The 144,179-nt window shown below is 40.2% G+C and overlaps 1 protein-coding gene across 1 annotated transcript; it reads left to right on the plus strand.

Annotated features, from left to right (window-relative positions):
* The first annotated feature begins 12,166 nt into the window (after positions 1–12,166).
* LOC148026625 (uncharacterized) lies at positions 12,167–14,888 on the plus strand. Its single transcript, XM_087690491.1, has 2 exons — positions 12,167–13,078; positions 13,238–14,888. The coding sequence occupies exons 1-2, from the start codon at positions 12,283–12,285 to the stop codon at positions 14,365–14,367; spliced, it is 1,926 nt and encodes a 641-aa protein (XP_087546617.1). The 5' UTR covers positions 12,167–12,282; the 3' UTR covers positions 14,368–14,888.
* Positions 14,889–144,179: the final 129,291 nt, after the last annotated feature.

Here is a 144,179-nt window from a genome sequence, read left to right on the forward strand (position 1 = left end):
AATCAGTTAGCGGGATGAGCGTAGCTCAAATTTGGGGTTACAAGGCTATGTATTTTTGGGTATTTTCTTCTTTAATTTTCAGAAATTCTGCAATATTTCTGTCTCCGTTTGCTGAAAGTACTTCAACGAACTTGTAGATAGGTAGAACAGCTTGCTGCGAACAACTTTTCAGTTCAGAGTTTTTGCATATGAACAAGTCTTCTATGAGTTTTAAGCGTTAGTCAGTTCTGATTTAGTCTGACTTGCAGAGTTGCAGACTTAGCAGACTTGCAGAGTTGTTGACTTGCTGGACTTAGCCGACTTGCAGAACTTGCAGGACTTGATTCCAAGTGACTTACTGAACTTGACTTCTGGAGTGCGAGACCCGGAGTTTGCAGACTTGTTTGCCTTCACTGACTTGCAGAGCTTGAAGTGTCTTAAGCTTAATGAGTTAAGCTTAAGCTTAATAAGCTTAAGAAGGAGAAAACAGGCCGCCGTTTTTTTCGTGAAGGGGGGGGGGCCGTTTTTTTTTCTTCACGCGAAAATTTCGGGCTGATCTTCTTACACCTCGAGACGATTTTGAGAAGCTTAGGCTTCTCTTAAGCTCTTAAAGCTTTGTAATTAAGCTTTTAATGAAGAAGATTAAGAGGTTTCTCACTGTTTTTTTTTCAACGACTTGATGAAGAGAATTGATGAGTGGTCCTCCGCCGACAGAGATTGGTCCTTCGCGATCTGACAGTGGAAATAGGGGTTCTTGATCGCCAGAAGTGTGCCTGTATCGACGGTTCACGACGAGATTGACTGTAGAGGCCGTTTGTTCCTGGAGCTCCGCCTTTGCCCGAGATTGGTAGCGATTGGAAGCTCTTGATCTCTGCTCCGCTCTGATACCACTGGTGCGCAGATCGGTCGCAGATAGCTCACGTGGTGAATCCTGGAAGGTCCCCAAGAACAAAGTACTCTACTTTTTAGCACAAAAACCCATGTAAAAGCAAGCACGACATGAGACAAGAGACAAATTGGGTTCAATCTCCCCCACGCCTTGTGTGTGCGCTTCACAAAGCATGTATTTAATGTATATTTCCAATCTTCATGCTCAAAAATAGCCCAATTACAAAAATATAACAAGCTTTTAGCTTTTGAGTTTGCTTTCTACCAAAAATAAGAAAATAAAGCTAATGGACGGTGCCCATAGAGTTTGGCACGCCCAATCTCAATGTCCAAATAGAAATAACATATCCAGGTGCATAAGCGCATACAAAATAATAATAAATAATCGATGTCTCTATAGACATAACAAAATATAGGCGTGGCGCCTATCAAAATCTAATCCAAAGGTCGAAAATCCGCTAGACTCCAATGCTTTCCTCCGCCACTGCCGCTATCTCTACACATCAACTGAAGCATTCACAATTGTTAGTAAAATAACACAATTAAACCGACAAAAGTGAATACCTAGCAGTCTTCAGCTACATAAATAAATCAACTGGTTAGAAATAAATCCTAACCTTAATTTATTACGAGTGCGCACTCTAAACTCATAAACGTTTATTAATTTAATATGCATTTTGCGGAATCACCCGCTATGGAATCACCCATGTACACACTAAATTAATGAAACGCCCGAAAAGGACAAGCGTCCCCATCAACTTCTCGCACAAAGAATCCTCTTTGCGTATGAGCCCCGGTCATCTAAGTTTACGGAATCCACCGTAAAACCTCACGGAATCCACCGTGGAATATGCCTCCTGGCATCAAAAATGGAGATGTAGAAAGAAAAAATAAACATATTGTAGAAGTTGTCTAAGGATATTCATATTATTGTCTACATTATGAATAGGGATTCCATATCTGCAGCTCACGGAATGACTCGTGAATAATGTTTTACAAGCAAGAAACTTGATGTATCAAACTTGAAAGTGTTTGGATACATTGCACATATTCACATGCCCAAGGAGTTAAGAAATTGAACCCCAATATTGAAAAATGTATTTTCATTGGATACTCTACTAAGCAAAAAAGGGTATCATTGTTATAACCCTATTAATAGTGATTTTCAAGTAAAAGGGGATGTTATTTTTTATAAGATGAGAGGTTGGAATGCTTTTAGTGGAGATGCATTAGATGATGTTGATGAGCATGATAGTCATGTGTAGACAAAAAAGAGAGAATACTAGATTCTTAGGGGACCAAAAACATCATCTGGTACTAGATCTATAGTCAGTCCTTGCTTTTGGAGACTAATACATAGTCCCACATCTTCAAGTACATCTATAAGTGTTGCATGTAATGAAAAAGGGAATAAGAAAGTAGCAGATGATAATAATGCATCTATTAGTCATGTAGTTTTTAATGGAGACTCTAATGGATCAAAGAGCTTGGATGATGAGCTAGGTATTCCTTTAGTTAGGACACTAGATGTATAGAGAAACATGGTAATGTAAAGGCTCCATTGCGTGATCCAGTGGTATGAAAATCTAGCAAGATGAGATACCTTGCTAGAAGATTTAGTTTTGAGGATTATTGAGCTCACCATTATGCTGATGTGGTAAAGGTAGTTGAGGATGTTGAGCCCACTTCTTTTGAGAAGACTAATACCCAATTCTTTTGAGAAGGCTATTAGTAATGCTCATTGGAATGCAGCAATGGATGAAGAGATGGATGAATTAGATGCCAACAAGACTTGGGATCTAGTAGGATTGCATAAAGATAAGAACATTATTGGTTATAAGTGGTTCTATAAAATATTAAAGCATAATGCAGATGGTTCTATTAGTAGATATAAGGCCAAGTTAAAGGTTTGATAAATTGGGGGTTTCCTTGATGTTTCTATCATAGGTTAAAAAGATGATTACGTAACTTACAAAGTAAATTGGAAGATGCCTCTTGCTTCCAAACATGGAAGCATATGCTTATATGATAAACCCAAAAGTTGTAAACTTATTCAAGCATTCAAGATTGCAAGCTTATGAAGACATTATTTCATGAGGAAGATTTTTGTATATATATTTCCATTTGGTCTAGAAGAAATCCCCATTTTTTGAGATTTACATGAATATGCTATAAAGCATGAGAATACATTTCAATTCATTTCAAGGCAAAGAATTTGGAAAATATTCATAAAACAGCCCATAAGTGTTGAGGCCCTTATAGAAATAATGCCTAAGGTGAATGTGAAAAGAGAATACTAATAATTAATAAACTCTTGCAAAAAGGGGTGCATGTGGGGGATATATTGATTAGGGTGTGCTTGACATTCAATACACCTCCCTCTCCCTCTCCCTCTCCCTCTCCCTCTCCCTCTCCCTCTCCCTCTCCCTCTCCCTCTCCCTCTCCCTCTCTCTCTCTCTCTCTCTCTCTCTCTCTCTCTCTCTCTCTCTCTCTCTCTCTCTCTCTCTCTCTCTCTCTCTCTCTCTCTCTCTCTCTCTCTCGTGTGTTTTTCTTAATTGAATATGGAGAGTGTTGAAGAAGGAGAAGACCATGATTTCAATTTAGATCTATGTATCTTTTCTGTTGTGTTCTTTGAGCAAGAGATGAAATCTTAACATAGATTTTGCTCTAGTTCTAATCTTAGGAGAGTTATTCCTTCATGGTTTATTTATCGTGCATTGGCTAGAAAATCAGCCGCTCATGGAGATGTTATGATGCTATTCATCAAATCTTTGGCAGGGTACTACTAGATTATTCAAAATGAGGAGACAAGGTGATCTAATATGGCCTTTAATCTATATTGTCAAAAGCCAAATATGTCATGCAAAGGTAACTTGTTTCATTTTCTTCACACTTGTAGCATGGTGTGTTGACGTTGATGATTATCATTGGACTAGTATTTGTCATGCAATCCCCCAATGAATATCAATTTGCTCTCTTGAATCATGGATGCTTCACCAACAAGCACTATAAGCTATCAATCACCACATCAAAATATTTGCTTTGGCATCTCTAATCATTGATGTATTGCTGTTAGCTGCAACAAAGGGACCATCAAGATCTATGATAAAGGGGTACTTAGAAAATTTGTCATGGATTCAAGAAGACAAATGGAGGATGAAGATTAAGGTGAGGAAGAAGAGGATGAGTTAGGTAGTTTAGATGAGGAGAGTGATGAGGATGAGAATTTTGTAATCAACTTCAATACTAAGGTATATTTTATCTTTATTGAGGGATTGAAAGAAGTGTTGAGATTCAGCAATCACACTCACTAAACAGTGTCTTTGTATGGAGCTTCAGGGCTAAGGACATGCAGGCTAACCTATCCCATATGCACAGTGGTGCCTACTGCAGTTTCCTACTTTCCTATAAAGCATTGTACTTGCTTCCTTTTCTTAATGCAATGATAGTACTCTTTTCTTTTCAGTGAAGTGTCAATGTCATTGTCCACATACACAAGATTTTTTTTATGAGTCCAAGTCTCAATCTTGGAACCTAATTCACTTGTGTAACAAACAGTGTCTTTGTCTTCTCCATCATGAGTCCACACTTCTCCTTCCATCCACCATAACTCAATGCCATGCTCTAGATCCCGCATGTTTCTCAACATGGTATCAGAGCCCAGTTGGGCATGGCTCAGCTCGGCTTAGCTCTCTTATACTCTCTCTCAGCTCATGTTAATCTCTGGTCAGCTTAGTTCCATCCCATGACTTCATCTCCCAACTCTACCCTCACTAAAGCTTCCATGGCAACCATAGCCAGCAGCACCCTGTCAGATTGAGCTGCTTATATCTCACTCCACAAGTCAAATCTCTTGGAGCTTCCTTCTAGAAAAGTATTCCCCAACTCACAAAGCTTCCCTGTATCACATCAATCCATGACATTTTGCTATCTGAAGCTCGGCATTGTGAAAATTCCCAGTCACTGCCATAGTCTTCAACTATGACCTGCAGGACATACCCTCCATGGAGCCTTCATATCTCTCTCTGTAGAGCATATCTTCATGAACTTTCTTCTAGATATATCTTCTTCTACTTAGGGCACTCCCTCCTGGCACAACAATTGACCACATTGGTGATCTACAGCCCTAGCATTGCAGACATTCGACATCGCTGCCCAAAACTGCACCGTGCCTGTTCGTCCACTCTGCGCACGCCATACAGGCCACGATCTTGACGAGGAGGATAGGGCTTTTGAAGAGCTTGAAGTAAGATTCATTTCCATAAAAAAAGTTTTGGAAATGATCAACCATAGCTCCTGCAATCTGCAAAAAACGAGGCCCCTATCTGAAACCCTAAACTGTCAGGCATAGCCAAAATCTCTCAAGCTCTTTTTTCCTCATTTTTTCTCACTCCTGACACTAAACTAAGCTAAAGCCCACTAATCCATTGACCTAGTATCAAATCAAGGAGGGGAAGGACATGAGAAGATTGAAGAATGACCGAACGATCCCGAACAAGAAAAATCAAGCTCAACATCAACACTGACATAGTGTATTTTCACACTGTCATTAACTGTGTCTCTTGACACATTGCAATCTTCTCTTCTACCGATAAAATCTCAGAATTCTAATGTTGATTTGCTGCTGATCTTGTAACCTCAACATGGGAAAAGACTCTCCAAATGCTCGATTCAAAGGAGTCGGGTTCCACACTTGGCAAACCCACATCAAGCTCATCCTGATGAAGAAGGGTCTTTGGGCCATCACAAATGGTAAAGAGAAGAAACCCCGAGATGCGGACCTTGTAGTTACTTGGCAGACGAATGATGACAAGGCACAAGCCATCATCAAACTGGAATTGGACGACAGCTACATCCATCATGTGGATGCCTGTGACACGTCCCATGACACTTGGGATAAATTGGATACCCTATTTGGTGCACAGTCAAAGTCATCTAAGTATGGTCTATTAATTGAATTTTTCTGACTTGATATGAAGCCTCATATATCCTTGGCATCCCATCTGAACTACATGGAAAGCCTTCTTACTCAACTTGCAGGAATAAAGCTAAAAATGGATGAAGATGTCTGTATTGGTGTCTTGTTAAAAAGTTTGCCTCCTGCCTATGATAATGTATCAACCACTCTAACCAATATGACTGATCCTCAACTTGTTGATATTAAAGCCTCTCTGTTAGAAGAAGAAAAGAAACTTAAAAGCAAAGAAGAGCCCAGCACTTCAAAGGATGAACAAATGTTATATGTAAACAACAGATACAAAGGTAAAAAGGAACCGCTCTTCTGTGACTTCTACAAAAGGACCGGACATACTAAGAAGTTCTGTCATGCTAGGAAGAGGTCCCAAAAGGCCTATCTTGCAGTTGTGAAAGAAGAAGAAGACCATGGACCAAAAGATGAAGAAGAAGATGAAGATGAAGACCACCAGGATCGGAAGGACAAGACTCATCAGTTCTTCTACTCTCATTACTCTGATAGACTATTTTAAAATCCTTGTACTTCCTTGCCCTAATGCTTCCTGCCATAAGCTTTGTAAACTCCTCATGTAACTTGGCATTATAGTCCCTGTAACAAACAGTGTCTTTGTCTTCTCCATCATGAATCCACACTTCTCCTTCCATCCACCATAACTCACTGCCATGCTCTAGATCCTGCATGTTTCTCAACAAGAAGGAGAGAAAAAAGTGAAAGGGAACCATGACCTAGAAAATAGGGAAGGAAAAGAGGAACCAATTAAAGGGACAAAACCATAAACAAATGAAACAAATTGGATAAAGAGTATGTCAAGAGAAATAAAGTTGTGTAGCAAGTTACCCTCAAACAAAGACAAGGGGTTATTATTTCTACTTAAAGATTATGGAACATCTAAAGAGGAAGGACCAATGGGGAAACATGGGAGTGAGAGTATTGAAGGTTGGAGAGGATGAGGATGGAAAGCTAGAAGAACTCGAAGAGATTATTAGATGGGTATCAATGTTGACATACAAAAAGAATGGCTAGAAACTATTGCATAACCTAAAGTGAAATCATTTGGACGTTGTTTCCCAAAATGGAATTGAGACTGATCTTGATAAGGTAAAGGCTTTAATTACATCAGCATTACTCAAAAATACCAAGGTCCTTGTGACATTCAACATAAGATATGTTTATCACTTTATTTCTTTGGCTTCTCAATTACTTTATGCATTACAAAAGTAAAACATGATCCCCTAACTTGGTCTTTGAAAGTTGAAGGAGTGTTCCGATAGGTGAAGGAAAGAGTGGGATATACATCAATTGTACGAGCACCTAGCCAGGAGAAAGAATAGTTGAGAAATAGAAAAATGATGTATTCTCCAAGAAGAGATGTCTTGAATCCCATATGCACAGTGAGGAGAGAGGAACAACCCAACTACTATAAAGCATTGTACTTGCAAAATGAGTAATGCAATATGATGGTACTTTTGTCCTTTCAGTTGAGATTCTGAGCCATTGTCCAACCGCACAAGATTGTGTTTATGAGTCCAAGTCTCAATCTTGGAACCTAATTCACTTGTGTGCCATTCTATCTTCAACTCTATATTGTCTTCATGAGTTCACTCTATCTCTTCAAGCCACCATAGCCATGCTCTAGATCCGTTATTTTGACATGGTATCAAAGCTCAAGTGAGCATGGCCTAGCTCAATCTTGCTTTCCTCTCTGCTCTCTTAAGCTATCTTGACTTCAATCCAGCTCAATGCTAGCTTATGACCTCATTTTCACCTCTACCTTAATCCTAGCTTTCATGGCTGCCATAGCCAAAAACTACACCTGCCCTACTTTGAGCTCTTAGATCTCTTCAACCACACAAAATCTTGACAAGATTCCTTCAAGAGACTTCTCTTCTGCTCTTGGATCTCCTGTCTATCACCTCAAAGCTTGACATTGCTTACCACATAGCCCAACATTACTCAAATTCAAATTCATTGTCCAAACTGCATTGAATTTTGTTTGTACTGTCGATTCTTAGTCCGCGCAGCACGATTTTGTCCACGACCATAGGGCATTGGAAGCTACATACCTAAGCTATCTCCCACTAAAATGGTTTCTCAAATGATCCATTGTACAAGCAGCCCCAACCAAAAAATCAGACCCCTATTCTGAAACCCTAATCTGCCATAGCCAAGTAACACCATACTGGGGAATATGGGAATTTCCCATAAGTTTGGGACATGTGGTCAAATCTTTGGATTTGTCGTAACTTGAACATTATAACTCCAAATTGAGCACTCTATAGCTCAATAGATTTCATTTTTCAAGCTCTTTCCAATGATAGGTCACATCATATGGTTTTGAGAAACTTATGGGCATGTTATCCACGTGCCACCTTTTTAGTATTCAAAAAATGGGAATTGGGAGATTCCCAAACTCACTAATATTGTGTTAAGTACTCTTCAAGTCCGTTTCCACTTCATTTTTCCTACTCTCTTAGTCAATTGAAGCCTCCTTCTCTCATATCTAAATTCTCTAGCAAGTATAAACCTTCAAGAAGAAGATCTGGAGAAACCCACATGAATTCAAGAAGACCACGTGAAACCAGGCAGCATCAAGGCTGAAATCAAGCTAGTGTCTCTTGATACTAACCTAGTGTTTCTTGGCACCTGTGTTTCTTGATACAACCAAGAAAATTTAATTTTCTAGCTTTGCTTAAATTCTTGCAATGACAAACATGAAGATTTTTAATGTAGAATGCCCAACTGATTAAATCTCTTGTAAGCTTCAATCTCATTGTAAAAGGATAGACACTGCCTGAGTACACTCATGGTAAGACCTCCTTCAAAATGTTTGAACTTGAGAAAATAGCCAAGTTCAATGGAGAAGGCTTTCATGCCTGGAAGGAGAAGACCATGTACTACCTTATGCGAAAGGACTTGCGAGACTTGTTTGAGGATGATGCAGATAGTAAGAAGGAAGATGATGAAGACGGGTTCATTGAAGAAGACCATCTCAAGACAAAGGAGTGGAAAATGATAAACAACAAGGCTCTAGGAATCATTTCTTGGGAACTAAGTGGTGATTTGTTTCATCATATCTCTAGCATTAGAGATGCTAGAGTTGCTTGGGAGGAACTTGGCAGGATGTTTGGCACCCAAGCAAAGAATTTAGAGGTAAAATTACTCATGCAGTTTTATTAATTGGATATAAAAGACAGTGCTTTCATGACCATACACATTAACAAGTTCAAGAGCTTGAAAACTTAGCTTGCAACTTTTAATAAGAATATTGATGAAGATGAAACAATAGCCGTACTACTTGCAAGTGTAAATAAGGATCCATATGTGAATCTTGTGTCCACCCTAAGTAATGTTCCAAATCTCTCACTTAAAGATATTGATCACTTTCTTCTTGATGAAGAGAATAAACAGAAGAACAAGAATGCAAAAGAGGGTGGGCCCATCATCTAGGGAAAATCTCTTATACACCAAAGGAGCTGTTGGACCCAAGGGCAGAGGTCAAGGATTCAACACTAACAACAAAGATCGGATGACATGTCATTATTTGGTAAGATTGGCTATATAGCTAGTGAATGTTTCCACCATAAAAGAGCACAACTTATGAATAATGGTAACCACCAAAATCTGTTCATGAATGAAAGAGAAGAAGATGATGATGATGATTTCTCCATCAATAACAACTCTAATAGATTGTTTCGAAGAAATCATATTTCCCATAGTTGATCTTATGTTTTTCCATATATAGTAGATTTTGTTTCCGTTAATGGATTTTCTTTGTAAAACAAAACCCTTACCAAAGATGTAAAGTTTCAAGCTTTAACTTGACTAGCCTACCTATGAGCTAGGCTCCTCGGCCATGTCACCAAGTAAGGAGGGCAAAAGCCAGCAAGTGTAGGAACTCATCATTTGAGGGGGGGTGTTGAGAAATAGACAAATGATGTATGCTCCAGGAAGAGATGTCTTGAATCCCATATGCACAGTGAGGAGAGTGGAACAACCCAACTACTATAAAGCATTGTACTTGCAAGATGAGTAATGCAATATCATGGTACTTTTGTTCTTTCAGTTGAGAGTTTGAGTCATTTTCCAACCACATAAGACTGTGTTTATGAGTCCAAGTCTCAATCTTGGAACTAATTCACTTGTGTGGCATTCTATCTTCAACTCTATGTCTTCATGAGTTCACTCTATCTCTTCAAGCCACCATAGCCATGGTCTAGATCCATTCTTTTAACAAGAATTCTACGTGAATCATTTGGTAGGAGAAGTTGCTATTGTAGTGATCCTCATGCAACAAGGAACACATTCAAGATATATGAGACCAACTAATTTTGCTAATCAAGTAAAATTACATGTGGAATATACTAATTCTGAAATTGAATTTATCATGGTTAGTGTGATCCTTTCTTATAGAAAATGTAGAAGATGCTTGTTGCCTATACCTTGTTGTCCAAACTTGTGAATTATATAAATATTTCAAAAAAAGTAATAAAGTAGACTTGAAGAGCTTCAATTTAAGTTTCAAGTTGACAAATCAGCACGTGCAACTATAACTAATCTTTTGACTTATAGGAGGAGTTCTTTTCTTTTGAAATGTAAGTTTGGGGATAAAGCAGAAGCTAAACCTAAAATGGAGAATGCATTTTTAATGTATTTTGATGGATCTTACTAGAAAGCACATCAAGCATCATTAAAGGGGATTGTAATTTATGATTCACAAGTAACTATTATTAGGAAGGAAACAATTGAGCTTGAGGTGAGTAACAACAATGAAGTAGAGTATGTAATCTTGCAAGTGAGGATTTCAATGGCTTTAAAAACGGGAATTCATTGATTTATAATGAATGAAGATTTATAAAATTAAGAATTCACAACTGGCTATATTTTTTACATATAGAAAGGTGTAATATAAAGGGGTTATTTACATTTTGAATAAAAAAGGGTTGTGTTTTATTCAAGGAAAACTCACATATAAGGATTATAAGTAGGCATTGAACGCACATAATATAGAGGATATACATATACAGAACCCCTCAAGAGGTCGAATGATAATCTGGCGCCTCTTGTCATGATCTAGAAGAATTACTTTGTCTCATTAGAGCATTTAGAGTCATATCTCATCCAAAAGCTTGACACAAGGAAACTGCAAAAGAAAGAAGCTAATATGCTATCGCACGAAGCTTGCTGGCATAAGTAGGGATGTGAGAGAGATCGAGGAAAGAAAAGAGAGTGTTGTCTACATAAATTTGTTTGTGGGTAAGATTATAAATAAAGAACAAGCCCCATATATTAGAGAAGTAGTATCACAGTTCATACACATTCTTAGCATGATTTTTGAAGCATCCAACAACATTTGTACAAGAAAGTAGGACCAAAAAGTCCAATGTAGTGAGTTGTCTTGTCTCTCCCTTCCTCGTTCTCTTCTTTCTTCTTACTTTGATAATCATAATCTTTGAAAAGGTTATGCTTAATGCAAGTTTGAGATCTCTCTTTCCTAAGGTTTTTAAGGCATTTCATATCTCTTGTCTATTAAACAAACAAAATATGGACACACCTCCACATATGAAATTCAAGAGATTCCTCTCTTCTAAGTTGTTGAAGTAGCAATTTGACAAGAAAAATAAGAAACATTTCCTTTGAGAAGTTCTCATGTTTAAATGCTCTCAATTGTTGGCCAATCTTAAGGGGTTCACTTTTGTGAATTTAAGTGATACTTTTGTATTGATGGTTGAAAAGGAAATAGGGGAGGACCATATGTAGCTTCTGCTTGATAAGCTCTAGATTGTGAAGAAAGTTCTTCTTGAGTTTTGTTAACAAGTTCTATTTTGAAATTTATGTCTCTTTGTTAACATCTCTCTCTTTCTTAGTGTGACATCCTTCAAACTCCCGATTATAGTCTACTCCATTTTCAAGCATTTCTATGAGAAAGAAAGATTACGGACCTTTTTTTCCTTTTGTTTTTAGTTTGTTAAAAACTTAAAAAGCAGGTGAGGTACCTAGTCTGTGACGCAGGGGGTGGGAACATTCACGAGATGCCGCGCTTTGCAGGAGACCACGCGGCTTGATACGACTTGTCTTATTGCATAGTAGAAGCTATTGAATAGTAGAAGCAATACCATACCATAAAAATAGACGAGAGTGAGAATGCGTGGGACAAGTGCAATGGGGGGCCGGCAGTCGACGACAAGGGCGATCGTTAAGGGGAGGATCCTACGGCGCATGGGAGGCGATGGAGGTCACGATCGAGAGAAGGATATAGTCACAGACAGAGAGAGAGAGGGGGGGGGGGGGGGGGGGGGGGGGGCGGAGACCCACGATCAGCTCATCCGCATGCTTGCCTCAGCAACCCTAATTCTGCATTAAAACCCCCCCTCCTCGTCTCCATTCACCCTCTCCTCCTCCTCCTCCGCTTCTTCGTAATCTTAATCTACATTGAATTTCAAATGGTGCTTACGGGGATCCAACCATCCCCTCTAGCTGCTGGTGCTGCCACATCCATGGCTGCCAGCGGTGGCTACCAGCCAATCATGGCTATGTCTAATCCGGCTAATCCCCTCGTCCCCGCACAGCCTTTCCCGGCTTCTCATAACTTGCCTCACTCTTCTCAATACCAGACCATGGAGTCCTTCTCGAATTGCCTGTTTGAGAAGAACGACAGCCAACAAAGATCTGCTGGCAGCTTCATTAACACCATCAGTAACTTCACCATACCGGGTCTCCCGAGCCTCGACAACCACATTCACTTTGAGGCAGCTTGTGATGACGAGCCTGAGGGTGTCTCGGCTGAGCGGCAACTAGCAGCTAATCATGTGATACTGATGTCTAACTTGAGCACACAGTTATCCGATCTGACAGATTCAACAGGTAGCAAACTTCAAGGGGCGACTGAGAAAATGATTCTGCAAGCAAACCGGATGCATATTATAGTTTCAAGCCAGGCAGAAGAATGCAAGGAGATCAATAGTGTTGCCCCTACGAACGGTAGGCACATGCAAGAGGAGGATGAGAGCCTGACCTACTGTCTGCAACAAGGCTTCTGGGCTAGCCATGATGAATCCCAGAGCAACTATCATGCCATTGTAGGAGGCAACTCCGACCTACTGCTGTCAACGAAACCGAGTATTATCTCAGATCACCCAGCCACCATCAACTGCAGAGAGCACTTACCTGAGGATACAATGGGAAATTTTGGCTGTATAATGATGCCAGCAGCTGCAAGCGTATGCTATGGCCACAGCGGTACTATTAGCACCTCTCCTGCATATAATGGTTTTCTTGAATTCAACTCAAAGGATGAGACTGACAATGTGTATGAAGTCTACCTCTTAGATAGTGATGATAGTATGAAGATTAATGAGCTGCCAAAATACAATACAAGTGAAGGCATTGTTATTGCAGATAAACAGGAGGGAGCGATCTCCAAGGTTAGCCAAGAATGGGGAGTTGAGGATCCATGGATAAATGTAAGTGGTGATGTTAATGAGAACGGAGAATCAGGGTATTGCATCTATGGAATTAATGCCAATAGCGGGGAGGCTACTAATAGTCACCCGCAAGCTGGCAGCTCCCTTCTCCGGAGCCACAGTCTGGTGACTATGCCATCCCAGCCCATGCTTTCTGAGGAGGAGCTTTTGCAAGCACCCCTGATGAGAAGCTCAAGCCTCAGCGATGTGCAAGTGGGAGGGCACGCTAACGGTATTGATACGATAGCTGCAGCTGGCCGCGGGAAGAGACGCAGCTGCTTCTTTGAATTTTCACTCGCAGATGCAGCAGAGGAAGAAGATGATAACTACATGCAGGCACTGAACAGGGCGAGCATTGCGCCATCTCTTCGTCGTCCGAAGCCACTAACGGCTGAGAAAATGAATCTCACCAGCATTAATGCGCATGATTTGGTTATGCAACCGGGCTTAACTAGCCAATCAGCATCGAGCACGACAGCAAATGTCCGCTACACCTCAGCTGCGATGATGAGCATGTCGTCGCAGCCGCCGTCCATGCACGGGCGCAATTGCACTGGTGGCAACATTAACATAAGCATGGGCATCATCAATATTGCCAGCCAGGCATATAAGCAATTAGCAGTCAATAACTGCACGATGATCAATAAACTGCAGGCTTCTTCTTCTTCATCCGCTTCGTCAGCCGCAGCTGCGGCTGCTAATTCTTCTTGCAGTGGCACTGTGTACAGTAAAGGCCGGCGCCGCCATGGGACGGCAACGGACCCGCAGAGCATAGCGGCCCGGACGCGGCGAGAGAAGTTCAGTGACCGCATTCGTATGCTGCAGAGCCTCGTCCCCAATGGCGAACGCCTGGACACCGTGTCCATGCTCGGCCAAACCCTCGAGTACATCCGGTTCCTTCAGCACCAAGTCTGGGAGCTCTACCATGGTCCCAGCTCGACCTCCGGCTCGTCCCCCCGTCCTTCATCAAACCATCATTCCTCCTCCATCAACTGCGACAAGTGGAAGGACTTCATCCAAGCCCATAACACTGCCTCCTCTACCACGAGCGCCATTACCAACTAGTTATGATAAGAGCTTCACTTATCTGCACCACTACCAACTAGTTATGATAAAAACTTCACTTATCTGCACCACTACCAACTAGCTTTAATAAGCACTTGCCTTACGTCCTCATATAGATACTTCCAATCACCATAACCTAGCTATTATTGTCACGTGCCTCATCCACCACCCCTTGCAGTAACAATAAGTCAAACATCCTTTTCCTTTTATCTTCTTCAAGGCACATCACAAAAACCTTCTATCCCCGCTCAATGTGCGAGCGGATAGTGGGGGTGTCACCTTCGGTGAAGACTAACTTCCTTGCCTAGTTCTAAGTGTTTGCCTCAAAGTCTCTTTGCATCTAAGACTACCCTACGCCATATTGTCCATCTTCATTTCTCTTCCTTGGTAGAAGAACCTTGCGCACAAATATTATAGGTGATCAATGTAACAGTTGCATTTGCATCAAGTAGGTGCTTCATGGTGAATTTTGAGTGTTGAACTTGTCAAACATTTCCTACAAATAGTAACGGTTACCTTTCTGGTGTAATACATAGAGTATATTAAAATGAGTACTTGCATCACCTAGAAATGCTTGCAAAAGATATAGTTGTTCTTTTTACGAAGGATAATATTATCTTTATTTTTGCTTTTTCCTTGTTAGCCCATAACTTACAATAAGCTTCAATATCCATGGCTTGACATGATTTTTTGGCCTATTAATAATGCTTTGGGGTTAATGCTTTTAATGCCACATGTACCCACTTGGATTTACAAGGAACCAAATTATTGAACATAGTTTAAGAAAGTTTACTAGAGTGGCTATTGGATTATAGATGCCCAATTTGGCATGTTCTATGGTACGAAACTTTGGGAATCATGGTCTTTTTCCTTTCTATGTTTATGTGTTTGTGTTTTGGAGGGCGGGTGGAGGGACGGTGTGGGGGTGAGGTTTTTCACTCACAAAATTGTAACTAGATAGTAGAGTTTAACAAATGAATTATTATCAACCCCTTACACAATGTTTTGCATATAGAAGGGTATCATATGAAGGGGATTTTCATAGATTAAATAGGAAAAGATTGCAATTTATTGATGATGAATTTACTCATGAGGGGTTTCAAAAACAAGTCTTGAGGGCAAGTAATGTATGGGCTCTATATATGATAGCCCATTGAGGGGATCATCTTCTTGCATTTCCTAGATATGAAGACGTAACTTGGATTAGTGAATTATTAGTCAAAGAATCAACAACCCTTTGAAGCACTACTACATATTGCCCCGCATATTGCATGGCACAATAGCAATATCATTTTACTAATTAAAAAGGGGAAAATCCCAAAATTTTACATGTCCCTTTTGCATACTACCTAAGTTTAAGAGATACCTTAACAATCATGCTTTCTCATTTCTCAAATTTTAGATGTTACTATAATGATTATATTTTCACCTTATATCTTAAGCCAATAAAAACTTTAAAATTTTTGCTTCGTAAATGATGATGGGCATTACAAATGTGACCCTACAACATTTTCCTTTTCCATATCCAACTACTACACTTGCTAGTTCTAGGCTTCTCTCTAGCTATGTGATCTCTCAATTTCCATTGTCTCTCTTATTATCCACATCTATTTACCCCCCCCCCCCCCCCCCCCTCTCTTTCTCATTCCTTGAATGATAGGGATGTCAAATTGCACAATAATTATATAAAATTAAAAAAGATTTTTTTTGGAGCTACATTCTATCACATCATAAGGGATGTAAGATGCTGCACTTTAAGGATTTCAATCAAAGGAAGTGGAATATCAAAACTATAACAATTATGAGATTATTTCTAATTTTAAAAATGTGCACATCTAGGCCTACAAAGTCTATTTTCCAAACCAACAACCACGGCCTCTAAGAGAGAGGTGATCCATACCATTATAGGTAAATGGGAGAGAGTATAGTGTGACTAGGGATACAACATGACATTCTCTCCAATTGGGCCTATGTAGGATGTCATGCCCTAGCAATGATACATGTGATCTCCAAAACCTATTGCCATGGACATGACATTGCTACCTTGGTAGGCTCTTTGGTATGGTGCACATCGGTACAATGTATGAGACAAAGAACTTTAACAAAAAAACTAGTAAGTTACTAAGAGACATATATATATATTATTTCAAGGTTTCCTTATACAAGGCACCTTGCAAGTATCAAACAAACCCTTGTTGTTACCATAGAATGTAGCTAAAGTGATAAGAAATCAATGACACTTGATCCAAAAATAGAAAACAATAATTCATTATGCACGTTATAAAAGAGATATGCATTACATCAAAATTAGCTTTAAGAATAGGAATGGAGTACACAAGCCAACAAATGGTCTAAATTAAGAAAGAAGAATATAATATGCATCTAAAGACAGATGAGAGACAAATACATGATCAATGAAGGTTAAGCTTGCCAAATAAAGGCTATTAATACAAATAATGAAGGAGGCCATCAAGCCTTCCACACTGAATCATGATGAATTCCAAGCCTGCCAATCACAAGGATCAAATCTCCTTGACATGAGTGCTAAAGATATGAGCACCAAAATCTCCTAGTCATAACCACTAAACTTCACTGGGACGATAACATGTATAGGCTAGTTTGATGCATCACCATAAAGTGGGGTGCTAGCTAGATTTACAAATTAAATAGGCATACATAGAAAGAAAATATTTAAACATTATGAAAAGCATAACATATTGGTACACTAAAAGCCCATAGATATTTTATTAGTTTCAACAAGCCATGTCTCAATAGGTGTAACATTTCTCCATCTATTAATGGCTAGATACCATAATCCTTACCTTTTGAAAGAAAAGGAGAAGGATGAAAGCATGTATAGGTGGGTTGCTTTTGGAGCTAAAAAGTAGATAGTTTTTTGAATTTTAAATGTAGGTATTTTAGTGCTTTGACATATTATAAATAGTGGTCTCTCATAATATAAGTTTATTTTCAAACATGTGTGAAAAGAAAAGGTAATAGATTTAATAACTACTTCAAATACGAGCACCATAATAAGTGCAAATATTCTCCAAGAGCTCTCTCTTTATCTTTATTCTTAAGCTCATTCTCCCTCTCTCTCTCTCCTCTCCTTGATCTCTAGTGTATGTACTTTACTATAAATATGGATCATGGGAGGAGGTGTCATCATCATCTCCCCTTTGCTCATCACCCTTTGTATCCTCCTTGTCGTGCTTTGCAATGCTGCTGCCAACTTGGCTTTCTCTTTTTGCTTCATTGTGTACAGTCCCTATAGATGTCAAACATATAAACTTAGAAATGAATAAAATGTTCCATTATGAATGTTAAAAAGAAACAACTTGACACATTCTATTAACCCTAATTTATTGCCACAGTTTCTTCATGATGATGCCCTCCTCCCTGTACAATTAGTGTGTTCATGTGTCAATCCTATTATGATTGCACTTATAAGTTGTCTCATGGCAAGTGGGGTTTTGATCCATAATGGTAAACACCTATTGATCCAAACTTTGATTATCCAAATCCGTCCATTTGGATTCATTGTGCCTCCCTCTATTGTAGGCTAAAGGTCCCATACTCCATCGTGCTTTGTTCTTCAACCCATGCTCAACCATATGCCAAAATCAACATAATACAATACTCAAACCTCCTTCTATCCTCCTCTTTTTTTGCATTGCTCTAGCTTTAACTATGGATATATTGTTAGCAATGATTTTCTAAATCCTTTCTCTCATGCCCAGTGGTTTGGAAACCTCAAATGCATGGGATTAGGAAACTTCTCATACAAAAATCACAACATGGAGCTTAGTTGGCTCTTGTTTGGAGAAGTGTCTAAATCAATGTCTATATAGTTAGTATATAATATGCTTCACATGAAGCATACAAGTTCATTTTCCCTATGGTCTTGATCCCACCCTTGCTAGCTATTCATATCACATGCATGGTTGGCATTCTTCTTACTAGGCTTCAACTAGCCATTGTTCATGCACTTAGACTTGCAATGGAGAAGGGCTATGACCACTAGTGCCAAAAAGATTGCTAAACATTTTCTACCACAACCTCTCCTTGGACTTGCATCCATGGAAACTACTACTCTCTTGGACTACTCACATGATTGAGATGTTGTCATGCCACTACGCGGACACGGTGTGAAAAACTCTAGAGTGCATCATCATCTGACTTTCTTATTGATGTAGAGAGTCAATGTGATCTGAGTCATTAGTGCTAGTGTCTGTGACATGGATGGTCCAAAAATACTATATTTTTGGACAATTTTAGCCCACTTTTTATATTATTTATTGTAAAAATCTTAAAAAGCTAGCAAAGCTTCTAGATTAGGATGGAATGTAAAAAGCAAGTTTCTTTTTCAGTCAATTTTGGATTTTGCATAAAAAGAAAAGATGGGTGAAATCGGGCGAGTTGAGATTGCAGTTAACAGGTAGAAAACAACACTTGAATTGGAAGAAGAAGGAGAGAACTGATAGATTCTGGACCAGGTGTCATGAGGTTTTACCCCCCCTTTTGAAGTGAACGAAGCCATTAGATTTTGGTTCCATGCAGCAAAGAGGAATTTGTCGTTTTGATACACATTTTTGGTCTATGAGGGAGCTCCAAGAGATCTAATGCTTGGAGATTGCTTCCGAGTAGTTCCAAACAAGGGATTTCCGGTTCTGTCAATACATATTGATTCAATTCACTGTGCTTGGTCATTGTCGTGTTTACCTCTTGTCTATTCTTTTTCTTATCTTCTATCTCCTATCTTTACTTCCTTCTATCTCTGATCCTCGATGGATAAGACCTTTTGACAAGAACCCCTCTGACATTGGTGAACTCGAGGTGAAAGGTCATCAGAATGAAAGACAAGATGGGGGAACCTTCGAACACAATTTCCACTAATGTTTTGCAACAACTAGTGTCAAATATGAACGTGCTTATGTAGGTACAACAACAACAATGGGTGATGCAAGTTTCTACTATTAAAAAAACTGTTGTGATGAATACTTTGCAAGAAGTTGAGAGTGATATGAAGTTGTTCAATGGAAAAAATGTATCTGCATATGTACATACCTATGCTCAAAAGATGGAATTCTTTGGAGTGGCTCAACTTACATGGAGCCGGTATTTTGTTTGGATCATTGTACATGAACTGAAAGCATGAATTACTCAAATATGCATGCAAGATGTTGAGTAAGTATCTTTCAAGAAGACACTCATGGAAGAATTTTACATTGAAGATACCAGTTTGATTATGCGCAAGACTTTTAGGAGTGGGTCTTACAACCCAATAAGAGTCTTGTGTATATAGAATTGTTAAGAGAATTTGAAAGCCAATTTGAGTAGTTAGATCTTGCAGAACAGCAAGTTCTTGCAAGTCAGAAAATTGAATTGTTTGTACAAGTAGTAGATCTTGAGCTTCAAGAGAAGCTTGATGATTTGTTGGAGGATCAGACTATAGAGACAGGTCTTAAAACAAAGTGAAGACATGTCAAGGAAGTTATTCCTGCACTTGTAAAAAAGCATAGAAGAAGAGAAATATTACATGTCTCTAGCTTTCCCACTATTACGGGCAAACAGTTGATGTATCTAGTAAGCCACACTTCTGTGGCCAACCCTATGGTTGTACATGTTATTTTTCCCACTGTTAGGGAAGATGTATTAGATGAATTGGTCAAAGGCATGAGGGATCTTCAATTGAAGGTCTCAAAATTTGATGAAAAAGGATAAGAGGAAAGGGGACAGGTAGCAGCCCCTAAGCCAAGAAAAAGATGTATGTAGTGTGATAGTTTGCAGCATCAAAGAAAGGATTGTGCTACATATCAAGAGGCCTTGGCATGACAACTCATCTTTTGGAAAGATGGCAAGATCCATGCATAAGAAACGGGGTTGCCTCTTGCTTTGAATTTTGAAAAGGGAGGTATGTAGAAGTTGTTGGAAGACTTGGCTATCCGAAATGCTTATGGGAATGTACATGCTTCTACTTTTGGTCTAGAGTTGGATAGAATGCATGGCCAAGTAATGGTTGGTCCAAAGGCTGAAATATGGACACATGCAGTTGAAAAGAGAAAAGTTACTAATAGTAAAATGTCTCATGCAGGGAAAGACATTCATGACATAACTGGTTGGGAATCACTTGTAGATGCATATTCAGTATATGCATAGTTAGCAAAGGTGCAAAACACATACGTACTTGTGGAAGAGAAACGAAAGAGAGAAGAAGATAACGTAGGGACATCTAAAAGAGTGATAAGAAGAAGTGTGGATCAGCTTAAAGCTACAAATCAACCACCTCCCGAGCATGTTATGGAATAGGTCAGTCAACAAGAGCAAAAATAGGATAGCAAACAAGAGGGCAAAAAGAAGGGCAAGCAGCCAGGATATAAGTTGCCATCTGACATTGAGACAACCATAGATCTTAAGAATGTTCTTGAAGAATGGATCTTAAACAGTCAGGTGGAATTCACCTTGGGAGAGGTGCTTGGAATCGCCAAACAGGAATTTCATGATGAGATCATTGACATAATTAAGAGGAAGTGTCAGTTTCTTGGTGATACCATTAGTGCATTGCTGCAATTTGAAGAGGAAACTGGTTTGTTGGGTATTTGAGCTTAATATAAGCATGAAGTAAGTACCAGATTATCTATGCAGGATGCTATTAATCAGTGGACATCATGTGGAAAAGAGAAGAAAGTGGCTGAAAATGCATTGTCTTGTGGCAATATGCATGGTGGAGTAAGGCAAATGCAACAATATGGGGAAGAGACTCTAGGATTTAATCCTCAAAGTCATTACACAAGAAATCACTGGGCCAGGGCTACCACTAAAATGGTAGTGAAAATAGGGGAATGTGAAACTCCTTGTGTTGCTTTGCTTGACCATGGGTCTGAGATTAATATCATTGAGCATGGATTGGATGAGAATGGTGCATGGCCTGTGGATAGTGATCATGGTTGGCATATGAGGATTGCAAATAATTCTTTGCGATATCTTTATGAAGCATGTCCTTATGTAAAAGTGACGATTGGTGATGTACAATAAGAGCAATACTTCTTTGTGCAAGATAATTCCTCATATGCGGTGGTTGTGGGACAGCCCTATATTATAGGAGTGCGTATGGAAACAAAGGTTCTTGATGATGGTTTTGCTTATGCAAGAGTCAGAAGCAAGGATGGGAGAAAAGCCGTCCATTTTCTTGCTATTTTTATTAATCATCCTAGAAATCGGGATACACTTCGAGAGTCTTCTTTGCCTCCAAATGCAAGGGAATTCAAAGACCTGGATTTTCATCAACTAATGCTATAATGCGGGGCTACAATAGTGCTATTCAGAGGATGTACTCACCTCTTGATGGAATAAAGCATGTATTTACTATTGGTTATTCTCAATTTACAACAAACAATTCATGTTGGTTTAAGCCTATGGAAGCTATGTGCAGAAAATGAGGCTGAAAACAGAGTATTATCAATATGTTCTTTGGACATGTATGATGTTATACCATTGTTTGCTCAGCAGGAAGGATTACAATGGGCTAAAGCACTTGTGGAGACAAAGTATAAGACAATTGACAAAAAGGTTAAACCAATTTCTTTGCTACTTCCACCAAAAAGTGAGGGTTTGTATAAAAAAGTGTCAAGGCAATCAAGCTTACAGGATCCTAAAGATATAGGTCATCAGTTTACATCTAAAACATTACAAGAATTGAAAGTTGGTGCAGAAGGGTTTCTTTTTCTTGTTGAAAGAGACTGTTTTATATAGATGTTGGCTAGGCATGGAAAGGCATTTGCATTTCAGCCAACTGAAATAGGCTGTGTGGATCCAAATGTTGTCTCTCCTATGGTGATATTTACTATGCCACATGTACCATGGAACTTGAGACCTATTCCAATGCCTAAAGCTTACTTGCCAAAGCTAATGGATTTGCTAAAAGATTTGCATGAAGATATTGGAGCCCTCTTCAGCCCCATATTCAAATCCTTGGTTTATTGTACCCAAAAAGAATGGGGCTTTGAGATTTATTTAAGACATGCAACTAGTCAATAAAGTGACCATAAGAAATGTGGGTGCAAGTCCTATGGTTGATGAATTTGTAGAGGCTTTTGTAAGCAAAGTGATCTATTCTTTGGGTGATCTTTACTTGGGGTATGATCAGTTTTAGCTTGCAATTAAGAACATGGATATCACAACCATAAAGACTCCTTTGGGGTTAGTACAAGTGTGTACTCTCCCGCAGGAGGGTGCAAAAAACTTAGTGGCACACATGAAAAATGCTATGAATAGAGTACTCATGGATTTGATACCACAATTGACAATGCCCTTCTTGGATGACGTTCCAATCAAAGGGTGTGCAATGGATGAAAAGAATGAACAGATGGATGCTCATGGGTGCACACAGTTTGTTGCATACCATATTTTGGATTGTGAGAGGATTTGACGCATCTAGAAGAGGTGTATTTAACTCTTTGTGGACAAAATTCTATCTTTGGAGTTAAAGAGGTTTTGATTGTTGGGCATATAAGTGGACCATATGGGCAAAGACCATTACCAGCAAAAATAGATGGGATTGATAGAATGCAAGATGTATGCACGAATATATGAGAGGTGCATAGATTCTTGGGTGCATATGTATTCTATTCGATTTGGATTCCTCACTTTACACATGTAGTTGATGCTCTGTATCGGCTTGTAAGGAAAGGTCAGAGATTTCATTGGAAAGAAAGGAAGCATAAAAAAGCAATGAAGCAATTGAAGCAACTCTTAAAATCTGCTCCTACATTGAGAAAGACTAATTATTCACATGGAAAGCCTATCATTATTACTATTGATACAAGCCCAATCGGGATTAGTTGGGAAATTGAGCAAGATGATGAGGAAGGGCAAAGATATGCAATTCCCTTTGGTGCTAAAGTATTGAATGAACGACAGAGAAGATATCCACAAGTAAAAAGAGAATTATGGGGAATTGTGACAGCCCTTAAATGTGATAAGGGGTATTTTATGGGTGCTCATGTAGTCATTGAGACTGATTGTTTGCTGGTATTAGGTATGATTACTAGTTGTGCTACCTCGGACATTGCTATGCTCTAGTGAATTGCATACATCAAATCTTTGAACCCTGAATTTCAGCATATTGTATGACAAGATAACCCAATGGCACACATGTTATCTCGGGCGGCATGCTATGAGAATGAAGATGGGATGATGGATGAGGATGAAGAAGATGACTTTCTTGCAGCTACAAATAATGTTGCAAGAGTGAATTTAGCTATGCAAGGAGTTGTTAGAGCATTTAAGATAAGCTTGGACAATAAAGAGAAGACACGTTAGATGTTTGTTTCTTATGTAGAAGTGTTTCTAGAAGACAAATGTGTAGGAGAGTGGCTAAGAATTGGTCAATATCTCAGTACATTAACAAAGAGAGATGAATGGTCAGATGAGGAGTTTAAGAAGATCAAGAGAAAATTATATGGGTTCTTCTTAAAATATGGATACTTATCGAAACATGCTAAAAAGAAACAGGGTATGCCATTGTGAGTTTTGGGTGACAGAGCTTCACAAGTAAATGTTATATAAGAATTTCATGAAAGCTTATGGGCTGACCATAGAGGTGTTTGCGGTACTTTTGCAAAGATCAAAGAAAGATATTGGTGGCAGGGTATGTATTAGGATGTTCCTCACTTTGTGGAAACATGTACAACATGTCAAATGCATTCGTCTATGAGCATCAGGATGGATTGCCGCCCACATATCCATTGTCTCTTTATTTTGAGTGGTTGGTGGATTTAGTCATGATACCTACAGGTCTTTGGCAAATGAGATATCTTGTACTTGCCCGTGAAGACTTGACTAATCAAGTGGAAGGGAGAGCTCTACATACTGAGACAACAAATGCCATGTGTATTTTTCTCTTAGAAGAGATCTTTTGTCGGTATGGCTGTGTGGGAAAAATTACAACAGATAGGGGTGAGCTAGAGCTATAGATGAAGCTCATGATTTCTTTGCATGGTTGGGGATAAAGCGTGCTTTAATTTTAGCTTATAACCTTGAAGGAAATGGAAAAAGTGAAAGAGCTCATCCACCTATTGTGAAGGCATTGGCAAAAGCATGTGGAGAGAAAGTAAAAGAGTGGCCACGATTGCTCCCTTATGCTTTGTGGCTGACAGAACAACACATAGTGCCGTTACAGGAGATATGCCTATTGAATTGATGTATGATCAAAAACCTATCATGCCGATAGAAGAGATGACACTCACATGGAGTGTGCTACCTTGGGAAGAGGAGTTGAATCGAGAGGAGTTGTTGGCCTTGCACATTAGATAGTTGGAAAGAAAGTCAAAAGACATAGAGGTAGCAATTGCAAAATTAAGGGCAGGAAGGATAGTACAAAACAAGAGACGGTTTGACAAAAGACATAGATTGAGGACAAGAACCATACAAGATGGGGATTGGGCATTGGTTTATGATAGCAATCTAGACAATCAGCGTAAAGTTTTCAAAAGATGGTTTGGACTCTATGTAGTAAGACAGGTGTTTGATAATGCTACTTATGCATTAAATGAGCTAGATGGGACAACCATAAGACTTTCGATAGTAGGGAAAAGAATGAAACTATTCAAGAGGCGGAAATCTACTGCCTATGAGTTACCAAAATTGGAAGAAAATAGTGGCCATGATATGGGGGCTAGCTAGGAAGATATGGAAGATAAAGAAGCAAAGGATATGGTTGTAGAGGATGAGGAGGACTCAAAATCTGGTGACAACTAGGATTTTGGCACATACTGGAGGATGTGCAAGTTGAGAGGGGATGGATGTCGTGCCACTATGCAGATCGTTTTTTTTTTTTGGGGGGGTGGGGGGGGGGGGGGGGGGGGCATTGGTCCCAAAATCTCCATCCTATCCCAATATTATGATTTTCTACTTTCTTGCACAGTGTGAAAAACTCTAGAGTGCATCATCATCCAACTTTCTTATTGATGTCGAGAGTCAATGTGATCTGAGTCATTAGTGCTAGTGTCTATGAAATGGATGGTCCAAAAATACTAGATTTTTGGAAAAATTTAGCCTATTTTTATATTATTTATTGTAAAAATTCTAAAAAGTTAGGAAAGTTTTTAGATTAGGATGGCATGCAAAAAGCAAGTTGCTTTTTCAGCTAGTTTTGGATTTTTCATAAAAAGAAAAGATGGCCAAAATCGGACAGCGGGTCGCGATCGCAATTGATAGGCAAAAAACATCACTTTGAACTGGAAGAAGAAGAAGAAGGAGAAAATCAAAAGATTCTGGACCACGTGTCCTGGGGTTTCATCCCCCCTTTCAAAGCAAACGGAGCCATCAGATTTGGGTTCCAAGCAGTAGAGAGAAAGCTCTTGTTTTAATGCACATTTTTGGTCTACAAGAGAGCTCTAGGAGATCTAATGCGTAGAGATTGCTTCTGAGTAGTGCCAGACAAGGGATTTCAGGTTCTGTCAATACATATTGATTCGATTCATTGTTCTTTGGATTTATCGTGTTTACCTCTTGTCTATTCTTTTTCTTCTCTTCCATCTCCTATCTCTACTTCCTTCCATCTCTGATCCCTGGTGGATAAGACATTTCAACAAAAACCCCTCCGACAACGTGTGTTAATATCTCTAGGAAAGCAAGGAGGAGATGCCCGAGGAGGTCAAACATAAATATATGTATGTATCATGTGGGTTCAACATACGAGATTTTTAAAATCTCATTTTTATATATTTTTTATAAATAGAAGGGTCCCATATAAAGGGGTTACACTAGGATTGAGAATCTTAAGTGTGAAATGAACCATAAAGATGTATACCAAAAGAATCATTATTGCATGCAATCTCAAGGAAGTTACTATATGTATATCCTCTACATCACCTGTGTTCAAGGCCTATTTATAAATATCCTTATCTATGATTTTTTCTTGAATAAAACATAACCCTTTTCTATTCAATCAGTAAATAATCCCTTTATATTACATCCTTTTGTATGTTAAAAATGTATAAAAATGGTATTTTAAAAATACATTAATTTGAACCCACGTGATGCAGACATATATTCATGAGTAATTTACCAAAGCATGCAAATGAGCTCGATGACTTTGAATCATTGAGTAAAATACCTAAAGTGTTTTGTTTTTCCTCTGAGTTGGCATCCTACAAGCAAAACTGGTGTTAGATCCATTGAGACACTACATCAATACTTTCTTTAGGCCATCAAGATACTCCATCACTCACTATCTCAATCCAAATAACTACCACTTGAATCCACACACATTCAAATTAAGAGGACATTGCCATATGTGCAAAGGAAATACCCTCGAGATAGTGTCCTCAAGACATTTGAGAAAGTCTCAAGTGCTAAAGACCTTGATCCTTGATTAAGATAATCAAAGATTGACAAGAAATTTCTAAGAATCCCCTTGAAAAATCATGAGGCTAGACCCACCAAATTGTTGATGCATGCCCTCATGGATCTTTCATACAAAGGCCCAAGGGGTGCACCTTATAGGACATGTTATAAGACACCATGTGACTTTAAAAGAAAGGGTGTTTTATTTAGTAAAATTTACAGGATTATATTTACAAAAATAGTTTCTAATTCAAATTTGAAAAAGATATGTAAATTTAGTAAAGGAAATGGGGTCATTTATAGCCTTATAACATGTAAATAAAGAGCATTGCTTAATACCATTTGAACGCATGTTATATAGATGATTTCTTGTAGGTGCACCCCTCAAGTATGTAGGTATTAGACATCTTGAGGGCATTGGAAAAGAAAATATCTTGATGAGTCTAATTTTCCCACTAAATACCTTTTAGAGCCCAATCAACTACACTAAACCCTTCTTGTGAATCGGTATTAACTTGTTACAAGTGGCAAAGAAAAGAAAAACAAGGTGAAGTGGAAAAAGAACGAATGAAGTAGAGCAAGCGACAAATGGCCAAGAAGAAAGAAAAAAATAGAGAAAAGAGAAAAGCATTTCAAAATCAAGAAAATTTTTAAGAAAGTGTAGGTGATAGAAAAAAGAAGACAAGGATCATGTGGTGCAAGATATGCTAATATTAAAAATCATGCTTCCTGAGGGTAGAAAATATATAAATCAATTTCTTTAAGCACTGGGCTCACTCTTATGCAGATTGTAAAATCTAGATGAAATTAATAGTAAACAAGTTTGTGAGTCATTTTCTTTTTGCCAATAGAGGGAAAACCCTTAAGACAGGTTCTAGAGAAACAAATGGTGGGCATTGATGAGCACTTAGGCCTTGCCCAAGGCCCAAAAAGTTAAATCACATATATAAGGTTCAAAAACATTATTGTAAAGCATTTCAGGACTAATGCAACAAAAGCTTATATGCTTCTCCACCACTACTCTATTTCTTCTTCTCTGAGGAATCTATGTATGCAAGCTCTCTGTGAAGTAGGGAGAGAGAAGTATTGTGCGGGCTTGTGTGTTGGTTCTTTTCTTTGTTGTCTACTCCCCATCCTTTCTCCTCACCTTCTTGGGATTCTTTCTAGATTAAGAGGTAGAGAGATTGAGTTGTTGCTTCAAGAGAAAATATCTTAAGGGGGTGAGAGAGAGAGAGAGAGATCTCGGGTAAGTTAGTATATGTATATCCTCTACATCACATGCGTTCAAGGTCTATTTATAAATATCCTTATCTGTGATTTTTTTTAAATAAAACAAACCCTTTTCTATTCAATTTGTAAAAACAAACCCTTTTCTATTTAAATAAAAAAAACCTTTTTCTATTCAATTTGTATCAAATCCATTTATATTACACCCTTGTGTATGTAAAAAAATGAAATAAAATTGTATTTTAAAAATACCTTATTTTGAACCCACATGATGCACACATATATTCATGAGTAACTTACCCAAGAGAGAGATCATGGCACACACAAAGAGAGAGAGAGAGAGAGAGGGAGAGATCAAAGGAAGATTCATCTCGACTTGAACGAACAAGTGAGGGGGATTGTCTACTCGTACATGAGGGACAATGGATCGAGAATTGTAAAGCTCTATTGTTGATATCAGTAGGGTTGTCTGAGCTTCAGAGCTCATAACAATCATCTAGACAACAACATGGTGAGTTCCTTGATTCAACTTCTCTCTTTTGTTATCTATAACTAGTTGAGTAAGTGAGATTTCATGGGAGAAGAACTCACAAAGTGAGAGACTATGAGTAAACTTGGTCTGAGAGGGCACATGATCAATACGTGTTTCCTATCTAGGTCCGATATGTAGGGACTTGAACCTACATTTTTCATTGTTGGGACATGATAAAATCTCTCTTGACAAGTCTCTAACCATAAACGGTGAGTGGAATATGCTGAGTCTGAGCAAGATGGATTATCTTGCTACCTATTGTTAGAAAACAGAGTTGCAGCATTGGAATGTGTGCATAAGAGGGAGAAAGAGGCTCAAAGTACAAGAAAAAATTCTTGTTTAATAAGTTGCTCAAGGTACAACTTGGAAACACTATCTCACACTTGATAGTGACCCATAGGCTGTTTACATAGCCTCTGCCAAGCTAGGGTTAGGGTTTCCCTTGCCCCTAGGGCTATTTACACCCATCTGCCCTCATACTCCCTTGCTTATAGTGGGTTCCTATGCCTGTCTTCTAACACCCCCCCCCTCAATGCCAGGGTGGCATTGGATTACAAGGCATGTAAGATGTCCCCCCCCCCTTCTTGGGATGCCTTTATAAATCAAGCTTACAAGAGTGTTTTAGGTAGATGATTTAAAGAGTCAAAACAATCGATCTTTAGATGGATTGGAGGCATAGTTGGCCACCAATTCTTTGGGTACATCAAGAGTGTTGGGGCATTTACTAGTGATGTGCCCTGTCTTCTTGCATTTGTTACATTTCATTTTCTCGGGATACTTCTTCCAACAGTTGTTTACAAGATCTCCTTTTTTCTTACAGAAAGAACATCTAGTGAGAGCTGTATGTACCAATACTTGATCATGGGAAGTTGAAGATGCTTGCCTGTTGCTACTTTCTTTGTGGTTCCTCTTTTCTTCATCCAAACAAGATTGAATGGTACTTGCCAATGTAGGATCTAGAATGTTGGTGAGAGTGGTTCCAAGAGTAGGAAACACATGTTTTATAGCTTTTAGGAGAATAGCAATAGCATCTTCTTCATGTATTGGAGCTTGTATAGAGGCAAGCTATGCCATAAGTCCCTTCATGTGAGAGATGAAGTTTTCCAAATCTTCTCTGATTTATATTCCAAGCTAAAGAATTCAATTTTAAGGAAGATTTTAGTATTTTTACCAGTGGCTCCATAGAGCTTTTCAAGCTCATCCCATTTTTCTTTAGCATTGTTTAGTTGATCAACATGATGAATCAGGGACTCATCTAAGTGTAGCATTATGATTGCTTGGGCACGTTGTTCATCCTCTATATCAATCAGATTTGCAGAGTTTACAACTCTAGTGCCTTGAATGAGAGGCCAATACCCTCTCTCCATCATTTTGTACTTTATAAGTACTTGCCATGGGTGGAAATCTTTGCCATCAAACTTTCGAATTTAAGGACGGACATCAGCATATGTTGTGGCCATTGGGAAGGTCTTACCACTTAATAGGACAAGGGCAGTGTCTAGTCCCTTACAAATTTTCCACTGAATGCGAAAGCAAATCAAACAATTGAAATCAAAGTTGCAATGAGGAGAAAGGCTGAAAATCATACAGATGTAATATTTCAAGGTATGACTGTGGTGTCCTTTCTTATGCGCAATCTTCTTCCGAGGTTTAATAGTCTTTTTAGGTTTAATGAAGTAAACCTAGACTGGACTTCGGGCTCCTCCTTGTGGTATGGCTTAGTGGATGAAGCTTGTGTTGGACAAGGTTGGTCTATGATCTCAATGCTTGTTGCTGATGATTCCGAGGAGAGTACAATGACACTCATCCTTTTGATTTCATTGACTAGTGTACTTGAAACAAAGTCACTCAAGATATGCAATACACTTCTAGTGTATGATGGCCTATGTGTTTATAATTGTACACATAGCCTTACAATTTTAAGCAGAGCACTTAGTTGTTTTCATTTCCTGATAAAAGCATTCAGATTGTGTAGGTATTAGCAGCAATGATGATTTAAACAAAGTGCCTTAGTGCATACAAGCACTCATCTGTAGCTCATGTTGCTAGAGATGGTAAATGTCGATCTTAATGAGCTTGATGTTAACTCTTCGAGTAGAGGAACTTCTGAAATGAGATTCCCAAATTAATAACACACTCTGTAAGAGTTGACTCAGTGATTAAAATCATTGTTGATGACCAAACATTGAAAAAATTTTGAAAATGGATGAAGCTTGAAGCTCCTGGCTATGGCTACCAGACCCACAGTTAGGGTTTTGATCATTGCAGGCTGTAGGAGATGAATCAGTACAAACCCTCTTAGGTGAGTATAGTCCTCTATAGGGGCTACAATATCCCTAAGGTAGCCGACATTATTGCACCCTGTACCAGACGAACTTCAGCTCGAATCAGGTCGCTGCAAAAACTGCACCAGATCTGTGATTTCTACAATGACATCCACCATGTCGACTAATGTCAACCTTTATTGTGCCAAGCTGAGTCACCTGAGTTACTGAAGAGTTCCTCAGAAGGAACCATGAGTTGAAACCTCTTCCTTCATTCTCCATGAGTCCTCCATCTAAGGTGGGTCTGGTTTGGCTATGGAGGCAAGAGGTAAAAGATGAAGATGATGGACAATCTTATGCACTTAGTGAGGCTGAGGGTATAGGAAGCTGAGGGGATCAGAGGAGGCTCTGATACCATGTTAGAAAATAGAGTTGCAGCATTGGAATGTGTGCACAAGAGGGAGAAATAGGCTCAAAGTACAAGAACAAATTCTTGTTTAATAAGTTGCTCAAGGTACAACTTGGGTACACTCTATCTCACACTTGATAGTGACCCATATGCTATTTATATAGCCTCTGCCAAGCTAGGGTTAGGGTTTCCCCTGCCCCTAAGGCTATTCACACCCATCTGCCCTCATACTCCCTTGCTTATAGTGGGTTCCTATGCCTAGCTTCTAACACCTATGACAAACTTGATGTGGAAACCTTGCATGTCCTAGTTAGGGCAGATGGATCGGGAGGGTACTGATCTGTGAAATTCATGTGTCTTTTGCTTTTCATAGGACATCTTTGAACTTTTAAAAAAACGGTTAGATTAGAAATTTTCATTTTTTGATTCATAAATTTTTTTGGAAAAAAACAAAAACATAAAACAAAGCATCATCACTTTCCGGTGACTATCATATCTTGCATTAGAGGCAAAGGCATATGTATTATCACTTTGATGAGTGTCATGGGATGAAAATCCATGTAAATATAAGGTTTCAAATTTTATTTTATTTTTTGATATTTATCAATTTACATCATGGGATGCATGAGCATATTTTAGGTAAGGAGTGGAAGATGTTGTAAACAAGTAAGCATTTTCATTCTCTTTAAGGAAATGGACCCAATGATGCCATAAAGATACGAAAACTAGTTAGTCAATTGATGATCGAGTACCCATAAAGGGCCTTGTATGTGGATGTCACTGTTATTTGCAATTGGGATGAAAAGGCACTCATAAGGAACATAAAAACATGAAGGATTTATTGTAATGAATTTGGATTTGATGGCCTTTAGGATTTATGGAAGAGGCTCATAAAAGCAGTGGCACCCAAAAAACAACTAGATGCACTTTTACTTTTTGAAAGGGAAAAAAGGATGTAGCAACAAGATGAAAACAAGCTAGTCATGCTCTTTATGGGTGGCCTAAAAAGACTAGTGTGAGAGCACATGACTAAAATGAAAGGGTATGATTTTTTACATCATAAATTAAGTTTAAAATTTTTAGTTCTAATGCTAAATTTTCATGGGGAAGCAAGAATTCATGATGGTTGTTAAGCCCGTACCAAACGGTTGCTAACTATTGAGTGTGGTGGATAGTGTGTGAACACAAAGGTGTACTTGTGGTTGTCTGTTTGAACCACTTGCACAACATGGTTTTATTGTTTAATTTCTTTAAAATATTTGAATTTCTAATGACTCGGATAAAGTTCTTGCATAAGAAGTAGTTGGATATCAACTAGCTAGTCAACAGTGCTCCCCTAATAGCTTGTTTGTGTATGTTTTGATTATGAATGAATCAAAAAGGTTCTTGCTCTAATTCACTGTGCATTTTCAATAAAAATCTCTGAACTTGGGCTGAGAATCAAATTAGTGGATATAAAAATTCAATGGGACAAACAAATGGTACTATTGGTTGCAATGGTATCACCAGTAGCTAGTCTAATTAACTAGCAAAAGATGAGCCAAAGCTTTGAGTGTCTAAAATTCTCATTATGTTTAGCTATAGTAGGCTAGAAACTTGCTACTCGCTAATTTCTTGGACATTTTGATGTGTTGGAACTATGTGTTTTTTAGAACCAAGAAGCAAGGTTGCCTTGGACATTGACAAGGTATAGTCCAGTGCATAGTTTGGTAAGTAGAGTGTGAGTGGGTGGAGGATTCGGCATGCAAGTAAGGTTCAGCCTTTTTCTTGATATTTTTTGATATTCGTGGGTTTATTGGATTCCATTAGAGACTCCTCATCAATAGCAAGCTTGATCGGAGCACTCCGAGGCACCAACAATGTAGTAGAGAGGTTGTCTGTGATACATAGTTTGCATTCACATGAGCATACACCCTTATGACTTGCTAAAATTTTGAAATTGCAGGTTTTTCAGACGAAATTGCATGTTTTACACTAGCCATGACCCTCTCATACTCACTTGTCCATTGTGAGTTGATCGACTTCTATGAAGCGGGCAACTAGATCACAATCTATGGCAAGCTTTCCTTTTGGGGTCTATAGGGGATGACATGTGTATGTTTTGGTGATCTACTCCATATTTTGAAGATCGGTAAGTCATTTGTTGGGATTTTACTTCGAATTCAAAGGGGGTAGCTTGCGATATTGTAGAATCATAGGGCGATCACTAGCTTGAGTTATACCACACCTGGACCACTACGAGTGGTTAAGAAATCTCCTTGATCACTGGCTAATCTTATGACATAGGTTAAGTGTGCACAACTTGGATAAGATTTGACTGTCGCTTTGCCCTCAAGAAGGTAGGGTTTACCCCTATTGTCTTGGAGCTTGTGGCACTCGCTTGATCCCATCCACTCAGGTCGTGCTTGGAACTTGACTTTTACCCAAGGTGACATGCCATTGAGGTGATCCATCACCACATATCCTTTATCACCATAGAGCCTACTTTGAGATATAGTACTCATTGTTTCCATCCTTCAAGAGTTGCCCACTTTAGGTGAATTAGAGAGCCTTAGGTCTAGTTTCAAATACATCCTTGCTCAAAATCCTCATGATCCTATGAGGTATGAAGCAACCATCGGAAGCCAAGCTGGACATAGATACACAAAGTATTGCCTCAGATACCTCTACTAGAGGCGATCCCTACTCCTAGCAAAGAGTGCCCTTTTGTCTCTAGTGGAGATATTCCCTTCTAATTACCTTCACAAGAGACAACACCACCCTCGCCACCATCATCATTGGCTCTATTCTTCTTAGAGTGGGAGACACATCTTCTCATAATAATATCATCTCAATTGTGCTTGATATTAGGCCTCCAATGCAGTCAACTTGGGCATAGCTCTTGACTTGAGCTTGCAAGGCTAGCCTGACCTAGCTTGTGCTATGGGAGCCTGTATGCAAGAAAAGATTAGATCAAGGTAGTTTGCCTTGAGCCCACAACCGTGCTAACCACAAGCAATACCCTAAAAGACCCCAACCAGACCTTGAAGCCCCCAACCACTTACCGAGGGAACTCGGTTGCATTGGAAGGCAATATTTTGAAAGAGAGACCCCACATTTTTGTAGCTCGAAGCTGCTCAAAGCCTTTACCATAATCATTGTGTGAGGCATTGGCTTGGCTCTCAAAGCATTACCGGATCGATGTAATCAAATCGAAACAAGGAAGATCACTCAGATCATTACTTGGGGGGAGATTATAGATAATAACCACCACGAGGTGCTAGAAGCATTATGGGTGTTTGGAGCATCCTTTCCACTCTTGGATCATTATCATAGCCTAAGCATTGCTCGGAGCAACCGTTGACTGCTCAAGGCGTTAATAAGGAGCCCTCGTGTGGATACTCAAAGGATAACACTCAGCACCAAAATTAGCGTAGACTGAAGCGTTCAAGGCAATGATGTTGCCATGGAATCATGAAACCACTCACTCGAAGCTTTTGCCTAGGACAAAAAGAGGATCGAGCCATGAAATATTGCTCACTCGGCACATCACTAGGCTGGCATGACTCAATTACTCACTGCATTAAAATTGCACCCAAGACAATGATACTAGTCGCGCGAAGCTCAAAGCATCAATGCATGAAGCTCGGAGTACTAAGCTTGGAGCTCGGAGCAAAATCTGCAGACTCAGAGCCTCACATTCGAAGCAGTAAACACGTGGTGTGTGCAAAAACTGTGGTGCTGATTCGGAGCATCATACAACAAACACACAAGCTCAAAGCAAGAGCGCCACATCACCACTCTTCAAAGCGAGATTGCAGATGGTGCTCGAGGCATCATAGGCCACTTGGAGCATCGCACAAATTTTTCTTTTTTTTTTCGACGCATCATTGGCGAACACCGACTCCATCATCGCAAATGCGTCGGCTCTTTGCTTTCTCCTTTTCACTTTCTTGAACCTTTTATTATTATTATTATTATTATTATTATTATTATTATTAGACAAAAGCCTTAAGCAAGAAGGTCACATGTGGATCTTGGTGAGAAAAGCACAACGTGCTTTTGGGAAGGCAAACTTCTAGTGCCCCTAGAAAGCACAACGTGCAAGGTGCCTTCTAGGCACATGCTTCCATGACATGCGAGGCAAGGGCATACCTATAAGAGATAGCCACATTGAAGAAAGAGGTCAAAGATGCACACATATTCAAAGTTGAACAATATGAAAAGGATAATTGCCAAGTCTCATAGTGTGACAACCACAATGGAGAGGTGCCAAAGTGACTCAATTACAAAAGATAGGTACATATCAATTTACTTGTGTTGATCGTGCTTAAAAGAACTTACACATTTTTTTATGCTCAGAGTTGAGTGCATCTTCCTTGTTGCAAAATCCCTAGGAGGTCCAACACAAAAACAATACAACTCATAAGCTCAAAACCATTGAGTAAACTTTGTGCCAACTCTAGCATTACATAAGATTGAGCATTGCCACATAGGGTATTCGCAAGAGTCAAACTTCATTCCTAACACTCCCAAGCTCAAATAGGGAGGCATATGTTGGTCAACTAAGGTTTGTGGGATGGGTGTTGTGAATTCGCTAAGGTTGTGAGTACAATGTCACCACACCCTACACAAAACTTGCAAGTGTGAATGTGACATTGCTTGAACCGTATGGGCTTCTAGGAACAACCAATGAGTTTCTACGACTGGCAAGTTGGTTGACACCTAGTAAAGTGTGTCTAAAGAATAAACACTCTCTTAGATAAAGGCCACATTCTTCAGAAATAGTGATCCACCTTACATGTAACATGACCTTAAACAAACAAAAAAAAAAACCTAGAAAGGCCTAGTCTTACCTTGGTGATCACAAAGCTAGAGGGGCATCAAGTGAGACAGCATTAACTCAACCAGTGTGCAAACCTCGAAGCATCATTACACTCTCTTTAAGGGTTGTTGAGCTAAAAATATGATCATCAATAGATACAAGCCAACACCTAATATAGCTTTCTTCCTAGGACTTGCATCATGAAACCTCTACTTGATTGGCTAACCAAGAGTAGAAAACAAGCTTGAAAAGAATCTCACACAATAAGAACTCACACAAGAGTGTCTGCAAGATCACTAGACCTCAAGGCTTAGCGACCTCTTCACCTTCTACCCTTTGGCCCTAACCAATGTCATGAAGCCTCAGGCAACGCTATCCCAGCAAAGTAACACACCATGCGGAGGGGAGATAATCTACCTTAATTGAGAATCCATGAGAATTCAACAACACTTGAGTGATAGAGCTTCCACCTAGTGCTTAGCCAAGCAAGGGTTGCATCATTGAAACTCATAGAGACAAAAAGCAAGCCAAGACCCAACCTAGATAATCGGGACTTCAATGCAAACACCTTGTTGGTGCTTTGTGACTTTGGAAGAACAACTAGGTTCACATGCTCAACTAAGTAAAGGAGTATGAAGTTCCATATGCAATATGCAATTCTTGCATTTTTATCGTACAAGAGTTTTAGTGATAGTGTTTAGACATGTGACATGTTTTAAAGCGAAGTACGTTTGTAGATAAGATTTAACATTGTTTAAATACATGCAAATTCTCAAAAGGAGAATATGTATACTTATATAGATCGAGTCAATGATCATGAATTTGAATGTTCACATTTTTTTTTGCTATGTTAAATGAGGTTTTTTCTCTTCGAAAAGTAATACTTTTTACATCTTGCTAGGTGTCTGTACAGGTTGTCATACCCTGTGATGGTTGCATTTTTCTTACAGATGGTGGCTTGCTCAAAATTCCTAGCCTTGTCTATGCTATTAACTATTGCTTCTATATTAATCTTGAAGTTATCCTCAAACGGTTGGAATGTTTCTATATCTTTCTTCATTTTCTTAACAGGATTTCTTCAATGCTATTGGATTCTTTTCTTGATGTTGGTCGTTTATTCTACATACTCCTGGTCGTTTTTCTTACATCTTATGTTGTAGATGAAGTAATTGCTTTTGTATCTGTAGGTTGGTGCTTCTAGAGGAATGGCTCATGGATTTTGGTTGCAAATGGTTCTGAATGATATGGAATTACTTGAGCTAGTGGCAGGACATTTAGTGGTTGAGGCTACAAGTTTGATGCTCGTAGAAGTTTGGTTTCTTCTTTGTTTGCTTATGTCTCCATTTCTACGAGAGATGTTGTTATTGTTTTTTTTTAATGTTTGAAAAAAAGTCACGTTTGAGAACTGGCCTATTATGTAGTCTATGTTGCTATGAATGGATCGAAGTTGGAACTATGTTTCTGGGTGTATGCCTTTGCTCAATAGGTATGTGACCTTCTCAATCATTATTGCAGGATTGTCATGACCGTGATTATAGTAGTTCTTTTTCATGTAATCTTCTAGTGTGTCCTTGCCTTCTTTTCTCGTGACTTTTACCAACTAGTTAAGTGAGATGTTAAATTCGTAGTGTAGTATCTCAATTGGGTATGTTCCGATATCATTTGTTCTTGTGTCCAAAAGCGCTTGGGCTATGCTTATTCGTAGTGGATTGTTAACCAAGTCTTTGTACTCAAGTTCAATTCTATCGAGTATGTCTTTGAGGAGTCCTACTTGTTAAATGCATATGAAGTAGCATTGTTGTTTCAAGTAAAAATGAAGGTTGCAAAGTTTGTAGGAGATTGTGTACCGATTGCAATCTTATCATCTGATGCAAGACATTGTTGATTGTCAAGAATTTGAGTGGATGTAGCCCCATCAATTTCTGGAGGTCGTTCTATATTGCAAAGCCATTGATGTATGTTGATGGCTTTTTCCCAAAGATGTTTGCCATTCTCATTTGTTTTATCATTACCTACTTGTGATTCTGTGTATTTGCAATACCATTCTCGATCTGGCATTGGGTATTCCTATGGTTTTGAGTATATAGCTAGACTTCTACATGCATAGGTCAATGCAACTAGAGAAAGTAATGTATTTACATTTTTATACATACTAGGTATCGTTTGGATTATGTGTACCTCGTCCAAAGTTATCTTTGCCAAGTCTTTGCCTTGATGGGTGATGTGTGTTTGTAAATGAAAAAAACAGGGAAAGCACATTAGTATGTTAATAAATCTATTAGTAAGAGAAAAATTTTAGAAAAACACATTAGTATATTAATAAACAATGTTTGAAAGAAGGTTTAAAAGATTACTTTATTACTTGCTACACAAAGTGTATGAGATTTTTGTGTAATGGAAAGTGTTGTGTTTAATCTTTGTTTATCTTTTGTTGAGTTGTGTTGTTTCTCTACTTGAGTCATAGTGTTAGGAAAGGTATCATAGTGAAGGCAGATAAATTTGAAAGGTCGATGATGCACAAATTTCTTCTTTTGATTATGTGATAAAGCATTACGTAGACCACTCTAGGCACGAACACGTTTCTTATGTATAGAAGTGCTTTTTGGTTGACTGTGGCTCCTTGTGATTTGTGACCAGTAATCGCATATACAAATGTCAATGAGAACGTGGATGCATGGTGCCACTTGCTATTTAGTGTCTTACATTGGTGCTTGTTGTGCCACAGGGTGAGCTATTGGTCTGTTGACTAAATTTTGACTTGGATTCCTAATATCATTTTGTTGTTTGATGTGTTGATACGGTTGATCTTATAGGGCTTTCCGTGTTTGCCACGTAGTGGAAGTATTTCAGCCGTTCCCACTTGGGATCGACCTGAATTAGGGTTTTCCTAATTGGTCATTTCCTAACAGCAACTAGCGTCGGACCCAAGCGAACTACTTTACGTAGAAACGCCAGGTCCGAAGTGGATTCACGCTGCACTTGGTTCAAGGAGAATGGGAAACGAGAGGGATGCAAAGCTCAACCTCTCTGCCATAAGGCATAGTCCCATTCCATTCCCCTAAAACAGCGTAAATCGAGTTTAATCATAACTCTAGGTCAACGCTTTTGTTGTTTGTGTCCTTTGACGATCATCCCGCTGTTCCTTGTGATTTGAGAAAAGTTCCCAGCCAACCGAGACCACCCATCCGTAGGATAGACCTAAGGCCCATCCTTCGTACTTTCCTCAGGTTGTTTTAGTTATTTAATTACCTAACACATTAGTTGGATAGGTAACAGCCAGCTTCTTTAATTAACCCGTTAGGCACTGGTTCCTTCACGTAATCTTATCACTTGACATAGAAAAACAATATCAGACAAGTTCCTTATTAATAGGTTATCATATTTATCTTTGAAATACAAAGAGTCCAGCTTGTAGGCTTATCCATAATCCGCCCGAAGGCTATCCCGCAATCTACAGGGATCACTAATCCAAGTTTCCGCCCGTAGACTAGTATGCGGACCTCGAGATCCAATCCCGAGTCACGTTAGCCTCTTGTGCAGGACCCGAAAGGCGAGGGATTTACGGCCAGAGCCCCCCTTGGCACCCAAGTGTCCTCCTACTCCAAGTAGCACTCAACGGAGAGACCTCTCGCGGCGGGTTCGGTCCACTTTCCCGGCGTGGTCAACAACCCCCCTGGTTAGGGTCAGGCAAGCAGTCGAGGGTAACTGAAGTTGCCTCTCCCTTCAGGCCTTCAACCTAAAGTAAAGATATCCATTTATCTTTTAATTCATTGATCAAATAAAGTCAAACAGTGCTCTAGAATCTGTAGCAAGCACAAACATTTCCATTGATCGTTTTTGTTGGCAAACTGCTAAGGAATGAATCCTTCCTTTCAAATGCAACCAGCACTTGATACGGGATGACTTGCAACTTGGCAAGATCCCCTATATCCTAGGTTAGGGCGTACCCTATTAACCCAACTTGGTCAAACCTTAAGTTCATTGGGTACTTCAGTTTGTCGGCCGGTCTTTAGTTTCCAATCAATCTTCTTTACTCAAGAAAGACCACTAAATTAGGATGATTATTCATCCTCTTGCAAGATAACTTGTGTAAGGATATGCCAACTTCATTGCGAGAACTTGGCCATTCCCTTGTGATCCAATCACAAAATCATATGACTCTGCACTTGTTGCGCAAGTGCTGCATCGAACTATGAGACTATGGAGTCACGAAACAATCTGTTTCACGTTCTTTAAGCTGACGTTGTTAGACCTAGGGTTTCCAAATTTCGTCTTTGTAAGATTCTCAGGGGCAACCCTAGTTCACTATACGATTACAATTCACTTTCCCTACATTCAGTGAATGTGGGCAAGTATTTAAGGTATAGGCATTTTTTTGGAATTTAACTCATTCCCAACAAGTATTTCGTAGCTTAGGTGTTTTAAGTTTATGTCAATTTGGTTAACTCTAGAAGATAATTTCGAGATTACTTCCACATGATTCGTTGTCTATGCAAAAATTGATTTTTCAATCCTAAACTTTATCGATTTGAGGTTAGGTTAATTCCAAATAATCTTCCTACACTTTGCGAACAAAATTCATGCTAAACAAGCAACCTTTTACTTGATAATTTATGCTGTTGACAAACGATATTTTCTTAGAGTTTATGCATCGTAAGAATCATTTCATGCTTGCACGTTCCATGATGATTCATTGCAAAGAGGATATGGATTAATAGTACGAGATGCAATTTATACTTCTAGGCTTAATCGAAGTATACTATTTCAATGGATAATAATCTAATCTTATAATTCATTTCAATGCATAAGCTATTTGCTAGAAATGCCTTTATGCTTTCTTTATTTTGCATGTTTCATTAAAAGTATTAACGACTAAGTTCCTTCGTCCTGAGCATCTAGGACAAAAATATATTCTATTTCTAACAATTAACCTTGCAAGATTGAATTATAACAATATCAAATAATAATTAGGAAGGAAAACCTGAGCTTGGGGTGAGATATCCACATGGATGCCCGGAGATGACCCTCCCACGGCTATGCCTTGGACTTTCTTAGGAGGCATCGCAATTGTAGTTTTTCGGACGTGGAAGCAGCTTTACAACTCCTCCTTGAAATTCCATCGTCGCTCCCTTGCACCGCCTGTCGAAAGTAGTTTTTGGAAGGCTCCCTCCTTGAAGTCGGGGATTCGAAAGGGTGTTTCAGAATCTTTTACGACTAAGATCCATTGAAGCCATGGGGAAGGCTTAATGGCCTTTTAATGACTCGTTCAAACGAGGAATGAAAAGGGATGGAAAAGACACAAGGTGCAAGAGAGAACTCTAAGGAAATATAGTAACCGTAAAGGTTATAAGTAAGGTTGAAGGATCCTTAGGTCAAACTTGGAGAAAAGGGGTTTCAATATACCACAAGGGGAGGGGCTAGGGAAGGTTTAAACACAGAGGAAAGAGGGGTGGTTCCAAAGCCAAGGGATAGGGGTTTAAGGGATTAACACGGGGGAGTGTGGTTTCAGGATGCCCAAGGAAAGGGTTTAAGGGTTAATACACGGGGGTGTGGTTCCAAGAAAAAGGGGGCTTAAGGATTTATAAAATACGGAGGGGGGTGGGTTCCAAGGCCCAAGAGAAAGGGGCTTATAGGGGTTAAAACCGGGGGAAGGGGGGGTGAGTAGTTTTGAAGCCCAAGGAAAAGGGGCTTATAGGGGGTTACAACCGGGGAGGAAAAGGGTTTTTAAGGCCTAAGGGAAAGGCTTAATGGGTAAAACATGGGGGTTCTAACACCCATCAGAAAGGGGGGTTTAGACACGGGGCAAGGGGGGGGGGGGGGGGGGGGGGGGGGGACTTGTTTTTTCGAGGCCAAGGGAATGGGGGCTAAGAAGGCCCCACCCTTTGGAAGCTTCTAGAGCTTCCCCCGTGGCCAAACGGTGACTGGCGGCGACCAGTAGCTGTGGGCCGCGTGGATGATGGCAGGGTGATGCCGTCCTGGCTCAACGGCAGTTCAACACCCCTGTCAGGGCAGAGTGGCAACGAGGCGGCTTATCCCTCCCTCCTTCCACTAATTGCAGGGCGGCAGCGAGTCTTTTCGATTTCTGCCCTTCCGTCCCTCCTCCGACCTTGCACCTACACGGCCTAGTTTAAATAGGAGGGGAGGGGGAATTCTCCCTCTCTTACACTGCAACACGCATGGCCCCAGCACCTACATGGGCGCCAACGTGCTGCATTCCGTGTCCTCCTTCCCCTCCAGCGCGACGTCGGCTGGGGGAGAAGGAGGGGAAAAAAATTTTGCTTTTATTTTATTAAAATGGTTTTTATCCGTTCCGATTTGTTACAAATAGAGTAGTCATGGACAGGCTGAAATGTTTTGTCTCTGATTTACAGCAACCAATGAGGGTGCAAGTGGCCAATGGGAGTGAGGAAATTAGTACTCATGTATGCCTAGCTATACCTATTAAGCTTGCTAAAAATTATGAGCAGAAAGTGGATTTGATTGCACTCAATATGGGGCCAATAGACATTGTGTTGGGCTGCGATTGGCTAAAAACTTTGGGCACCATTTCCATGGATTTTTCATTGTTGTATATGCAGTTTTTCAGGGCTGGATAGCTTGTTCACCTGCAAAGAATTAAAAACACCAGTAAATTTCAGCTTATTACAGCCAAACAGCTCAAGAAAGAGTTCAAGAAATGCTCCCAAATTTTTGTGCTGCAATTAAACAAGGAAAATGCAGATCAGTCCTGAAAAATGCATGATAATTCAGCCCTTAAGGCTCTACTTGCGGAGTATGGTGACTTGTTTTAGTTACCTACAGCATTACCTCCCAAGAGAGCAGTTGATCATCCCATTGATTTGGAGCCCCACTCCAAGCCGGCGGTCAATAAACCCCCTTACAGGTTGTCCAAATGTGAAAGAGAATAAGTGGCCAAGCAGATCAAGGATTTAGTAGATATGGGATTCATTGAGCCTAGCTCATCCCCTTTTGCATCACCTATCTTGCTAGTCAAAAAGAAAGATGGCACTTTTAGGATGTGCATAGATTACACAGATCTGAATAAGATCACTATCAAGAATAGATACCCTATTCCTAGGGTGGACGACCTGTTAGATGAGTTGAAGGGAGCTAAGTATTTCACAAATATTGATTTGAGATCTGGCTACCATCAGATATGCATGCGTGAAGGGGATGAGATAAAGGTTGCATTCAGGACTGATCGTGGGCTCTATCACTTCTTGGTCATGCCCTTTGGCTTGACTAATGCACCAACCATGTTTCAGAGCCTCATGAACAAAATACTTCAGCCTTACTTATTCAAATTTGTATTGGTATTTTTTTATGACATCCTCATTTATAGTCACTCAAAGGAAGCTCAGCTTATGCACATGAGGCTGATATTTGATATACTTAGACAACATAGACTCTTTGCTAAGGAGACAAAGTGTTCATTCATGCAAACTGAGGTTGAGTACTTGGGACACATTGTCAATGAGGCAGGCATTAGAGCTGACCCAAAGAAAGTGCAGTGTGTCAGAGATTGGCCCACACCTGCAAATACTACCTCTTTGAGAGGATTCTTGGGTCTCTCCTCATTTTACCACAGATTCATTCAGCACTATGCCACTATTGCAGCCCCTCTCACTGATAGGCTGAAGAAAGAAGCATTTTTCTGGGATGCATTAGCAGATAAAAGCTTTAATCAGCTGAAAGATTTGCTTACTTTAGCCCCTATCTTGGTATGCCTTGATTTTTCTAGGGAATTCACCATTCAGTGTGATGCCAATGGGAGAGGAATTGGTGCAGTCTTGCTGCAAGAACATGGGGTCATAGCTTTTGAGAGCCGAAAGCTGGCTGAAAATGAGAGGGTTATGAATGTCTATAATCAAGAAATGCTAGCCATCCTTCATGCCATCAAGAAATGGCATCATTATTTGTATAGGGGTTTAGAGTGAAAAGCAACCATAGAGTATTCAAGTACTTTTTGTCTCAGTCAAATCTGACTCCGAAGCAGAGGAGATGGGTAGCCACCTTACAGAACTATGACTTTGACATCACCCACACTCGTGGGAAGGACAATGTAGTGGTTGATTCCCTGTCTAGGATATGGGCATGTAAAGTCTCTGCTATCATGGAGTTACACGGTGATTGGATACATGAGCTTCAGGAGGCTTACTTGTTAGACGTTGATTTCAGCAATGTATTTCAGAAATTATAGCAAGGACGATGTGTGGAAAACTCTTCGTATCAGCTGAAAAATGGGCTTTTATGGTATAATGGCCGAATTGCCATCCCTCATGCTTCCCCATTCAAGCACAAAATCATTCAGGAGATGCATTCAGCCCCTATAGCTGGTCATTTGGGAGTCTTTAAGACCTATGACAAAATTGCTAAAATCTTTTACTGGAAGGGTCTTTGGAGAGATGTGAAAGACTTTGTCTTGGGTTGTATACCTTGTCAGCAAAACAAGCATAGCACCTCAAAACCAGGTGGTTTACTTCAGCCATTTCCTATGCCTGAAGGCAAGTGGACACACATCACTATGGACTTCATTACCGGCCTATCGGTAACCAAGAAAGATTGGGACAGCATCTATGTAGTTGTGGACAGACTCACAAAGGCATCCCATTTCATTCCCACAAAGACTCAATATAATGCTTCTCAAGTAGCCAGCAAATTCATGGAATATGTTTTCAAATTACATGGCTTACCACAGGTCATTGTGCATGACCGAGATGCTAAGTTTATGAGTAACTTTTGGCAGGCAGTTTTCAGCTCTATGGGCACTCAGTTAGCCCCTTCCACTACTTACCATCCACAGACAGATGGTCAGACAGAAAGGGTTAACAAATGGCTAGAAACTTACTTGAGACATTTCTGTCATGATGTGCAACATGCTTGGGACTCATGGTTGCACTTGGCTGAGTTTGCCTATAATAACTCCACACATGCTAGCATTGGAGTTTCGCCTTTTGAGGCCGTGTATGGCTACAAGGTGCCCCTTCCTGTGGTTATCTTCAATGATAAAATAAATCCACAAATAAAGGAAGAATTGGATAGAATGCAGACCTTACTTCAGTAGTGTAAAGCTAACTTGAAGAGAGCTCAAGTTCAAATGAAGCTTTATGCTAATGACAAAAGATGGGATGTTAAGTTCTAAGAAGGGGATTTGGTGCTCTTGAAAGTGCCTAAGTCTAGATACGCCTCCCTTAAAGACAGGTCCAGCAATAAGTTGGCACACAGGTTCTATGGGCCATACCAAATTATCGAGAGAGTAGGAGACTTGGCATATCGATTGGCATTACCCCCATCTACGAAGATCCATAATTTCTTCCATGTGAGTCAGTTGAAGCCCTTCATTGGCTTAGCAGTGGACTATGTTGAGGTACTTCCACCGATAGACGAAGAAGGCATCATTCAATACATACCCGAAAAAGTCATAGGACAAAGGGAAAAGAGGCTTCGCTCTCGCTCGATCATGAAATACTTGATTAAGTGGCAAGGTTTACCACTCGAGGAAGCTTCTTGGAGGCCAGCTTCAGTTTTGAAAGAGTTCCCATACCTTTTAGAAGTAGATTTGGCTAAAATCTAGCTAACTATGGCCGTGTTTTCTCCCAGACTAACTGCAGACAGCACTCTATTTGAAAGTACTTCTCAAGAGCTCAGTTTTGATGTGTAGCACACCCCGTTCGGAGACTCCCACAGAAAGTTATGACAGATTCACTACAGCATCATCATGTAGTAAACAGCTTGCTGTCCACTGTCTGTAGCCCACATTTACTCCAGATATTTGGGTCAAAATTCATGTTTATAACTCCCCAATAAGGCCCATGTATTGTACATAGCCCAGACCTATCATACACAATAATACCTCTTCATTCATCAGTATACCCTTGTAATAATGCAACAGAGTAGTACTCTGATCGGCCCCTCCCAGTTACCACACATGCCCAAATTATTTTTTAGGGCAAAAACCTTCGGGTGGGGATGGAATGTAAGAGAGGGGGACTTAATAACATGGACATACTAGCTACACTAGCTGGTATATAAAGGGAGAGAGACTTAATTTTTTATCATGAGATAATTAATACAAGTCTTCTTTCTCCTTCACCTTGCTCTCCAAGCTTCCATGTCTTCTCTCCCTCTCTTCCAGTCTTTCTCTCTCCATTTCTAGTCTTTCTCTCTCCTCGTACCTATCTTTCTCTCTCTTCTACTCTTCTTCTTCTTCTTCTTCTCTGTAGTCTTCTCTCTCTTCTTTCTGTCTCCCAGTCCGGGGGACTTAATAATAGGGAAATACTAGCTACACCGGTTGGTATATAAGGTGCGAGAGGCTTAATTTTTTATCATGAGATAATTATGCTGTCATACCATACTTGGACAACAAATCCAAGCCATACTGTCTTTGGGACAGCCATATACCATCATCTCATATGATCACCTCAATGCCAAGGAAGTACCTTAGCTCACCTAAATCCTTCATCTCAAACTTCGTCTTCAAAAAATTCCTTGACTTCAACAATCCCACTATCACTATCACCTGTAATAATCAAGTCATCCACATAGATGACTATGATGACCAAACCTGCATCTCCCTTTCTCACATAAAGTGAGTGATCAGCATCAAAAACATAAAAGCCAATATTGACAAGATGCTCTCTAATCTTGTCAAACCATGCTCTAGGTGCTTGCTTGAGCCCATAGAGCACCTTCTTCAACCTGCACACATATGTGGGATGCTCTAAATCTTCATAACCTACAGGCTGATCCATATACACTTCTTCCTACAAATTACCATGCAAGAAGGCATTCTTCACATCCATTTGTTGCAATCTCCAACCTTTGGTTGCTACCAAAGCAATCACACATCTAACAGTTGCCATCCTAGCAACTGGAATGAAGGTTTCTTCATAATCTATGCCATATATCTGAGCATAGCCTTTTGCAACCAGCCTAGCTTTGTACCTACTAATAGAACCATCTGCATTGTGCTTAATCTTATAAACCCACTTACATCCAATAGCTTTCTTACCCTTCGGCAATGATACTAGATCCCAAGTCTTATTGGCCTCTAATGTAGCCATCTCCTCATCCATTGTTGCATCCCAATGAGCATGACCAACAGCCGCCTCAGAACATGTGGGCTCAACATCCTCAATCACTTTCACCATATAAGCATAATGGTGAGCTGCATAACCTTCAAAAACAAATTTTTTAACAGGGTATCTCACCCTGCTAGACCTGCGTACCACTGGATCACTCAATGGAGTCTTTGCATTGATGCGTGCTCTCTGCACACCTGGAGTCCTCACTGAAGGAATGCCAAGCTCATCATCCAAGCTCTCTGAGCCACTGGAGTCTCCATCAAGAACTGCATCAATGCCATCTGACACTTTATTATTTCCTTTTTCTTTACATGTAGTGCTACTAGATGTACCTGAAGATGTAGAGCTCCTCCTTAGTCTCCCAGACCAAGGACTACCAGATGATGTCTCTGGTCCACTAAGAGTCCGTGATTCTTGCTTTTCAGCCTGCACATGAGTGTCATGATCATCATCATCATCCAATGCATCACCACTAGATGCATAGCAACTGCTCATTTCATCAAAGATGACATCCTTGCTCACTCTGAACTTACATGTGATAGGGTTATAACAACGATACCCTTTTTGCTCTAAAGAGTATCCAACAAAGACACACTTTTCAACCTTTGGATCCAGTTTCTTCCGCAACTCATTTGGCACATGAACATATGCAATACAACCAAACACTTTCAAGTGTGAGACATTAGGCTTCTTACCTGTAAAACATTCTTCGGGGGTCATACCATGAACTGCAGCTGTGGGAGTTCTGTTCATAATATAAACAGTAGTATGAACAGCCTCAGACCAAAAATGCTTAGGCATATTCTTTTCAGCCATCAAGACGTGTGCAACTTCTGCAATATGCATGTTTTTCCTTTCTGCAACCCCATTTTGTTGTGGGGTATACCTGCATGTGAATTGTCTCTTTATCCCATGAGGCCTCAGAAAATCACTGAACTCATTCGAGAGGTACTCTCCCCCTCCATCTGACCTCAAGCACTTTACTTTCAAGCATGTTTCTCTTTCAACTGCAGCCTTGAAAGTTCTAAAGTGCTCAAACGCTTCACTCTTTTCCTTCATAAAATATACCCACAACTTTCTAGAACAATCATCAATGAATGTGACAAAGTATGAATTGCCTCCAAGAGATATATTTTGTGTAGGCACCCAAATATCTATATGCACAATGTCAAGGATATTTCTGCTTACATCTCTGTCATGTGAAAAGGGTTGTCTTGCCTGCTTACCAAACTAACATGCTTCGCATACCTTATGAAATTTTGCACTTCTAAATGTAGGCAAACCTGTAACCAACCCTTTGGACTGCATTAATTTTAGCCTTTGTACATTTTCCTGTCCAATGCGTTTGTGCCAAATTTCAATATCTGCAACAACACCTTTTCCTTTAGCATACATAGCAGCATTCATAATAGGAATTCTAGCATCCAGAGTAAACATACGTCCAACTCTACTTTCCTTTGCAACCAACCTGCACTTATCATTGAAGTCTTCTACAAAGCAGCCCTTTGCATTAAATCTGACTTCGTAATAGATGGCACATGTAATACATCTGAAAGACTCTTTGTCTTATCCTCATGTAAGGACAAGGAAACTTTTCCAATGTGTGAAATTGGGTGGCATGGATCATCACCCGTCTGCACATAACCTGTATTTTGCAAATCGTGCATCTCTCCAAACCATTCTGCATGGCTAGTCATATGATTGGATGCCCCTAAATCAACATACCAAACATCATTATGTGTTCCCTTTCCTATAACAACATTCAGCATATGTTGTATAACAAACAGACATTCATTTTTGTCTTCATTCTATCGTGAAGACAATGCATAGTTTCCTTACTACGAATATCATCTTTCTTAGCATAACATTGGACTGCAATATGACCTATTTTGCCACAGTAGTGACACAATACCAGAGTTGTTAGAACCTCTATTCTACCATCCACCTCTTCCTCTAAAGCTCCTCCTATCTCTAAAGTTACCAACATCCTCCTACCACCTGCATATCACCAAATTGCTAATTCAATCTGTTTTGTTGGTTGTCACTACCATGTCCTGTACCATGGCCTCTTGAAGAAGACCTGCCACATCCCCTTCCTAAACTAGAGTAGAAAGCTTAGACCTGTTAACCACTTTTTTCAGATGTCTCACTCTGCATGTTGATCTCTTCAGTGATCATAAGGGAGACCAACTCATCGAAATCTGGAAATGGCTTTTTGACATACACGGAAGTTATAAAAGACTTCCAAGCCTTTTCATTGTTAAGTCCACCCAAGGTAGATAACACCAAATCATCATCGTCGGACATTACATCAATCGCTGCCAAGGCATCTGCAATGCTCCTTACCTTCAATGCATACTCATTGATAGACATCTTCCCTTTCTTCAATCTATTCAACTCTTGCTTGAGTTGAATCTTTCGTGCCTTTGTATTTACGAAAAACATACTTTCAAGTATGGTCCAAGCTACATATGAATTCTCTGCATTTCTAATATGTCCCAGCATATTATTGTCAATTACTGCAGACAGCCAATACATGAACTTTTTGTCTTTTTCATTCCATTCCTTCCGTGCCTTTGTCTCTCTTCTACAGTTGGAGGATCACTCACCTCCGGCTCCTTTTCTTCATCTGAAACAGACTTATAGAGGCCTTTTCTAATAAGGAAGTTCGTGACACGGAACTTCCATGAACGGTAGTTGTTCTTGTCGAGCTTCTCAATGATGCGGTTTCCATTGTTCTCTGCCATTATCACAAAACTAATACCAAACACCAAGTAAATCTTCTGCAACCCTCGACCTATAGTGCACAGCAATACACCAGACAGCCTTTTTCACTATTTGCTCAACAATGCATGCAATCTGCAACAACCAGTTTGCTAGATAAACCTTATGTTTATTCTCTATAAACACCTTTGAACTTATAGATCTAAAATCTGTAACCTGTGCACCTGTATACGGCAGACACAGCTAAAATTGCAGGATGCCTCGAACTGTTGTCCACAACCTTGCGAGTCTAAAATGGGGCTTGAAATGACCTGGATGGCCAAAATAGCAATGGGCAAGCCCTAAAGGGCTTATCTGTAGAATACACAGTGCTCTTCGCGCACACCAAATCTCACTACAATCTGAGATTTTTGCTTTGCCCTGCTTCTAGTGCCTCCACAGGCAATGTCCAAGAGAAGAAATAGAGAATGGAAGAACTTCTTACCCATTGCTTGCTTGCTCAAATCCTTGGCTCCTCTCCTTCGCTTTAGCATTCAAAACCAGCCTCAATCAGTGGTGCAGCTATGATACCATGTCACGAATCACATGATGGGAGGACTTGCTCAAGATGCTACACCGAACACACACAAAATGCACGAGTAGAAGCTCACTTAATAGACAAGAAGAGAGATGGAGGCCAAAACATTTTCTTGAAAAATACATAAAAACCCATGTCTACACCTATCAACACATGCAAAATGATAAATGGTAGAGAGTAAGGAGGTTATTGAGTGGTTGAAGTACATTGAATTCTGATGTTTAATGCTACATTTCATATAGAGTTCACAGTTGTTTAAAATTAATGGGGCTAGTAGTACAAGGGAACTCGGTGTTAGGCCTAGGCAACAAAGCACTCCTGTAGAAAAGAAAAATCATGAAAAGAATTGTCTTTGCACTTTTACGTTGCTAATTTTCAATGAATATTTATTTGAGCACGATGGTCATATTCACCGTTGCATTGATACACCTCATGGTATCGTATCCAGGATGCATAGCACTTGTTTGTATGAGTGATGACCCAACATTAAGAGTGTAAGGTATCTCAAGCCATATGGCTAGATATTCAGTTCCTTGGATTTTATTTGGTGAGGTTTATATATCATTTCCTGGATCGATTTATTAAAAGAGTGAACTTTGTTTCGAATGTGTTTTATGTTCACAGCGCATCTTGGGGCCAACAATCCGCGAGGTGTAGGAGAGCCGTAGTGGAGCCGCGACGATCAATCGAGGGGTGCTCCCTATGTATGTGCTATGTGGTGTATAACATGAGCATGTTTAGGGACTCCTTTTGAGAAGTAGGGAAATAATTATTTGTTGGACTATGAAAATGCTACAAATCCAAAGTCTTAAATGCTCCTAGGGCCCCGAGGGCGTGTGGAGTGGCTTTAGGTGAGTAGCAAGGCTGACTAGTGCCTTAGAGCTAGTGTTGGGCCTGTTTTAGATCCTGACGGTGGGTGGTGCATTTATTGAGAGCCACTAATAAGTGGTGGTTCTTGAATCTTGGTCAATAGGGACCAGTTTATTAGTCTATGCAAAAAGGCAGTGAATTAGATTCAAAAGACCGTCATCGAGCCAAACTTTAGAAGCAAGAAAGAGCTGAAAGAGCTAGATGGTAGGCGAAAATTATTAGAAGATATTCTCTGCAAAGGAGTGGTCCAATATCCCTACATGGGTGAGGTCTTAGTAACCCTTGAGTGGAGTAATAGTTCTGATAATTTAAACTCCTTTAGCGAATCTGATTGTCACCATAGTGCAACCCATTGCAATCCTAGGGACGCCGGACTTGCCAGCCTTAGGATTTCCTCTACCCATTTTTAATGGGTTAGTTGAGGAAGATGTGGAACTTCATATCAATGAATTCCAAAAATTAATGTTTAACTGTCAAATTCAAGATGAAGGGCACTTGATGATGTTCTTCAATATGGCTTTGAAAGGATGAGCTACAGTATGGTATCACAGCCTAGAAGCTAGAATCATAACACGATTAACTTTTTCTTTGCAACCTTTTGAAGAGAATTTGCTTGTGAAAGGGGAGGTCAATATTGGCTATGTGTCCTCAATGTAACACGTCAAGAACCTCACGAAAATGTTCGTGGGTATACCAAGAAACAAAAGGAAGTATTCTGTAAGCTACAAACCTATATCTCTATCCCAACTACTGCTCAATTGTTGCAATACCTTTTAAATGGGTTAGACTTTAACATTCAAGTGTAGTTGAGCACTGTTTCTCTTGCCAATATTGATATGGCTATTGCAAGAAAAGAGGAGGTAGAATCACAATTACAAGTGGCTTATACCTCTAGGGCAAACTGGAATCCGAGTTTAGGATTTGGAAATACTTTAGCGAACTTGAAAAATGGCAGTCAAGGGATACCCATGAGTCCTCCTAATGGGAGAGGAAGCATGATTCAAAATGTACCTATGTTGCCAGTGCCTCCTAGTGTGACCATGCCTATGGCTAGTCAAATGGCTCCACCAAATATTGAAAGCCAAACAATAAATCCTACCATTGCTCCAAGAAATCAATAGTTGATTCCTAACCAAGTGGTTAGGCCAATGGAACGATAGGTAGATGATCGCGGCTATGAGTTAAGTGCCTCAAATGTCCTTGGCAAAGTTAAGGATATGATGAAGCACTTTACTGACATGATCATCGAACAATATAGACAAACAACCGTTGATGTCAATTTTCTTAAGAAGCAACATAATTTGATAGGGAGTTGATGCTTGCATTGCCCCTCAAGATTCGGCTCTTTGTAAGTGGTGTTGCGGCCAACATTTCCCTAGGAATTTTCCAAATGTTAAATGTGACATATGTGGAAAGTCCGGCTATTTAGCTAGTACCTATTGGAGCAAGATTAGTTCTCTCTAGCAAGGAAGTAAACAATTAGGTCAAGTTAATCATCGAGCCCAAGGAAACAATCTTTAGTAAGATAAAGGACCAAAACAAATATTACAAAGAGGGAAAGCTATGGTCAAGGAGTTGCCTAGTGGCAGCGGAGTCAAACTTATAGAAGTTGTTTATGTCAAGGGCATTGAAGATTCTAACCTACGAGCTGTTATGAGAAGGAAAAAGGGTAAAGAAGTTGATAAATACAAGGTAAAACTCGTCAAGGGAAACCCTAAGCAAGATGATAAGGAGATGCAAGTCCTTAATCTCGATATGAAAGGTGGACCTCTAAAAGATGTAGATGGAAAAGCTGATACCAAGAAGGATAAGGAGTTGCCAAGGAAGAAGGCGAAATCCAAGAAAGAGGCACCAAAGCTGATTCAAAGACCAAAGGAAAGAATGGTATGGCAAGAAAAGCAAGCTCTGACTAGTTGTCATGAATTCGATTTAGCGATTTCTCTTTGCAAAGTTAAGCCGTATGTAAACCTCTTGTAGTTGATTAAGTTGTCTCCAGGAGTGCATAAAGAGTTTAAGAATATTCTTTGCATTGGGTATATTGTTGAGCCCTTGAAAATAGCATGAGTAGGTGATGATTGGTTTGAACATGTTGAAAAGCATTGCCCAATGATAGCAACATATGTTGATGGAATATTAGTGGACCATGCTATTGTGGGCGTAGGATCCTTTTGTCAACATTATGAGTTCGGAATTGATGGAGAGATTGGGATTGGAAATAAAAAAAGATGCCTCCACAATTCTCGGAATGGTTGATGACAGTTTAAGACAACCTGAAGGTTGCATTACTAAAGTCCAGGTGACCGTTTGCCAATGTGGAATGCATTTTGGACTTTAGGGTCATTAGGTTTGCAGGGTGACCTAGCTATCAAGTATTGCTAGGTAGGCCATGTATTTTACAAGAAAATTGTAAACTTGATATACCCGATGGTCGATTGATCTTTGGCATAGGTTCCATATGTGTGGTAGTAGATACCTATGCTATATCTCCTCAAAGTGATAGGGTTCCTCTATTGTCATTAGAGTTAGACACTATAGATGTTCCATCTGCTAGTGAGTCATCATCGAGTGATGAATCTAACAAGGGTTCCACTATAGAGGATATGTACCAAGTAACCTTAAATGATCCAATAGAAGATCCTGAGAGGATAAGGGATGAAGATGTAATTGAGTTAGAACTTGGCACATTGAATGATTCATGGCAAATCAAATTAGGGTCCATGCTTAGTTGGAAGAAAGAGAGGACTATGCATCCTTGATTTAAGAATTCTACGACATCTTTGCTTGGAGTTATGATGAGCTAAGAGGTATTCCTCCTAGCTTGGCTATTCATATGATCCCCTTAAAGGAAGGTAGCCACCTTGTGCGATAGAAAGTAAGGCGTATGCCTTTTGAATTAAGGGATGTGCTATTCAAATAATTGACCAAACTACAAAAAGCTAGTGTGATATTTCTAGTTCAAGACAAAGTGGTGTTCACTAGTGGTTATCAAGAAGAAGAAGAACAATCAAATTCAGTTTTGTGTAGATTTCAGAGAGCTTAATAAGTAGACGGTTAAGGATTACTACTCATTACCATTTATTGATCAAATTTTGGATTAGTTAGCAGGTAGGGAATTTTATTCCTTTATGGATTGCTTTATTGGATAAAATCAAATGTCCATTGCGAAGGAAGACAAGTTGAAAATGATGTTTATCACTGTCTTTGGTACTTTTATGTACCATGTGATGGCCTTTGGTCTATGCAATGCACTTGGTTCTTGGCAACGAACAATTGATAAGACTTTTGGTGACATCTCCCTAGAGGAGCCAAAAATCTTTATTGATGAGATGGGGGCAGCCACCACAAGGGAAAGGCATCCAATCATTTTAAGGAACTGTTTTGAGCATTGTAGACAATTCTGCATTGCTCTTAATCCACAAAAGTGCATATATAGGGTGTTCTATGGATTGTTGTTGGGCCATGTGGTTAGTTCGATTGGTATTGTGACTGACCCTTAAAAGATAAAGGTTATAGTTGCAATGAGCCCACTACATATTTCAAAATATAAAACTTAGATTGTTACTAAACAAGTTGTAACCACCTAACCATTTAGCAAAGTGGTCAATTGCTTTGCAAGAGTTCAATTATTGTGGATTCTGGGGAGCCAAAGGAAATTCTGGCTGGAGGAAGTGATATTGAAGGCCTATTTAAAATTGATATAGCTTTCATCCCTTTCTGGTATGCACCTTTAACGCATTATTTATCTACAGGAGGATTTGGGGCTACTTTATCAAAGTGTGAAAAGAGGAAGATCAAGCAACAAGCACTAGACTTTTCGATTATAGGAGGTGTTTTGTATGGGAGAGGAGTAGATGACATTTATTGATGTTGTGTAGTACTACCTGATGAGGTACCATTCATTCTTGATGAGGAGTGCCATGATTCAACATGCGGGGGACATTTTCTAGACAACTTCTTGCCCAAAAAGCTCTCCGTGCTAGATATTGGTAGCCATCGATTTTGCAAGATGATTTTAGTTATGTTAAGCGATGTGATGTCTACTAAAGACACCATGCAAGGGAAAATTGTAAGCGGCATCCAAACCCTATTTTGGTTACGTTACCCTTTGAAAAATAGGGAATTGATTTTTTGGGACCAATATACCCTTCATCGACTATGCGCAAGCGGTATATTATTGTAGCAACAGACTACTTTACAAAGTGGTCTAAAGTTCAAGCCACAACGAAGGATAATGCTGAGGAGACGGCCATTTTTATTATGGAGAAAATTGTTTGCCATTTTGGTCCACTGAAGGAGATTGTGTTTGATCGAGAGACACACTTCTTGAATAAAGTTATCATAGCCTTGACTAGAGCATTGAAGATTGAGTACAACAAGACTACCACATAGTATAATCCTCAAGCAAACAGTCAGGTTGAGAGTGCAAATAAATAGTTGGTGGGAATCTTATCTATGATAGTATTGGAAAGTAAGCCCAATCGGGATAATAAATTATATATATTAGTGTGGGCTTACAACATGACATTTAAGAGAGCTACATGCCACACCCTATTCAAGCTAGTGTATGGGGAAGAGTGTTTTGCCATTGGAAATAGAGCTACCCACTGTGCGTTTTGCTCTCAATCATTTGTTGGGAGAGGCATAAGCGTTAGAAGAGTGATATACTTCTCTTGCACATCTTAGTGAGATTTGGTTGTAGGCCTTACTACATTAAGAAGTAGGGAAGAAAAGAATGAAAGCCCTTCATGACCTTCAAGCGAAGAAGTACAAATTTGTGAAAGGTCAGTTGTTGGTGCTATATTATAATGCTTGTCATGAGCTATTCCCAGGTAAGTTGGAACGTAAATGGGATGGACCATACAAGATTGTACGTTTAGGGAAGAATGTCTATACAACCCTTCTAGTAGATTTTCAAGGGGTAGAGTTTAAGAATAAAGTTAACTTTAATAAGTTGAAGTCTTACTATGTATAAGGGTTGACGTGGGGCTTGGTGCCTATGTAGGACCTTCAAGATTTAGCTTTAACATGCAGTAGGTACAAAGATAAGCAGATGGGATGAATCATTCCATATCTGAGCATCCGTATCTAGAGCAATGCTATCATCAAGGTTGAGTTATTTGGTGGAGTAAGGGCTATCAGGTTGTTGAGTGGCAAGACTGATCTTTTACGTGGGAAATTAAGGTCTACTGCAACCATTGTCAACAATTTTTTATTGAGTTTAGCGAGGAAGGAGGGATTGTATCTGTTATACATCCTCTCTCTCGGCTTGATTTTGATTATCATAAGTATGAGTGAGCTGATTAGTATGGCATGTCCTATCATTGAAGATTGGGTCTATACTTTGTATTTTGATGGAGCTTCGAGAGGGCTTGCTAAACATGCGAGTGTTGGTGAGATCATTAAAGATCCTTGACATAGAGTTGTCATGAAGATGGAGTTTATTTAGGACCTTCATTTACTGGTTATATGGAAAAGTACAAGGTCTTGATCATGGGGCTGAATGTAGCATAATGTGGTAGTATCCACCGATTATTGGTTAAAGGTGACTCACAATTAGTGATCAATCAGTTAAATGGGATCTATAGTGTGTGAAATGCCATCTTACGAATGTACTATTGTGTAGCCTTAGATATGTTGCATATTTTTGAGATGGTGACTTGTTAGTTAGTTCCTCGTGATAGTGTAATCGATGTGTGTAGATTCCTTGGCTAGCTATGCTTTCATTTAAGATGTCTTTTTCAATTGTGGTCCAGGGGGGTCTTTACAATTACCTCCTAACATTAGCCTTGGACTACTTTGGGGCCTTGTTGCTTATGCATCATATTTTTTTAGCCACTGATGGTTAGTTTGGGTTATGAATCAAGTAGCAAGTGAGCACCTTCCTACTCTGTCATGGATGCAAAGGATTGTATATCGTTAGATTCATCGGACATCCCTTGCTATTTATGTAGAGGGATTAGCTAATAGCGTGATGCACTTAGTGTAGGGCTTGAGGAGCCCTTATCCTTGGTTGGTTTTGTGCCGTCATTGAGGTATGCTAGGACCAAGGGTTTGTTTCAATAGTATATAGTTGAATAGTAGTAAATTGCTTTATTTCATAAGGCCAAGAGGGACGTTTATGTAGGGTGCTAATGTTGCATTTCATAAGGCCAAGAGGGCCATGTCTCTATTTGGTGCGATCGCATTTAATGATGTTTTATTTTAGTGATTGCATCAGATAGGTTTGACAAAGTGCCTAGAGGGAGCCTTTGGTGTGCGGGAGCTTCTTGTGGCCATTCCAGGTGGTGTCATCACCTTTCCAAGTTTTTCCCTTCAATTGATAATGTTATATGTGTATGTGGGGGTTATTTTCTTTTCCTTGTGGGGACCAACAATAAAGGCATGAAGTCTTAGGGTTTGGTTTGGTATATCTAGGGAAGATTCAAGTATTTGTCTACCTCTTGTCAAGACATTATCAGGCATCAAAATATGTGTTTTAGAAGGTAGTCCTCATGACTCTATCCTTCCTAGCCAGTTAGACAACTATTCTAGGAAGTCACGGTGATCAAACAAGGGGTGCTCCCTGTGTATGTGCTACATGGTGTATAACATCAATATGTTTAGGCATTCCTTTTGAGGAGTAGGGAAAGGATTATTTGTTGGACTATGAAAAACACTACAAACAAAAAGTCTTAGACACTCCTGGCTGCAAGGCCATGTGACTAGGTTTTAGGTGAGTAGTGAGGCTCCGCTAGTGCCTTAGAGCCAGTGTCGGGCCTGTTTTATGTCCCAATACCAATGAAGCAGCATTAAATTGCATGTAAATTCTGGCGGTCACACGAAGTGAGTCCATGGAGTATATCAACAACTCCCTTGCACAAAAGCACAAGAACAAAAAGAAGAAAGTAGGAGTAGTCATGACTAAGAAGAGGAGAGTAAAGGATAAAGATAAGAAAAAGACAAAGGCCAGCAAGGTGGATAAAAAGATTATACAAAACTGGAAGGATTTGGGTCTTTCTGATATCAAGAAGAAAGAAAAGTATTGTGAAATATGTTAGAGGAATGGTCATGAGACTAGGACTTGTTGGTACAATACTAATGTAAGGATGGCACACCAAATGCTAGTGATGTAGCCTAGGCCAAGACCTATTCATCTAGCTGCAGTCAATTAGGTTATCACTGACACCATACCTCAAAGGCCCTTCACCCCAAAGAATGCAAGCAAGATAGCCTTGGGGAAATTTTCTGGCACAATAGCAGACCACCCAAATGGGAGCATGCCACTATTGCGGAGGTCAAGGACACTTTGTTGGACCAAACTATGAACTTTGGGCAAGGCATAGGACTAAGAGAGGAATGCTAGTAGCACGGTCCCACAATGACAGAATACCTATAGGAGCATCTCATCCACAACTTATAGGAGCAATGATGGAATACCTATAGGAGAAATATATGGTAAGGCAATTTCTTGAAGGTATAGGTACTGCTCGCTATAAGGAAATGCATCAAGAGGAGGTTCAAGAAAGGGAAAAGGAGGTGCCAGTAGCACTAATGCTGTAAGTATGCATGTTGAATGTGATTGTTCTAATTGTATTGAAGTAGAGGATTGTCAAGTGGAAGCAATGGTCTTAGCAGTGACTAGAAGAAAAGCTGGTATGAAGCTTGATTGGCAAGAACAAGAGAAGACAATGAAAAAGGCAACAAATCAGGTTAGAAAGTTGCAAAAACTTGCTAAAATTTTTGAATTTGATCAAGTTGTTCAAGTAGGGGACTTAGGTATTCAAAAGTCTAAGCTACAGGATTATCTTCCTAAAAAACAGGAGTATTTTTCTAAACAACAAGATCAGGTTACGATCTATGAACATGAAAGGATTTGATCCAACACTATGCCAATACAGGATAAATTTGAAGAGAGATGCTAAGCCAATTATTCAGAAGAGGTATAGAATGAACCTAACTATGCTAATCAAGTCAAAGAGGAAATTGACAAGCTTTTAAGATTTGGATTCATTAAACCGATTAATGAGGTTACTTGGTTATCTCCTATTGTTGTGGTGCCTAAGAAGAATGGGAAGATTCGATTCTGTGTGGATTATAGGAAATTAAATGCAACTCCCTTCCCAATTCCTTTTATCGACTCTCTCCTTGATGATGTGGCAAGCCATGAGATGTACAATTTTTTGGATGGGTTTTCAAGATACAATCAAATTATGACGCATTCGGAAGATATGGATAAGACAACTTTTATCATTAAGTGGGGATCATATGTTAGTATAGTCATGAACTTTGGACTGAAGAATGGGCCTCTTGAGTTTCAAGAGCTACTCATAAGACATCTAAGCCATACCTAACAAATTTTATGCAAGTATTTATTTATGATTTCTATGTTTTTGGTAGCAAGATAGAGCATTTAAAACACCTCATGTTATGTTTTGAAAGATGTCGACAATTTGGCATGTTATTGAACCCTTTTAAGTAAGTGTTTGCAGCAAAGAGGAGTGTGCTTTTAGGCCACATCTTGTCTGAAGAAGGTATGAGTATAGATCCAAGAAAGACTGTAGCTATCCAAAAAGTTAAGGCTCCAGTTACTATGCAGGAAGTTATGAGCTTTGTGGGGCAAGTGAAGTGGCATAGCAGGTATTTATGGTACCTGTCACATATTTTTTCTCCTCTTACAACTTTAACTAAGAAAGAGATGTAGTTTGTTTGGAGGGAAGATCAGGAGAAAGTCTTTAATATTCTCAAGAAGATGTTAGTGGTAGCTCCCATATTGCAACCTCCAACATGGGATTTACCTTTCCATGTTTTGTTGATGCATCTGGTCTCCTTGTGGGAGCTATACTGATGTAGGATAAAATACTCGGTTGGTATAGACCAATCTATTATGGTAGTAGAAGATTGAGTACTGCTGAAAAGAATTATTCAGTTACAGAAAGAGAAGCACTTGGCATGGTTTTCTCTGTGAAAAAGTTTAGGCATTATTTGTTGGGAAATCAGGTAATCTTTCATGTGGATCATCAAGCACTTTTATTCTTGACAAAATAAACTTCAATTGATGGGTAGATTGGCAAATGGATGTTACTATTACAAGAGTTTGACTTCAAGGTTATCCATACACCAGGGAAATAATATGTTATAGCTGATTATTTAAGTAGATTACAAAATGATGAGGCTCAAGTTGGTGTTCCTAATCAGCTTCCTGATGCTGAACTCTTTGAGGTTCAGGTAATAGACCATAATTCATATTATGACCAGTTGTTGCATTTCCTGACTTAAGGGATTATGCCACACCTTATAGCAGATCAAAGAAGAAGATTAGCACAAGAGCAGAGCATTTCAGGTTATTATGAACACATTGTACAGAAGGGGAGTAGATAATGTCTTAAGAAGGCATGTTCCTGAATTTGAGAAACTAGCAATTCTGCATGAAGCTCATTTTGGACTGTCCAGTGGTCATTTCTCAAGGGAGATTACAGGAGGCAGGAAAATACTGCAAGCAGGTCTATGGTGGCATCTTGTGTTGAAAGATGCTCATCAGTATGCTAAAAAGTGTTTGCAATGTTTAAAGGAGGCTCAACCTCTTAACAAGGACATGATGCAAGATCATCCAGTACTACCACTTAAACTATTTCAAAAGTGGGGGATTGATTTTGTTGGGCCTATTAAGCCAACTACAAAGAGGGTAGGAAATTGGTATATTTTGATTTGCACTGACTATGATACAAAGTGGGTGGAAGCTCAAGCCTTGAAGAAAAATAAAGCATCTAGTGTGGCCAAATTTTTGTATTCTAATATTATGACCAAGTTTGGATGCCCTATTGAGTTGGTTAGTGATAGAGATAAGCATTTTTTAAATCAGGTTATCTAGCAATTGACTGTTAGGCATATGATTTTGCATAAGAAGTCTACTCCCTATCATCCTCAGGCTAATGGTCAAGCACAAAGTTTCAACAAGATTTTACTCCGCATTTTGAAGAAAAGTGTTGAGGATAATAGGGATGATTGGGATGCTAAACTTGATTCAGCATTGTGGGCTTTCAAGACAATATACAAGGTTACAAGTGGGCTTACACCCTTTAGACTTGTTTATGGATTAGAAGTTGTGGTCCCCATGGAATTTGTGGTACCAAGTTCGAGAATTGTTGTTATACATAAATTGGACCCTCAAGAGTCATTGCAACATAGAATGGAGAGGAGGACAAAGTATTGGCTGCCTATATTTCAGGAGTCACACAACAACAGAGACAGGCTTGGATCAATAGACATGTTAAAAAGAAACTTTTTTAGGAAGGAGATTGGGTTTTAGTATATAATTCCTAACTTTGAAATTTTCCCAGCAAATTAAAACTTCGCTATGCAGGTTCATTTGTGATCTTCAAGGATATTGGTCAGAGAACATTCTTGTGAAAATATTTGTAGGGCAATGTGTTAAAGCCTGAGTTAATGGATTTAGGCTTAAGAGGCTTGTACAACCATATTATTCAGTTTTTCATTTAATCATCCCAACTAGGACAAGGGAATTAGTTAGTGACAGTTATAGGTGTGAATTGTCACACTCATATGAGTATGAAGTGATATATATGGCACGAAAGGGAATGGACTAAGAGAAAACTTAGACTAGTGCATTCGCATGGAGGACATTCATTTTTTTTGAACTTCACCCCTTTCTCCATTCTCTACTCCTCTATCTACAATCATTGCTACCATGATGCATACACAGCGTTCTTCAGTCTAGAAGCTCTCCTTGTTGTTTGCTGAAGTGTGGTCGATTGGAAGAAGATGATGATGAGCTATATGAGGTCTTAGATGATGACAAGTCGGTGCATCAAGGGGAGGATGAGGCTCTACCAACGAATGCTACCTACCTCTCAAGTCCGAGTGTTGTCAGTATACCTTTTGTGGATTCCAACTTGTATCTTAACATTGATGTAGAACTATATTGCTTATGGTTGGAAAAAATAGGGTTGTATAAGTACGCCCGATTACCATGGGTTCGGTGGGCTTCAAATTTCCATGCTTTGGTACAAATGGATGTGTTAAGGCAATTGAATGGTAAGATTGCTGGTCGCATTGAGTTGACCATTGCAATTGTGAGTTAGGTTTTTCCTCTCCTCATGAATAATAACCCGGCATCATATTAATGCAGTGAAGATAAAATGCAACATTGTCAAGGCAAGCTCAAGCTCAACCGCCAAGACCCACAGAAAGCTTATTATTCAAGTGTTTTAAGCGAGCACTAATGGATACCTCTCACATAGCCGATGCGATATCCCTCTCTATGAGTGTATTGAGCTTACCTTGATGTTTAATTGAGTTCCTTCCTCTCTCAAGCACTCCGATAGCTCCATGATTTGTGGTGCAAGCTCAAGCAGTCTCAAGCCTCTTCCTCCAAGCTCCATCCTCAATAACCACGTGCTAGATGAGAGAAGAGGAGAAGAAAAGGAGACGAGATGGTAGAGGGCTTCACCTCCAAGATTCCTCACCCTCACACACTCACTCCCTCACTCACTCACACTCCCTCCCTCCCTCAAGCACTCACAAGCAAGCAAGCAAGAGAAGAGAAGGAGAGAAGAAGAAGAGTCCACTTTGCCACACACCAAAGAATGAGCTCTCATTCACTTTTTGAACTTTATATACAAATTCTTAAATCCCTTTTGGGTGGTCATCCCCTTATCCCCTCTTTTACATGGCCATCCGTGGCCTAGGCCCTTTTTCCCATTGTCCTCCTATCTTCCTAGCTTCCTTCCTACCGCCCATCTACCTTCACAATTTACACGAGTGAGAGTTTGACGCTCTTAAAAGAAATCATGATGCACCTTATGCTCTTTTACAAAATATTGACTTACACTTTTTCTTGTGCACCTTTCTCCTTGATTAAGGACTTTTCTATACTTCTTGTATTTCCATATTTTTCTTGACACGCCTTGGTCTTCCATTTCACTTTTTCCTTGACCTTGTCTTTAGCTTTAGATTTTCCAAATTTTCCACCTTGTTTGTTTGAGGGTTAACAATATTCCCCTCCTAGAGGAGTGCTAGTCCCATGGCACTGATGTATAGTAGGTGGGATGGATGTAGCCAGATGGCTTTTCCCTCTCTTGGGTGGATGCTAGTCCCAAGACATTACAGTTTTGAGCTTATGAGGGTTCAATGAGAGAGGGCACACATGTGAGTCAATGATGAGAAGGCTACAGAGGAACTGAGCTTGGAAAGAAACAGATCACACCTGGTTAAGGTGGTGGGGACTGGGGGCATATTGCATGGATGATGGGGCTACCAAAGTCGATGGTTGAGGCCTTTGTTTGTACCTGGAAAGAAAAGAAGGTGCACTACCTGCGGGGTGTCTTTGCCTTATCGAGGAGTGCATGGTGCACGTGCTTGTCGATTGGGAGATGGGTCTAACCTTGTTCAAGCCCTCGGTGGTGTCCCACACTTGAGGACCCAGTTTGTGCATAAGGGAGATGCGGTGCAGGGAGCTTAGGGTGACAGGTCTAACCATAGGTAAGAGTAACCTTCCTAGGTATGTCCTTCCCTTGATGTGCCCTAAGCATGTGTGGTAGGGGACCAAAAAGGCTAGGGTGTTAGACAAGGAGCCAAGCAACCAAGGCCCCAGATGCACCTAACTTGAGAACCCCTAGGTGCAGTGACTATAACCTATGTGCAACTTATTGTATCTGCGTGTGATTTCTCTTTCCATTTCTGTTCTCTGTGAGTGCCTATTCGCTTTGTGCCTCCTTGTCTTTTGTTTTTTTTTTCCTTATCTCTTGTCTCCTTCTTCTTCTTCTTCCTTCTTTTGTCCCTTTTATATATATATATATATATTAAGTTACATAGTCATGACAAAAGTTAGTCTTTGTTATCGGAGTGAGGTGGAGAAGGGAGCTTAATAGATTTGTTAAGGAATTGGCAGCTTTGGAGATACCCCTTGAGGTTTAGGTAGACTGGAAGGGTGGTGGTGGAGAGGAATGGATAATTGCATCAGCGGGTGAAGTGGCTATCATTCATATCCTCTAAAAGAGCTAAGCAAACTGAAGATTTAAGAGCAACTCGCATCATTAGTCGAGCCATCGCTCAACTTTCTATAGCATTAGGATCAAAATGGAGGACTGGGAGGCCGCGCTCCTATGGAGTGGGGTCTTGCCTAAGGAGTATCCAAAGTAGTCTAAGGTAATTACAAGTATTAATAAAGGTGGGGTCATGGAATGAAGAGAATTTTTTTGTGAAGTGGATTAGGGTATCATACAAATTTTTTGATGTGAAGACAAGGGAGAGACGAGGGCATCTTCATATGTAGTACAATGAGGATTATAAATTATTGGGAAATCATAGCAGCCGTGGACACTGGAGTCAAAATCCACTCCCACCCTTCAAGGGTAGGGCATAAAGGTTGGGTCATTCCGCTCAAAGGGTTGAGTGTTGCAAAAGGCCATCCAAGTGTCCATGTTGGTGTCACAGACCCTTCTTCTCCATGTAGGGTGGCATTCATAGCCAGGCATAGACCTTGGCACTTTAAAAACTTTATTTTGCCAAAATTTGGCATCTTCAATGGCCCATAATGTGGGGTTCTTCTCTCTCTCCTCTAGCAATTTCTGTTCGAGCCTACCTCCAATGTTAATCACCTCCTCCACCACCTTGATGCGAAAAACCCTACGTAGGGTGGTGGTGAATTGGAAGTTAAAGTCGAAGGGGCTCCTGGCCGTTTCTTGCCTCTCCCAGATTACAAGGTCGGCATGGAATCTTGCTAGGGAATTGTCTGCACATGATGGGATAGGTGCCTGGAGTGCCCTCACTCCCATGGCATTCCATTTTCTTCTTATTTCCTCCACCATTTGTCTTCTTCTTTCCCTTAGCACCGGCTTTCTTTTTGCAGAGGTGTCTGGGTGTTGCTACTCTTCAAGCCGCGGAGAAGGAGGCAGTGGGACAAGCTCTTCATCATGTAGTCCCATTTCAAAGCTCATATCTACCTTCCTCTCCTTCCTTGGCTCTTGCTGCTCTTCTTTGGTGAATCCAAGTGCGTCCACTTCCTGCGGGGTTCAGCCTACCAATAGGAGATAGTGGCGCTGCTCTTCCAGAAACTCCCCTAGGTTGTGGAAGCATCTGCAGTCCTACTCTCAAAGCTCTACAAGCCATTCCCAGTTTCTTTTTCATGGCCTCTATGGACTCTCTCTCCTCTGCCTAGGTGACATCCAACAGGGTATTCAAGGAGGTGCATTGCTGCCTTTGGAAGCTCACTTGGGCGGCCTCCACTCTGCTTTCAGCAAATATTTTATATTTCTCTACTTGATCCAGACGGCATGCCAAGGTCGTGACTCTTGTTTCATTCTGGTTGATCCATTCTTCTGCTCTTCTTTTCATGTCTTTGAGGCTTTCCCCTACCTCTGAGCTATCACTGTCAGCCTTCATTCTCGATCCTCCATTTCTCCCCTTAGCTTTTCCTGCTCTTCTTATGCCAAAGCAACCTCTTGGGTTAATCTTTCCACCTCTCTTTCGTACATGCGAGCTCTTTCCTCCCTCAGATCCTCCAGTTCTTCTATGGCTTTAATGATTTTCTCCATTTCAGCTTGTAAATCTTCGTAGAGCCCCACAATCTCTTCATTGTGCCGTCGCAGGCATTATATGGCCTTGGTTTCTTTGTCCAATCACTACACCTGACAAGTTTCCTCTCCCTCATGCACAGTTATGGTGTCGTGGTTCTTGTGGAAAGTCTGCATAAACTTTGCATAACGAATGTAGTCTACCCCCTAGCCTACTGCTTCCACGTATTTCTGTAGATTGCATTGCTCAATTATCTACCTCACTGCCCGTTCTTCGATGGCCACATCTTCTAGGTTGAAGATATGCCGAAACTTAAATTGGTTGAAGGCTCGTGTTTCCACCGAAAGACCATATTTTGCCTATTCTTCTTCTAAAAAATGCAATTTGCCAGCCTTTTCTTGGCCTACAATGATGGTCCCTATCATGAAACCATATTCAGAATAGTCACAAGCAAAAGTAAACAACTACATATTTGCTAAACTGAATTGCTCGATTGCAAAATTTGACTTTTCTTCCAATTAGTCTATTGATTTCAAATTTTATTGATATTTTCCGCACTCACAAGTTGTTTCATCCTACTATTGAGGTTTCCAATGTGTACCTTTCCTTTATTATTTTCCTTATGTGTCTAGTTTGATTTAGCTTACCCTTAGCCTCCTCCTTGGAATTGAGAATAATCCTTCCTAGGATTAAAGGCTAGAGTGCAAAGGGCATTATACGCATGGGTATAGTGCTTTACTTTCTCACGAGCCAAGCATAGAATTTTGGATTATATTCTATGTGAGCATATCGGTCCATGTCAAAAGGTTGGATGCCGACCTGGGTGATGCAAGTAAGGACATCGAGCAAGAAGTCACTGGAGTCCATGTGACTAGCAATGTGTAGTTCCTCCTTGGTGACGATGCAATCTAAGTAGGGGTGTCCCTGAATATGTTCTTCCATGGGTTGTTCACGAATGGTCATTAATACCCTATAACAAGTTGGAGCAACATAAGTTGGGTCATTGTAACATGCCCACCTATCGGTTTTCCAGGCACGTTTTTAGCGGTCCATCAAGAGACGAGTCTAAGCGATGCCACCCGGCAGTCCCATGGAATTTCACGGGGTTTGTCACCTAGGGTTTCTTGAGTCCGCCTCACAATGGAACGTTCGTAGTCAAACCCACTAGGATCGATCTGAAACTTATGTCCCTAGTGGTCAAGGTCTCCTGATAGCATTCTAGCATTGGGTCTTGGACATCTTACTTTATGCAAAGATACCCAAGCCGAAGCAAACCCATGCCATATTTGGTTCAAAGAGAATGGAAAATGAGAGGGATGCGCTGCTCAACCTCTCTACCCATAGGGTGTAGTTCCATTCTGATCCCCTAAAACTGCATGAATCAAGGTTCTAACCTGACAATTACTAAGGGCGGTTCATCGATAAAACCTTGTGAGAAGCCTCCCAGTTCTTTGGGACCACCCTGTCGTAGGACAGACCTGTTGGGGGTTCTGCCTACCCACTTCCCTTAGTAGGTGTTCTTTAGTTATCTAATTAGGTCCTATCACATTTATGTGTGACATTTAAATTTAGCTTCCTTAATTAAGCCTTTTAAGGAACAGGGTTTGTTTGCATAACTAATAGCACTGACATGAAAACAAAGCAAGCAAACCTTTGACAAAGAAGTTCAAGCATATTCCTTAACTTATCTTCATGTTAATCTTTGTCTCCTGCCTTTATAAGAGAATTCATATTTCCCTTCTGCATTGCAAAAGTAACTAGTCCAAATCACATGGCACTACAAATTCCGTCCTTTATCTAGAATAGGATCTTCCAATGCTAGAGACATTGGGACCACGGTTGTCTTCAACTCCATTCCATATGGCAAGGGGTGTCCAGACCTGACCCACAAGTGCCCTCGGAGTGAAACATCATTTCTATGGTTGGCCTTTTCACCACTCGACCTTCGGCCCATGAATCGAGCAGTGCCCTTTTCGGGTTAATATGGGGTGCAATCTTGAAGATGATCCACCCCCGTAAAATATCATTTCCTTAATTAATCCAATTAAGAATCAAGCACAATCAAGGCAATCAGTCTAATATCATCTTCCAAGAAAACATTCCTTTATCCCCATGGCAACTTGTCATCACAAACCCCTACCATGAATTTATCACAAGCACTTGGAATAACCATCCAAACAACAATCCAATAATCAATTGAATGCAAGAGCATTTAAGACATTTTTTTATCAATCCAACAAAACCAATTGTATTTTTCCAAACAATGCAAGAGTATACGCGATAATATTTCCATCGCACATTCGCTCTCCCCCTTGGGATCGAAGAGCAATTCTATGTAAAATTTACTTAACACTCCCTTCCTTTGGCTAAGGCATATGTTAGGGGTTTAAACACTGTACACGACATAAGTTATATAGGTGCTTACATTGTTCGATAACCTAACCTTCTTCTCAGCAAGTACAAAAGCATCAGTCTTTCATTTGCCTTAAGTTTTCATAACCCCTTGAGCTCTCTACTTGCCTTTAAGGCCCGCACTTGTTGTTTGTATCTAGCCCAATCCCCAAATTTAGATTGATGAACATAGTGGTTATTGGATGGATCCCAAGGCATCTTAGTATTTAATCCTTATGATCATTGTTTGTACTAGCTAGGCACAACATCAAGATTCCCAATCTATCAAACATAAGCTATTAGCGAGAGCTTGGGAAAAGGTCTAGAGCTTCGAAAATGATTCTCTTCTAGACTAAATTGCTTGCCATGCAATCCTTCAGGCATGCAAGTTGCAACATTTACCTTCAAAGTGACAAAAACACACCTACTATTGCAAAGACAGGAAGTTGACAATGCTTGAAGCCTTATATATTGTTTATGAATTCATCGCATAGAATCTAAATATAATTAACTTCTCTTGATACATGCATTTGGGGAATTCAATCCTTCAAATACTTGCAATGTAGTTTATCCTTTTCAATGTCCTATTCTCGTGCGGCATAACATGGGTCTAATGCATCTCATGTGGGAATCAAAGCAAGCATTCATCAATTTGCAAATACATTACTTACAATCGGTATCATAGTTGGATGGGCAGTAATGTCCTCACTCGAGGCTTTCGTTGCGGGATTGCCATCCGAGTGTGAAATTTTCCGCTTGGGGGTCATTCTCGATCTTCGTCTCCCCTGGATGCAAATTTCACAAGACTTTCGTGCCTTTTCCTTGATTAGCAGGGGCCAATTGGGGAGAGAATTGGGCTTGTGGGTGGAGGATAATCATGCGAGACAAGGTATAAGTTCACGGTAAATGGGGGAAGAAAGGACGTGTGTGGACACCCTCTAAGGAGGGGAAGAGAAGGAGATCCTTCAAAGACTCTCTCTCTCTCTCTCTCTCTCTCTCTCTCTCTCTCTCTCTCTCTCTCTCTCTCTCTCTCTCTCTCTCTCTCTCTCTCCTTCTTCTTCTTCTTCTTCTTCCCTCGTCTCTCTCTCTCCCTCTCTCTTTCTCTCCCTCCCTCTCTCTCTCTCTCTCTTCCATTCAGCGCCTAGGCCATTTAAGACTCTTCCTAAGGCATAGAGGGGAAAAGGGAAGGGGGGTTTTATAGGGAAAGAGGGTTATTATTCTGGAGAGGTGGTGGAGCGGTGTTGTCGGCTGCATGTTGACAGGGGCTCCTTGGCCCCTCCAAGTGGCCACAGTGGGGTCAATACGCCGAAGGGGGGTGCTTGGCCACATGGCCTCCCCCCTCCATCAACATCATCTTCCTTGTCATCCATGTCAACTTCCTCCCCACATCATCATTGACAGCCTCCTCATCCACATCACCATCCACTTCATCGTGATCTACATCATCTCTGTCGTTGTTCTCTTCCTCTCCCACTTGTCAGTACGCATATCTCTCTCTGTATCAACGAGGAAGGGGGTAATAAAAAACTTTGCATTAAAATTTATACAAGGGAGGGTTTTTGTATGCGGAGAGGTGGGAGAATATTACAATTGTACTCTAATGTTTTGATTGCATGTCGTTGCTCGACATTTGACATGACGATACATCCCTCGAGCTCCCATTGGAGGCGAAGAGTGTACCATTTTTTCAAGAAAGGGGATTTGTTGGCTGCAAGTTGTTTCAAGTCTTCTATCTCTTGATCATTGGCACAAGCTGTGCACTTGTCATATGGATCGATGAGGCATTGTTGCTCCGCTTGTTACGGAAAACCTCAGTGGCAATCAATCTTGTAGCTGCCTTGGAAGCCTTGACAAACACAAATTTTGATTCTTCCCAAGAACAAGGGAGTGCCCATACTTCCATTGCTATAGGTTTGTCCAAGAGTCCCAAGTCTAAGCAGTCATAGCTTTTAGCAAGAGACATGAAAGTCGCATCCAAGCATCTAAGTGATGCCACGAGGCATATTCCATGGTGGATTCCGTGCCACGGTGGATTCCGTGCCACGGTGGATTCCGTGAGGTTTTACGGTGGATTCTGTAAACTTTGATGACCGGGGCTCATACACAAAGTGGATTCTTTGTGCGAGAAGTTGATGGGGACGCCTGTCCTTTTCGGGCGTTTCATTAATTTAGTGTGTACATGGGTGATTCCATAGCGGGTGATTCTGCAAAATGCATATTAAATTAATAAATGTTTATGAGTTTAGAGTGCATACTCGTAATAAATTAAGGTTAGGATTTATTTCTAACCAGTTGATTTATTTATGTAGCTGAAGACTGCTAGGTATTCACTTTTGTCAGTTTAATTGTATTATTTTACTAACGATTGTGAATGCTTCAGTTGATGTGTAGAGATAGCAGCAATGGCGGAGGAAAGCATTGGTGGATAGCGAGTATTTGATCTATGGATTATATTCTGATAGGCGCCACGCCTATATTTTGTCATGCCTATTTATTGAGGCATCGATTATTTATTATTTGTATGCGCCCATGCGCACGGTTATGTTATTTCTATTTGGACATTGTATTGGGCATGCCAGACTCTTTGGGCACCGTCCATTAGCTTTATTCCTATTTTTGTAAAAGCAAACTCAAAAGCTAAAAGCTTGTTATATTTTTGTAAATTGGGCTATTATTGAGCATGAAGAAGAAATATACATAAAATACATGCTTTGTGAAGCGTTCACACAAGGCATGGGGGGAGATTGCACCCAATTGGTCTCTTGCTCTTGTCGTTCATGCTTTTTACCTTGTAACTTGTGCAAAAAGTAGAGTTCATTGTTCTTGGGGACCTTCCAGCATTCACTACACGAGCATACAGCGTCCGATCTGCGCACCAGTGGTATCAGAGCGGAGCTGAGATCAAGAGCTTCCAATCGCTACCCATCTCGTGCGAAGGCGGAGCTCCTGGAATGATCAGGCTCTATGGTCAATCTCATCGCGAACCGTCAATACAGGCAGACTTTTGGCAATCAAGAACCCCTGTTTCTGTCATTAGATCGCGAAGGACCGGGCTATACAGGCGGAGGACCACTTCCAACTTCTCTTCATCAAGTCGTGGACAACTAGAGATAAGCTTTACAATCTCCATAGCTAATTCTTTTCAAAAGCTTAGTAGTGAAGCTTAAAAGCTTTAGGAAGCTTTAAAAGCTTCAAAATTCGTCAGCGAGGTATCGGAAGACCTCTGATATTCGCGCGACGGCTGAAAAACACCCCCCCCCCTCCCCCACGATCTGCGCCGTTTTCAAATTATTAAGCCTAAGCTTAATTAATTAAGCTTAGTCTCCTAAGGCAAGTCATCTCTGCAAGTCATAAACTCCAGGTCACACCACAAAAATCAAGTTCAGCAAGTATTTTCTGATCAAGTTCTGCAAGTTCCATAAATCGACTAAGTTCTGCAAGTCTGCAACTCTGCAAGTCATAGTAGTCAACTGGAGTTAGAACTGACTTGTGCTCAAAACTCCTAGAAGGACTGTTCCTGCGCAGAAACTCCGAACTGCAAAGTTGTTCATTGAAAGGTATTCTACCCATACGCAGGTTTGCTGAAGTATTTTTAGCATACGAAGAAGGATAAATCGCAGATTTTCAAAAGATTGAGAAAGATATACCTAAAAACACATAAGCCTTGTATTCCCGAACTTGAGCTATGCTCATCCCGCTAATCTGATTTTGAGTGAGAAAGGTCTTTTGAGTTTTACAAGATGACGGAACCACATGTGGATGATCTTATGGCTGAAGGCAACTTACCTGAACCTACGATGGAGCAAAAGCTGGACTTAATCATGATGCAATTGGAAGAGGAACGAAGGGCTAGGCAAGCATTGCAAGCGCAACTGGCAAATTTACAAAGAGCGTCTACCGACAAAGAAGAACCTCAAGCTGAAGATCTGATTCGACGTACCATCGACGCAACTCTTGAAGCTCAAACCATTTGCAAGGAATCCAAGATAAGTAAAAGAAGTTTCAAATTCCTTACTTTCAATGGCATACGAGAAGGAAAAACTCTTCTAGCATTCATTAGTCAGTTTGATGACTATTTCCATGAGGAAACCTATGCAGAAAAAGATAAAATCAAGTGTGTTACTAATCATTTAGTAGACAGAGCATCTCTTTGGTGGACTGTAGTACGCAAGAGCATAGAATATCCTGCTACCTAGGAAGATTTCAAGAAGAAGTTCATCCAGAATTTCCTTCCACCGCAATTTCATGAGAAAGCTATTAAGCAATGGGATCTACTCCAGCAACGGTATCATGAGCCTATTTCTCAGTATACATAGCATTTTTGGAATGCACTACTCTAGTTACGCATGCTTGAAGATGTACCAGAAGTGACACACAAGCGCAAGTATATGTCTGGACTCCTTAGGCATTACTACGCTGAAGTTAACATGTTCAAGCCTGCTACGCTTGAAGACGTTTCACTAGCTCACGACATTGAAGATAAGCTACGAGGTAGAGACAGACGACCACAGCAATTCCAAGCCAATGGTAACTATGGATCTAAACAATTCAATTCCAATTTTAGAAGATTTAATCTAGGTCGTTTCTCTTCATCATCTTTCCGCAAAAATTGGGCAAAACCACCTGCATACCATCCAATGTCAATCAAAACCCTAAGCCTATTCCACAGCCAAATCCTAATGTACCTAGACTTCCCGCCATTGCAAACAATGTAACTAAAGCCAAGCCAATAGTATGCTATAAATGCCACCAGCCTGGATATCTAGCAGCAAATTGTCATTCAAAGAAGCCACCAGCTCATATCAACTACCTTGGAGCAATGGACGAAGACGAACATGAAGATATGCCTGATTTCACTGAAGATGAGGACGACACTACTACTACTTCCGATACTTTACCAGGTATGCCTACTCCACATTCATTATTGACTATGAAATGTTTTGTGCATGGAAAGGAAAATACTATTTTGCATGATGACGGTAGTACTCATGATTTTATTTCAGCAAAATTGGTAAAAGAATTGAAATTACAGGTTGTACCTACGCATTATCGCATAAAAGCTGCATTTTTAGGCACTAGGTATAATGGTACACAGGAAGTGCAAGACTTAGAGATTCAAATTGGACAATACACTGAAAGAAAAAATTTCTTAGTTGTTCCATTACAGTCAAGTGACATTATTTTAGGTATGCCTTGGCGTCACCAGCATAACCCAGATATAGATTATTCCACACACACAATGAATATTAATTTTCAAGGAAAATCTATTATATTATATGGTATGCATGCATCTAATGTTTTTCCACTGCTTTCGCATACTCAAGCTAAACGTGCATTACGCAAGAGTAGTAAATCCTATCTCATTTGGGTGAATGAATTGCAAGTAAAGGAAAATCATATGCACCCTAGGCATAAAGAATTTCTTGCATATTTTAAGGACTGTTTTGCAGAAGACCTACCACCTGGTTTACCTCCTTCACGTCCAGAAGACCATAAGATAGATTTGATCCCTAGCACACAACCACCTTGCAAAGCACCATATAGGCATAACCAGATAGAGCAAAAAGAAATCCAGAGTCAAGTTGAGGAATTACTAAATAGAGGATTGATTCAACCTAGCAGTTCTCCATTCGGTGCACCTGTTCTGTTAGTCAAGAAAAAGAATAATACCTATCGTATGTGCATTGACTATCCAGCTTTAAATAAGATCACTGTAAAGAATAGGTATCCTATTCCTAGAGTTGATGACCTTATGGACAAACTGCAAGGATCTGCTATATTTAGTAAAATAGACCTTAAGTCTGGTTATCATCAGGTGAGACTAGATACCTCAGACATATTCAAGACTGCATTTAGAACACAGTTTGGTCATTACGAATTTTTAGTGATGCCATTTGGATTGACTAATGCACCTGCTACGTTTAGTAGAATGATGAACCGTATATTTCTAAAATATCAGTATTGTATAATTGTCTTCTTTGATGATATTTTGGTGTTTAGTCAAAATGAGAAAGAACATTATGAGCATTTGTCATTGGTTTTTCAGTTATTGAAAGAAAATCAACTGTATACAAATCCTGAAAAGAGTGAATTCTTTAAAACAGAAATTGAGTATCTAGGTCATATTGTATCATCTGATGGAATTAAAGTTGATTCTAAGAAAATTGATGCAATATTGAATTGGCCTATACCTAAAAACGTGCATGAGTTACGTTCATTCCTTGGTCTTGCTAGTTTCTATAGGAAGTTTGTACGTAATTTTTCATTACTTGCTTTACCATTAACAAAACTTCTGAAGAAAGGAATTGTTTATCAATGGTCCGAAAATCAACAGAAATCCTTTGACTTATTGAAACATGCATTAACCCATGCCCCTGTTCTACAGTTGCCTGACTTTAATAGACCATTCTTTCTAGTAGTGACCGATGCTAGTGGATCAGGAATAGGAGCTGTACTTATGCAAGACAACCATCCTATAGCCTATTCTAGTTCTAAGTTGAAACCCTCTGAGCTGAAATATTCCACATATGACAAAGAACTATTAGCAGTTGTACAATCATTAAGACAGTGGAAACACTATTTAATGGGTTCAGAATTTATGATTAAGACCGATCAGCAAAGTATTAGACATTTACTTAGCCAACCTCAAATCTCTGGCCGTCATATCAAATGGGCCTCCTTTATTCAAAGTTTTCATCCTATCATTCAATACCAACCTGGAAAAGAAAATGTAGTGGCTGATGCATTGAGTAGAAGACCTGCCATTCATAATATTTCTGCTATATCTTTTGATTCTTTAATTGCTATGAAAGATACATATCATCAGGATATTACTTTTCATGCTGATTGGAATAAATTAGTTCAAAATAATTTGATTCCTATTGATTCATTGTCATATAATGATGGATTTATGTTTTATGAAAAGAGATTGTGTGTTACAATTCCATTCCGATCTTTTGTTTTGAATGAAATTCATTGTCCCCCATACCAAGGTCATAGAGGTATCATATCTACCTTACGTACGTTAACTGAAGATTTTTATTGGCCGCATATGGATGCTGATGTATCTAACTTTGTTTCTGAATGTTTGATTTGTCAAAGAGTTAAGAGACATCATGGTAAACAGTATGGATTACTTATGCCTTTGTCTATTCCATCTAAACCTTGGGAACAAATTTCTATGGATTTCATTACTGGTTTACCTAATACTAAATCTAACCATGATATGATTTGGACAGTTGTAGATAGATTTAGTAAACAAGCATATTTCATTTCATGTAAGAAAACTTTAACAGCATCACAAGCAGCACAATTGTTTTTGAAAACTGTTTTTACTAACCATGGATTGCCAAAGTTATTATTTCAGATCGTGATTCTAGATTTTGTAACAACTTTTGGATTACTCTGTTTGCTAACCTAGGCACAAAGATTGATTTCTCATCTGCATTTCATCCAGAAACTAATGGACAAACAGAAGCCACTAACAGCACAATTCTAGATCTTTTACGTGCATATACTATTTCTAAACCTCAGACATGGGACACACATTTACATTTATTATAGTTTGCATATAACAATACACCACACACATCTGCAAAGAAAGCACCGTTTGAAGTGATTTATGGATATAGATTATCTACACCTGTTGCATCTTTGTCAAATAGAATTCAGAGTGCTGATGATATTGCTAGTATGCATAGCAGTATTTTTGATGACGTTAAAGATATGATTGCTAAAGCCCAGCAATCATATACCAAACAAGCCAACAAGAAAAGACAAGCAATGAATTTCAAAGTTGATGATTATGTTTGGCTGAGAATAGAAAAACGTAGACTGCAAAGTGTAGATAGACACCCAGTTGTCAAACTAGCCCCTAGATTCTATGGACCATTTAGGATCATTCATAAAATTAATGATAATGCATTCAAGTTAGAATTACCCCCTCATTGGAAAATTCACAACACATTTCACATTAGTTTATTGAGACCATTTAGAGGCCAATTACCTGTACACCCTGTTTATGAAAACCCACCTTTATTAGAGGAAGAGACTGAAATACTTCAACCAGAAGCTATTATAGACACTGACTTTATGACCACTAGAACTAGCCGAAGGTATTCTAGATATCTAGTTAAATTTAAGAACCATCCTGTAGAGGAAGCACAATGGATGCGCGCTAGAGACTTAAATGCTTTCCCCACTCTGTTAGCTCCACATTGAGCTAATAGCAATTGAGGTCAATTGCTATCCCACCCCGGGGGTATGATGCCAGGAGGCATATTCCACGGTGGATTCCGTGCCACGGTGGATTCTGTGAGATTTTACGGTGGATTCCGTAAACTTTGATGACCGGGGCTCATACACAAAGTGGATTCTTTGTGTGAGAAGTTGATGGGGACGCCTGTCCTTTTCGGGTGTTTCATTAATTTAGTGTGTACATGGGTGATTCCATAGCGGGTGATTCCGCAAAATGCATATTAAATTAATAAACGTTTATGAGTTTAGAGTCCGCACTCGTAATAAATTAAGGTTATGATTTATTTCTAACCAGTTGATTTATTTATGTAGCTAAAGACTGCTAGGTATTCACTTTTGTCAGTTTAATTGTATTATTTTACTAACGATTGTGAATGCTTCAGTTGATGTGTAGAGATAGCAGTAGTGGCGGAGGAAAGCGTTGGTGGATAGCGAGTATTTGATCTATGGATTATATTCTGATAGGCACCATGCCTATATTTTGTCATGCCTATTTATTGAGGCATCGATTATTTATTATTTTGTATGCGCCCATGCGCACGGTTATGTTATTTCTATTTGGACATTGTATTGGGCATGCCAGACTCTTTGGGCACCGTCCATTAGCTTTATTCCTATTTTTGTAAAAGCAAACTCAAAAGCTAAAAGCTTGTTATATTTTTGTAAATTGGGCTATTATTGAGCATGAAGAAGAAATATACATAAAATACATGCTTTGTGAAGCGCTCACACAAGGCAAGGGGGGAGATTGCACCCAATTGGTCTCTTGCTCTTGTCGTTCATGCTTTTTACCTTGTAACTTGTGCAAAAATTAGAGTTCATTGTTCTTGGGGACCTTCCGGCATTCACTACGCGAGCATACAGCGTCCGATCTGCGCACCACTAAGGCAAGCAACCAAGTCATCCCCCATATTTTCAGCTAAGTTTGCGGCCAAGGTTAGAATTGATTGCCACTCATAAGAGGGTCTAAGGCCGGTAGGTGGTTGAGGTTTGACAGAACTAGAGAGTTCAATAGCTAATGGTCGCAACGTGGTTTGCTCCTTAGGTTGTAGCTTGGCCTCATGTTTGATGGGTTTGGTTGTAGTTGCAGTTGTCATGCTACTAGATGCCTCTGAGGTTTGAGGGGTACCATCAGCGTTAGATTTGGGCGGTTTGTTAGTAGAAGACTTTAATTTTGGCCAATAGATTGGTTTATGCCCTGTTGATCTAGGCTTTGGAGGTTATATGGGCTTGGCGGCCCAATTCTCTTGTGGCGTGAGTGTCTCTAGCTCAATGTTTTGTGTGGCCAAGCTCAAGGGTGGTGTTTGAGTAGGACCTTTTGTTGTTTTGGCTTTAGCTAGCCAAATTCGGGTGTTACCCTCATAGTAGCCTTGAGCTTGCAATAACGTTTTGGGGATACATACGTCGATGTTCATAGTTTCATATTGGCCTCCTAGGTTTCTACTGTGTGTTTTTAGCTTTGCAAGGGTGTGGGTGTCTACTTCTAGGTGGCATTCCTTGATGTTTAGGTACTCATTTGAACTGGGACTCATTGGCTTCAGTGTTGGGTTCAATGGGTTGCTAGCATTGAGGCTTGGCGGGTTGTGATGAGTCACGACCCCCCTCCTTAGACTTGACGATGGGGTTCTCTACCAGTGGCTTTGTGGACTTGGAGGGAGTCATGCCGCCCTTGCTGAAAGATGTAACTATTCGAACGTTGCCCATGGCTAGATAGATGTGTTGCAACATGAAGTCGACATTACAATGAGCTTACTTCTTAAAATTTTGTTCTAACAGCAACTCTGTGCCTACATCTATAGTGTTGGGGAAACACATAGAATATCATTGGCATGCTTTCAGACTCGATAGAAACTACAACCTTGCAATTTTCCAAAAGTGTGTATGATCGAACTCCATACAGGCTTAGCATAGCGTTAGTGGGTTATAATTGCGGTTTACCAATTAGGGTCCCATGGTCATGAGTTAAGACATTAAAGTCGTCTCCCTCATCCATCAATGCATTGATGGTGCATGTGTGCTTGGCAACGACCATTATGCTTAGGTAAGCTGGTTCTACGGTTTCCTCATCCTCATCATCCATCTCAATGATAGTGGCTACTCGTACTTGGAAAGGGGGTGCTAGCATTGGAGGCTTATGCAATAGGTGCGTAGGAGGGAAGTACTTCTTTACACGGCTACCATTGAAAAAGCCTATGCCCTCATCTTCTAGGGTTTTGAGTTCTACATTGCCAGTTCAGCTAATGGTTCAAACCCTAAAAGGACCTAGTCCCTCGAAACTTCATTTTCTGCTTATGTCCTTTGACTGAGTACAACAGTACTAAGTCTCCTTGTTTAAAGTTGTGTTGCTTGACATGCTTGTCAAGACCAGTGTTTGCGTCTTTCTGTCTCGCATATTAGTGCATGGGTAGCTAGAAGCCAAGTTTCCGATTAAGCTTTCGAGCTCAACTAGGTGTCCTGTCCATGCCTCTGTCCTATCCCATCTCTCTTGAAAGCTATCCTCATGCTAGGAATGAAGAACTCTAAGGGTAGAATTGCTTTAGTTCCATACATCAACCTAAAGGGAGTTTTTTCTAAGTTGTTTTATAAGCCGCGCGATAGGCCCACAAGGCCGCCATCAACGTTGTCGTGATGTTGCGCATCTAAGCCGTGAACACCTCCATTTTTGTTGTGCATTTGTGTTAATTTCTGCGTGTGATTCATTGTTTGTGTGGTGCATTTTAATAAACTACATTCAATGTAAGTATATATTCCCTTAAATGTATTGCATATATGATGCTTATAATAGGAAGGAAAACCTATCCTACCCTTTGTAGACCGTCCTGTTCGTGGGAGCATCCGAGACTTGGGGCAAGCTTACAATGAGTCCTTCACAGATCCAGATTGTAATCAGGACTCCAGTGATAAGGTCCCTGATTTTGTTGAGACTATGATATACTGTCCAAACGAGGCTGTTCGTATGGTTGGTCACTATGCCTCAAAAGAGGAATTCACAAATGGAAAGATAGGAAGCTAAAGATAGAGGAAGAATATTTGAATGGCAAAAAGAGAGGGAAAAGAGGAAGAAAAAAAAAAGGGAGACTAATTGGGGGAAAAGGAGGATTCGAATGGCGAAAGGGGAGGGGGGGGAAAAAAAAAAGCTCAGCAAATGCAGGACCTCCCCGAGCTCGAAATAGGTGGCTACCTTCAGCGTCGGGCAATACAAGATCGACGAGGAGAGGATCAAGGGAGGGAGACGAATGCTGGAGCCTGTGTATGGAGGAGGCGACGGGCCCCAATTAGATGAGGCTCTCTTCCGCTTCTCCCAATTGTCCTCCAAATTCGTGCAACTCTACTCTGCGCCCCCCCCGAAGGAAATTGATCTTCAAAATTTGGACTTGATGTGTGATCGAAGCTCGCAACCAACACCTCAGATTCTCCTACCATTGTTGCCGCTTTTTATCCAGAGAAGTTGTGGATTTGCTTGCTGAGATGAATCGATGTCTTACACGGCCAGTTTAGAGAAGATAGCTAATCCTCAGATGGGAAGAACAGAATCGAATAAAAGACGCCTCTGAACAGGGTTGCACAATCATGCCTCGATTTCCCCAACAACAAACGTCGCAGTTTCCTGTCTAAAGATTTGTTAACAGCTGCGGCTCAAAATTTGTACCTGTACTGGTTGTGTTGGTCGAAGCTTACATTAAGTTTTCTGAAGAGCCTTCACGAATTACCTGGGACAGTTGAAGGCGGATCTTGCTAAGGAAGGTGCATCCCATGCCACCACACCATGCCTGGTCAATCTCCAACAGCGAGGGTGCGGCCCATGCCCACCACAAATTCATGACGGCTTGCACCAGCACTGGTAGCGCCAATATTAGTGGGAGTTTGAATCTTTCTGCTTCCACCTTCAAGTTGCCATGGATGAATCCTGTTCTCGCTCATAAGAGCTGGTCTGAAGCCCCTGCAAGACGGATGTGGTGGTCCTTGCTGCTGCCGGCCATGCCTTGGGTTGTGCAGAAACAAGTTCTGATAGGAAGGACAAAGGCAGTAGACCTGGATGTATGAAGCAGTCGGTGATGAAACACTTGAAGTGTGTATGATACAATGCTGTAGTCTACAAGTCAAGGTGGCCAGGTGCAGGTTCAATGCCAACAGGTACTGCATATAGTCTCGAGCTATCTTTGCTTATGGAATCTTCTGTGTGTTAGACACAATAAAGAAGAAGAAGAAGAAGAAGGAGGAGGAGAAGCAAAAGAAGATGAAGAAGATGATGATGAGGGAATGCCCACAATAAGGTCCCTCATGATGATAATATGTGAATGTTATAATTACAGGCCTGGGTTCAGATTATACTAGTCTAGGTTCATTTAGAACTGAAGATGCCTTTGCTGAAAAACTGGTAAATAGTCTTGACATGGAGTTGCTATGACCTGGAGTGGGTTTATGCTATTGTAGAATACTGCAGACCTTCATGGAGCATTGCTAAATATGCAGAGGGCTCAATCTGGAGTGGTGCTATGCTAATTAAGAACTTTGCAAGTTTTTTATGAAGTGAATGATCTAAAGGAATTATCAACTGGCACCCTTTGGGCTGAATGCTGTAAAACTGAACAAAGAACAGAAGCATAAAAGCTCTGCTTCACTTGTTAAGTGAAGCAAGCTCTAAGGAGTGCACTCCATAAGACAGAAATGATGCAATAGGTCTCAGCTGCTAACCTGAGCTGTATATATGTCTGAAGCCAATGATCGTACTTGTTAGAAGACTTATCTGTTGGTCCTGGAATTTTAACAAGCTGGATATGACTAAATTCAGAATCTAATTGATTTATTTGGTGCCTTGAAAACCAAACTCTTATGATTATTGTTAAGCTGAGGACAGATTGTCATACTTTGACATTTATTTTGACTCTTCTCTTGTTATAAAGTGAACTTTGGGAGCCAATATTTGAGTTCTTCTTGTTAGCCTCATTTCTTGCTGTACCTTGAACCCCGTGTTCTGCAGCTATTGCACGATCTCTTTGACATTTCTGGTGAACCCGACGTGAAAGTGTTGCGTCATCAGCAAGATGGGAGACTCGCAAGAAGAGATGACAGATGATAATGTCATGAAGAACCTGTTTCAGTCATTTACCATGTATATGCAGTAGCAAGTTCATGCAAAACGAGACAGTGATGCTATGGATGCCTTGAAAGCTGTCCAACAGGAGATGAAGCAGTTTAATGGCCAGCAAGTGTCAACTTACCTGCATTTGTATGAAGAAAAGATGAAGTTTTTTTGTGTTTCTCAAGATGTTTGGAGCCGCTACTTCTTGCGGATTGTGGTTCGAGCTCTTGAAGGTCGAATTGCAAAAATTCAAGAGGCACATGCAGGTTGGGCTGAATTTAAAAAGGCATTAAAAGATGAATATTTTCTGGAGGATACAGGTCTTATGAATCGCAGGAATTTTTTAGCATGGGTTTCTATGCCTAATAAGGGACTTTCTGTTACCGCTCTTCTGCGAGAGTTTGAAAGCCGATATGATCAGTTGGATGGGACTGAACAGCAAGCTTTGGAGATGCAGAAAGTGGAATTATTTTTGCAAGCTGCAGATGCTGATTTGCAGGAAAAGTTGGATGATCTTTTGGAAGATCAAGCTACTGATTCAGGTTTAAAGACTGAGTGGAGGCATGTTATTGATGCTGTGAATGCTCTTGTCAAGAAGCAGCGCAGGAGAGTCAGATTGCATCGTAATACAGGATTAGTTCCTGAAAAATCCTTGGAGACTTCTTCTTCTACCCGTGCTACTTCTTTGCCTAAGCCTACTCCTCCTGTTATGAATCCACCAGTTCCTGCTGCTCCAGTGCCCTTATCTGTAGATGATGTTATTAAAGGCTTGGCGGATTTGACGATTGAAGCAGTCAAAGCTGAAGTTGGTAAGTTAAAGGAACAACTCATGTCTGTACCTGCTGTAGCACCTGCTCCAGTGACTGCTTTTCCAGCTGGTCAAAGAAAAGGGCGTTGATGTATTTGGTGTGATAGTACAGAGCACCAACACTGCAAAGATTGTGATGCTTTCCAAGAAGCACGTAAAAAGAATGTAGTGTTCTGGGGACAAGATGGGAAGATATGGCTGACAGAGACTGGCGCTCCTCTTGACACGAACTTTGGTAAGGGAGGTATGAAGAAGCTTGTTGATGATATGGCTGCGCGATCAGCTTATGTGAGTGTTAGAGGAGATGCTTCAGCTTTTGGAGTCCAGCTTGAGCAGAAATCTGATGGAGACTCTGCTTTATGGTCTTCTGCCTTGGAGATAGCGAGAAGAGGGAAAGTTCAAACTTCTACTATGACTTGTGTGGGCTCTAGCATCCGAGGAGAAACAGGATGGGATTCTCCCGTTGACAGGTATTCTATTTTTGCTTATATGGCTAAAATGCAGGGATTAGATGCCATGGTTGAGGAAAAGAGAAGAAGAGATGAGGAGGGTCCTAGCTCCTCCAAAAAGACTAGAGGGGGTGACTTTGTTTCACCACCTGTTACAGCTCCACCTATGCCAAATTCTCCAACTCAAACAGGTTCTGATCAACCAATGGGAGACAAGCAGAAGGAAAAGAGGCAACCAAGAAAAGAGCCAGGATTCAAGCTCTTGTCAGACCTTGAAATGCAAACGGATATGAGTAAGATTTTTCATGAAAGAATTTTGAATAGTGAAGTCACTTTTACTGTTGGAGAGGCTCTTGGGATTGCTAGAAGAGAAATACAGGATCAGATGCAGGATCTTTTGCGGAGGAAACGACATGCGATGGAAGGACCAGCTTTACAGGGATTGTGGCATGGAGCTCTTGGAGAAGAGCATGATGATGCAGTGATGGTTGAGAATGCTTCTGTTAATCCGCACTTGGAGAAAATAGTGCAGCCTATGCAGTATGAAGATGATGAGTCCCCTATTCTCATTCCTCGTAGCTATTTTTCACGAAGTCATTGGGCTAGAGCAACCACTGAGACAGTGGTAAGGACTGGAGAGAAACAAATTCCCTTGATCGCTTTGGTTGATCATGGTTCTGAAATTAATCTTATTGCTCGAGGTGTTTATGAGAGTGGCAAGTGGCCTATGGATGCAGAGCATGGTTGGCGCATGAGAGCCGCCAATAATACTTCTGGTGATATGTATGCTGCTTGTCCGAGTATCAGAATTTCTATTGGTAATGTTGAAGAGGATTATCATTGCTTTGTTCAGGATTCATGCTCTTATCCGATTATTCTTGGACAGCCTTTCATTACAGAAGCAAGAATGGAAACAAAAGTGATGGATGATGGATCAGCTTATGCGCGGATACGCAGTAAAGATGGTATGCGAGCTGTTCAGTTTATGACTGTTGGGGTAAATCATCCGAGAAACAGGGACTCCTTGCGTGAGGCACCACTACCTGCGAAGGAGTTGGATTTTCATTAGGTACCGCTGTCTTGCGAGACGCCAGTGGTACGGAGCGGAGAAAAGAGGAGATCTCGCCTCTTGGCAGCCAGTCTTTCTCCAATAACTTTGTTGGATTTACTTCAGATAGTTCAATGAGTTATCAGAAAATTTCAGATTTGCCTAGAGCTGCCAGGCAGTACATTGGTCGTAAGGAGAAAGAGTTGAAGAATGCAGGTATTTTGCAAGCAGAAGAGCACGTGGATGGATTGTATGAAGGGATGTCTTATGCAGATACATTGTTTGAGATGAGTGCAATGCTGAAAACTGATGTATGCAAGGGTTCAAAGATTATACCTATGCAAACCTTGGATATGTTTCAGGAAATTTCTGGTTTTATGCTGCAAACAGAGTTAGAGGCTAAGAAAACTCAGCAAACTGAATTTATGGCTGATCTTGATCAGCTAACAGAATTGCAGAGGGCTGAATCCATTCAGCCAACAGAGTTGAATGCAGAAAAATTTCTGCATACAGAGTTTCAGGATGCGTCTATGCAGTCCATTGAGCCGAGGGCTGAATTCATTCAGCCAACAGAGTTGAATGCAGAAAAATTTCTGCATATAGAGTTTCAGGCTGCACCCATGCAGTCCATAGAGCTAAAGGCTGAAATTTTTCAGCCAACAGAGTTGAAAGATGCTGAAAATTTGCAGAAATTGCAGCAAAGAAAAGAGTGCTTGAATGATGCCAAGGTTGACACTAAATATAAAACAGTTGATAAGAAGGTTAAGCCGGTTGCAGGCCCGCTTCCTTCTGATAGTGATGAGCAGATTGAAAAAGCTATAAAGCAGCCTATGTTGAGGGATCCTGCAAATATTGGACATAAGTTAACAGTTGAAACTCTTGCAGAATTGAAGATTGGAAATGAAGATTTTTTGCTTCCAATGGAAAAAGAATGTTTTAGAGAGATGCTTGGACGTCATGGTAAGGCATTTGCTTTCTTTCCACATGAAATTGGCTGCATTAGTCCCGAATTGGTTGCACCTATGGTCATCTTCACTGTTCCTCATGTACCATGGAATATACGTCCTATACCTGTGCCTAAAGCACACTTGCCAAAGCTGATAGAGTTGCTGAATGAGAAGATTAAAATGGGGATTTTGGAGCCCTCTTCTGCACCCTATTCTAACAGGTGGTTTACTGTTCCAAAGAAGAATGGTACTTTGAGATTTATTCAGGATATGCAGCCCGTGAACAAAGTGACAATCAGGAATGTTGGTACAGGTCCAGTTGTGGATGAATTTGCAGAGGCTTTTGCAGGACGAGCCATCTATTCACTAGGTGACTTGTATTCAGGTTATGATCAGTTTCAGCTTGCCTTGGAAAGCAGGGATATTACTACTATGCGGACGCCTATTGGTCTTGTGAGGATGTGTACCTTGCCTCAAGGTGCCACAAACTCAGTTGCTCATATGATGAATGCTATGCATAGAGTTCTTCGAGACTATATTCCGCAGTATACCATGCCTTTTCTAGATGATGTGCCTATTAAGGGTTGTGCAGAAGAAGAAAAGAATGAAAGTCTTGATTTGCGTGGATGTAGACAGTTTGTGGCTGATCACTTGAATGCTTGTGAGAAAATTTTGACACGATTAGAGGAGGTAAATTTGACACTTTCAGGGCTGAAATCTGTCTTTGCTGTTAATGAAGTCATCATAGTTGGGCATATGGTTGGATATTATGGCAGAAAGCCTTCTCCTGCAAAGGTGGATGCCATAAACAGGATTGCAGAGTATTGCTCGACTACTTCAGAGGTGCGGAGATTTGTGGGAGCTTGTGTATTTTACATGATTTGGATTCCTCATTTTGCTCATATTGCAAATGTTCTCTATCAGCTGCTTCGAAAGGGGCAGAAATTTCATTGGGATGAGAAGCATTCAAAAGCCATGCGTAAGCTCAAGAAGTTGTTGCAATCAGCTCCTACTCTACGCAAGGCGGATTATCAGTGTGGACGGCCGATCATGTTGACAGTTGATACTAGCCCTATTGGTATAGGTTGGGCTGTGGGACAGGATGATGCTGAAGGAAATAGGTATGCTATCCGCTTTGGAGCTAAAGTTCTTAATGAGCGACAAAGGAGATATCCGCAGATTAAAAGAGAGTTGTGGGGAGTAGTCACTGCATTGAAGTGTGATAAAGGGTATTTCATTGGAGCTTCAGTTATTGTGGAAACAGATTGCTTACCTTTGCTTGGCATGATTACTAGTTGTTCGACTCCAGATATAGCGATGCTTCGGTGGATTGCCTATATCAAATCATTGAATCCAGAATTTCGACACATAGCAGGGAAAGATAATCCAGTTGCTGATATGCTTTCTAGAGCGAGATATGAGGATGAGGAGTCAATGCTTGCAGAAGATGATGAGACAGAGTTTGCTACTTTTGTCCTTACTCATGATTGTCATGTATCTACTGTTGAAGCTTTTATTGAAGAGCTTTATGTTGATGAGTGGCTGCAAATTGGACAGTATCTAAGTTCATTGACTCGAAGAGCTGATTGGACAGATGATGAATTCAAGAAAATCAGAAGAAAGGCTTATGGGTATTTCTTGAAAGATGGTTTTCTTTGGAAGCATCCAAGGAAGAGAGGAGGATTGCCCTTGAGAGTAGTTTGTGATGAAGCCATGCAAATACAGATTATGCGAGAGTTTCATGAGAGCTCATGGGCAGGACATAGAGGTGTGTGGGCTACCTATGAGAAAATTAAAGAAAGGTACTGGTGGAAAGGGATGTATAAAGATGTTTCTCACTTTGTGGAGACTTGCAGGGATTGCCAGCTTTACTCTATAGTGTGACATCGTGATGAGTTGCATCCGACTTATCCACTATGTATGCATTACAAGTGGGTAGTAGACTTGGTTACTTTGCCAGTGGGACTTTGGCAGATGAGATATCTTGTCTTCGCTAGGGAGGATCTTACAAACTATGTTGAAGGTAGACCGTTGCGGACGAAGACCACCACTACAGTATGTAAATTCTTGTTGGAAGAAATATTTTGCAGGTATGGATGTATAGGCAAGATTACAGCTGATCGTGGAGAGCTAGATGCTGATGAAGCTAGAGAATTCTTCTCACAGCTTGGGATTAAATTGGCTCTTACTACTGCCTATAATCCAGAGGGAAATGGCAAAAGTGAAAGAGGACATCCGCCTATAGTTAAAGCATTGGCAAAAGCTTGTAGAGGACGGATTGGAGATTGGCCGAGATTACTACCTTTTGCACTGTGGGCTGATCGCTCTACACATAGTGTGACTACTGGATACATGCCTGCGGAGTTGATGTATGGGCAAAAACCTGTCATGCCTACTGAAATTTGTGCTCTCACTTGGAGTGTTCTTCCGTGGCATGAGAATTTATCAAGGGAAGAGCTGTTAGCCCTTCGGATTCGTCAACTAGAGAGAAGGACAGAAGATGTGCAGCTAGCCATTGATCGTTTGAAAGCAGCCCGTCTCAGAAATAAGGACAGGTTTGATTTAAGGCATCGCTTGAGGCCTAGAGCCATAAAAGAAGGGGATTGGGTTCTAGTCTACGACAGTAGTCTAGAAAATCAGCATAGTAGCATAAGAAAAATGGTTCAAAGATGGTTTGGACCGTATGAAGTGAAAAAGGTTTTTGACAATGGTACCTATGAGCTGGCTGAATTAGATGGAACATTATTGAGGGTGCCTATTGCTGGAAAACGAGTCAAGATTTTTAAGAGAAGAGAAGATGAAGAATATGAACTTGAAGCATTGACAGAAGATGAGCAGGTAGGAGAAAGACATGCTGAAGAAACAGAGGACATAGAAGATGGAGCTGATGGAGAAACAGGTCCGCTAGAATCAGAAGATGAACTTGACTTGTTTGTGGACTTGAATGATCCTGGATAGTTGGCACATCCGGAGGATGCGCAGGTTTAGAGGGGGTGGATGTCGTGATGTTGCGCATCTGAGCCGTGAACACCTCCATTTTTGTTGTGCATTTGTGTTAATTTCTGCATGTGATTCATTGTTTGTGTGGTGCATTTTAATAAACTACATTCAATGTAAGTATATATTCCCTTAAATGTATTGCATATACGATGCTTATAATAGGAAGGAAAACCTATCCTACCCTTTGTAGACCGTCCTGTTCGTGGGAGCATCCGAGACTTGGGGCAAGCTTACAATGAGTCCTTCACAGATCCAGATTGTAATCAGGACTCCAGTGATAAGGTCCCTGATTTTGTTGAGACTATGATATACTGTCCAAACGAGGCTGTTCGTATGGTTGGTCACTATGCGTCAAAAGAGGAATTCACAAATGGAAAGATAGGAAGCTAAAGATAGAGGAAGAATATTTGAATGGCAAAAAGAGAGGGAAAAGAGGAAGAAAAAAAAAAGGGAGACTAATTGGGGGAAAAGGAGGATTCGAATGGCGAAAGGGGGGGGGAAAAAAAAAAGCTCAGCAAATGCAGGACCTCCCCGAGCTCGAAATAGGTGGCTACCTTCAGCGTCGGGCAATACAAGATCGACGAGGAGAGGATCAAGGGAGGGAGACGAATGCTGGAGCCTGTGTATGGAGGAGGCGACGGGCCCCAATTAGATGAGGCTCTCTTCCGCTTCTCCCAATTGTCCTCCAAATTCGTGCAACTCTACTCTGCGCCCCCCCCGAAGGAAATTGATCTTCAAAATTTGGACTTGATGTGTGATCGAAGCTCGCAACCAACACCTCAGATTCTCCTACCGTTGTTGCCGCTTTTTATCCAGAGAAGTTGTGGATTTGCTTGCTGAGATGAATCGATGTCTTACACGGCCAGTTTAGAGAAGATAGCTAATCCTCAGATGGGAAGAACAGAATCGAATAAAAGACGCCTCTGAACAGGGTTGCACAATCATGCCTCGATTTCCCCAACAACAAACGTCGCAGTTTCCTGTCTAAAGATTTGTTAACAGCTGCGGCTCAAAATTTGTACCTGTACTGGTTGTGTTGGTCGAAGCTTACATTAAGTTTTCTGAAGAGCCTTCACGAATTACCTGGGACAGTTGAAGGCGGATCTTGCTAAGGAAGGTGCATCCCATGCCACCACACCATGCCTGGTCAATCTCCAACAGCGAGGGTGCGGCCCATGCCCACCACAAATTCATGACGGCTTGCACCAGCACTGGTAGCGCCAATATTAGTGGGAGTTTGAATCTTTCTGCTTCCACCTTCAAGTTGCCATGGATGAATCCTGTTCTCGCTCATAAGAGCTGGTCTGAAGCCCCTGCAAGACGAATGTGGTGGTCCTTGCTGCTGCCGGCCATGCCTTGGGTTGTGCAGAAACAAGTTCTGATAGGAAGGACAAAGGCAGTAGACCTGGATGTATGAAGCAATCGGTGATGAAACACTTGAAGTGTGTATGATACAATGCTGTAGTCTACAAGTCAAGGTGGCCAGGTGCAGGTTCAATGCCAACAGGTACTGCATATAGTCTCGAGCTATCTTTGCTTATGGAATCTTCTGTGTGTTAGACACAATAAAGAAGAAGAAGAAGAAGAAGGAGGAGGAGAAGCAAAAGAAGATGAAGAAGATGATGATGAGGGAATGCCCACAATAAGGTCCCTCATGATGATAATATGTGAATGTTATAATTACAGGCCTGGGTTCAGATTATACTAGTCTAGGTTCATTTAGAACTGAAGATGCCTTTGCTGAAAAACTGGTAAATAGTCTTGACATGGAGTTGCTATGACCTGGAGTGGGTTTATGCTATTGTAGAATACTGCAGACCTTCATGGAGCATTGCTAAATATGCAGAGGGCTCAATCTGGAGTGGTGCTATGCTAATTAAGAACTTTGCAAGTTTTTTATGAAGTGAATGATCTAAAGGAATTATCAACTGGCACCCTTTGGGCTGAATGCTGTAAAACTGAACAAAGAACAGAAGCATAAAAGCTCTGCTTCACTTGTTAAGTGAAGCAAGCTCTAAGGAGTGCACTCCATAAGACAGAAATGATGCAATAGGTCTCAGCTGCTAACCTGAGCTGTATATATGTCTGAAGCCAATGATCGTACTTGTCAGAAGACTTATCTGTTGGTCCTGGAATTTTAACAAGTTGGATATGACTAAATTCAGAATCTAATTGATTTATTTGGTGCCTTGAAAACCAAACTCTTATGATTATTGTTAAGCTGAGGACAGATTGTCATACTTTGACATTTATTTTGACTCTTCTCTTGTTATAAAGTGAACTTTGGGATCCAATATTTGAGTTCTTCTTGTTAGCCTCATTTCTTGCTGTACCTTGAACCCCGTGTTCTGCAGCTATTGCACGATCTCTTTGACAACGTGTTATCCCAATCACTACTTGTGAATATTGTGTCGTGTGACTAATAGGTCTGATGAAGTCAATCCCAATTTCTCGAAGGGTTATCGTGCAATAATTGGGGTTAGCTCCATGTGATCCTTATGAATAGGGACCTTAATCCATTGGCACTCATCACAATGCTTCACAAATCATGTTGCCTCTCGAAAGAGAGTAGGCCACCATAGATGGGACTGCAGCACTTTGCGGGATGTCGTGTCTCTGCTTAAATGTGCTCCCATGATTCTGTCGTGTGCCTCTGTGAGTATGTCATGCATCTCATGCTCACACATGTATCTGTGTAGTATTCCATCTTGCCCCAATTTGTAGAGTTGGCTTGCTATCAAACTGATAGGGTTGGATCTTCTGGATGAGCCGCCTAAGTCAGGCTTTTCTATTGGTTTTTTTGGTAGTCCGTGCTCAAGCACTTGAACTATGTCATCTACCCAATACAGTGTCATGTCGGATCTAAACAAATCCCTTTCATTGAACAAGTTGAATAGATGTGCATTTGGCATTTGGTCTACAATGTCTTGCCCAGTAGATTCTCCTATGGGGATGCACGACACATGGTCAACCATGTAATACTGCTTCCCTTTACGCACCACCATGGAGAAGTCAAACTCCAAAAGCAAAAGTATCCATCTAGCGATGCATCTTGTAGTGCAAGGTTTTTTCACAAGATACAACAAAGCTTGATGGTCAAAAAGAAGGTAAAAGGTTGTAGCCAAAAGATAATGACAAAATTGCTTTACAGCAAACACCATGGCCAAGCCCTCTCTCTCAGTTGTTGAGTAATTTATTTTGGGCTAAGATTAAGATCTCAAAATCTAAGAAGGTTTTTCAAAAATCTAGAATGGGCTATTTTTTGGCAAAATTGTATGAATATGCTCAAGTTTTGTATCCCAAACTAACTACTGAGTATTTGCTTAAGTTGGATTTCAACTTTTTGTCAGAGAATGTAGTCAAAATAGAGGTGAAAGCTATTGCTTCTCATGCCGTTAAAGATGTTACAAATATTCATAATTTGTTTGCTGGTGATTTGGATAAGCATGCCATTTATCAAGATTTGGTAAATGTGGGTATAATGAAGCATATGCTAAATAGATTTCTTCAAAATTTGTCATCAAAGGGGATAGTAAGGATGCAGGTATTGAGGATACACTCAATATGGGTAAACAGAGAAATGTTGATGATTCTAAATTGGCACGTAATATTTATGCAAAGAAAAATTCAAATATTGGAAAAATATGATTTTGGAGTATGTCTATGTCTGAGGAAAAGCATCACACTGTTTCTCATTATTCTTAAAATCATCCTAATGATACACTTGGTGATCAACATGTGGCTGAGTTTGTAGCAAATGCACCATATGTTTCGTGTCCTTCTCGGATGCATGATCTTAGTATTGGTAGTCTTTCTGATGCATGGGAGCTATGCAAAAACTAATGACTTATTTTCAAGAATACGACAAGCAAAATATTTGGAATGCAATTCGGACTAGTGGGTTTCACATTTAGTTGTCTGGTCAATAGACATTTGAGTATTTGACTCAAAAATTACAAGAAAAATAGTATGAAACTATGGAATCTCAGCTTGGGGCAAAAATTACAGAGTTGCAGCAATTGTTGGATAGGAATAAAATGTCTACTGCCTTGTTTGAGAACTGGACTAATGAGCTCAGGACCAAATGTTTGGATAAAATGACAATTTTTACGGGAAAGTATGTTGGACTTCGAGTTGATTATCAATTGTTGTTAGAAAGATTTCAACCACTTCAAGAGGTTGAAAAGCATATTTTGCAAAATGTGGAAGTTGTGGTCGATGGTTTTGTGATTTTAAAATATGAGCTCTAATATATTAGGAATGCTTTAGTTCATGATGTGAAAAATGCATAGCAGATGGTTGCAAATAAGTTTGATGGTATGGTTTCCAAGTCATATCATATGCTTCAAGATGTTTCTGTTTTAGCAAAATATGATGATGTGGTGCAAGAGAGAGATGTCTTAAAATTGAAAGTGACAGAATTAGAGATTAAGTGTATGGATTTGAATGTCAAGTTGAAGCAGGCTTTGGAGGGAAAAAGACAAAGTGATGAATATGTGGCTTCTTTACTTTAACAGAGGGATTTTTGGTCTGATGATAGGGATGTTGTGCTTCAAGAGGTGCTCCATAAGGTTCATGAGGATTTTAGTGTTATGGATCATGATTCTCTTGAAGATCATGTTGCTCATGGTTTGGTGTGCCAGCTCTCTTCTTGTAGAGATATCATCCTTTATGATCCTAACTTATTTTAATTTCTAGCTTTGTTGTATTTTTTGTTGTTACTTATCCACTGGCTCTTAGAACCAATTATGCAGCTGCACCAGAGAGCTTTGAGTATCCTAGAGGGGCTTTACTCATTGTTGTGGCTCAATGTGGCTTGTCAAGGGGTGCAATGCCTCTAGGCAAGGCATAACTGTGTTCTTTGAATCGTTCTTCATCATACTTAGTTTTCATGCTTTTCTATCATTAGTTGTATGCTTGTGGGTTCATATCATGACTATCCCAGCCATCCATGGGGTTGTGCCAGGTGTTAGGGCTCAAATTCCATTGTCTATTTGGTACTCTTTCATACATTAGCACTTTTATGTATGTAGGATTTTTGAATCAGCACGTGTAAAGCAACTTTATATATCATATGATGTCTCACCTGAAAGTCAAGTGCAAGTCCAAAAATGTTAGGTAGTTGAATTTGATGAGTGTGATCAGGGATAATAGAAATTTCAAGATAGCGCTCTAATATGTTGACTGATGTTTGATCCTATTAGTATATGTTTTTTTTTTTAGTAATACTGATGTTTTCTTTTGAGTTATCCAATCAGGAATGGTTATGATGATCATAAACTGTGCAATATTCTTATGGATAGTAGTTTTGTGTTATTGAATATGATATGTGTTTTATATCTGAGTGCTTTTCTTGAATATTATCTACTCATGATGGTAGTAAATTTGTTCAAGAAGTTTCGTGTAGTATTCATGTCAATTCAGGCTAATCAATGTATCTTGGATTGTTATGGTATTTTCAGGGCCATAACAGCTTTGAAATCATTATTTTTGTCATGTACATCACCATTCCCTTTTCTTTGTGCTTGTATTCATGTATTTTATGGAACTATGGCCAAATAATAACAAGTCAATGAGGACTTACAATCATGGGACTTACTGTGAGATTGTCCACGTGGCTGCGAGTGAGATTGTTGAGAGCCTCTCCTCCCATGGTGGTCATTATTATTCCTACCATTATTTCCTCTAACTATCAAAGCATGAGAGGTGTAGGAAGCATCAACATTCTTTTTGTTAACCTCTTCAGTTCAAGAGTGCACCATCTACATCCTACAATTGTGACCCATTAGTAGGTATGTTGGCACACATAGTAGTACGAAAGATATCCCATGATTTAGGTAGTGTAACTAAGAGGAACAAGGAAAGAAGAGTTCCCTTGAATTCAATCCCTTGTGAAGAAAAATGGCTTATAATGGAATGGAACGAATTTAAATGAGTTGACATAGAAGTGCTCTCCTTCATGCAAAGGTCCATAAGTTGCATGGATCTACTTTTCATAGACATTGTGAATCTTTTTCCATAATTCCCATGCAAAGTGCACATCGAAGACAACATTATAGAACACATGCTTAGAGAGTGATAATATGATGGTGGAGTTACATTGTGCATCTTATTAAGCCCAACCCTCTGCATGAATAAGTTTGGACTTGACATTTTTATATTTCAAAGGCCTAACATGCATTTTTTGCAATAAAACTTGTCAATTTTGGACCTTTAGATAGCCGTAGTTGGTGCCATTCAACTTGTAAATATTAAACATAGCACTATCACTCGAGCCACTAGCCACAATTAAGGCAAACAAGTGCACAAACTATTAAAGTGGGTTGTTGTAATTACTTCTACAGATATCCCTAAAACCACTACCAAATCAAGTTGAAAACAATAAATACTAACCAAATAATGAACTATCCACAAATTGAATGCAAAGAGCTATCAAGTGAAGGTGATTACTCGCATAAATAATGTAGTAAACTGTAATTACAACATGCTAAAAATAAATTACAAAGAAATTGCATCATTAAGAATTCAATGCAAAAGAGAGGCAATAACCAATATAAGACAAACTACAACTGCCAAGGAATAGCTCCAACTAGCAGTGAGTGAATATGTGGCTGGCTCCAAGAAATATAAAGGATTAGTATATCAAACTGAGATACATCCCATAGGCATAATCATCATGCATAGAGTGGGTCTCACAAGTAATAGAAGAGACCAACCAAAGGTACAACATACTGAGCAATGTAACAGAAGCTCAGTACATAACCAAGCAAGATGCAAACATCACTAACAACATCATGATAGAGATAGGTGATGGCCCAAAAGTAATGTGAGATCATCCCATGAAGTATCAATTGTGGACATAAAGCATGACAAGAATATGTACATGTCAAAAAGTCCCATGGTCTCATTGTAAGATCCTCAAATTCAACTACATAATCAAGTTCTCAATGTAACACTCAAATGTTAACTAGCAACTCCCATGGAATAAAGGTCAAAGTCCAAACAAGCAAACAAAGCTTAAAACATCATGTGGAAGGCATCCATACATCCAATATCCAAGTGCCATATATCCGAGAGGATCCAACCCAAGTAACTTGCAAAGCGCTTTTATTATTGGAGCATCAAATAACCATACATAACAGTGAATGACAAGCAATGTTAAGATTCAAAGATCCAATCTCATCTCATAAGCAATCTAGGATCATAATCAAGCATGTAGCATGAACCATAAGCATCAGTACATCACCTCAAATAATCAGTATAAGCACCCAAGAGCAATAGGCATATCTCTTCACAAATAAAATAAGCTTCAGCCCTAGTTATTATAGTAGTAAAAAAAACTATATAAAACTAAGTAAAAGAGTGCTCAAATCAGTCCCATAACATTCCAATACATTGGCATAACATCCCAAATGATCCGACATCAAATAGACATCCTAGAAAGCATAAGTGACCTCCAGACAATGAGTGAAGGGCTGTTTAGAACTATAGTATAGCAAGTTGTCATAAACTTTGAGCTAATATATGAACCCAAGATTCCCAATTGATGCCCAAACTCATGTTAAAGTTGTCAAATACAATGCTAAGTGATTGCCTAAAGGCCAAGAGTAATGCTAGGAGAGCTAGAGATAAGGTAGGGTGAAGCAAACTGATCAAGGAAGAGGGGTAGCAAACAAGTCCAATTCACACTGAATTGATGACCACTCTTATTGTCTCCTCTACTAAGTGCAATGTGGCACTAGGGAAGCTCTAGTAGGTCCCAGGGAAGTCGTCGAACAAGCCTCAAGTGACAAGAAGAAGTCAAGGAGAGGGTAGAGTTCAGTGCATACCTCGCGGTGAAGATACCGTGGCTGCCATTAAAACTATGAGCTGAAGCTTCTCTCCAAAGGTTAATCGGGATCAAGCTCTAATACTAATTAAAGGGAGTGATCCCTAAAGTGAAAGCACAGAGGGGAGTAAGCAAGAGCTATGGTGAAAGGAGCAAGAGAGAGACACACACACACACACAAGATGTGGGAACTCCAATAGTCATAATGTGTGATTGGTTTTCCCTTTATTCAAATGTTACTAAAAGAATAATGAATGAAGTGACAATGATGGGCACACCTATAGTGCATAGGTGTGTAGGTATGAAAGTATTATCAGTGTAAATAATACATAAGAAGCTAGGCATATGTGTCTTTACTCCCTACAAGGAAAAGGGTGAGGGGGAAGGAACACCATCAAAGGAGAATAATGACCAAAATGGAAATGTAAGAGTCTCACAAGGCGGAGAAGAACACCAAGCCAAAGAAAGGCAGGAGAGAGAAGACTACCATTAGGTCATAAGGCACTCTATAGAATAGATAGGAGGGAAAAGAAGAGGAAAAATTGAAGTTCCACCTAACCCACCCCAACTTGGAGCAGGCTTGATGCCAAGAGGCATATTACACGGTGGATTCCATGCCACGGTGGATTCCGTGAGGTTTTACGGTGGATTCCGTAAACTTTGATTACCGGGGCTCATACACAAAGTGGATTCTTTGTGCGAGAAGTCGATGGGGACGCCTATCCTTTTCAGGCGTTTCGTTAATTTAGTGTGTACATGGGTGATTCCATAGCGGGTGATTCCGCAAAATACATATTAAATTAATAAACGTTTATGAGTTTAGAGTGCGCACTCGTGATAAATTAAGGTTAGGATTGATTTCTAACCAGTTGATTTATTTATGTAGCTGAAGACTACTAGGTATTCACTTTTGTCGGTTTAATTATATTATTTTACTAACGATTGTGAATGCTTCAGTTGATGTGTAGAGATAGCAGCAGTGGCGGAGGAAAGCATTGGAGGATAGCGTGTATTCGAGTTATCATCTATATTTTGATGGGCGCATACCTTAGGCATGGCGCCTATATTTTGTCGCGCCTATTTATTAAGGGATTGGATATTTATTTATTATTCTTATATGCGCATGGGCGCACGATTATGATATTTGTATTTGGACATTGTATTAGGTATGCTTGACTTCTTGGGCGCCCGCCCATTAGCTTTATTTCTATTTGGCACTAAAGCAAACTCAAAAGCCAAAAGCATGCTATTTTGTAATTTGGGCTATTATTTGAGCTTGAAGATGATTAATGCATAAAATACATGCTTTGTGGAGCGCTCATACAAGGCATGGGGGGAGATTGCACCCAATTGGTCTCTTGTTCATGTCGTGCATGCTTTCTACATTGAGTTTTGTGCAAAAAGTAGAGTTCTTTTGTTCTTGGGGACCTTCTGACGCTCACTACGCGTGCTTACGGCATCCGATCTGTGCATCAGTGGTATCAGAGCGAACCTGAGATCGAGAGCTTCCAATCGCTACCTATCTTGTGCGAAGGCGAAGCTCCCCGTACTTTCAATGGAACTCGAGATGGAAAAACTATCCTTGCATTTATCAGTCGAAATGGAACTCGAGATGGAAAAACTATTCTTGCATTTATCATTCAGTTTGATGACTACTTTCATGAAGAGGCATACGCTAAAAAAGACAAAATTAAATGTGTCACTAATCATTTAGTCGATCGAGCATCTCTTTGGTGGATTGTGGTTCGCAAGAGCATTGATTGTCCCACTACCTGGGAGAGTTTCAAAAAGAAGTTTTTGCAGAATTTCCTTCCTCCTCAATTTCATGAAAAAGCCATAAAGCAATGGGATCTTCTATAGCAAAGAGATCGTGAGCCTATTTCCCAATACACTGAACATTTTTGGAATGCCCTAATACAACTCCAAATGCTTGAAGACGTACCTCAAGCAACTTACAAATGCAAATTTATGTCTGGCTTACTTGGACATTACTACGCTGAAGTCAATATGTTCAAGCCTATAACCCTTGAAGATGCAATTTTTTTGGCTCATGACATTGAAGACAAGATTCGCGGAAGAGACAAGCGTCCACAACAATTTCAAGCAAATGGTAACTATGGTTCCAAGAAATTCAATTCAAATTTTAGAAGATTCAATCAAAGTCATTTTCCTTCATCATCTTTCCGTAAGTCTTGGACAAACCACCTACTTTGCCATCAAATACCAATCAAAACCCTAAGCCATCCTCACAACCAAATCCTAATATTCCTAGACTTCCTGCCATTGCCAACAATGTATCCAAAGCCAAACCTATAGTTTATTACAAATGCCATCAACCTGGACATCTAGCAGCCAATTGCCAATCGAAGAAGCCACCTGTCCATATCAATTATCTTGGAGCAATAGATGAAGAAGAACGTGAGGAAAGGCCTAACTTTACGGAAGATGAAGATGACATTGCTACTCTTTCAGATATTTTACCAGGTATGCCAACTCCACATTCTTTGTTGACAATGAAATGTTTAGTGCATGGAAAAGAAAAGATTATTTTGCATGATGATGGTAGCACACATGATTTAATTTTTGCAAAGTTAGTGAAAGAATTGAAATTACAAACTGTTTCTACACATTGTCACATTAAAGCAGCATTCTTAGGCACAAGATATAATGGAACACAAGAGGTGCATGACTTAGAAATTAAAATTGGTGACTACATTGAACGAAGGAATTTTCTAGTTGTACCTTTGTAGTCCAGTGATATTATCCTAGGTATGCCTTGGCGTCATCAGTATAATCCTGACATAGATTATTCCACGCATTCAATTAAAATTCATTTTCAAGGAAAACAAATTACATTGCATGGTATGCACGCATCTAATAATTTTCCAATGCTTACTCATACTCAAGCTAAACGTGCATTGCATAAAAGTAGTAAATCTTATTTAATTTGGGTGAATGAACTTCAAGCTAAAGAAAAACATCCTAGGCATATAGAATTTTTTACTCAATTTAAAGATTGTTTTGCTGATGATTTACCACCTGGACTACCACCTTCACGTCCTGAAGATCACAAAATAGATTTAATTCTTGGTACACAACCGCCATGTAAAGCACCATATAGGCATAACCAGATTGAATAGAAAGAAATTCAAAATCAAGTAGAGGAATTGTTAAACAGAGGATTAATTAGACCTAGTAGTTCTCCATTTGGCGCACTTGTTTTGTTAGTAAAGAAGGAGAAGAATACTTATCGCATGTGCATTGATTATCGTGCCCTAAATAAGATTACTGTTAAGAATAGATATCTGATTCCTAGGGTAGATGATCTTATGAATAAACTACAAGGTTCTGCCATATTCAGTAAGATAGATCTTAAATCTGGTTATCATCAAGTGAGATTAGATAAATCTGATATATTCAAAACTGCATTTAGAACATAATTTGGACATTATGAATTTCTAGTGATGCCTTTTGGATTGACTAATGCACCTGCTACATTTAGTCGAATGATGAATCACATATTTTTGAAATATCAGCATTGTGTTATAGTATTCTTTGATGATATATTGGTATTCAGTAAAAATGAGAAAGAACATTATGAGCATCTGTCTTTAGTTTTCAAGTTGTTGAAAGATAATCAATTGTATGCTAATCCAGAAAAGAGTGAATTCTTTCAAACTGAAATTGAATATCTAGGTCACATTGTCTCATCAGAAGGTATTAAGGTTGACCCTAAGAAGATAGAAGCAATATTGAATTGGCCCATACCCAAAAATGTGCATGAGTTACGTTCTTTTCTAGGTCTTGCTAGTTTTTACAGGAAGTTTGTACGAAATTTTTCATTACTTGCTTTGCCTTTGATAAAACTTTTAAAGAAAGGTATTGTTTATCATTGGTCTGATAATCAACAAAAATCTTTTGATTCATTGAAACATGCATTAACCCATGCTCCTGTGTTACAACTACCTGATTTCAATAGACTATTCTTTTTAGTAGTTACTGATGCTAGCGGATCTGGAACAGGAGCTGTACTTATGCAAGATAATCATCCCATAGCCTATTCTAGCTGTAAACTGAAACCATCTGAACTTAAATATTTTACATATGATAAGGAATTACTAGCTGTAGTACAAGCTTTACGACAATGGAACATTACTTAATGGGTTCTGAGTTTATGATTAAGACTGACCAACAAAGTATTAGACATCTCCTTAGTCAACCCTAAATCTCTGACCGACATATCAAATGGGCAGTTTTCATTCAGAGTTTTCATCCCCTAATACAATACCAACCAGGAAAAGAGAATGTAGTAGCCGATGCTTTAAGTAGAAGACCAACCATTCATAATATCTCTGTCATATCATTTGATTCCCTTATCCGTATGAAAGATACTTATCATTAGGATCTTACTTTTCATGTTGATTGGAATAAATTAGTTGCAAATAACTGGATTCCTATTGATTCACTGTCTTACAATGATGGATTCATGTTTTATGAAAAGAGATTATGTGTTACAGTTCCATTTAGATCTTTTGTTTTGAATGAGATTCATTGTCCTCCATATCAAGGTCATAGAGGTATTATATCTACTTTGCATACATTGACTGAAGATTTTTATTGGCCACACATGGACTCTGATGTACCTAACTTTGTTTCTGAATGTTTAGTTTGTCAAAGAGTTAAGAGACATCATGGTAAACAGTATGGTTTACTTATGCCTTTATCTATTCCATCACGACCATGGGAACAGATTTCTATGGATTTTATTACTGATTTACCTAACACTAAAGCTAACCATGATATGATTTGGACTGTTGTAGACAGGTTTAGTAAACAAGCATATTTCATCCCATGCAAGAAAACTTTAACAGCATCTCAAGCAGCTCAATTGTTTTTGAAAACTGTGTTTACTAATCATGGTTTACCAAAAGTTATTATTTCTGATCATGATTCTAGATTTTGAAATAATTTTTAAATTACTTTGTTTGCTAACTTAGGAACAAAGATTGATTTTTCATCTGCATTTCATCATGAAACTAATGGTCAAGCAAAAGCTACTAACAGTACTATCTTAGATATTCTACGTGCTTACACTATTTCAAAACCACACACATGGGATACACATCTACATTTACTTCAGTTTGTATATAACAATGCACTGCATATAGCTACAAAGAAAGCACCGTTTGAAGTTATTTATGGTTATAGATTGCCTACACCTGTTGCATCATTATCAAATGAGATTCAGACTGCTGATGATATTGCTAACATGCATGCTACTATTTTTTATGAAGTTAAAGATATGATTGCCAAAGCCCAGCAATCATATACAAAGCAAGAAAATAAGAAAAGACAAGCCATGAATTTCAAAGTTGATGACTATGTTTGGTTAAGAATAGAAAAACGTAGATTACAAAGTGTAGATAAACATCCAGTTGTGAAATTAGCACCTAGATTCTATGGACCATTCAAGATCATACACAAAATCAATGACAATGCATTTAAGTTAGAACTACCACCACATTGGAAAATTCGCAACACCTTTCACATTAGTTTACTACCACCCTTTAGAGGCCAATTACCTGTACACCCTATCTATGAAAACCCACCTTTGTTAGATGAAGAGACTGAAATACTTGAGCTTGAAGCTATTATAGATACTAACTTTATGACCACTAGAACTGGCCGTAGATATTCTAGATATTTGGTCAAGTTTAAAAGCCATCCTGTTGAAGAGGCCCAATGGATGCACGCTAGAGACTTAAATGCTTTCCCCACTCTACTAGCTCCACATTGAGCTAATAGCAATTGAGCACAATTGCTATCCCAACCTGGGGGTATGATGCCAAAAGGCATATTACACGGTGGATTCCGTGCCACAATGGATTCCGTGAGGTTTTACGGTGGATTCCCTAAACTTTGATTATCGGGGCTCATACACAAAGTGGATTCTTTGTGCGAGAAGTTGATGGGGACGCCTATCCTTTTCAGGCGTTTTGTTAATTTAGTGTGTACATGGGTGATTCCATAGCGGGTGATTCCGCAAAATACATATTAAATTAATAAACGTTTATGAGTTTAGAGTGCGCACTTGTGATAAATTAAGGTTAGGATTGATTTCTAACCAATTGATTTATTTATGTAGCTGAAGACTACTAGGTATTCACTTTTGTCGGTTTAATTGTATTATTTTACTAACGATTGTGAATGCTTCAGTTGATGTGTAGAGATAGCAGCAGTGGCAGAGGAAAGCATTGGAGGATAGCGTGTATTCGAGTTATCATCTATATTTTGATGGGCGCATACCTTAGGCATGGCGCCTATATTTTGTCGCGCCTATTTATTAAGGCATTGGATATTTATTTATTATTCTTGTATGCGCATGGGCGCACGATTATGATATTTGTATTTGGACATTGTATTGGGTGTGCCTGACTTCTTGGGCGCCGCCCATTAGCTTTATTTCTATTTGGCACTAAAGCAAACTCAAAAGCCAAAAGTGTGCTATTTTGTAATTTGGACTATTATTTGAGCTTGAAGATGATTAATACATAAAATACATGCTTTGTGGAGCACTCACACAAGGCATGGGGGGAGATTGCACCTAATTGGTCTCTTGTTCGTGTCGTGCATGCTTTCTACATTGAGTTTTGTGCAAAAAGTAGAGTTCTTTTGTTCTTGGGGACCTTTTGTCAGTCACTACGCGCGCTTACGGACAGCATCCGATCTGTGCACCAAGGCTTGCGTAAGAGTACAGAGAAAGTGGGGAGCTGAGCTAGTGGGGGATAGTATAAGATTAAAGGTAAAGGAAAGGAATTGGCCAAACCATTACCACCACTCCTCTCACCAGGCCAACTGGCAGAAAGAGCCATCCTAGCACTAAATCTATCACCCCTACCATTACCCCTTGCAAGGGAGAAATCAGGCGACCTTGGCAACACAATGGCTTGATGCCATCTATTGACTAGTCTCCAAAAGTAGATTGGAGGAATCAACAGTCATATGGTCAAAGAGAACAGCCATAGAGAAGGTAGAATCAGAAAAAAGAGGTGAGAAAGTTCCAAGGGTAGAAGAAACATCATCTCACATACCTCTCATCACACAAGGACCTAGACAAGATTTCGATGATTTGTTGAAGACCTTGGAAGAGAAAAGAGACCAAAAAGAAGAAGAGAGAAAAAAAATAGTACTGGCACTCAAAAAAAGAGAAAGAAGCCTGCATCACTTGACAAAGGTTGTACTCTACACTCTGTGCATGGATATAGAAACACTAGCAAGAAGAAGAGTAGATAATGATAAGTATGAGGAAATACTACTACAGCATGCATAAGAGAAGGAAAGTAGGGGAAAAGGGGAGATGCAACACAAGGAAGCCACAAGCATCATGGCCCAATTGAAAGAGAAGGTGAAGCAACAAAAATATGAGATTAGTCAATTACACTGGGGTAAGGAGGAGATCATACAAATGAAGGATAGGGTGCTCCAATTGGAGGGGCAATTAGGAGGAAGCCACCAAAAACCAAGACAACCTTGAGCAAAGGATGGAAGAACTAACTAAGGAGAAGGGGAAACTCTCAAGGGGTTCACTACCCATATATCCTATATATCACGTGAGTTCAAGGCCTATTTATAAATATCCTTATTTGTGAATGTTTCCTGAATAAAATACATTCCTTTTCTATTCAATATGTAAATAATCTCTTTATAGGTACCCTTCTATATGTGAAAAATGTATAAAATTAGTATTTTAAAAAGCCCCTGTTTTGAACCCACATGATATATACATATGTTCATGAGTGACCCGCCGCAAGGGGGAACTCTAGCAAAACATGAGGGAGAAAGCTACCACATTAGAAGCCATGACCAACTAGAAAGATATGGTATTAGAACAAGCCAAAAAGAAAATTGAACAACTAGAAGAAAGAACTGAAGAGCCCTTTGCAAGAGCTAGCTTACAAGCTTGTAAAGGCACGATATGACAAGAAAATGGCCTTGAATAGGGCTAAGATGGCAAAAAAATAATGAAGATTTAGCAGAGAACCTTCACAAAAACTCTAATTGAAGTCACAGGACCTACAAAAGAATACACAATGAATGACCTTAAGAGGAAATTGCAATTGTCTATAGAGGTACTTGGAAGCACTCTAGGACCCCTACCTCAGCTACTACAAGAGTATGAGCTTACAAGAAATGAGATGCTATGCTAGCTCAAGGAGGAGGTTCTCTCAAATGAAAGTCTAATTAGCTTGGGCCTTATGGAAATGGAACATCCACACTGTCACCTTTGCCATAAGATGTGGATGAGTATGGCATGTCAGATGTTGAAGATACCACCCCCCCCCCCCCCCCCCGACCAGCCTGGTATGGAAAACTTGTCAAATTAATCCACTTCATCACAGACATTGACAAATCCAAAGCAAAAAATATTGGTGAGAATAAATGAGCTCAGAGAATGGTGCAAAGCAATGCCCCAAGAACATCCCCTTTCCGAGGGGGAGAGAGGCAGCAGCTAAAATACATTGGGAGGAGGAGATTGCTACATTGAGGAGGGTTGAGTCAATGGAAACATTCATACAATTTGAGTTTAATATGATGGCATGAAAGCTCAAGGTAACACTTTCTATCAATGTAATGAAAAAAGTAACACAAATAGGGAAAGCCTTGGAAAGGCATTGGATTGATCAAAATAGAACCCACAATTGGGGTGCTTCAAAAAAAATGACTATTGGAGTGACAATGTTGGAGAAGTGCCTAGAAGAGTTCAGAAATTCGAAGCACAATTGACTAGTGGAATGCCATCTTAGAGACTAGAAACATGGCATGGGTGGCCTTATGTAGCACTATATCAGTAGAGAGAGGAAACCCCTCCTTCCTACCTTACTCTAAGAGGCATGGAATTGACTCTAACCCTAAAACCAATGGAAAATACCACTTCCCACTCAACGTTAGAGCCACAGGACCGGATGATTGCCTCAAATTCCAAGAAAGAAACATGGTATCAACATTTAGACAACTTGTGGATATGTTCCAAAATTGTTCAAATCCAAACTTCATTATCACATGCAATTATCTCAAGATACTAGTAGTCTTACTAAACCAAAAAAGAGTAGCAGGCGAAGAGGGATTCCACCCTTTTTCTTTGATATCAATGTAGGTATTGAAAAGTACACTATGTCTAGACTCATTTTGCATGCCACCATGCTATCAGCATACTATCTAAACCTATTAGAAAACATGAATGCCACAAGCTTCACAAGTTGTGGTCATCTCTCTCTGCCCATGACTCCCTAACAGCTCACATGGCTATGAAGACCTACCTCATGAACAAATTTTGACTTGAACACTCCCTAAAACCTTTACCTCCTTCTCTGTCCTAGGAAAAGAGAAAACAAAAGGAATAGTTTCTTTTAAAGAGAAAAAAACAAAAGAAAAAAGAGAAGAAAAAGGAAGAGGAAGAACATAAGAATAAGGTATATGTAGATATATAAGTACCCCCACACCTACACACCACCTAGGGGTCCTCAAGCTTTTGACAGTGCCCAATTACCTTTGTCAGCTAGCTCCATCCTCAACCCCCTAGCATTAGGGGAGTTTTGAGGTCTCAAAAATGCCCTATTGTAAGCAATCTTAGAGAGAGAAAACATTTTAGAAAATGAAAGTGGGATTTTAAGCCTAAAAAGGAGCCATAAATGTGTCAAATTTAAGGCAGAAATAGAAGCTCACTGGAAGCAACAAATGCAAATTTGATGATTTTAAGTAGTCGTGAAAGGTGGGATTCAAAAGCACCTTCTCAAGACGGACCTCACAACAATCTTAGATTTTTAGTAATTTTTCCAAGTTCCAAAATGAAATGAAACAAGCTTCAAGCAGTGTGAGACTCTAAGATGGTCATGTAAAAAATTTTAGATCACAATTCAAATGCCAAAAACTGGAGTTACGAGTGCATGAGCACAAAGGACCAAAAGACCAATGTAAAGAGGCTAAACGAGGGAAGGGGTGTGGCCATTAGAAACCTCCAACCCCCCAAATTTTCATGCAATAGGAAGGGGAGGGGGGCTTTTTTGGCAAAAAAAAAAAGATGAAGGCTTCCCTGCATGGTGATGGCAAATTGAGAGGGGTGGGAGATTAGGAAGCCAAAGAGCACTCATAGCAATTGATCACATCAGCCTTCTCCTTCAATTTTTTGATTCCAATCACCACCTCCACCTCCATGAATGATAGACTAATCAAGAAGATAGAAAATCAATATTTTTCTCTCCTCCCTCTCTCTCCTCCAATGGGTTGTTCATGTGGGAATTCTTATGAGAAGATCGAGATGGAGATCGGTTGTCTAACTTGAACTGGATTGGTGTGGACCATGCCAACACTGAGAGTAGTGTTGGCCAACAATGTTTGGAGACCAATGGCAAGTCTGGTCATTGTCCATATAATCAAATCTTGAGACCGAATCGTGAAAATGGCAGTAAGTCTCTTTTTTAATAAAATTTAGATTCTTTTTTACATTTTATGGTGCAAATCATGTTTAGATGTGATGAAATTTTGTTTGAATCTTGGTTGTGATGTATTTGAGCACTGTGAACCATAAAATGTAGAACATGTATCCATTCTTATGAGTTATTAATTTTTTAAAATCTAAAATGTGTGCTTTAAGATGAAAATTGATGTTTTTCTTAGTTTCGAGCAATCAAATCATGTTCATATGGGATAATATAAAATTTAGAGATGGATCATAGTTTCAAATAATTTTTTGAATCTAAAAAATAGAAAGTAAACATTTAACATAAAGAAAATAAGAAAAAATATCAAAAAATATGGTTTTAAGATAAAGAAAATAAGAAAAATTTATTTGTGGATCAAAAAAATTATGAAAAATTAGTATTATATTTTTGCAAGTATAATGAAGATAAAGCATGAGGATTGGTTGTATTTTACACCCATTTTTATGTTTAGTGTATATTTATTGCTTTTATTATATATAAACATACATAGTAACACCTCTTAACCTACCCATCGCAAGCAGAATCCTAAAGGATAGGGAGAGAGGAGGTTTTGTGTTGAATATGATTTAAATTTTGATTTTTTTGTTGCACTCTTCATATAGGTTTTGATTTTATTTTAAGTATTAAGAGGTAGAGTGGTACAAAATAGTCTGGCACTACCTTATCATCTCAGCAAAGTTGTTAGTAAAGGAAAAACATGAAAAGAATGTTTGAGCACATTTGCAATGTTGATTTCATTTAAGAAAAATATTTGCACATTCAAACTCATCCACTTTGCATTACATTACATCAGCGTGATATAAAGAGAACTATCTCTTAGATGCATAGCACTCAATTTCAAACTATTGATCCACAATGAGTGTGAGACTCCCTATGTTGTAGGCTTAGCATAACCATTTCCTTGGGGACCAATTTGGTGATGAATATATTATCTCATGGTATGAATATTGTGAAGAGTGAACTTTGTGCGTATGTGTTATATATATTGAGACGGCGCATCCTAAGACTAATCCCTAGGGTTGGGAAGGGCAGTACATTGGATTACAATCTAGAGATTGTATCTATGAATACATTCTTTTGATAATTTAATCAATTTATAGTGTCTATATACTCCTGTCGTTGGGCTATGGGATTGTTTGAATGAGTTTTGAAGGCCCTACTAGAGCCCTAGAGCTAGTATCAGGCTTATTTTTTGTTCTAATAAATAATAAATAATTTTTTAAAGTTTTAAAAACTTTTACATTTTAGTAAGTAAATATATCAAAAATCGTTAATAAGTCATTGTCATGATATTCTCGTGGTCCCATCAAACCTAGAAATGTAGGCCACCATAAAGGTGATAAAGATTGTCGTAATGAAGATCTTACTCATCCTCATTGAAATGAAAACTAATATTCAATTTGAATTTTTTTCGATGTATGATTACCTCCCTCTATTATCAATCTCCTTTTTATTTTCCCTCCTTACTAGTTTCTTCTTCGTTTATCTTCTTATTTCTCATTCACACAGTTTTTCAATCGAATCTTCTAATCGTATCATTAGCTATGTAATAGTCATCCAATTATCTCTATAGATCTAGTAAAAGACCTCCCTATCATCTTTATATTGAGTTGGATAGTGAGTATGAACCAATAAGAAAGAGAACAAAACCCATGACTATTATAAAGTCTACAAAAGATATACTTAGATTTGAAGGAAAGAAGAATCTTGATCTTTGGTTAGATGGCATGCTATATCCCAAAGATCCTACCAAAAACAATGCTTCGTCTTTCTATAGTAGCTCTTCATTGATGAGGTTTATTGGTGATGGTTATAATGGGTTTCTAGGTTATACACTTAACTTGGTTGCAAAAAAGAATGTCCTCAGATTTGAGAACCATCTTTTATCAAAATATAACAATGAGTTATTGCAAAAGCTAGAAAGCTATTAACAGAGGATTTATTCGTTGGAGAAACATATCAAATCTTGTCAACGAAAGAGAACTATTTTAGGCCTTTAAAATCGACAATGGGCTCTTAAAAATATTAAGAATCTTAAACAAGGAGGAGGTGGTTGTAGTAAAAGAGTCCAAGCAACAAGGTACATTTTTTTACTTTAAAATTATTAAGTATGGTTTTTTTATATTTAATTATATTGATTTGTAATGTTACTTTTGTTTATGTCTCTTCTTCAACCAAATACAAGTGAGAGAGATTCTTTAAAAACATCTCAATTTTATTATCATCATTCCTCCTTCAGGAGTTTCAAAAGATATTTTGGAGAAAAAAAATTAAAAAGGCAAAGAAACAATGCTTGGATTCATTTATAAAGAATCATTATTTGGATGCTGAGTTAGTGCAAAAGACACTAGATAGTATTGGTATCAATCAAGATGCTTATATGTAACTTTTTCAACTTTTGCAATCAAATATGAAGCAAGAATAGATATTCAATTGCATACTTTTAAGGACATCTGTGCTTAGAACTATCAAACAAAGAGTGAATAACAAAGTGATGGACATTGTGGGTGAATCTTTTCATATCAAGGCTAGCTTGAAGGGTAGGAAAAAGAAAGTTGTTTCAATGAATTTAACAATATTTTCCTTAACTTGCCCACCCTACAATATTTAATGATCAAATTCTATGACTTGTCACTAGAAGAGATACAAGTGTCTAGATTTGTGGTTAAACCTTATGAAAGTGAGATTTTGAAATGTACAAAACTAGAGAGGGTCTCTACTAGCTTGATGAATAGAGCACTTTCATTAGGTCACTGTAATCACTTAATGTCATTTAAATTTCAATCTGAATACAACATCTGGTGGATAGGAGCATTCGAAGCAGATATAGAGGATTTTGATATATTGTATTGGGTTTTTCATCAAACACCAGTGCTTGATGTTAATAAGAGACAATAGACTAGAGAAGAGCTATTTTCCGAGGTAATTCACAATATGTATACCCTCTATATCATGTGCATTCAAGGCCTATTTATAGGCATCATTATCTGTGAATTTTTCCTTGATAAAACATAACCCTTTTCTATTCAATTTGTAAGCAATCCCTTTATATAGAACCCTTCTACATGTAAAAAATATGTAAAAATGGTATTTTAAAATTTCCTTATGTTGACACCACACAATACATAAATATATTTTTGACTGATCTCATCGAGCTATTTTTTAAAGGATTTGAAAACTATAAGATTGAGTGGCATATAGCCGGTGACTTAAAGACACTCAAATGTATGTACAACATATCAAAGGGAGCCAACTCCAGATCTCCTTGCCTATATTGCATGTCCCCAACCAGAGAGTTGAATTCAAGCAATTGGAATAGAGCTCTATGTGGGCACAACGAGGATACAGAGTTTAAGCCAATCCTTGATATTCCTTTAGCAAATGTCCATAACTATACACTTCATGTGCTTTGTAGGATAATTAAAAAGCTTGTTCATCTTTATATAGGGTTTGCATGGAATTTGAAGCTAATATCAGCTAGAACAAATGGTGTAATAAAGATTGGAAAATTCTTATCTTTAATTGGTTTGCCTCATGGTAATGTTGTTATTGAACCAGATCTTCAAAATTCTAAGGATGGAAATTGTGTCCCCAAAAAGTCATCTATTGGTGGAGTGAAGACCAGAAAGTTCCTAGGCTTTCATGGGAGACTTGGTAAGATAAACTCTAGGAATGGTGGCTCAACTATTAGATACAATCAATGTAATTCCCTACATAATGTGGTTAAGGATCATGCTGATAATGGACAAGCTCGAAATAAACAAGAACAAATATTGCTTATTAAGTTGCTCATGAAAGTACAATTTGGGTCACTCTCACTCAGCTCATGTAGACCCATGAGTTGTTTATATAGCCCTAGATGGATAGGGTTAGGGTTTTTCCTTCCCCCTAGGTCCATTCACACTTAGCTACCCTTATTCCCTCTAGCATAAGAAGGATTCACATCCTTACACTCTCAACACCTCCCCTCAATGCCAAGTGGCATTGGATTACAAAGCATAATAGGATGCCCCCCCTCAATCCACAATGAGATGTCCTTATAAATCAGGCTACAAATATTGTTATAGATAGAGAGTTTACAAGACTCAAAAGAGTCGATCTTTAGGTTATTGGGAGGCAAATTTAGCCTCCAATTCCTTAGGTGGTTCTGGAACACTCCGACACTTATTGGTAATATGTCCAGTCTTTTTACATTATTGCATTTTATTTTTTTGGGGTACTTCTTCCAATAATCACTTACAAATGCCCTTTTTTATAACAAAAAGAACACTTTGTGGAAACTGTATGAACTAATACTTGCTCACGTGAAGTAGATGTTGAAGTGCCCTCCTTATAGTTCCTCTTATCTTTATCTAGGCATGACTGGATGGTACCTTCCAAGATGGGATTTGGGATGTTTGTTAATGTTGTTACAAGAGTAGGAAAAACCTTTTTGATAGCCTTCAAAATGATAGCAATAGCATCACATTCTACTACTAGTGGTTGTAAAGCCAGTTGGGCCATAAGCCTCTTCATATGGGAGATAAATTTTTGAAGATCTTCCCCTTCATTATATTCTAGGCTGAAAATTTCAATTTTAAGGAAAGTTTGTGATCTTTTTCCATGGGCACCATAGAGTTTTTTCAATTCATCCCATTTGGCCTTAGCATTAGCGTGATGATCTACATTGTTGAGAATAGCAAATGATGGTTGGCCGTAGAGGCTAGATGTATGCCTTAAAGAGGCTATAAGATAGACAAATGATGTATGCTCTAGGAAGAGGGTTCAGAATCCCATATGCACAATGAGGAGAGTGGTACTATCCAAAAAGCTATAAAGGCATGTACTTGACAATCATTTCAATATAGAGGAAAAATCATTTTGAGTCACTCAAGATTGTGTTTATGTGTCCAAGCTAATTTATCTTGGAACCTAATTCACTTGAGTTGCAATTTCTCATTCTAATCATGTATTGTGTGTTTGATTTGTGTCCACCATAGCTCATCTAGTTCTAGATCCATGTTCTTCAATGTGGTATCAGAGCCATGGCTGAGCTAGGTAGCTAGTGGGCATAGTCTTTCAACATTTCCTTCTCATTCCATATTCTAAATCCTTTCTATCTCATTATTTTCCCCTTTGTACAAGCTATTCAACACCCATTGTTGTGTGTACAAGGTGTTGTGTAGAAGGTGAAGAATCTTAAGGAAGGAAGTGTTTCAATGCTAAGAAGATCTATTTGGAGTTCACATTGGAGGCATTGAGGTCCATTGTCATTTCCTTATCCTCAAGTTGTCATTTGGGAGAAAAGAGAAAAAGGCTACAGCCATTGAAGGCTAGCTGTTGTTCGAAAACAAGCAAGGCAACAAAAAAAAAAGCAACTGGATAGAGACAGATAAGAGAAAGGAAGTTTCAAAGGGTGCCCAAAGCTCCATAATCAAGAAATATGTATGCTCATGAGAGTAGAGACCAGGAGGGAGGAGGAATATAGCTCTAATTAACACTACTTCTGTCTCTTTCCTTCTGCTTGGGTGGTCGTAAGTCGTAATTGGTGGGTCATCCTAATTGGGTGTTTTATGAAGGGGGAGGGGAGACCCATCTCAATTATGGTGCGATTTGTTCTGCTTCAATGTGTTAAACTGGTCAGTCTCTCACGAACAAAGCCTAACAAAAACACTACATTGGGGCTAAGGGAATTTGCGTCTCTCTTACCTTGAAGGAGGAAGAGAAGGAGGAGAGAGGTTGAAGCTACCATCGTTGATTCCCATAGATCAAATCGAAGGAGGAGACGAAAAAAAAAACGGTGCCAAAAGCTGTTGTGGTTCACGTCCACATTATCCTTCTTTTTAAAACTAAAACCCTATTTACTAAGGTTAAAACTCTCCCCTCTTTTCAACCCTTTTTACACTACTACTTCCCAAATCAATGTGTTATAAAGCCCTTGACACCTCCTTATCCAAAACAACTCCATTCACAAGCCTATTTCACACGCTATCCCTTCAAACCAGCCTACTCATCTCACATTGCATCATCAAATTGCCTTCACATTTAACTAGCTTTCACACTATATGTGTCTCAACTTGACTTGAACTAAAAGAACGAATTGTTAATACACTTGGTAATTAGTTATCAAAAATCCTAAGAGGTTACTTGTCATTAGAGTTTCTATTGAAATCCTATTCTTTTAAGGGACTAGACACTGCCCAAGTATACTCACGGTAAGATCTTCCCACATGAAATGATTTGCTTGCACAAGAGCTCAAAAGGAAAGTCAATGCGAAATGAAAACCCAAAAAATCACGTATCCCGAAATTCATCTCATGTGTGAGAGTTTGTCAAACAAAGCTCATGTATCCATCAGTGTACTCATGTGTAAAATCATGAAGCAAAATGATCGTGTCAAGAAGATTAAAGCAAAGAGAAGTACCTCAGATGGACAAAAGGGATAAGGAGCACAGCAAAAGTCAAGGATCATGAAGAAAGAGAAGTCCAAACAAACAAAGAAGATCAAAGGTTGCCAAAGAAGTAACAAAACAAAAAAAGGATGAAGAAAATATTTTCCGTTGCTACAAACCAAAAAAATGTTTTGCAAAAAATTTCCATAGAGGATCTCGAATTCCCTGAGTGGATTTGCTTCCCATAGTGGATGTCAAAATCCTACCAAAGATGTAAAGTTTCAAGCCTTAACTTGACTAGGCTGCCAAAGAGCTAGTCTTCTGGTCCATGTCTGCATGTAGGGGGGGGGGGGAGCCAGCAAGGGTAGAGACTCATCATTTTAGGGGGGTGTTGAGAATAGCAAATGATGGTTAGCCATAGAGTCTAGATGTATGCTCTGAAGAGGCTAGAAGATAGACAAATGATGTATGCTCTAGGAAGAGGGTTTAGAATCCCATATGCACAGTGAGGAGAGTGGTACTATCCAAAAAGCTATAAAGGCATGTACTTGACACTCATTTCAATATAGAGGACAAATCATTTTGAGTCACTCAAGATTGTGTTTATGAGTCCAAGCTAATCTATCTTGGAACCTAATTCACTTGAGTTACAATTTCTCATTCTAATCATGTATCGTGTGTTTGATTTGTGTCCACCATAGCTCATCTAGTTCTAGATCCGTGTTCTTCAACAACATGGTGTACTAAATATTTATCAAGGTGGAGTATGATGATATCCTGAGCTTGTTGATCATCTTCCACATCATTTGGATTGGAAAAATTAACATATTTGGTCCCCATGATGAGAGGCCAATAACCCCTTTCCATCATCTTGTATTATTTTATAAGCATTTGCCATGGATGGAAGTCATTTCCGTTAAATTTCCAAATTTATGGACAAATGTTTGCATAGGGTGAGGCCATAGGAAGGCCTTACTCCTTGCTAAGTGCAAGTAGCAGTGTCTAATCCTTTACAATAGGCCAAAAATAGCTCAATGCTGTTGAGATATCGAGCTCCACTCGTGATACGCCAGGGTGACCGTTGTATATTTATGTCACCGACTTGTCAGTTGCAGACGCGGTTGGTACACCGCCCATGAATAATAGCTACATGATAGCTATCCTTATCTACTCTAGTTCGTGGCTCAGTTAGTATGCCACCTTAGTTAGTTGAGTTTGGTTTGAGACCCATATATAGGGTTCTTCTATTTCTTTGTACTAGAGTTCTTTTGGCTTACACAACTAAGAAGAGGAAAACTGTTTTCAGCCTCCACCCTTGTGTGTCTTCCCCCATTGTGCAAGCAAGAAAGCTTCAAGCGAGACTCCTTCCTTCTCTCCCACAATCTTGACATGGTATCAGAGCCTTGTTCGTGGTAAGGAGCTCAAGAAAGCAAGCCAAGCTCGCGGTGGTCTGGTAAGAGGAGCAGTGTTGCTTTCATTTCCTGTTTTGGGAGCAGATCTCTGCAGGTAGCACAGCCGGAAATTGCAGGAGTGCATTGTCTCAGGTTGAGACGCCCTTCGCGGTGAAGCAAGAGGGCAGTATATGCTGCGGGAAAGGCCTTTAGCCCTCGGCGACCTTGTTTTTTTGATTTGAGGCCATTTCGGGGCCTGTTTTGCAGACGGAAGTTTTCTGCACTCACTCAAGAAAAGGCTCAGTTTTATGCTGTGCGACCACTGTTCTACAGGTCGGTGAAAAGTTACTGTAGAAATTGCATCGTATGCTTGTGCGCAGAGACATTGGGAGTTTCAGAATCATCCTTGGTTCCTGTTTATGCAAAATCGTCACTAGGAAGTGACTGTGTGGTCAAATACCACTTTCGCCAGTTTTGCAGATTTGCCCTTGTGAGGGTGAAGCTGTGTTTTTTGCAGTGACAGAATTTCTTGCAGTATTCTGTAATGGCGTCTGATTCTCTTTCACAGATTGTCACTGAAAAGCTTGACAAAAACAACTTCCAGGCATGGAAGTTTAGAATGACGAATTTCCTTATGGGAAAAGGATATTGGGAATTTGTTGCAGAAAATGAAGAAGAACCAGTTCTTCCTGATGTTCCCAATCAACAACAAATGCAGGCATTTAAAACATGGCATGAGAGAGCCAGGAAAGTTATGTATTGGCTGTCTATCAGTATTTCAGACTCTATGATTGTGCATATTCAGGATGCAAGTACGCCAAAGGAGGCATGGGATACTTTGTCAAAAATGTATAGCACAAATACGCAAGCCAGGAAAATGCAGCTCAAGCAAGAGTTGCATAATGTGCAAAGAGAAAGTATGAGCATCAACGACTACCACATGAAGGTGAAGAAGATTGCAGATGCACTTGCTTCCATTGGGTCACCAGTGGAAGATGATGATTTAGTTTCCGTGACCTTGAATGGTCTAGGAAAGGATTATGCACAGTTTCGGACATCCATTTCAGTTCGTGAAAGATTTCCTGATTTTGAGGAGTTGATTGCTCTTCTAATTTCTGAGAAACAGAGAAATGGTGGTGCATCTTCTTCAGGAGGAACTTCAAAAGAAGCTGTCTTCTACTCAAATGCTGGAAGAGGTAGAGGCAGAGGTAGAGGAGGCCGATTTGGAGGCCGTGGCAGAAATCAGAATATGCAGCAAACTCAAGAAAACCAGTCCTATGGAGGAGGACGTGGTAACTCTAGAGGCAGGGGGAGCCAAAGAGGTCGTGGTGGATGGCAAAGAGGCCAAAATGCAAACAGTAATGTTGAATGCTACTACTGTGGTAAAATGGGTCATATGGCTAAAGACTGCTATAAAAAGCAGAATGACATCATGAATGGAAAACTGCAACAAGGGAATTATGCATCTTCTAGTAGACAGGGTGATGACAGAAATGAGCATTTGTTCATGGTGCAGCACATGAACAATTCTATGACAAGTGCAGAAGAAAGCAATGATGTATGGTATGTTGACTCAGGTGCATCAAACCACATGACAGGTCATGCAGAATGGATGGAGGATGCAAGGAAAATGGAAAAACCAGGATTTGTGGAGACTGGTGATGATACTGCACATCCTATTGTGCAGATTGGAAAAATTTCCTTGTCTATGCAGGGTGGGAAAAAGAAATACCTGTCCGATGTATTTCATGTCCCGAATATCACCAAGAATCTGGTTTCAGTTGGTCAAATGGTTGAACAGGGCTTGCAGGTCAGATTTAATCCTCATGGATGCTTTGTTGAGGATATGAAAAATAAAGGTCGCTTGATAGCAAAAGGAAAGAAGAAGGGCAGAATGTTTACATTGGATGCAGACATGTCTGAATTGAGTGCAGCAATGTTTGCACATGGGACCGGTGTAGTTGCAGATATTGATATCTGGCATAAACGCATTGGTCATGTTAATGTACAGCGACTTAAATCAATGCAGGCCCAAAATATTGTTGCAGGATTGCCCAAATTCAAGGTTGCAGAAATGCATAAGGTATGTGAAGCCTGTCAGTTTGGAAAACAGGCAAGGAAACCATTTCCTAGACATGTTCAAGAGAGTGAGAAGCCATTGGAATTAATTCACTCTGATGTGTGGACAACTAAAGCTGCATCTCTTGGAGGCTGTCATTATTTTGTCAGTTTTATTGATGACTATAGCAGAAAAGTTTGGGTGTATTTTATGAAAAAGAAAAGTGAAGTTTTTGGGCATTTCAAAACTCTTAAAGCTATGGTTGAAAAAGAAACAGGCTTGTAGATAAAATGCCTAAGGTCAGATGGAGGGGGAGAGTACCTCTCAAATGAGTTTGCAAAGTTCTTGCAGGAGCATGGCATAAAGCAGCAATATTCATGCAGTTATACCCCACAACAAAATGGAATTGCAGAAAGGAAAAACAGGCATATTGGAGAGGTATCTCGTGCCATGCTCAATGAAAAAGACTTGCCAGATTTTTATTGGGCTGAAGCAGTTGCTACAGCAGTCTACATAATGAACAGGACTCCCACTGCAGCAATACATGGAATGACTCCAGAGGAGAGGTATACTGGTAGGAAACCAGATATTTCTCATTTGAAAATTTTTGGTTGCATTGCCTATGTACATGTGCCAGATGAGCTGAGATCCAAGTTGGATCCAAAAGCTGAGAAGTGCATCTTTATTGGTTACTCTCTGCAGCAAAAAGGGTATAGATGCTATAACCCTTCTACTCGTAAGTTTACAGTGAGCAGAGATGTTGTTTTTGATTAGATGAGTAGCTGGTATAAACCAGTAAATGTGATTGATGATGAAGATGCACAAAATGGTAATGCTACACAGAATTCACAGCAGCAGTCACAAAATATTAGTGGACCTGGAGCGTCCTCTAGCAGTGGTTCACATTCTTCGCCATGGACAGGCAGATTGAGATCAGGAGAATCTTCTCAAAGTAATGCAGATAGTGGTATGCAGGTATCACGAAAAGGAAAAGAGAAGGTTGATCAGCCCATGTTTGATGTGAATGCAGGTCACTCTTATGTGGATGGTGAATCCAGTGGCTCAGAACAGAGCATTGATGATGAGTTGGGTATTCCTTCTATTGTTACACCTGGAGTAAGGAAGACCAGGGATGTTTTGAGAGCACCTGGGAGTGAACCTACTTTGCGCAGGTCTACAAGAGCTAGGTATCCTGTGGATAGGCTGAAATATGATGGATTTACAGCCATTCACTATGCATATATGGTCAAAGTGATACAGGAACCAGAACCCACATCTTTTGAGCAAGCCATGGGAAAAGAAAAATGGGAGAAAGCCATGGATGAAGAAATGGATGCCTTGGAAGCAAATGCTACATGGGAGTTAGTACCTTTGCCTAAAGGTAAGAATGCAATTGGCTGTAAGTGGGTTTATAAGGTGAAGCACAATGCTGATGGTTCTGTGAACAGATACAAGGCAAGATTAGTAGTCAAGGGGTATGCACAAACATATGGCATTGACTATGAAGAAACATTTAGTCCGGTTGCAAGGATGGCAACCGTAAGAGCAGTCATTGCTATGGCTGCATCAAAGGGATGGTCTTTACATCAAATGGATGTAAAGAATGCCTTCTTGCATGGTGATTTGCAAGAAGAGGTCTATATGGAGCAGCCACCAGGTTATGTGCATGCTGTTCATCCTGAGTTTGTTTGCAGGTTGAAGAAAGCCTTGTATGGCTTGAAGCAAGCACCTAGAGCATGGTCTGACAAGATAGGACAGTATCTTGTCACTATTGGCTTTCAGATTTCCAAGGCAGATTTCTCACTTTATGTGAGAAAAACAGAGAAAGGTATTATGCTGCTTGTCATTTATGTTGATGATTTGATTATGACAGGTGACAGTGATGAAGATATCCTTCATGTGAAAATGCAATTGAAGCAGAAGTTTGAGATGAAGGATTTGGGAGAGCTGCGTTATTTCTTGGGCATTGAGGTGATTAGATCACCAAGTGGGATACAGCTCTTGCAGAGGCAGTATGGATTGGACATGCTGTCCAAATATGGGATGACAGGTTGTAAGCCTATTTCAGTTCCTTTGGAGCAAAATGTGAAGCTGAGCACAGATGCAGGTGAGCTTCTAGAAGACCCTACTATGTATAGACGCATAGTAGGAAGTTTGATTTATATGACTATTACCAGGCCAGATTTGAGCTATGCTGTTGGATTGGTAAGTCAGTTTATGCAGGCTCCAAGGAAACCACATTTGGATGCGGCTAGACGCATACTTAGGTATGTGAAGTCCACATTGCAGTATGGACTATTTTATGAGACTGGGGTTCAGATACAGTTGCATGGATACACTGATGCTGATTGGGCTGGTAGTATTTCTGATAGACGATCTACCAGTGGATATGTATTCTCTTTTGGGAGTGCTGCAGTCACTTGGAGCAGCAAGAAACAGCCTACAGTTGCCTTGTCGAGCACAGAGGCTGAGTACAGGGGTGCAGCAATGGCTGCATGTGAGGTAGCTTGGTTGCATAAGCTACTTTATGATATGCATCAGTCTACAGATGGGCCAGTTGTCATTTATTGTGACAACATGAGTAGTATACACTTGGCAAATAACCCAGTCTATCATGCTAGAACAAAGCACATTGAGGTGCATTATCACTATGTGCGAGAGAGGGTTTTACTAGGTCTTATTGATCTAGTTTATGTCAGCACAGAGGATCAGGTAGCTGATATATTCACGAAGGCATTGGGCGCAGAGAAGCTGCGCAAGTTCAGAGACCTGCTTGGTGTGCAGGAATTGGGATTGAGCTCGAGGGGGAGTGTTGAGATATCGAGCTCCACTCGTGATACGCCAGGGTGACCGTTGTATATTTATGTCACCGACTTGTCAGTTGCAGACGCGGTTGGTACACCGCCCATGAATAATAGCTACATGATAGCTATCCTTATCTACTCTAGTTCGTGGCTCAGTTAGTATGCCACCTTAGTTAGTTGAGTTTGGTTTGAGACCCATATATAGGGTTCTTCTATTTCTTTGTACTAGAGTTCTTTTGGCTTACACAACTAAGAAGAGGAAAACTGTTTTCAGCCTCCACCCTTGTGTGTCTTCCCCCATTGTGCAAGCAAGAAAGCTTCAAGCGAGACTCCTTCCTTCTCTCCCACAATCTTGACAAATGCAGGCAAATTTAATATAAGATTTTTTAGACAAAGCGGGCAAGTATTTTTGTGCTTATAAGGTAGACACGCAAATATTACAATAAATGTAAGAAGCTTAATAGGAAGTGATTTACTAATTTAAGCTTGCTAGTTTAGAGGATTAGACTAGAGAATATTAGCAATTAAAAGTATAACAAAATACTTTAGTGACAGTATTAACAAACACTACTTGAAAGCTTAGTGTAATGCTTGACCATCACCGGAATAATTGGCCTCAATGCACTCAACCTCATCAATGAAGCTTAGCCAAGATCTCCAGACATGGAATGGGGCTCTGGATGAAGTGCATCAATTATTAAAATCACTATTAATGATCACAATAGGGAGAAAAAAGCAAGAAAGTCACACTTTCAAGCTTGTGGCTATGGTTGCCACAAGGTACACAGTTAGGGTTTGCCTTACTGTGGGCAATTGGGAAGGAATTATGAAAATCCCTCTTAGGTGGAGATAGCCTACTTGGAAAGCTAACAAAGCCCTATGGTGGCTCAAGGGATTGTACCCTCTGTAGGTTCCACCATTGGGCTAAACTAATCACTCTAAAATCTACACTAGATTTGCAAAAACATGCATTGTCGCCTTCGTGGTTGCTCAATGTGAGGATTTGGTGTGTCATACTGAAGTGTCCTAAGTCGAGGATGAAGTCTCTAGAAGAAATCAAGAGCTGATATGGCCTCCTTTTCTCACACCATCTCATCCAACGTCAAAGGGTCAAGGTGTGGCTACGGAGGTGAAGGGATAACATGAAGAAGATGAAGGCTCATGTGCGATTAATGATACATGATGCTAAAGGAAGCTAAGGAAATCAAAGATGGATTTGATATCACGTGGAAAATCAAAGTAAAGCAGCAATGAGATGTGCACAAGAGGGAGAGAAGAGCTCAAAAGTACAAGAACAAATCTTGCTTATTAAGCTGCTCGTGAAAGTACAACTTGGGTCACTCTCACTCATCATCAATTGATGTAGATCCATGGGCTATTTATATAGCCCCAGATGGCTAGGGTTAGGGTTTTCCCTTCACCTTAGGACCATTCACACTCAGTTACCCTTATCTCCTAGCATAAGGAGGATTCACATGCATACATTATGAACACTTTAGCCCTTCACTCTTCCAAGAAAGTTGTCTAGATCTTCAATTTCTATTTGCACAATAAACCACAATAGTGTAAGATGTCAATAGATAAATATCCTATAATATTTGTCTACAATGCATAACAAACTCTAATAGAAACCTCAACGGATATCCTTAAATTAACTTTTATACCTTAGGGTTTTCATCTTCTTCAAGAAGACTATCATCATAAAGATTTATTAAACTTTTTGGTTCTCCTCGGGTGGAGACTTTAGTTTCTATTCATACTCCATATCATCAATACCAACTTGTGAGAATTCTTCTTCTATAGGGTGTGTATAGTGGAGGTACCTTTTTCTCAAGGCCTAGCTCTCTAGGGTGCATCGCAGCATGGACCATAGTGCATGTCGCCTAGGCATGGGTAGGTGGCTTGGGGCTTCCACCTAGAATAGGTGAGTAGGGATGGTGAGTGCAAATAGTGAGAGTGAGGGGGATGGGTAGTCTTTTTGTGGGGTGAGAGTTGAGTGGGGTCTTGTGCTACGGTGAAGGGTTTCGGGGGTCCGTCCTTGCATGAGCACCAAGAAATATCATGTGATATGATGGATTCCTTGCACGTTGTGGGGGATATAACATGGTGGACGGCTGAGTTGTGTCAGCGTCGTGTCGTGTTGCATTACCGTGCCATGTCAACCTCCGTGTTGTATTGAGCTACCTGTACGGTGTTGAGGTGCCACATCGAGTTGGAAAAACTGTGTTATGTTGTGCCGTGCCATGTTATGGTGCCGTGTTGAGTTGGCATGATGTGTTGAGTTGGTCCATGATGCGACACGCATGGTTGGGACCAACTAGACTTGGTAACACTAGGTGCCTCCTCCTTTTCATATTCCATGATGTGATTAATACATTAATGCAAGGCTATAGAGCTATCTTGAAAAATTCTCTCACTCAGCATCAAGACTTCTAGTAATTCATGTTCATAACCTATAAAATTATTATCAATTTGGCCCCATCTTGTAAGTATTGCTAAGTAGTAATCTTCTCTGAGATCAAAAATATGTTGCATATCATTTAGCAATACATATCTCTTTTTTGTTGATGAGGTAAGTGGAAAATGTTGAGACACAATCAAGAGGACCTTCTTCAATGTCTACACTCAACTTTATCTCCTTTTCTTTCACTTTTATGATATTCTCACTTTTAAACAAAGCAACATCAAATCCCCACACTACTTGGTTCTTAACATCCTTGTGAAACATTTTTCCCTTCTTTTTAACCTCTTTATCTTTACTTGCAATATCCTCTCTCTTCTTCTCTTATATTGTATCTAAAGAAGAATTGTTCATATACTGAAGATATACAAGAAATCCAACATCCTTGTGGACAAGAAGACATTGATACTCATCTTGATGAAAAGGGAAATCTACTTCCCACTTCTTGAATTTCTCATCAATGAGGTTAAACCTTTGTTTGCAAAGTTGTTCTAACTGCATTGGTAGATTCCACTACATCATTGTAATGGACAAATCTCTTAATCTCTAGGCACGTGTCTATCATAACACTCCCTATAATCCTATAGTTTGTTTTTAAGATTCTTCAAGAGCTCTTCCAAATCAAAGGGAACATCGAGCATATCTCTAATGTAGTTGAATCTGGATGAATTTCTAGTTGCATGGAGGAAATCAAAGAGCTTTTTATAATATGTATCCTCTAGATCCCCTTCCTCCATTCCCTTTGGAGAAAGCTTCCTTTTAGTCATCATGATTCCTCATTGAACAAAATTTTGAAATAGCAAGACAAGTTTAAGAATACAAAGAACCTTGACTTATGGAAACGTGAGTTTATAAGCTAAGCAGCAAAGCATGGCATCAGTTTTCACATTTCATCCAACATCCATAGAAAAAACTTCATGGATTTTTCCATGATTTATGAAACATGATTGTAGAAGTTTCAGAAGAGCTTCCTAGAGTCTTATCGCATTTGATCATACAAAATATACAATACAACAATGGAAAAAGCTAACACAAAGTAAAGATCAACTCCTTACTTATACATCTTTAAAATAAATTATTGAATCATTTCTATTACTTCCAATGAAATTTAGAATAAACCACAACACCTATGCATAAGAGAACTAACCAATAGAAGTTTGTTACCTTAGAAATGTATTGCTATGTGAGCATGAACCCGTTTCTTCAAGAGCATGCGTATTCTTAGCTTATGATGCACAAGGTATACGGTTGTGGGAGAGAAAAAAAATGCGTAGAAGAAACATTTGTGTATACAATAGCCTGAATTGGCTTCATAATGTATATTTATTTACAAACGATCACCTAGAAACTCGCTCAAAAGGTACCATGCACTAATTCAAAAATGCTATATTTAAACTAAAAACACAAGGCTCAAAAAACTTCCCTTTCCCTTGAAAAATAATATCATAAAAGTGCCATAATATTCAAAAAGATGAGTGACATATGGCACAAGTTCTGAGGTAATAATGATATACCCACCACATGTGCGAAGTAAATTGCTCATTATATTTCGGAGAAAGGTCCTTTTAAAAAGAATTTTCAAACCACCAATCACATTTTTCTGGAAACGGCTCCTTTCTTGCTTTGACTTCACTAGCGCCAACAAGTAGCTTCATCACAAGGCAAAATTTTTCAATACTCAGCACACAATGTAAGATTTCATCACACATATAATGCACAAATTTCTTTTACTTATTTCTTATAGGTGCCTGTAATCTACTACTAATCAAAACATGATGTATTTGTTCCATAACTTCTCTTCTCCTATTAATTCTTGCTAGTCAAACTTGTAAAATGTGAGAATGGCACTAGGAAAGTCTTTGACAATTTGCATTTCATAGAACTCTTTGCTCTATAGTAATCTCGATGTATAAAACACAAAAACAGAGATTCTCTGGCACATGAACAGGTCTTGATTTTGTGTTTCATATGTCAATTATTTCACAATCTTCTAATTTTGAGTTTTGTTGTTATTTTTTAAGGTTTCAAATGACTAAAACTAAATCTACAACAAGAAAGTAGAAAGTTGATCCTAGAGGCCTTGCTTCAAAGATCCATCAGTCCTCCAAGCCTTCTAGACTTCAAAGTCAAGGAGAAATTTTTCACAGCATATTAGATGCCTAAAGAAGATTAAAACTACAATGAAGGTTCTCAATAATGCAATTTCAAAACTTCCCTTTCAAAGGCTTGTTAAAGAAATTTGTGACAAGCATAGTCTCACTAGTTTTAGAAGGACAAGGACAGCTCTCAATTGCATCTAGGAGGCTATAAAAGAATTTTTGATTGAGTTTTTTCAAGATTTCTATATTTGTGTTTCTCATGCACATAGGCTTACACTTATGGACAAAGACATGATAACTCTTAGGAGGTTGAGATATAGATTTTCAAAGGTCCTTGAGCTAGTACCCCTTACTAATGAGAAGACTTTCAATATTTTAAATGTGCCTCTATATAGAAAAAAGAAGGTGTTCCAGGTCCTAAGGTTGAAGATGTTATCCACAAAAAATACATAAGACAACATTAAAAAGAGAAAAAGGCCACAGAAGAGCAAGGAGATAAATGGAGGGAGTATAGAAAGAAGAAGACAAAAGAAAAGAATGCAAAGTAGCTACCATCTTTTGAAAAAGAGCTATCTACCCTTCTTGAAAGAGTTGAACTTGAGGGCTTCAATGTCTCTTTCTTTTTACGTGGTGATATTAACAAAAGATTTGATATGATATTTGTTTACTTGGGCTATTTTTAGATCCTCAAGAATAAAATGAGAGAGGTAAATGACTCTATTCTTCTTGCTAGGATGAGGTATATTATACCTGAATTTCTTTTCACTATTCATTATCTTCATTCCTTTGCTAGGTGTGTAATACATGAGCTCCCCTTTAATATACAACAAAAAATTGAGGTCCTTGATCCATCAATCTCACACTATGAGGAGTGAGCTTGATACAAGTGCATTTGATCATTGGTTCAATCCAATTGACTTTGACACTTTGGAGCTCCTTCTAATTCCATACAATGAAAAGTAAGTAATTCGACATTCTATTAGATTTTATGATATCTTTTTTTGCTAAATTATTGAAATATGATTGTTTTCCATTCTCATTAGAACATAATAGGAATAGACCTGTGTGTGGACAAACAATGTTTTCTCATCAATTCTTTGAAAGGAAGTCATGGAAATGCTAAGTTATAAGTTATATAATCCAAGGTCTACTTGATATTTTGATATTTCTTTTTTTTGCAAGTACTCTAAACTTTTTTTTTTACAGAGCTGTAAAAATATTGATTGAAGTACTAGAGAAAAAGCAAAAGCCTCCCATGCCTTCTAATTTAGTTGCAACAATGCAATATAGATAAGTTGTGGTAAGGTCTTGATTAATATATTTGGAGCGTAATAAGAAAATTTATTCTATAAACTACCATAAACAAGTTTCATAGTTTTACTTTATATTGTTGGTTGTAGTGTCCTCATCAGGATGATAGTTATTCTTGTGGTTGGAGAGTAATTACAAACACTACAAGAATATGAGGCTATAGCGACGCACGTTAGTGACAACAAATAGCGGCGTCAGTAATAGCGACGGTACCTAGAGCAAATAGCGGCGTCGGTAATAGCGACGCAAATAGCGACGGTACCTAGAGCAAAAAAACTCGGGCCGAAACCCGAGCGCGTCATTTTTCGTGTATTCACGAAACAGAGAGCGAGAGGGAGAGCAACCATCTTGCTGAGAGGGAGAGAAAGAGAGAAACAAGGCTTCTCACCGCCACCGCCACCGTTCGCGAAGAAGAGGAGGATCTAGTGTATGGAGAGCAAAGAGGAGTCGCCATCGCAAAGAGGAGCCGCTAAACCCTTCTTCGAATCTTTACGGTGAGTGCATTGTCCATTCTTGCTTTGCTTTTGTGTTTTCTCTCTCTCTCTTACTTGTTTTTGGTATAATTCGTGTGTATTGAGAGAGGGAGAGGAAATGAGAGAGAAAGAGAGGGAGAGGGAGGGAGAGGAAATAAGAGAGGGAGAGGGAGAGGGAGAGGGAGGGAGAGGGAGAGGGAGAGGGAGAGGGAGAGGGGGAGGGAGAGAAAATGAGAGAGGGAGTTGGAGTTTTATCTCTCTCTTTTACTTGTTTTTTGTATAATCCGTGTGTATTGAGAGAGGAAGAGGAAATGAGAGAGAAAGAGAGGGAGAGGGAGAGGGAGGGAGAGGAAATGAGGTATAATTCGTATGTATTGAGAGAGGGAGAGGAAATAAGAGAGGGAGGAAATGGGAGAGGGAGGGAGAGGAAATGAGAGAGGGAGGAAATGGGAAAGGAAGAGGGAGGGAGAGAGAGGGAGAGGGATAGGGAGGGAGAGAGAAAGAGATGGGGAGGGAGAGGAAATGAGAGAGGGAGAGGGAGAGGGAGACATTAAACATAATAGGGAAATGAGAGACTCGGGAGAGGGAGAGGGAGGGAGACATTAAACATAATAGGGAAATGAGAGAGGGAGAGGGAAACATTGAAAGAGAGAAAGAGAGGGAGAGGGAGAGAGAGAGGGAGAGGGAGAGGGAGAGGGAGAGAGAAAGAGAGGGTGAGGGTGAGGGTGAGGGTGAAGGAGGGAGAAGAAATGAGAGAGGGAGAGGAAGAGAGCAAAAGGAAATGAGAGAGGGAAAGGAGAGAGAAAAGTGAAAGAATGAGAGGAGAGAGAAAAAGAGAGAAAAGATGTTAAACATAATAGGGAGAGAAGAAATGAGAGAGGGAGAGGGAGAGGAAGAGAGCAAAAGGAAATGAGAGAGGGAGAGGAGAGAGAAAAAATGAGAGAAGGAGAGGAGAGAGAAAAAGAGAGAAAAAATGTTAAATATAATAGGAAAAGAGAGAAAGAGAGGGTGAGGGTGAGGGTGAGGGTGAGGGTGAGGGAGGGAGAGGAAATGAGAGAGGGAGAGGAAGAGAGAAAAGGAAATGAGAGAGGGAGAGGAGAGAGAAAAAGAAAGGAGAGAGAGAAAGGAGAGAGAAAAAGAGAGAAAAATCATTAAACCTAATAGGAAAAGAGAGAAAGAGAGGGTGAGGGAGGGAGGGAGAGGAGGAGAGAGAAAAAGAAATGAGAGAGAGAAAGGAGGGAGAAAAAGAGAGAAAAATCATTAAATCTAATAGGGAAAGAGAGAAAGAGAGGGTGAGGGTGAGGGAGGGAGAGAAAGAGAGAAAAGGAAATGAGAGAGGGAGAGGAGAGAGAAAAAGAGAGAAAAATCATTAAACCTAATAGGAAAAGAGAGAAAGAGAGGGTGAGGGTGAGGGTAAGGGAGGGAAAGGAAATGAGAGAGAGAGAGAGAAAGAGAGAAAAGGAAATAAGACCTTACAATAAGCTCATCCTAGGTTCATAGGGGTTAGGCCGATCCTCAACAAACCTAAGGGATATATGGCTAGAGAACCCTAGCACACTTGCGCCTCCTAGCATAATGTCTTTCCTACAAAGAGACCTCTCATACATGGGGCTTGTCCTAGCCTCCACCATGCTCAAACTATCCCCTTGGTAAGGGATCTACCCACTAACCTTGGGGGAGATTTAGTGTGTAACTAAATATCCACCTATGAGGGCACAATAACTTTTGTAGAAGTATACAACGAAGGCAATCAGCCTATCAGTTAGAAAAACATTCATTTTTCATCACGTAAATTCAAAAATAACTTTGGATATTCCATAAAAATTAATCTCTTCTTAAAAAGACAAATACAAAAAACTAAAACAGCATCATTCATATGCTTCGCAAAAGAAGATGCAATCCACAATAACTTACCCTTGTTATGTTAAGTACAATAATAACTAGTACTAAAGATAAACAATTCCATCCCAAGTATATCATTGTACTTTATTTATCTTACATTATTTAAAGTTACTAGTCCTGGTAGTACATTAGGTGATGAGTAGCCTAGGTAGTAAAGGTTCTTTTCTACATAACTTCTAGATTGTCCCTTATGTTCATCACCACAAGATCTCTTAGGAAACTCATCTTCAACTATCAATTTTCATTAAAAAATGTAATATAATATCACTTGCAAGGAAGGATACTCTTTTATCATTAACCCTCTTTCATCCTTAGAATAGTCTTAGGAACAAATTTCTGCTCTAACAAGCATATATTTGAGCATAATAACTGTTTAAAGGTTTCTTCCATGAGTAGTAGTAGTATATATGCAACCATCAAGCTAGAGATCATGCTTTGGTATCTGTGGAGATCCCAATCTCATGCACTCATAGAGATTGTAGTGTGCAATAGTGTGGAAAGAAGGTGGGTGAGTTGCAAATGGTAGAGGGGAATTCTATTGATGATGGAGAGAAGATGAGGTAGAAAAGACAATTCTATTCTTAGTGAGTACAACCTACCCATAGTATGGCATCCATGACCGATTGAAATCAGTAAGACTTTGAAATCCTACCTCAAGTATTATAACTATTGTTTTGTGATGGATTTTCTTGCCATAAGTCAATGTCAATTTGTGCTTGTGTTCTCCTTGGCTATGGGTGTCAAATGCTCTAGTCAAATCTCTCTCTCTTTCTCCTCTCTCTTCTCTCAACCCTTCTCTCTCCCTCAATCTTCCCTCTTTCTCTCTTCCTATACTCTCCCTAAATCCTTCTCTCTCCCCCTATCTCTTTTCTCTCTCTATCTCTCTTTCTATTTCTACCTCACTTTTCTCCTCTTCTTCTCTAACTTTATTCTCTCCCTAACTCTTGTCTCTCTCTTCCTCTCTATATAGGTAGTCGTAGTCGAAGTCGTGGTTATGGTCGTGGTCGTGGTCGTAGTCGTAGTCGTAGTCGTAGTCATGGTCATAGTCGTAGTCCTAGTCGTAGTCATGGTCGTGGTCGTCATGGTTGTGGTCGTGGTCGTGGTCGTGGTCGTGGTCGTGGTCGTGGTCGTACTTGTGGTCGTGGTCATCGTAGTCATATACGTGGTCGTGGTCGTGGTCGTGGTCGTGGTCGTGGTCGTGGTCGTGGTCGTGGTCGTGGTCGTGATCGTCGTAGTCATAGTCGTAGTTGTGGTTGTGGTCGTAGTCATGGTCGTGGTCATGGTCGTTGTTGTAGTTCTAGTCGTAGTCGTAGTCGTGGTCATGGTCTTCATCGTAGTCATAGCCGTGATCATTAAAGAAAATGAGAGAGGGGGAGGAAGAGAAAAAAGAAGAAAGAGACTTTACATACGTTAATTTTTGCTGAGTTACAAGAGAAGAAATCCATTCTCAAACAATTTAAGAAAGAAAAAAAGAATGATAGCAAAAACAAATTTTTTGTCGTAACGTAGACAAAATGAAAAACGATGAAGGTCTTGTTGTTCAAGATCGCGAGGCGTATCTTAATCAGTGTGTCCCATGTCCTTGCTCTCAATCCAAGCTGGTAATTAGACGAAAACGTTGATTCTCTATAGAACACGTACGACGCTTCGGTGAGTTTCAATCTGAGATCATTGATCAGGCGATTTGCGGTTTTTTAGCAAACGGAAAGAAAAGTTAATATCAATCATGCATTGTACTCACAAGCTAATTGAATACCATATACAAGAAGATTGGGTGTGGCTGGCAAATTTTCTATCCAGGGAGGTGACGTCTTCATCCCAAGGAGAAATGCACCCTTTGCGGCCAATTAGAAGAGTTCGTGAACGTGCGATGGATGGAGTGCATGAGCCAATCCACCACTTGGAAGGTACTATCCAATCTATACCGTCAATACCAGAGGAGACATGCAGCCTTCCAGACCTATCTACAATCTTGGAGCCTGAGATGGAGGCAATGATCGATGCATTGATTCCCATGGATGTCAAGACTTCTGATCCGCTTAGAGAGGAAGCATCCATACCATTATATGATGGGTACCGAGTATCTTGTCTGAAGACACTGCTTGCACTCCTAAGTGTGTAAGCAAAATACGGGTGGAGCGATGCGAGTGTGACTGAGTTGTTCAGGTACCTTGTATGTACGCTTCGTTGATTTCTTTTCGGCACTATTATTAAAAACATTTGTGCTTTTTCAAGGTGTTTTATAATTTTTTTCAGGTTATTGAAATATCATATATTACCACGTGCAAATACCATGCCTAAGTCTCGTGATGATGCATGACATGTTTTACGAAAGCTTGGCATGGACTACAATAGCATCCATGCATGTATCAACGATTGCATACTGTTTCGAGGAGAATACGAGACTGTGGAGGCATATCCAAAGAGTGGTGCTCACAGGTATCGATAGGACTTACAAGGGCAAACCATCCCTCAAAAAGTTCTTAGACACTTTCCGTTTACTCTCCACATAAACCACATGTTTCGTACGTCCGTCATGGCGAGCTTGACAATGTGGCATATGCAGAATAGGTCCATAGATGGAGTTCAACGAATATCAGTGGATTCACATGCATGGAGCCACATTGACTCTACCTTCCCAGGCTTTGCCTGAGAGCCAAGGCTCGGTCTTACAATGGATGGCGTGAACCCATTCGATCTGCGCTCAACTTCTTACAGTGTGTGGCCTATAGTCCTTGTTAACTACAATATCCCTCCATGGCTCTCTACGAAGAAAGGACATCTCATCCTTACTTACTCGTCCCCGGCCACTACAAAGTCAAAAATATGGGCGTGTATCTTCGTCCATTAGTCGATGAGCTTAAGATTTTATGGGAGGAGGGGATCATCGTGCAAGATATGAGCAAGCACGATGGTCGATAGTCCACCAATATTGGAGCCATTCTCATGTGGACGATGCATGACTTTCCGAGATTCGGAGAGTGCTCAGGTAAATAGGCTTCCGTTTTTGTTGGTAATATCTATATTTTATCTCGTTCAAGTTTGTATTCACTGGATAGAGGTGTTGGAACAGGTCTGGTTACCTCAGGTTATCATGCATGTCCATTGTGCAGGTCACAGTTAGACTCTCGAAGGTCACGAACCATGAAGAAGATGGTATATTAAGGACACGCCACTTTCTTGCCAAAGGGTCATGAACTCAGGGAAGGTTTTCTTGGACGACCTCCAATACATATGAATGTTGCAAGCTAGTACGAGAGCTGAAAATGGTCCATGCGGAGTCACAGCCAAATGGAATGCGGTCGTTCTCAGTTTTCTACGAGTTGCCATATTGGACCCACTTACAGATCAACCACTTGTTGGATCCCATGCATATTTTCAAGAATGTGGGCAGCTTGCTATGGGACCACATCACAGGAAAGAGAGACATTATAGGGACACGAATGGATTTGAAGGAGGTAGACAAGATGGAGGCGCTTTGGCCGCAGTCGAGTGCTGATGGTTGCGTGCAACTACCTCACGCTCCTTGGGTTTTGTCCACTAAAGAAGAGCGCATTGTGAAGCAAGTAGTCAAGTCTATCCACACTCCGATGGGTATGATGCGTTCTCTCAGGTCTGCATTTTCTAAAGACGACCAATTATTAGGGCTAAAATCCCATGACTAGCATAAGATATGTCAGGTTTGTACTACGAATGGATTGTAATTGGCGTGCGCATTTTGCTATTTTGAGTGTAGCCATTGTTCATAATGCTTTCTCATCTATGGCAGTTTGTACTATCGATCGCGATTGCAGGATGCCTTACTCCAAAAATACGCGGGGCCATTTACAGGTTTTTGACTTTAGTGCAATGGATCTCACAGAAGGAGATTAAGACATCCTCTATTGAATCCACGAGGTGAGGAGCAGTGGAGACGATCTGTCTCTTTGAAAAATACCTGCCTACCAGCATGCTCACAATACAAATCCACCTTCTTGTGCATCTTGTAGATGAAGTGGAGATTGCTGGACTTGTCCATATGCGATGGATGTTCTTCTTGGAGCGCTTCATGAAAACCCTGAAAGGCTTTGTGCGATAACAAGCTTGGCCAGAAGGTAGCATGGCTGAAGGTTGGTTGGTGTCTGAGGTGCTAGTGCATATTTCACAATGGCTACCAACGGTAGATCCCGACAACAAAATGCTATGGTTGTTGAAGGACGATGATAGACTGATCGGAGATGTGGTGGTTGGAAATGGGGTAGAAAAAAGAATGGATGCTGCAATGGAGGAGAATGTGAATCACTTTTGTATGTTGCACCATGCCTCTATGGAGACGTGGCTCGCCAAGTACAAGATCGCTAGGCAAGGTCGAGAGGAAGCGCGATCTGAATTTTGACGTAGTATGCGCCATCGATCAATTCGATATCCCGAGGGCATAGAGAAGATGCCGCGGTTCATATCAACGCGATGGTTACATGGAGCTTTGACCGCAGCGTCTTGCAAAGGGGCGGAGGTCTCAATGGAGGAGTGGGAATTCTCGAGGGGATGTAGTCCAAAAGTGATTATGTGTTTAGGATTTTTCGTATCTATATTTTATATGCGACAACTAATTTGAGTGTTTCAATGTACAGTATGAAATATATAGTGCAGCGTGGTCGCGCGGATGGCAATTTTACGTGGAGCATATTGGCAAAATGCGCTCCACAATGGACATCATGGCAAGGTTTGAGCAAGAGAGCTGACGACAAGCAACGGATCCAAACACGATTATAGATGAGATTGAGTATTTTGGAAACTTGCAAAGTATTGTTATGGTGCATTATCGTAGCTTCTCCATGATACTATTCGATGTGCAATGGTTCAATGTGGTACTTGAAGGAGCTAGAGCAACAATTCGACGAGGTCCATCTGGATTTCTCGAAATAGATTCCAAAAAAAAATGGACAGATTTGCATGACACTTTTGTGTTGTCGGCCCATTATGAACAGGTGCATGAACTCATTTGTTTGTTAATTGTATTATGACATGGTACATGTCACAATAGTTTAATCTCTCTTATACGTGTTTGTGAACATGTAATCTTCTATCCAAACCCCCGACAACCTCGATGGTGGTATGTTATACCTTCAGCTCCCCGAAGTGCGAGAGTATATGATCAAAGTGATGTTCCAAGCATAGATGAGGACAATATGCAAATAGAGGGGTTGATATTGCAAGGGGTGGAAGCCACCGAAAGCTTGGAGCATGTAGAGGAGCCAGCATCAACTAACAATGATGGAAATACAGGAATCCATTGAGAACAAGGTGGACTCATCCTTTTGTGGTGACATGTCTATCGACCTTCCAATGTATGCGGAGTTGTGTCAGGAGATTGACATGGGACCATAGGATACTTCATACTTGGAGCATCCACTTACTCAATTTGTTGACTAATCGCTTATAAGGGTACATAAGATATGTATTTTAAGTGAGATCATTTTTTTAGGATTTATATTACCATGGTTTGTATGATTTAAATTGATTATTACTAACATCATTTTTTATATATGCAGGTGACCTTTTCAGGATGAGTCGAGGGATGAGCGATGAGGAATTGCAGGATATCTTCATACACATGTCTCCAAATCAAATGGCGAGATTCAGAGACATGGCAAACCAAGAGCTATCTCGGACATCATCAGGCCGCTCTACTAGATCTACTTCAGGGCGATCAGATGCTTCAGCTTCAAGCAGACGAGGTCGACGCTCCAGACTTGGGCCAAAGAGAGGGAGTGCTTCAGGGTCAGGGGGATGCTGTATACGGAGGCAGTGAGCCCGCAGTCGACACGGGATACCATTGCGACTCCTCGCTGTTAACCCTCAAACGAACGAAGGTGGAAAATCCAGAAAAGCTAAAGTAGAAGAAAAAGGCGAAGGCAAAGAAAAACAGAAGACAAAGATGCACAAGGAGAAAAGTCCTAAATAAGGGAGAAAGGTGAGAGCGGAATTTAGGTGACGGGAAGTGCTTAAAAATAGCTAAAAATTATGAAGATCAAGGGAAAAATATTCACTGTCAAAGGCGGCGGCTCGATCTAGGACGATTTTAAGCGCCAAAGTGCTTTAAAGGCGCCCGAGCGACACTTGTTGATTTTTCAGAATTTTTCAGACAGTCGTGCGGGTTGACACAAGCTACTGGCCAATACGGGATGCTAAGCCGGACGCCCAGGATTTTTCAGAGCTCGATTCCGAGTCCGGACGGGGAAATGGCCAAGAAACCGGTCAAGATGCGAAGAGGTGGACAAAACTTGGCCAAAATGGGCAAGTGACCCTTGGGAGCCCAAATTTAAATGTAACATGAAACTTTGGAGGTTGGAGATGCAACAAATCGTGGAGAGGAATCGTGGACAGCAGGCGCCAAAAAATGCGCCCCATTGTTGATCAATGGAGTATGCAGCCTGCAAACAACCCCTATCAATGATCACTGTCCCTCATTCCCTCCTGTCTGCAGACTCTATCGCCGTCCTTCGCTCGCGCAATGATGCCCTCTTTGGAGAATTCTGATTTCAGTCTTTCTCTCTCCTCCCTCTCTCTCTTCTAAGAGGCAGTTCATGTGTGGGAAGGAGCAATGAAGAAAGAATGATGGAGACTTGTCCGGCATGGACCGGATTGCTACACGGGCTGAGAATGGTGATTTGTGATGTTGCTGGACATGAAGTGTTGCTGTTTTCCAGATTTACAGCATGGAAAAAAAACCCGAAACACGCATTTAAGCGATAAACTAAAAAATTACAAAGAAAATTTAGTGTTTTATGCTTTTGATTGATGGAATGCCGTTCATATGGACTAAGATTTGATTATGCTACTGATTCTTCTGAGTTCTTACTGTTTATAACCAGAAATTATGAAAAACATGCATTTCATGGCTCGAAATAATGTCAAGAAACCCGAAAACGCATGAAAAATGGGGAAAAACAAGGGTTTTGGGCATATAAATGGGGAAAACCGTCGATACACATCAACTAATCTTTCAATTTTGTTGCAAATGAACTAAGGGCCACAGCCCACAAACTGGGTTTCATTTTCAGCAATTTAAAAAAATACAAGAAAATGAAGAAAATGGCGGGAAAATGATAAAAAAACCATGAAAAATAGGGGAAAAATACATTTGGGGCTGCGAAAAATATAGAAAAATAGGATTTATGTTTGTTGATGTATAGCAAGGCTGGGGCATGAAGTTATGCTTCAATTCAGCCTTGTTTATATGTTTTAGTGCGTGTTTCCTTCCTTTCTCCACATAAAATGACAAGGAAACCCTAAAAGAAATGAATGTAATGATGCACTATCAAAACGGGGAAGGGTAGAGTTGTGGAAAAAATGGTTAAATGCCGCTGAGCATGAGGGATAATTTGCTGATTTTATATGCATTGCATCTAGGACGGAATAATAATGATAAAAATTAAAACCTAGTAGCACGAAGATCACTTCGGTGCTAGGTGTTGCAGCGAAGCACAAAGCTGTTAGAAAGAAAAGCATGAAAGAGATGTTTTGCACTTGCACGCTGCTGGTTTTTTTTTAAATGTTTGAGCACTAGGCATCCACCTCTTTGCATGATCATTTAGAGGAAATTAAAAGTATCAGTGATCAGCTCCTGGACATGCATAGCAATTGTTTTCAGTAGGCCTGTGACCCACCGTTGAGAGGCAGTGAGGTTCCTATGTTGTAGGCTAGTCGTGGGATCATAAAGGGGAAGTCAAGTCAGGACAATGGTACATTCCTGGATACGCTTATTTGGTACCTTGAGCGACTTTTGTGCGATGTGTCTATTTGTTGAGCGGCGCACTGAGGGGCCAATCCCCAAGGTGTAGGAGAGTCGCAGAGGGTTGACGGCATTCAGCCGTAGGGGGAACCCCATGTGTATGTGATTCAAGCCTTTTGGCTATGTGAAAGGGACTCCCTCTGAGGAGCAATATTGGGTTAGGATCAGTTGGACTACAACGTATTACAAACGCAATGTTTAGGAAGGCAGAGATTTTGATAGACGCTCCTGGCCGCGAGGCCGAGGGGTTGTCTTGTGCATAGTGATGAGGTCCGGCTAGTGCATGAGCTAGTGCCGGCCCGTTTTTAGGTCCATCAGTGGTGCGTCTGTCGGGAGCCGCTTAAAAGTGGCGGTTCTCGAATCCTGGTTGTTTAAGGACCAACTAGTAGTGTATGCCAAAGGATACTGAGATTGATCCGTTATTTATTGATAAGCATCGTCTAGCAGAAATCCAAAAGCAAGAAAGAGACGAAAGAGCTAGGCGACGTGCTGAAATTTTTAGGAGATATTCCCCTAAGCGTAGCGGTGCTGAACCCTTACGAGGGAGTGGATCTAGTGGTCTTAGTACCACGAGCAATAAGTTAGGAGAAGGTGGAAGCTCTAGTGCTCCCCTTCCTTCTATAAGCCAGTCCACGTCAAGTACGGGAGGTGTAACCCCACCGGTCCCTATTCCTAGTGCAAATCCAATCCTCGTCATGGCGCAGCCTATTGCAATTCCAGCAGGAACGACGGATTTGCCGGCTCTAGGTTACCCGCTACCCATTTTTAATGGGCTAGTTGAGAAAGATGTGGAACTCCACATTAGGGAGTTTCAAAAGCTGATGTTTAACTGTCGCATTCAAGAAGAAGGGCATTTAATGATGTTCTTCAACATGACTCTCAAAGGAAGAGCCGCTATATGGTATCATGGTTTAGAAGCCGGAACTATATTGAACATTGATGCATTTTATGGAGCTTTTCGAAGGGAGTTTGCCCCTGAAAGGGGTGGGCAATATTGGTTGCGTGTACTCAACGTGACCCGCCAAGATCCACACGAGGATATTCGTACTTATGCGAAGAAGATAAAAGAGGTCTTCCGTAAGTTGGACACCTCCATTCCTATCCCCGCAGCTGCCCAATTGCAATATTTTCTACATGGGTTGGACTTTAATATCCAATTGCAGTTGAGTAGTGTCCCCTTGGGGGATATAGATACTGCCATTACACGAGCACAAGAGGTGGAATCCCGACTACAAGCAGCCTATGCTTCTCGAGGCAATTCGAACATGGGTTTAGTATTGGGAAATAATATGGCAATAGCCAATGGCAGTAGTGGCCAAGGGATAGCGATGGCTAACCCTAATGGGAGAGGGAACATGATACAGAATGTCCCTTTATTACCAGCTCCCCCTAGCATGTCGATGCCTACGGGCAGTCAAATGGCTCCAAATGGTGGAGGCCAGGCGGTCAATTCTAATACCATGCCTATGACTCAACAGCCTATGCCTAATCGAATTGTTAGGCCGATTGAACGACATGGTAATGACCAAGGCTATGAGTCGAGTTCTTCCAATGTTCTCGGCGAGGTTAAGGACATGATGAAGCATTATACCGACATGATTACGGAGCAGTATCGACAAATAGCCGTTGATGTCAACTTCCTTAAAAAACAACAAAATTTGATAGGAAGTAGATACCCAGAGGAGGGTGCACCGTCGAGGTTTAGTTGCAAATGGTGTGGCGGGCAGCATTATCCAAGAAATTGCCCAAATGTTAAGTGCGACATTTGTGGAAAATCCGGCCATCTAGCAGCTACTTGCTGGAGTAAGATCAGTTCTCTCCAGCGTGGTAGTCGGCAACCAGGGCCTGTTAATCATCGTGCCCAAGGAAATGATTCCCAGCCAGAAAACGGGCCTAAACAAATACTTCAACGACCAAAGACTACAGTGGAGGAGCTACCAAGTGGTAGTGGGGTTAGTTTGATTGAGGCTGTACGCGTTAATGATGCTGAAACCTCTAATCTACGAGCTGTTCTTACAAGAGGTAAAAAGGGTAGAGAAGCCGACAAGGATAAGCCTGTCGACGGAAACCCTAAACAAGGCGACAAAGGAACGCAAGTTTTGGATCCTGCCCTAGAAGGGGGACCTTTGAAGCCCGTAGAGAGTAAAGCCGATAAGGAACCACCAAAGAAGAAGGTGAAAGTTAAGAAAGAGGCAATAAAGCCAGTTCAGCGACCTAAAGAGCGGATGGTTTGGCGTGAAAAGCGAGCTCTATCGAACTATCATGAATTCGATTTGGCGGGCTCTCTTTGCGAAGTCAAACCGGATGTGAACCTTTTGCAGCTTATTAAGCTTTCCCCAGGAGTACGCAAGGAATTTAGAAAGATTCTACGTACCGGGTATATTGTAGAACCTTTGGGTATTGCGCGAGTTGGTGATGACTGGTTTGAGCATGCTGAGAAGCATTGCCCAAGGGTTGCAGCCTATGTCGATGGGATATTAGTAGATTATGCCATTGTCGACACGGGATCATCTGTTAACATTATGAGTTCTGAACTGATGGAAAGGTTGGGTCTTGCGATTCAGAAAGATACTTCCACAATTCTCAGAATGGCAGATGACAGTTTGAGACAGCCGGAAGGCTGCATTACTAAGGTCCATGTCACTGTTGCAAATGTAGAATGCCTGTTGGACTTTAGGGTGATTCATTTTGCAGGGCGGCCAAGTTACCAAGTATTACTTGGACGACCTTGGATCTTGCAAGCGGACTGCCAAGTTGATATACCTGCCGGTCGATTAATATTTGGCAGAGGTGCCCAGCGTGTGGTGGTTGATGCTTATCCTGAGTCCCCGCAGAGTGAGAGAGCTCCTCTATCTTCTACAGAATTGGAGACATTAGAAGATTTATCTGCCAGTGAGACATCATCGAGTGATGAGTCCAAAGAAGGATCCACCACAGAGGACATCTATCAGATCACTTTGAACGAGCCGATAGAGGCCCAAGATCGTATAAGAGATGCAGATGTTATCGAGCTAGACCTTGGTACGCTTGATGATTCGCGGCCAATCAAATTAGGCTCTATGCTCAGCACAGCAGAAAGGGAGGACTATGTGGCCTTGATCCAGGAATTCCGTGATATCTTTGCCTGGAGTTATGATGAGTTGAGAGGCATCCCTCCTAGCCTTGCTGTTCATACAATTCCGTTGAAAGAGGGCAGTCGTCCTGTACGGCAGAAAGTAAGGCGTATGCCTTTCGAATTGAGAGACGGGCTGTTTGAAGAGTTACAGAAGCTTCGAAAAGCGGGTTTGATTTTTCCTGTGCAACACACGGAATGGTGTTCGCCAGTTGTGATTAGAAAGAAGAAGAATAATCAGATCCGTTTACGTGTAGACTTTAGGGAGCTGAATAAGCAGACAGTTAAGGACTACTACCCATTGCCATTTATTGACCAGATTTTGGATCAATTAGCGGGTAGGGAGATATATTCGTTTATGGATTGCTTTGCAGGATACAACCAAATGGCAATTGCAGAAGGGGACAAGTTGAAAACAACTTTTATCACTGTATTTGGCACTTTTGCTTACCACGTGATGGCTTTTGGTTTATGCAATGCGCCTGGTTCGTGGCAACGAACAGCCGATAAGACATTCGGTGACATATCCCCTGACGAGTTGAGGGTGTTTATTGATGACTTAGGGGCTGCCACCGTGAGAGAAAGGCAGATGATCATTTTGAGAAAATGCTTTGAGCGCTGTAGACAATTTTGCATCGCCCTAAACCCACGGAAGTGTGCTTTTGGAGTACCTTATGGGCTATTGTTGGGCCATGTGGTCAGTTCGGTAGGAATTGCGACAGACCCCGAGAAGGTCAAAGTTATAGTTGCCATGGGTCCACCACGCACTCCGAAAGAAGTTCATAGCTTTCTGTCTTCGGTTGGTTACTACCGTAGATTCATTAACGCCTTAGCAGAAAGAACGTTGCCACTTACAAATTTATTGTCCTTTAGCTGTTCGTTTGTGTGGGGTGACCCTTGTAAGGTAGCATTCGAGGATGTGAAACAAGAGCTAGCAAGAGCGCCCGTTTTAAAAGCACCTAAAAGAGGTGAGGTGTTCTATATATTCTCAGCAGCCACCATGTATAGTATCAGCTGCTGTTTAGCCCAATTTTGGGAAGAGAAGTGGTACCACCCGATTGCTTTTGCTAGTCGGAAGCTGGGGGTATCCGAAATCAATTACACCTACATGGAGAAGCTGTGTCTAGCGATGGTCTTTGGGACCAAGAAGTTCAGGCATTACATTCTCTATGAGAAAGTCGTGCTTTACACGAAGGCGGAGGGACTTCGACTGTTGATGAATAAGTTACAGCCGCCTGATCGTTTAGCGAAGTGGTTGATCACTTTGCAGGAATTTGATTATGAAATCAAGAGTAAGCCACCAAGGTTGCAAGGCATCGTGGAATGTCTTGTGGACTTTGGGGAGCCGAAAGAATCTGTGGTTGAAGGTAGTGACATGGAGATGATATTTAAAATAGATACGACATCTATTCCCTCCTGGTATGCTGCAATAACGCATTATTTATCAACAGGAGAGGCGGGATCCGAACTATCTAAGGCTGAGAAAAGGAAAATTAAGCAGCAAGCGTTAAAGTTTGCCTTGATCGCAGGTACATTATATCGGCAAGGGGTTGACGACATCTATCGCCGATGTGTGACGCCTGACGAGGTGCCATTCATTTTGGAAGAGTGCCATGATTCTGCTTGCGGTGGCCATTTTGCTGGACGGCTTACAGCACAAAAGGCTTTAAGAGCAGGTTATTGGTGGCCTGCCATCTTCCAGGATGCGTTTGCGTATGTTAAGCGATGCGATATTTGCCAACGACATGATAATCGAGAGAATAGGAAACGACCACTCACCCCTATTATGGCGATACTTCCATTTGAGAAGTGGGGAATAGACTTTGTGGGTCCTATTACTCCGTCGTCGACTACGCAAAAGCGGTACATCATTGTAGCAACTGACTACTTCACAAAGTGGTCAGAAGCACGTGCAACAAGGAAAGATGATGCTAAAGAAACTGCTAGTTTCCTTTTAGAGCAGATAATATGCCGGTTTGGTCCACCGAAAGAATTAGTGTCGGACCGCGGAACTCATTTCCTGAACAAGGTGATCAAAGGTTTGACAGAGTTGTGGAACATCAAGCATAACAAGACAACCCCATATAATCCGCAAGCCAATGGTCAAGTCGAAAGTACCAACAAGCAGCTTGTGGGCATCCTGTCCAAAACTGTGTCGGAAAAGAAACGGGATTGGGATAAAAAGTTATACGTGGCAGTGTGGGCCTATAATACGACTTTCAAACGAGCCACTGGCCATATCCCGTTCAAGTTAGTATATGGGGAGGAGTGTGTCTTGCCTTTAGAGATTGAGCTGCCGACTATTCGGTTCGCCATCAATCATTCTTTGAGCGATGAAGACGCTCTTTTTGAGCGTTTGACGACACTGGCACATTTAGATGAGCTTAAGTTGCAGAGCTTATTGCACCAAGAAGTGGCGAAGCGCCGAATGAAGAAGCTACACGACCTCAAAGCCAAGAAATACACCTTCAAGAAAGGACAGCTTGTTCTGTATTATGACGCACGACGAGAATTATTTCCAGGCAAATTAGAACCCAAATGGGATGGGCCCTATAAGATCGTTAGAATAGGAAAGAATAAATCTACAGTGTTGTTAGCTGACCTTGAGGGGATAGAATTTAAAAATAAGGTTAATCTTAATAAGATTAAACCTTATTACTTCTGATTGTACTAATGCTATGACTGCCTTGCAGGTCTAGGCAAGATTGATCAAACATCTGCAAGGAAATCGTGATAGAGGTTGATGGGTCGTCTGATCCCTTATTTAGAACACCCATATTTAGAACAGAGGTATCATCAGGGAAAGCTCATTTGGTGGAGCAAAGGATACAAGGTGATTGAGCAAGAAGGCGGGACATTTATTTGGGAAATCAAGGTCTTCTGCCATCACTGCCTACAAATTTTGACGAGCATCCCTGTCGAATTCAATGATGATGGAGGGATGGAGCCTACAGTCCACCCGTTGAATATGCTAAATTTCGATTACCATAATTACGAGTAGAGTTCAGGATGGCAGGATATGTAAACCCTTTATGGACGTACACCTTGTACTTTGATGGGGCGTCCAGGGGTCCATGCAAAAAAGGAAGTGTAGGAGTTGTCATCCGCGACCCCCGACGACGCATTGTCATGAAGTTAGCTGCTTATCTCGGGGCGAATTTTACCAATAATATGGCAGAATACAAAGCCCTGATTATGGGTTTGAATATTGCAAAGAAGGGTGGTATCCGCCAGTTGTTGATAAAAGGGGACTCTCAGTTGGTTTTAAATCAACTCAATGGGACGTACATGGTGCGGAACCCGATCCTTTGTATGTACCATCATACTGCCATAGCCCTGCTAGACGAATTCGATAGAGTGTCTTTTCAGCTGATTCCACGGAATTGGAATCAGTTTGCCGATTCATTGGCTAATCTTGCGTATGAAGAGGACCTCTTCTTTAATTGTGGCCCTTGTCCCGATATATCTATTGATGGTGAGACAGGACCTGGTCGTTTGTGGGGTATGCTTTCTGAACATGCCCTCTTTGGCAGACGATGGTTGATTTGGGTGATGCAGAGGGTAAGCGAGACTCATCTACCTTTATTATCTCGGACCCACAGACTGATTCGATGACATGTGATGCGAACACCTCTTGCGATATACGCAAGAGGGATAGGTCATAATCTACTGCACCTAGTTTAGGGCTACAAGCCCTGTTCCCCTGGGAATAGTATGCTTTGATGTCTATCATGGTTGTTTCCAGGAGGATGTTATGCATAGTATTGTTTTATTTCATTAGGCCAAGAGGGCCGATTCAGTTTTGTAGCAAAGTCATGTCTGATTTCATTAGGCCAAGAGGGCCATTTCCCTGTCTAGTGCGGGTGCGTTTAATTGGGTTTTTGTTTAGTGTTGTGCTGGACAGGTTTTTCGGGTTGTGGAATTTTGTGGAGCCTGGAGGAGCCTTTGCTGCGATGGAAGCTTCTGGTGGCCACTCCAGGTGATATTTCTCCTTTACGAGTACCTTTCTTTCCTGTTATATGTGTATTTGTACTTGTCGAGGGGACACATTTTTGTTGGGAACCGGCAACCAAGGCATGAAGTCCCAGGTTTAGGCTAAGTATGTTTGAGGGAGGTCGGAGTAGTCATTGCCTCCTGTAAAGACATTGTTAGACATTGAAAGACCTGTTTTAGAAGGAAGTCCTAGTGGCCCTGTCCTGCTAACCTGCTAGGCAGCCGTTCTAGGAGTTCCTATTAGTAGTGAGGCAGTTAGAGAAGCCTGCTAGAAGATAATAATAATGATGTCAAGAAATCCTGAATATCCTAAAAGATGAATATAAATGCGAAGGTGTGTAAAAAGGGGTTCTAACCCCTATCAATGAAAAGAAAAGAAATGAAAATATATAAGCAGTTGATCATTGCCTTGCGAAGGCCTGGTAGGTTCCTGGGGACGAGTCAGACCCGGGGCCGATACCTTGTCTTCCTCGGGGTGGCTTCTTGCTGGAAAAATAATATCACAACAAGGAAGGTTGGAGCGAAAATAAAAGTGAGCGTTAGAAAAGGATTAAGTGTCGCCTTGCGAGGGCTTGGTAGGTTCTTGGGTGCCGAGACAGGTCCTGAGACCGATGCCCTGTTCTCCTTGGGTCACTACGCTCAGCTCCCTCCTTTTTACATGCCCAAGTATGTTCATCCAAAAAAAACCCTAAAAGAAGAGATATACTGAAAGAAAATATCCTTTGCTCAGGCTATAGGAGTCCTTGCCTTGTAGGAGCTCCTAGTTGTGTTGTCTTTAGTTGGTAAGTAGTTCAGACTACCACTTAGGGCAACCTCTTTGATAGGTTTTTTTTGTTTGGCTGTGTTGGAGCAGCTGGTTAGTAACTCGCTTCGGATCTTCTATTAAATGATGCTAGGCCTACTCCTTGTGGATGTCATGCCTTGGTTTTGTCCAGGGGTAGGGGAAGCATTGTGCTGAGTTTTATTATATATTTGTTTTGTATCAGTTTGATGCTTCTTCGGTTGTTTATGTGCAGATATGTTCGTGGGTTCGATGGGCTGAGTCGCCCTATCCCGTGGTCGCCAATGAGAGCGGAATTTAGGTGACGGGAAGTGCTTAAAAATAGCTAAAAATTATGAAGATCAAGGGAAAAATATTCACTGTCAAAGGCGGCGGCTCGATCTAGGACGATTTTAAGCGCCAAAGTGCTTTAAAGGCGCCCGAGCGACACTTGTTGATTTTTCATAATTTTTCAGACAGTCGTGCGGGTTGACACAAGCTACTGGCCAATGCGGGATGCTAAGCCGGACGCCCAGGATTTTTCAGAGCTCGATTCCGAGTCCGGACGGGGAAATGGCCAAGAAACCGGTCAAGATGCGAAGAGGTGGACAAAACTTGGCCAAAATGGGCAAGTGACCCTTGGGAGCCCAAATTTAAATGTAACATGAAACTTTGGAGGTTGGAGATGCAACAAATCGTGGAGAGGAATCGTGGATAGCAGGCGCCGAAAAATGCGCCCCATTGTTGATCAATGGAGTATGCAGCCTACAAACAACCCCTATCAATGATCACTGCCCCTCATTCCCTCCTGTCTGCAGACTCTATCGCCGTCCTTCGCTCGCGCAATGATGCCCTCTTTGGAGAATTCTGATTTCAGTCTTTCTCTCTCCTCCCTCTCTCTCTTCTAAGAGGCAGTTCATGTGTGGGAAGGAGCAATGAAGAAAGAATGATGGAGACTTGTCCGGCACGGACCGGATTGCTACACGGGCTGAGAATGGTGATTTGTGATGTTGCTGGACATGAAGTGTTGCTGTTTTCCAGATTTACAGCATGGAAAAAAAACCCGAAACACGCGTTTAAGCGGTAAACTAAAAAATTACAAAGAAAATTTAGTGTTTTATGCTTTTGATTGATGGAATGCCGTTCATATGGACTAAGATTTGATTATGCTACTGATTCTTCTCAGTTCTTACTGTTTATAACCAAAAATTATGAAAAACATGCATTTCATGGCTCGAAATAATGTCAAGAAACCCGAAAACGCATGAAAAATGGGGAAAAACAAGGGTTTTGGGCATATAAATGGGGAAAACCATCGATACACATCAACTAATCTTTCAATTTTGTTGCAAATGAACTAAGGGCCACAGCCCACAAACTGGGTTTCATTTTCAGCAATTTAAAAAAATACAAGAAAATGAAGAAAATGGCGGGAAAATGATAAAAAAACCATGAAAAATAGGGGAAAAATACATTTGGGGCTGCGAAAAATATAGAAAAATAGGATTTATGTTTGTTGATGTATAGCAAGGCTGGGGCATGAAGTTATGCTTCAATTCAGCCTTGTTTATATGTTTTAGTGCGTGTTTCCTTCCTTTCTCCACATAAAATGACAAGGAAACCCTAAAAGAAATGAATGTAAT

This window comes from Lygodium microphyllum, chromosome 13 (genome assembly GCF_053477565.2).
Source record: "Lygodium microphyllum isolate KBCC chromosome 13, Lygodium_microphyllum_v1.1.10, whole genome shotgun sequence".
NCBI lineage: Eukaryota > Viridiplantae > Streptophyta > Polypodiopsida > Schizaeales > Lygodiaceae > Lygodium > Lygodium microphyllum.

What these genes read in the sequence shown, in the direction of transcription:
- LOC148026625 (XM_087690491.1), top strand. Translation starts at nt 12,283, where the DNA reads ATGGTGCTTACGGGGATCCAACCATCCCCTCTAGCTGCTGGTGCTGCC. An exon ending in CGTATGCTATGGCCACAGCG is followed by an intron (nt 13,079 to 13,237) that starts GTACTATTAGCA and finishes TTGTTATTGCAG; the next exon opens with ATAAACAGGAGGGAGCGATC.